The 136,368-nt window shown below is 41.7% G+C and overlaps 9 protein-coding genes across 10 annotated transcripts in view; 1 reads left to right on the forward strand and 8 right to left on the reverse strand.

The window, feature by feature from the left end:
• Nucleotides 1–48,711: 48,711 nt before the first annotated feature.
• fam181b (family with sequence similarity 181 member B) lies at nt 48,712–51,192 on the reverse strand. Its single transcript, XM_076281531.1, has one exon. It carries the CDS (start codon nt 50,997–50,999, stop codon nt 49,902–49,904), a length of 1,098 nt encoding a protein of 365 aa, XP_076137646.1. The 5' UTR covers nt 51,000–51,192; the 3' UTR covers nt 48,712–49,901.
• Nucleotides 51,193–57,546: 6,354 nt separating this feature from the next.
• prcp (prolylcarboxypeptidase (angiotensinase C)) lies at nt 57,547–69,377 on the reverse strand. 2 transcript variants are annotated; one of them, XM_076282273.1, is made up of 9 exons: nt 68,776–69,377; nt 65,112–65,252; nt 64,860–64,961; nt 64,237–64,418; nt 63,621–63,778; nt 63,140–63,303; nt 59,956–60,123; nt 59,149–59,336; nt 57,547–58,769 (listed from the first exon to the last, which is right to left on the reverse strand). In XM_076282273.1, exons 1-9 carry the CDS (start codon nt 68,938–68,940, stop codon nt 58,553–58,555), a joined length of 1,485 nt encoding a protein of 494 aa, XP_076138388.1. In that variant the 5' UTR covers nt 68,941–69,377; the 3' UTR covers nt 57,547–58,552. The 2 variants fall into 2 exon arrangements, with proteins under 2 accessions (XP_076138388.1, XP_076138389.1); XM_076282274.1 differs by lacking the exon at nt 68,776–69,377 and adding an exon at nt 68,591–68,734.
• Nucleotides 69,378–69,747: 370 nt separating this feature from the next.
• rab30 (RAB30, member RAS oncogene family) lies at nt 69,748–79,519 on the reverse strand. Its single transcript, XM_076282275.1, has 5 exons — nt 79,398–79,519; nt 77,953–78,048; nt 76,610–76,693; nt 74,573–74,756; nt 69,748–72,542 (listed from the first exon to the last, which is right to left on the reverse strand). Exons 1-5 carry the CDS (start codon nt 79,398–79,400, stop codon nt 72,292–72,294), a joined length of 618 nt encoding a protein of 205 aa, XP_076138390.1. The 5' UTR covers nt 79,401–79,519; the 3' UTR covers nt 69,748–72,291.
• A 219-nt stretch (nt 79,520–79,738) lies between these two features.
• On the reverse strand, nt 79,739–85,707 carry LOC143121142 (lipopolysaccharide-induced tumor necrosis factor-alpha factor homolog). The gene is made up of 5 exons (XM_076281532.1): nt 85,627–85,707; nt 81,794–81,959; nt 81,467–81,559; nt 81,189–81,369; nt 79,739–81,009 (listed from the first exon to the last, which is right to left on the reverse strand). Exons 2-5 carry the CDS (start codon nt 81,951–81,953, stop codon nt 80,901–80,903), a joined length of 543 nt encoding a protein of 180 aa, XP_076137647.1. The 5' UTR covers nt 81,954–81,959; nt 85,627–85,707; the 3' UTR covers nt 79,739–80,900.
• A 1,196-nt stretch (nt 85,708–86,903) lies between these two features.
• Nucleotides 86,904–88,894, forward strand: ndufc2 (NADH:ubiquinone oxidoreductase subunit C2). Its single transcript, XM_076281533.1, has 3 exons — nt 86,904–87,155; nt 88,456–88,599; nt 88,721–88,894. The coding sequence occupies exons 1-3, from the start codon at nt 87,017–87,019 to the stop codon at nt 88,768–88,770; spliced, it is 333 nt and encodes a 110-aa protein (XP_076137648.1). The 5' UTR covers nt 86,904–87,016; the 3' UTR covers nt 88,771–88,894.
• A 1,630-nt stretch (nt 88,895–90,524) lies between these two features.
• thrsp (thyroid hormone responsive) lies at nt 90,525–91,280 on the reverse strand. Its single transcript, XM_076281534.1, has one exon. It carries the CDS (start codon nt 91,263–91,265, stop codon nt 90,729–90,731), a length of 537 nt encoding a protein of 178 aa, XP_076137649.1. The 5' UTR covers nt 91,266–91,280; the 3' UTR covers nt 90,525–90,728.
• A 5,333-nt stretch (nt 91,281–96,613) lies between these two features.
• guca1c (guanylate cyclase activator 1C) lies at nt 96,614–98,644 on the reverse strand. Its single transcript, XM_076281535.1, has 4 exons — nt 98,450–98,644; nt 97,831–97,980; nt 96,918–97,005; nt 96,614–96,741 (listed from the first exon to the last, which is right to left on the reverse strand). Exons 1-4 carry the CDS (start codon nt 98,642–98,644, stop codon nt 96,614–96,616), a joined length of 561 nt encoding a protein of 186 aa, XP_076137650.1.
• Nucleotides 98,645–110,879: 12,235 nt separating this feature from the next.
• Nucleotides 110,880–121,536, reverse strand: c15h3orf52 (chromosome 15 C3orf52 homolog). Its single transcript, XM_076282276.1, has 8 exons — nt 120,958–121,536; nt 120,316–120,393; nt 118,408–118,488; nt 116,100–116,232; nt 115,380–115,522; nt 114,677–114,747; nt 113,741–113,925; nt 110,880–113,398 (listed from the first exon to the last, which is right to left on the reverse strand). Exons 1-8 carry the CDS (start codon nt 121,048–121,050, stop codon nt 113,373–113,375), a joined length of 810 nt encoding a protein of 269 aa, XP_076138391.1. The 5' UTR covers nt 121,051–121,536; the 3' UTR covers nt 110,880–113,372.
• A 5,333-nt stretch (nt 121,537–126,869) lies between these two features.
• Nucleotides 126,870–136,368, reverse strand: part of LOC143121720 (capZ-interacting protein) — a 19,882-nt gene continuing 10,383 nt past the window's right edge. Inside the window, exons 2-7 of the mRNA XM_076282277.1 lie at nt 135,340–135,426; nt 134,628–134,699; nt 134,309–134,377; nt 131,369–131,584; nt 128,775–129,191; nt 126,870–128,156 (exon numbers count right to left, since the gene is read on the reverse strand). Of these exons, the coding sequence (XP_076138392.1) occupies nt 128,151–128,156; nt 128,775–129,191; nt 131,369–131,584; nt 134,309–134,377; nt 134,628–134,699; nt 135,340–135,426 (867 nt within the window). The 3' untranslated portion in view covers nt 126,870–128,150. The remainder of the gene's footprint in view (nt 128,157–128,774; nt 129,192–131,368; nt 131,585–134,308; nt 134,378–134,627; nt 134,700–135,339; nt 135,427–136,368) is intronic.

A 136,368-nucleotide genomic window follows, 5' to 3' on the forward strand; every position in this document is an offset into this window, starting at 1 on the left:
CATGCTGTTATTCGATGCAGTAATTGCAGTTACTAGGCTACCGTTTGCGTCGGCACCGGTGCCATATTAGAACCCTGTTTCGGTGCCCAACCCTAATTGGAACACAGCCTATGTCTGCTTACAACCCAAATACGTTGTGCATTGTGGCCATCACCTCTGAGACTGTTTCAGTCAAAAGATTTACCCTAACAACAACAAAAAAACACCACCACCTTTACCACCTAGGGATGTGGTACGGAAAAGCTTAAAGACAGAGTCGGCATCATGGGCAGGCCTTAGAGGGGCCCATCTAAACACGGCCAATGTTAGCCTGGTTCCGCTCATCTATGTACTTCCACTCGATAGACCTCTGAAGTTTGCCTACAAAAAACACCCAAAGCTGCCATCTTTGCCCATATAAGGAGATCTAGGTGTTAATTGAAGCCGTACATTATCTCCGTACATGTAGTTGCTTGGTCTGACGCACCCACCGCTAGCCTAGCTTAGCACAGGTGAATGAAGTGGCCGGCTCCAATAGCCTACACATCCCAATAGGAACAAAACAAAACAGAACAAAAACTCCAACATTTTCCTATTTACATGCTGTGATTTGTATTGTTACAATGTGTACAAATAACAATGTCAAATGAGACACAGCCATTTTGTAAGCTTAAACATACTTGGTACTATGTTCACATTCAGGTGAAGCACTGCTTCTTGGGCTGAGTGATTTGCAGGCAGCACCTGAAAAGCTCCGGTGTTATTTGTTCAAACCCCAAGAAACAGTGCTTTGCCGTTGTAACTATACAAAATCCCCCGTCAGTGCTCATGCCCCCTCACCCTTTGCTTTCTGGCGCCGAGCCTAATTAAAGAGACTTCATTTTTTAAACAGAGAGAAAAACAACTGTTAAAACAATGCTGATTGCGTGTGCAGTCAGTACACCACTTTACATCTGACATTATGCACACCTTAGGTCTTTATCTATATACACCTATTTTTACAGTTTTTACCTTGAAGTTTGTGTAAGATATTCTCACATAGTAAAGAATGATAGCAACTCAAACTCAACAGTAACCGACAGTTGTTGTTGGGGGGGGGGGGGTGTTATGTCATGCAACTGATTTTGGTCTGACTGACTGAATGTGGTCTCAATCACACTAACACATTACCTCCTGGCTGTACACTTGGTATTTCAAGTTATACAGTGTCTGACCATGATTCCATCACCAAGTGTTAACGTGATATCTGATGCGACTGGAAGGTCATCAAATTTCTCTCATCATTATTTATGAGATAGGACTTCATAATTAATGGGTAGCAAACTTTGCATATCTTAATAAGACAATGTTCATTTAGCGAGGCTAACAGCATGGTGTCTGATGATACTGAGGCTTCCTGAAATCCTAACTGATGCGAGCACTTGAGGAAGTTTCAAAAAGATGTGTAAAGAAATGTTCTTGGTCTTGCTCTATTAGGAAATAATTAAATTTTTCTTTGTTTAAATTAACCTGGCATAGCCAGACTTGAAGTCTATTCAGAATTTAAGTCTGGTATCAATCCATTTGGATTTGATTATGGGGTGTGTTTTAACCGATACATGCAATTGAATAGACCTAACTAGTGCTGGGCGGTATACCGGTTCACACCGTAAACCGGTGTATATTTTCGTTATGATATGAATTTTTAATATACCGCCATACCGGTGTATTTGATTAGGCTACACAACGTTTGGAACAATGCGCCGCGCAACTGTTTCAGACGGGACTTTTTTCACACGCACACATGGTGCGACTGCAAGGCATAGTGAGGGTAAACACAAAACACCTTAAGTTTTTCCCCTGAAGTATGACCCTTAAGGCTTAATTTATCCTTAGGTAAGGGGTTTATTTAAGGGTGTTGCACAGAATACCTTAAATTGTTTCTTTAGTTAAGGAAAAAACGTTAAATGATACTGCGTTGAAAGGGATTTACCGTCACAAAAATTCTATTGAGATTGTTCAACAGCTGTAACTAGCTGGCTAGTAGGTGATGTCGTTCGTTAGCAACCCACCGAACACAGTGAAGTTTAATGATCTTATCATTCATCTCACCTTAAGAATATTCGCTGAAATTATCCAGGTAGCAAGTGAAGCATGTTATACACATGAACTGAGCAATTCTAGCTGGCTAGTTAGAAATGATCCTGACTGTCATCAGTGCACCAAAACAAACTTTTTTGTTAATGTTTTGCCTAGCGAACCGAACTGAAGCTCATGGCAGGCTAACAAGACATCTACATACACATGAAGTTAACGTTAGCCTACCACTAACGTCATGCAAACCACACAATAACAATAAGGCATGTTTCTGATAGACCTATTTGACAGAGTAAGCATATTAGCAGAGAGGTTTTATTTTAAATTGTATAATTTTCAAAAAAGTATAATTATTGCAAGTTGCACTACTTTTTGTATTGGTTTTATACGTTTTATTGGTTATATAAGATGTTTGTGAAATTTGCACAGTAAAAGTTCTGTATTTTGACTGCAATTGTCTTTGCATTCTGATTAGATTCTTCATTAGAATCATGAGTGGCTCTTTGTAAACAGCATCATTTTCTGGGGCCATGCAAAACATCATTAGCCTACCACTAGTGTGGAGTTATTCTACATCATGACAGTAAAATAGACCATCCTTAGTCAATGTACTGCAGCAATTCCTCTCTCAACCTGTAGAAAATGCTGTGAACATCTGATTATGCATGAAAAAAAAAATACCGTCATATACCGTGAAACTGTAAGAATTTTGAAAAATACCGTGATATACATTTTTGGTCATACCGCCCAGCACTAGACCTAACCAATCAGAACAAAATATGTGGATCATGTAGGGAGAACAGCCAAAAACATAATCGCTGTTTGTTTGTTTTTTTATATAGTGGTTGCACTGTCAATATCTTGTACAACAGGCGCGATAGCGAAATCTAAACATCTAGCGTCTCTAGCAATAGTCTTTTCGTTGTAAACAAAGTCAACTCAAGTACGTTCAGGTGAAGTGAATGACTGAGCACTGTTGCTCTGTGCATCCTCATATAAAGCCCTCCCAATCGATTTGATTATCCCGAACACCTCTGGTCTGGGCATAGAGACTTCTCAAATGGGTTAAATTCGGGCTAGTTTCCAGGTTATGTTTAAGTTTGATTTTTTTTTGTTAAATTTCGTATTTTGGCCAAGCAAAGAATGAATGAATATTTGAATGAATAAAGAATAAGGAATCGTTATTGCCAAAAAGTCCATTATTCAACTGTTTATAAAATGTTAATTTTCAAATGATTTATCACCCCCATACACAGACATGGACATTGTGAACAAGGTTCACATGGTTCTCAATGTGCCGTGTGGGAGTTAACAGACTCTCTCCTCTTGAGAAAAGCCCAGTAGGTGGGCAGTTTAGTCACAGTGTAATTGAATAGTGGGAAGGTTTTGTTTTGGCCTGTGATGAAAGGTATCATTAAAGACAGTGTGTGTCATCACAGGCCCACAGACCACTCACATAACGAGTCCCTCATTAATGCTTAAGCAAGAGATGCGCCAGAAGAGGAAAGTTTTGACAGCAGTCAGAGATTATTATGACCGCCGCTAGCGAAGCGGTCATATAGGGATTGTCAAAGTTTTTTTTTTTTTTTTTTCCTGTCATCTACTTCCTGAAATTTTGGTCAACGATACCCGGGGCACCGAAACACCGGGGCACATGAAATTTGGTGGGTATGTAGCCCCACTAGACTTTTACGGAAAAATGTTGTTTGGTCCCCGGGGGCCACTCCCCCTCCGCGCTGGGCCCCCCGAAACCCAAAAAATGCAGTTTTTCCTAAATAACTACCTGAACCGTGGCACCGAGGATGAAGACATTTTTATGGTATGTTGGTCTCAAGGGCCCACATCAACCTAGCCCATAATCACTCATTTGTGATTTGCACCCCCCCGGTAAAAAATGAAAATGCAATATCATTCTAGCTACCTGAAATGTATTACTACTGATATGCAAAACTATTAACTTTTCGCCAAGAGGTGGCAGCTTGATACTGTAAGGTGTAAGCCATTGGTTCCAAAGGAGATTTTATTTGGGTCGCCAGCATAGCCTAGTGACAATTTGTGTTGTGTAATAGGCCTAGCATAGGGCCTACCTTATATAGCTTATAGTTTGTTAACAGTCACGGTTTTGTCATAACTCCCTCTATGCATTTTTGCATTTAGAATAGCTCTAAAACCGGGGGGCGAACACGTCGCAGGGGGGGGGGGGGCGCCAGTGCGTGGATATCTCAATCGCAAAATTAAACAATATTTCTATCGGGCGCCTACCATGGACTAGGCTGGGTGAAAATCAAAAGATTGCGTCAAAAGATTGAGCTTAACCATGGACCTCATAGTTGCAAAATGCAAGGGAACATGAATCAGCATATTATTTGCACAAACAATAACGGACAGTAGCTATTCAACTTTGCCCGTTAAAATGTGTATGAGCAGTCTCGCAACGCATTTCATGAAGGCCCTTTTGGACATGTCAGTTATTTGCACCACTGGGTAAAACGGCATTTTGTTTTAGACTACTGGTATTTAATTTTGTGCATTGACAATAAAGCTGAATATCATTTGAACTAGATGACTAAACTTATGCATGTAGAAGAAGAAACATTCACAAAAATCCATGACATGACCTCTCTTCTTGATAGCTGTTGAAAACTGCATGGAACTGACAGGGATTGTTTTGTTTAATAATAAATAAATAAATACATTATGCTGCTACCTTCTGCTTTTCCCAAATACAATGTGGCCTACAGGTGTACCTTTCATCAGTCCAGTTGCAATGGATGGACTGTGATGAACTGCCCTACTACTGATTGTTTAGAGATTTTAAAGGTTTTATAACAATGCAACAGATTTTTTGGCCCAGAAACAAATCTATTCACCTTTGCAGCGCCAGTAGGCTACTTTGTGTGCGGAATGTGTGCAAACACACATTCCAAACAAGCATACACAAAAGTTTCAAGAGTGGGGGATGGAGTAGAAGATGGAGACAAATTCATTAATATGATTTATTTTCGCGGAATGGATGTGCAGGACTGAGCGGCAGTCATATTTTGTACCGCTATGCGGTACATCTAGTTTTAATTGTTACAGGGACATTTGGGAAATGTCATATCAAGATGAGTGGCAGACAGGCAGATTGTTATGCTCAGCAAGGGGAGAGGACGGAAACACACAACACAATAGATGTAGCTGTCAAGAAACAGTTTATTAACAGAAACAACCAAGAGTCAAACACAGGTACCATTCATGACAAAGGAAATACAATCCAAAAAAAAAACTACTGGCAGTTCAAAAAGAGTGGGCAAATAACAGTACCGGTAAGACCTAAAACAGGTGTAAGTAACCTCAGGTAGGCAAAAAGACAGTCCAATGTTCGTTAAGAAAATTTAAATCAGGAAACAATATACATTATTCAAAAACTTTTCACAAAGAACAGACACGACAAGATATGAAGGTGTGACAAATCAAGAAGAAATAAAGGAACACTCAAATGTCTTGGTATTGACCTTGAACACCTCAGAGACGTCTGTTTGCCTTTGATTATTATTCCACTCTAACGGCTAACGGCAAAATAAGTATTCATGTGTAAATACACTGTGTGTTTGAGCATGTGTGTGTGTGTGTCTGTTGTGCTTAATCATCTCTCTGAATAAACCACCATTTCTATTCTCAGAGTTTGGGATGGATGGTGTGGCTCAGCACCTGATGAGACAGCTAAATGTTACGAATGGGAGTAATGGACCCATTGCTCATTTGAAAACTGGGATCAATCAATGATAATTACTTGTGTGATACACACATCAATTATACAAAGGGATTACGTCCCAAGCCACCTCAGTATGCAGTAACCGTCAAAGAAATTAAGAATCCCATTGCCGTCCTAGTTCTCAAGGAGTACACAATAACTTTCCTAATTACAATGAGTGACAATCTCTGCTCTCTCTGTGTTCAAATTAAATGTATTCCTGTGGTCTGATAAATGAATCATTCATTACACATGTATTTCATTTAACACAAATAAACAAATAAACAAACAAATAACAAACCAACTTCTTGACCTTGTATGACATCTCAGCCATACTGATTTGCCACGCTAGAAGAATATGATCTTTCACACAAGAAAAATAAAAAAGTTTTTACTTTATGCTTGGTAAAATAACTGGTTTGGCACTAAAGATACATAACTAATACATCATTCAAAACACATCACTGTAAGTTAACCTTGAATTGATAAACATCATAATGGTTTAAAGTACAGTAACATATTGATTTACTAAAACAAGAGAAATCCCTTTCTAGAGACACCAAATCCATGAACTACGGTTCTAACTGATAAAGATTGCAATGGAGATTAACCAACGACCCTTTCTAAAAAAACGGCCAGGCCGTTTGGCGTGTGCTCTTTCTGTTGATGCCACTGCAGGTCAATTAGTGGCATGGACGTGGCCAACACCCCTGTTTGTTTTAACTGGCAGGTGGAGAAAGGGCACTCGTGTTACCCTGGAAGGGGTGGTGAGCTGCTGTTTTCTGCTTTGTTTGGGTTTTCAGAGCTGTGTATTTTCTTTGCGTTTTTGTTTTTGTACCCACACATTCAGATCAGAGTCCATATTACTCCCACACACTTTTCCTAACATATTGACATTACTTACATGGATATTTGCTTGTTTGTGTATTTTGTAAAATAAACGTTTAAAAATTACACTTCTATTTCTACACTATTTCTCCTCCTTAGTTGTGGTTTTGGTCTCTAAGCCATGCCATAACACTGATAACAAATCAGATTCAACAAGGTGAAGTAGGGGAGAGAGAGATGGAGAGGGAGAGAGAGAGAGAAGAAGAAGAAAAGGATTGAAAGGAAAATAAAATAAAATTCTGAGAGGGCCCACGAAAGAAAGAGCGAGCAAGCAGTCTCATGAGAAAAAAAATCCTCCAAACTTCTGCTAATGTTGTAACTACAGTATAATGTGTCTCTGTGTGTGTTTGTGTGTGTCTATGCGTGTGTGTACCCTGCCTTGTCCAGACAGCCTAAGAGTCCCTCAGCAGCATCACAAAGAAAGAGACAGAAAGAGAGAGTTGAGGAGTGAGAGAGAAAGAGAAGGGAGAGTGCTTTTGTCACAGGGATCAAGCTTGGGCTCCTCCAGCCTCGGCAGGAGTTTGGGAGCCTAATGAGGCCAGCTTGGCATTCTCCGAGTGCAGCTTAGAAGTAACAGAGGCCTCCCATTGATCTGCCAGCAAACTCCTTCTGCCTCTCATGGCCAACCAACCCACCATCACAGCACATCAACAACACCCCATCCAGAGATGAGCAAAACAGACAAGGATATATGTATTGTATGTAAAAGACATGCATCATTATACACATTACAACAGTGTTGTTAAAATCAAACTGTCACCACGCCGTCAATTTCAATTACAGCATAACCATCCACCTCTGGAGCCCTCTGACACCAGTGGCTTCCTCTAATTGCTTTTGCAGAAACATTGGGATCTTTAATAATAATCTTAACTAAGGTACCATATATCATGTAACACTGCAGTGCCCTCTATTTCGAACTTCACGGATACATTATTATGATGGACAAATGATGTAACTGCAAATGGTCATTCTTTTAATCCCCAAGACCCCAATTTAACTGCTATAAAACTATACTATATTAAAAAAACTATATTTAAAAAAAAACATTTTCCACACATCCATCCCTGCATGGTTCATCTCCAGGTCCTGTTATGGAAATACCTCTATACCACTCTGAGGGTATGCATGAAGTGCACACACACTGATGTATTCCTACAAACATATCACTGCATGCTAGTATGACAAGTATTTGATAGTTAGCATTGAAGTGCTGAGTGTGAATGTTGTATGTGGATAGTTGTGTTGATTGGTCTAATGGCGCCACTCATCTAAATGGGATTAAGGTCTGTGGGGCATTAAAGAGAGGCAACTGTGCCAACACAGCTGCAAGCTGCAGGGACAGTGAATTTGTAGCTGCGCTGCATCTTTTTTTAAAATATAAAAATATATTTAACCCAAACATCAATAACTATTACCTCATATTTCAACTGAAACACATTACTCTGTAATTCAGTAGCCACCTGCAATATTGCTTTCTCTATCTATCTCTCTCTCTTTCTCTCTATCTATCTATCTATCTATCCCTTCTCCCTCTTCCCCACTCTCTTTTCTGATGTGTTTCAGAGATGAATAGGTCATGCTACAGCAATTACTGGCCAGGGCTCGACCACCGCTGTGGGATTATTTTAGTCTATTTTCCAAAGGCCTTCCACCAGTGGCCTGGCCATATTCCCATTAGTCGGCTGTCTCTGGCCTCGGCTGGACTGGAGGTCTGTCCAGTTCAGTGGATGCAAGTGATGTGAACCCGCCTGGGCTGGGTCACTGTGGCTAAATGCAGAGCGGGTCATGATGCCAATCAAAGTGTCAGGGGAGCAGAGGGGCAAAAGTGAGAACAATTAGACTGCAAGAATTTGGTATACCTGTGATTCTGATTCCAGACCTGTCAATCATGCTGACTGCTAGCATAGGCAGGATGTTGAACAAAGCTTGAAGAAAATTAAAAATGCAAAAAAACCTTATGGTACTAATATATGAGCTTCTTTATAAGGTAGTACCTGTAAATACTGTGCATTGTTGATTACATATGAATGTGCACAATCATTGAATAAGAATGTTTCATGTTTATATTCACTTGTATTTGAGTTCATGTACATCTGTGAGGGTGTTTGTATGTGAATTGGTTTGTGGGTGTGGTATATATGTGTATTTATGTGGGTGCAGTCATGTATTCATGCTTTGCATTTCTACTGTATATTCAATAGTTGCTCGTGTGCATGTGCATGAAGGTGTGCATGTGTGTTTGATTGCACGTGTGTACATTTTGTACATGATTGGTTTTGTTTGAGTATGTGTACATGTACCAGTGTACGTGCGGTGAGTGTGAGAGAGATGTGCATATTTCTGTGTTCAAGTGTGTGTGTGTGTGTGTCTCTCTCTCTCTCTCTGTGTGTGTGTGTGTGTGTGTCCGTGTGTTTGCCCTTCATTCGCAGCTCTACTTCTCGCCTGGTGTGTCCTGCATCCATCTCCCCTCTGACAGGACTCATGACTGGAACATTATGGAGGTCACAGTTTTTACACAGCGTAGATAAGCACTATCAAAGCCATTCACAAGATCAGGCCTCATTTCTACACTGCCCAATTACAGGTGCTTCCTGCTCTCTTTTTTTCTCCACACCCTTTCTTTATCTGTCCATACAGTAGCACAGTGCTAAAGATTTCTGCACACATGGCCTGAAAGAAGGAAGATAATGTCCCAAGTGACACAAAGCTCGGGAGCTCGTCATTGCTGGTCACCGAACAGTAGGTATAAATGCTCTTATCCTTCTTCATAGAGGGAGACGCTCTGGCGAATGCAGGCCTCCAGATAACAGGCAGTGTAAACAATATAGCAGAGGACAATCTTCTGTTTGTTTCAGTAGAGTTGAAAATAAAACAACAGCTTCTGAAGAAAAGATAGGAATAGAACCTGCAGATTCCTATTAGTTTTGAATTGTGGATGAATTTGGAGTTCAACTATCTAAACCAGGGCACAGTGCACTACCTGAAAACAGATCGCATTCATAGGTTACAGTAATAAACAGTGATGTACCATCTGGACAGCCTTGATTTAAGTTTACTAGGTTTAAAGTATACACAGTACAGGCACTATGGAGATGGATGATTATTTTATTCATGCAATGCAATCAAGCTTTATTCCATATTCAGTAAAAATAAATGGTCACCACTAAATGTCAGCGAAAGCCGTGAGATTTTGTATAGCCCAACAGAAATCATTTATCACCTTTCACCTAGCTGTCAGCCACTCACAAACTATTGAGAAAGTCAAACGGTAATATTACAGTTTTTCTTGATTGCTTTGACCTGCTTAAAGAAACTGGGGTCCACTTGATCTTCATTAACACCTTCTTTGCACAGCAGAGCTCATCTCTTGCAAATGTGCTCACACATTTTCATTGGGTTCACACATTTCTTACACCCTTTTGCAAAACAGTTAACACAGATGTCATTCAAGGACCTCAAACTATATTGGTTTCCCTGTCCTAAACTAAAGGAAAACATCTATTCACAGGTGATTGAGATTCCTTGCCTAAGTGTGAATCTCTGATACACCTGTGTGAATCTCTTTGGCACAATTCTTCAATCAGCAATCATTCATTATCCATTAGAGATATGTCTGTTCTGTGTTATGTCTGTTCTGTGTTGTAGATATATGTCTGTTCTGTCTTGATATGTCTGTTCTGTGTTGTTATTTGCATGTATGTAAGGCACATTTAGAGAAAGTACTGTATTGCCTATTTGGTGAAGAAAACAGTACAAAAGACAAGTCCAGGTGTTTACTGTACTGTCTATTTCAATGAAAAATTGAATGAAAAAAGTTAGTTCAATGAAATTTGTCTGGTCTAGGTGCTTCCTGTAGGCCCTGCATATCAATGACAGTTACATCTTGGGAGGAATGAATACAATTAATTTTATTCAATACCTTTTGTCTTTTCACAGTTTTTCTGATATCAGAAAAATGAGAAAGAAATGACACAGACATAGCAAAAATGATAGCTGAAACTCCTAATTTTGAGAACTATGTTTTGCATTTTGTTGTCCAGCATGTAATGACTGTTTGAAATCACACAATGATTTGACTACAAATTGTGTTGTTTGAAGGCAAAATTTGCTTTTGCTGAATGTTTTAAATGTTTTGAGAGAGTAAGAGCAAAATGTGTCAAATTATCTTGTTTTCTGCACTTATTCTTGAATTTACAGTAATATATGACAAACAGAAAAACTGCAGCCTTGTGCAATGTCATAAGCATGTTATATTGATAACATGGGTAAGCATTTTGACTACCTTGCTCATAGTAATGACACAGGAACTTTTCATTTTGATGGCACTGACATGTTATTTTGTATACATGTTTGCTTCTGAGACCTAAACTAAGCATTTTGAGCAAGTTGCGTGCTTTTACAGGCAATCCACTGTGTGATGCAATTTGCACTAACTGTTTCGAGAAAGGCACTTACTGCTCTGCAAATGACAATGATGATTCGAGAAATGTACCAAAGTGACTGAGGAAATACCTGTAATACATCATCTTGGTCCATATAGCTCATCAGATTCAGACTACTACAGTCCTCTTTACGTAATCTCATCATAACACAGGCCAAACAATTCATGGGCTTTGAAAGCAGTAAGTAATCATCTGAACGAATAGACAAGATTGGAAATCCTTTTATGGGGATGGAAAGTATACACACCCTATTTTAGTCTGAATATGTGGGATATGGGCAACTCGTGCATACCCTGTGGTTTAGCTTTGGTTGTCAGAAGGATACTTTAGTCATATTTGTGGTATAGAGGATTATGTTTTTTTTCTGGATATCTGTTGGCCTGCTTCCCTGCATCCCAAGACACTTTTGTGAGTGAAAATGATTTGTGAGGTGTTCAGCAGCACAGTACTGTTTTAGTGGATGTCGGCCGGCAGGCCATAAACCCAGCTACAAACCACCGGGCAGCCAGCAGGGACCAGATCTCATGGGGATATTAAAAGCACACGGGTACTTTGCATTTTCAGTCAGGTCCACCTAGTGGAGTAGAGGTTAATGATCATGCTTTATTTCTTTTCAACACGATAAATAACATGCCAACACACGACCTAAAAAAATCTAACATTGCCCCTATTCTCTATTTAACAGTGGAGATTGGGTTCTTAGTGACGGCAGGCAGAGGCTGGCTGATGTTGCATAATGGGGATGTTGATGTAACTGTGTGTTTAACTTGCCAGTTGAAAATGACAAGGCAGAAAATGGGCTTGTCAGAGTGAGTGACGTGTCCCATTTCTGTGTATAATTTACCACAAACGACCAACCTGGAAGAGCCCAGTCCACAGCACTCTTCTGGAAATGGAGATAGATGGCACCCATAGTCTGTCCCTATCCACATCAACACCTTTATGCACTTCTCACCTCATAATCACAATCCAGTTTTCTTGACCAAGCATGTTGACACACAGAAGCAGTACAGAAATATAGAGACAGTACACACATCAACACATTTTGTTCTACCTATGTGGTAAGTATAGCTATCAGTTCTGATTTGTAGCAAATTGTAGCTTAGCATTACACTAAACCATGAGGAAAGAAAATCACTTCGATCTAGAGTCCCTTTGTAGACAGAAATTGTCACTAATGAATCCCCCCTTTGTGTGGCACAAAGAGTTTCTTGGACAAAATGAGTCAGCGAACCATTTTGTTTTCCTGCGCCTGTCCAATAGGGTTTAATAATGACATTTTGTCTTTCTCGCAAGCACACCGTTGAGAATTTCAGTCTCCAAAATCAGTGTGTCTAACTAGGAGCCTCTGTCGTGATTGGCATCTAGGAGACTGCCTCCGTATCCAGATTTATGAAGTCCAACAGCGCCCCCTTTGGTCTCTAATGGAATCACGCCCAAAAGTCTCCCCCATCAGACACCAATGACTTTATTTTACGCCTCATTTTCGACGTCCCTATCCCCTCAAAACAATCACAGTCATGGTGTTGAAATATGCAGTATTAGGAGAGGACACTGTAAACCTCACCATGCTTGGAAAACATTAACGACACAGGGAGGGGTGTCAAGTAATGTCCCGGAACACTCTCAGGATCCCGATGATTGTCCCCCTAATGATTTCTGAACAGTCTCTCGTCATGCAAAAAGGACGTTTACCTTCAGCAGCCTCCGCAAATGAATGTGGCGATTAACCTGGAAATTAAGATGGAGGACCTTTATTACCTGCCACTTCCGGTTTCCCCTTTCCGTGCCGAAACAAGGCGGGAGAGAGTAAGTGCGTGTCATGAGTCAAGCAATGATTTGGAAAACATGCTATTTTAGCACCATTAATCTACCAGGCACCAGCCTCAGAAAGGCAACCGCAAACAAAAGGAATGTTTTTTTACTGTCAGGTAAATCAACAAACCTACTGCTACTGTGGCCAACTGCAGCAGGATTAACTTCCTATTAGCGCCCGGGCAAGGTCATTAAAAGTCAGCCCTGCTGTAATTGATTTTAAAGCACCATCATGGGAAAAAAATATCATCATCCATCATGTTTACAGCATGCATCTCGGCATAGCCAGTCCTTGCGAACAATGATAAAAGGTGGCAAGTAGAGAGAGAGAGGTCATGAAATTCGCTCCGGTTTTGCATAGCAAGCACTGAGCTTGCGCTACTGTTTTACAGCTGAGGGTGTTCAAACTGGAAAATGGCCCAGTTACTGTAAATCTGTTTGTTTCTAGCTTCACTATTGTACAGATAGGACACTGAAGATTATCCCAGGTAGCAAGAGATCAAAGGACCACTGCTGTGGTGGCCAATGGGAGCGTTGCTCATTAGTTTACGTATGGTCTATGCACTGGCACATTAGAGATAAATGGTGTCAAAACACTTGCAGTCAAAACATCCTTTTATTTATTCATTTATTCATTGTGATTGAGCTATCTGGGATTTGGTGTGTGTATATATGTGTGTGTGTGTGTGTGTGTGTGTGTGTATGTGTGTGTGTGTGTGTGTGTGTGTGTGTGTGTGTGTGTGTGTGCATGATATGAGTGCCTGTGAGCATGTGCATACATGTACCAATGATGTACCAAGACATGAAGATGGAATGAAATAGAGAGAAAGAGGATAAAAGAAATTACTTCAACTACTTGGATCATAAAACCATTTATGATATGAATACAACACTATAATATCTCAGAACAGCAGCATAGCCATAAACATGCATGGATTATAACAATTACTAATTCTATGCTGAATCAGTAACAATTACTTGTCTCTATGGATATGTGTGTTTCTGCAGAACATTTTGCACAACTGTGACGCTCTCATGTAGAGTTAAATGACAGGGTCACCTTTGAGCAACATGCGGTGATCAGTGATGAATGCCATTCTCATCCATCAGGATAAATCATTTAGTCAGAGCAAATTAAGTGAAATGGTGGTGTGTGGTAGAAATAAGTAATGTTCACGTGCATAAAATTATAATCAAAATCTCTGCCATCCAGGGACATGGGTTTGCATGGGTTCAAATTCTACACCATGAAAAACTATACTGCAAAACATTAGCATTTTAAATAATTTTTATCTTTCAAAATCCAATTTGGGCTTTTAATCAGGTATTGTCATGTCTGCAGCCACAGACCCATTGGTGAGACAGAGAAAAAAAGCTCTTCTCATTGATTAAAGCAAACTGTCTTAGATTAATGATTTTACACTGTGTACACAAGCAAAATTGGAAATTCTCTTGTTCAACACCTTCCCTACCAAAACACCAGGCAAATGGAATTTTACATAATGGAAGATTGCAAGGCACATACTGGCCAACTACTTTTGTGTGCTAAAAGAAGTTTTCAGTCCAGGCTATCTGTGATATGTCGTGTTTGAGAACATTGCCGATGAACCGATAGCCCATGGTTTAGAGAACAGAGAGCTATGACTTCAGAGAGTAATCACTTGAAAGACTGTAAGATCCTCTGACTTGGCCCCTTACAACAAATCAAACCACAATAGTTGTCAAATGTGATACCAACAGCAGGGTACATCCCATGTAACCTAATCCTGGTGAGAAATCAATATATACACTGAGAACTACCAAATAATAATAAAAAAAAATTTGAAGGACGCACCAGTTTGCACTAGCCAAATGGCTGATTCAGTTTTCTACAGCATGTAAATCTGTAATGCTGAATGAATTATGAGTTATTAAACACTTCCACCAGTCCCTTGAGGTGCCACAGCCACTGAAATGATATGAAAGCAGCAGACTTGAACCAGCTGTTTAGGGGGTGTCACGTCTTCTGTAGCCCAAGCTCTCCTCACTGCACACCGCTGTAATAAGTCACACTAAAGCTCCACTGGGCATGTGAAACCACTGAATAGCTGGGCCATAGTAATCACATCCATAAGCCTCTGTTTATGGCATTCACAAGGACATCCGGCAGTGGGAGCATGACATGTTTGTGTGGCAGGCATAAAGAATATGATGCGCTATAAAATCTGTCCTTTTAATGAAGAGGTAGATGTAAGAAGGCTGTGTGGAGGGATGGGGGGAGAAGTGTGTGTGTGGGGGGGGGTGACACTCGACTCAGAGCACATAAACTTTGAGTAATGTCAAGTCTCGCATTAATGACCCCCTATTAGGTAGAGCCATCCTACCAACCATCAGCCTATTCTAACCTAAGGGAGCTGCTCCCCATTGGAAATGTTACCAATGTCCAGTGTCATACCATTTCCATAAAGAAGGAGTAAAGGGCAAAAGGGCCTGAATGTAATGACTTGAATATCCAACAACTCATGATGCAGAATGCCCAAAAACGACCAGTCGGACTTATTTAAGGAGTGGGGATATTACCAGAGTGGAGAGAGATAATGGCACTATAGATGAACTAATGGTGCAGTTAGCCTCGGCACACAGGTGCCACTAACTGACCATTTTGGGGTAGACACAATAAAGGGAATGCCATACTGCGCTTTTGGAGGGTAATTTTCTCAAAGGGCCTTTGGTAAGAAACAGAAGAGTCAGAAACCCACTCGCAATGGCAGTTGTGTAGAAAAAGGCTTTCATTCCATCATACCATGCTCTGCTCCAGTGGTCTTCTGTGAGAGGGCAGAGTAAACACCCAGAACAATATGAATGTGAGCAGAGCAGAGATATACAGTCAGAGGAACAGTGACTACTATAGCCATCAACAGTTACAGTGCAGCAGATTGCAGAGGATGGTGGAAAAGTGAAAATATTTTTCGCACCACTTGGAGCAAAGATAAGTTAGTATAGCTCATCAGCTCTGTTTAAATCACTCCTTCAGTTAGCTTTCTTACATACAGTACATAAACGTACAGTATATGGCTGGCATCAAGGGCGTAGGTTTGGTCTCAGCTCCTGCTGATACCAACATTATTGTTTCAATACCAATACCAAGTGAAGAATCTCGATTTCGATACCTTTGTGATTTTTTATAATTTGATTTGACGGCATCAGTAATATTGAATATTGTGTGATCATTTACATCAGTTGCAATCATAGAATTTGATTGACCCTCCACACACACACACACACACACACACCCAAACCACACACACACACACACAGAAAGTGATGGTTGTCATAGGTTTCTATTTCATATTGGTATTCATATAAACTTTATATACTGTATATTGTTAATTATTTATAGCATTTTATGATCTGCATAATTACTAATAGCTAAACATATTTGGTCATTTGAATACATCATAATGATATTTAAATTATTAGTCTACACTTGTCTTCAATATCATCACATTTGTGGCGTGCAAGTTTAATTGTGTGCCTGTCCCTTTAAGGAGAATGTGAACGCAATTATCTTTCAAACTCACGTTTTAGGCTAGTGGAAAATAGTTTCGCATAGTGCAAGGATATGTGGATTCAATTCATCATGTTCGCTATGTCATTAGATAAAATAAATGTTCAAAAAAAAAAGTCAAAGAAAATCTTTCTTGAATGAGATCATAAAAGGAGATACGTAAGTGTCTCGCAATGTTCATTTCTATAAGTATGGAAATGCACCATAGTTTGTCTTTTATTTCTTTGCATTGTGCAGGCTACATTCACAAATACATTAGCCTACATGAACAGAATATAGGAACAGGAAAATGTCTCGGATCCATTGTTTATTGTGACTGCAAGATTGGTAGCCCAATTAACAGTCAGTGATGGTGACTTCTATTCTGTGCTATGCGACTGTGTGCGGCACACCCCTATTCAACATGACTCTTAACCTTGGTTGAAAGATTACAGAAGCTAGGTTAACTGTAACAATATCCTGGGTAATATCTTAACAGTTAATGCTATTTTCCTTAGTAAAATCCGCATTTGAAAACCTTGTCACAAGTTGCCACTAGTTACTTTGCCTACTCTGCATAATGAAATTGCTTCGAATGTTCCTTTTCTTCTTTGGCGGCATAGCTGATCTACAAAGCGCAAAAAGAGGCAAAATGTGCATGCTGAAGGGCAAAGGGAATATTAGACTACAATGTTTTACACTGGCCTCTTTTGGGTTATGTATTGGTAGACACCCTCTCCCTGATAATTTAGCATAGGCACTCACTCGCTCGATAACTTAGCATGCACACTCGCTCGCTTTTCTGACAGTGTCATACAAAGTAGGCCTAGGCAATGCTTTGACTCTGTTGTGTGTGTCTATGGAAAGCCGATTGAGCATTTATTCTGATATCTTGATATCAGGCATAATTGTCATGTACATGTAAGCCATTTTTGTCAACTAGTTAACTAGTGAGCCATGTTTGTGTGAACTAGTTAACTAGTGAGGGCCAAAATATGCACACTAGTTAACTAGTGGGAGCCAAAAGGCTCACTAGTTAACTAGTGAACACATTTTAGCTTCACTAGTTAACTAGTGAGAGCCAGAAATGTCTACTAGTTAACTAGTAAAGGCCAAAATGCATACCAGTCAGCTAGTTGAAGGCTTTTGGGTCTCACTAGTTAACTAGTGACAGCCAAAAAATTGCACATGTTTACTAGTGAAGGCAAAACACCTCACTAGTTAACTAGTTGCAGTAGGTCAATGTCACTAGTTAACTAGTGAACCATAAATGGCTTACTATGATGGCAGCAGGCTCACTAGTTAACTAGTAGATGCATCATTTGTCCAAACTAGTTAACTAGTGAGGTCATAAATGTATACTAGTAAACTAGTTCAAGACAAAATTCACACTAGTCAACTAGTGGCGCAGAATTCAAATTAGGAGGCGGAGAATTCTGGAAATTGAGGCTTTCTATTGGCTCCCTATGTCCAAATAGAACATGACAACCAATCACAGTGCTGAATTTCACGAAATCCCACCCACAACATTTGCATGTGGCACACAAGTTAACATGCTGGCCTAAGGAACTTTAACTAGTAAACTAGTGGCTTCAGTGTGACACTTACATGTAAACTAGTGAAGGCAGAACTGCTCACTAGTTAACTAGTGAAGACACAAATGCCCACTAGTTAACTAGTGAGGTCTAAAAAGTGTCACTAGTTTACTAGTGTGCACCAAAACACCCACTAGTGAACTAGTCATGGCAATTTCCATTCGACTAGTTAACTAGTGAGGTGCAAAAAGTGTCACTAGTTTACTAGTGTGCCCCAAAATGCCCACTAGTTAACTAGTGAAGGCCATTTCAGCCCCACTAGTTAACTAGTGAGATGCCAAAATGGTCACTTGTTAACATGTAAAGGCCAAAATACCAACTAGTTTACTAGTGAGGGTGTTGTGGGCCTTACTAGTTAACTAGTGGCATGTATATTTTGTTCACTAGTGGAACAATTTAAGTCTCACTAGTTTGCATGTGTGGCAGTAAAGCAGCTCACTAGTTAACTAGTGCGCACAAGACACACACTAGTGGCTGTTTTTGGAGTTATCTAGTTTACTAGTAATGCAAAAGGTACTCTTACTAGTTAACTAGTGACACATTGGCCTTCATAGTTAACTAGTTGACATGTTTGGCCTTACTAGTTTACTAGTAATGGAACAGGACATGCTTACTAGTTAACTAGTGAGCATATCTGCATTATTAATGCCTTTCACTAGCTTATAGAGGGCATTTTGAGCCTTACATGTTAACTAGTGAGGACAAAACACTGTCCATAATGAACTAGCAGGAGAAAAATGCCCCTCACACTAGTAAACTAGTGGAATTTGAATAAATACACAAACGGCTGGCATTTTGTGCAACTAGTTAACTAGTGGGATGTAACATTGGCCACTAGTTTACTAGTGCGCAATGTCGCAGTTGCATGCAAATGAAGAAGGCGGAACAAGGATTTTGATTGGTCCATTAAACTCCATTTAGGGCTCAGAAACCTAGAAAAACATGGCTGACTTCGTCCAGGCTGTTCTAAGAGCAAACTTTTATAAACTAAGATCGTTTGAGCATAAACATATGTTTTGATAACACGTCTAGTGACAAAGTTGTGGTGTATTGCTGTAATCTTTGTTCAGTTAATGTCTACAATCTTTAGTTTTTCAGTTATTAGTCTGAAAATCGCGATAAAACTGGAGACATTTGTATATGGTTTCCTAGCAACAAAACGTTTCAGTAACATGAACATTGATGATAGCATTGCTGATGTGGCAAGACTAGCTCAAGTGGTTAAGCAGCAGGAGATCATGTGGGAGACCAGGGTTTAATTCCTTAGATGTGCATGAAGTTTTTTTCTTGATCTTTGAGCTTTTAATTACTTTTGAAACTATGTGCAGTTAATGTGTACAATCTTTTGTTTTTCAATTATTAATCAGAAAAGCGTGCCTGAATGGATACATTTATGTCTGTGGTTGCCTAGCAACAATAAACAAAGAATAGGCCTAATATTAAAATCGATCCCTTGAATCTTTGGTGTGGATCACTAAGAGCTCACTTGTTAAAGCATGGGGTTTCCCTGTTATTATTAAAAAACCATTTTGACAGAATACGAGATACTGCATACTGCAGTGTGTCACTTTAGCCACTAGGGGCACCCATCAGGACCTGATCGCGAGGCTATGAACAGTAAATTTACATTTAGACTGGGTGGGATTCTTACATAATATCCAATAGGAGTCTTCTACCCACCCTCTCATTAGAATTTGCATAATAGCCGTTTCAGGCACTAGTTAACTAGTGAGCTGCTTCACTGCCACACATGCAAACTAGTGAGACTTCAATTGTTCCACTAGTTAACTAGTGGACAAAAACAGTCAGCTTGTTTCTCTTTTTAGGTGTAACTAGTTAACTAGTGAACAAAATATACATGCCACTAGTTAACTAGTAAGGCCCACAACACCCTCACTAGTAAACTAGTGGGTATTTTGGCCTTTACATGTTAACAAGTGACCATTTTGGCATCTCACTAGTTAACTAGTGGGGCTGAAATGGCCTCACTAGTTAACTAGTCGAATGGAAATTGCCATGACTAGTTCACTAGTGGGTGTTTTGGTGCACACTAGTAAACTAGTGACACTTTTTAGACCTCACTAGTTAACTAGTGGGCATTTGTGTCTTCACTAGTTAACTAGTGAGCAGTTCTGCCTTCACTAGTTTACATGTAAGTGTCACACTGAAGCCACTAGTTTACTAGTTAAAGTTCCTTTGGCCAGCATGTTAACTTGTGTGCCACATGCAAATGTTGTGGGTGGGATTTTGTGAAATTCTGCGCTGTGATTGGTTGTCATCTTCGATTTGGACATAGGGAGCCAATAGAAAGCCTCAATTTCCAGAGTTCTCCGCCTCCTAATTTGAATTCTGCGCCACTAGCTGACTAGTGTGAATTTAGGCTTCAACTAGTTTACTAGTATACATTTATGACGTCACTAGTTAACTAACCGGGTCGCCGACGCACGGTGCAGGTGCCCCAGCCAGCCGCACCACAGCTGGGGCCTGAACTCCTTATTTTTAATGGGTTAATGAGTTAATAGGTTTTTTTGACAGCTAATGTAGACATAGCTTCATATTTATAATAAATAACATGAACAATCTGATGATTTGATTGACAATACAATAAAACAATAACACAGGTATGTTGATGCAAATAAATCTCAACATAACATGAAATCACTGAGCTATCGGCCCAATAAACCTCTCAATCCACTGCCAGTCATGGACTTGACAACATTCCCTGAAGCACACTATAGTCAATATTTATTGAGTGCTCAAATCCACATTTAATTACTTGCTACACATTCTGTGCCTTAACTAATCTAAAGTTTTCTACTGGAGAGCATTCCGGAACAAAACAGAGGAAGAGGATGGTGATGAGGAAGATGAGGATGAAGATGAGGATGAAGAAGTCCCCAGTCTGGCGAGCTGTGATGGACGATGGTGGTGAGAAGACCACGGGGTCTGTCGAATGGGGCAGACCCTTTGGACCTCGACAGCCGGGAAGAGGGCGACCACATGCTGCCCGGATCATTACCACCACCTGAGCCGCGTGCACCTCTGCTGCCGCCTTGATTGATGGGCTCCTCTGGCTGCAAACTGCCCGGTGGAGGCGTCCCATCTCGGCCCGAAGCTGCGCCCATCCATCTTGAAGTTCGGACTCTGGCGCGGCTCTACTGTATGCGATGTGGGTCCCGGCGCCCCTTCAGTCTTAATCCACTACTTGTGATTTAATGGGAGCATTAGGGGCAGGACTCAATATGACGCCGTAAATTACCCACTCCTCTGCCAGACACCGGGAATTAATACAACTACAAAACTTCTAAAGTCGGTCCGTATTTCTACACGTTCAGCGGAGGGCTAATTCATTAGCTCATGTGGAGTGGTGCAATACTTTTTCGCTGAACGTTTTTGTGGAACATGTAAATGATTTAGGAGGTGGAACTCGTGCATCGCTGCTTCACCTTTTGCGGTGTCCGGTGTTAGGCATAGCTTATAGTCATTTTTGAAGGGATTTATGATGTATTTTTAACTGGAACAGCGAGAGGCATGTTCGCTTTTGCTAATGGTTGGGAGAGAAGTGTGGTCATGTTGATGTCAGTTTGCTGGCTTGGCGATGTGTCCCCAAACAACAACATAAACTGATGGAAGTTGCAGGTTGGCTGAGTGGAAAATCACATTTGTAACCAACATCAGTATATCACAACTGACTCTCTGGTCTGAGCGTACATTTTCATAATATATGACTGGCACCAGATGCTATTCTTGATTCATTTTATAGGTTATGCTTCATGAGAGCTGGTAATCAATAATGTGGTTATACTTACATGGAGTACAAAGAAAGGGCTTGGTAAGAAATGAGGACATAGCTGGTTGCATACAATTAAATCAATGCAGGGCTGTAACAGGTCCTTCATTTTTTTCATGATGCATAAGTGGTGTTCCTACAAGGCCTTCATCTGTTTTCGCAACCTAAAAGAAGTAGCATTTTTTTTTAATGAAAAAAATCCTGCTGAAAGAAATGAACTGCTTAGGTCTGTGACTTTATGTGAATGTGTCTGTCTGTTGATGCTTTTGAGGACATGGTGCTGAAATTGAAATGCAAGTCTGCAAGTCTGTCAGATTCTACAAAGTGAATATTGACTCAAATTGCCAGCCATTAGATAACATGATTGAAATCAACATTGGCAACCAACCATACACATGATTCCAAACCTGTTGATTTCACTGATATTATAAGCTGAGCCAGTCTGTTTCTAATGAGACCCCATTCTCTAGTGAACATGAGCATGAAGTTGTTTGGCACAACACCTGTGTTTCCAAAAAATGGACATGTGGAATGTCAACACATTGGGCAGGGGTAGTGTTGGGGAATGCTAATGTCATCAGCCGTCATCACCAAACCTTCTCATGTAATCATAAGTTGAGGCAATGAGCACAAGCTGTGTGCAGTCAACTTTGTTACGTGTCGGGAGCCTAATGAAATCTGACATAATTGCTTCGAAGCAGCAGATGTTATGGTTCACAAATACCATTTCAGCTTACAGATGAAATGAAACACACATGCACATACACACACACACACAGAGAGAGAGAGAGAGAGAGAGAGAGAACTGTTTCAGTGTTTGGATCATTGGAACATGCAGAGCAGCAGTCGCCAGTCACCGCACTGCTACTGCAACTGCTGCCACCAGTCCAGTCCCTTTGTGAAAGGAACGCAATCAACAAAACAAATGGCATCCAATCCCGTACAGCGATCCAAAGCAGCACAATGCACCCTCCCTCCTTGTTTCCGACTCAATTAGAGATGAAAAGAGAATGTGTGTTACAGTCATCCTGGGTGGTATCATACTTACCCGTTCTCGTTATCCATCTCCGGATGCATGCCAACGGAGCAGGCGCACAGCATTCTGACCTCCGGCCGCGCCACCAATTCATCAGTTTATGAGATCATTCCCAGTGCGTGCCCACTGCCAGGACGCCATTTTGCCATCCGCCGTGGAAGCCAGCGCTTGGCAGAGGTAAATTAAAAAACTGCGTCGCCCCAGCCTCCTGGTCATGCCCCGCTTCACAAGCCAGCTGCAGAAGCCAGATGTACCCTGCGTGTCTGCCGCCATACCGCTTCAATAATTCTCATTACATTAATTTCTGCTTAATGTTTTCATAATCCACTGCTTAGAGGGAACCGTTTACCTTTCTGTAACACCACAATCAGCTCCCTGTGGTCCCGTCTTCTGTGCTATGTGTTTTGTTCATACATTATATATTCAGAGCCATAACAAACTTTTTTTTAAAAACTGAGGGGTCGACAGAATCCAGAACGTTTCCAAATATCCATGATGTGATGGAATAAACATTAACCATTAGCAATCAAAAGCTGTTCAATGGAGCAGAAATATGCGAAATTTATATATATGTCACATATTTCCGCTATATATATATATATATAAAATGTCACTATCTGCTCTGACAAAGGCCCCTCTCCCTGTGGACGCACTACTGTCTTGACTGGATATCAGGCCTGTTGCAGAGACCGAACTGGACAGAGGGAAAGAGCCAGTGAAAGAGAGAGGGAGAGAGAGAGAGAGACAGAAGCTGGAGGGAGCAGAGAGGGCGGCCAATGGAGTCTGCATTCCACAGTTAATGAGTCCGTCACATGCCCGTTTGTTGGCAACCATCGTGGGCATCTGGTGCCCAGGCAACCATGCACGCTCCCAGAGTTTACTTACATTTTACCTGAGCAATTACTCAAGATGAGTGATTGCCCACTTACAGCCACTCCTGGGGGTGCTTTTCCATCTAAACAGCCACACACATTGGCGCGTGGGATTGCAAAACTAATTACCCCTTAAAAACAATGAGCAGGGAAACTGACTTGAATTCAGACAGCGGCAACATCCCAGTCAGTGTGTGAGGGAAAACGTCAAAGTTAGACATGGCGGCTTAGATTAGAGACTTGTTATGGGGGATGGTCGGACTCATGCAAAATGCCGATGTAAACACCAGTTGGCAGATAAACGGAGACATGTTTTACGTGTATTAGCTAAGCAAATGATATGACAATGATTCAAATGCAATAGACCCCTACAAAAAAGCTGCCATCTTTGACATCGGGTATCTGGCGATTTTTCCTATGGGAAAATAACATGGGGATTTTGAATTATCGCACCTGTTAAACTCTCGCGGGGATGAAAAAGTCTGAAATGCAGACGTTTTCCTGAACACACTTTTGTCCTCTGCCTTCGAGTGGATACTGTGATCTCCGGTAAGTGAAGGTGGCACACTTCGATTTTTGCTACCCCAGAGCTAACTTGCAATGCAACTTGCCATATGTTAGCTTCAATTAACAACCGGATCTCCTTATAGGGGCAAAGATGGCCGCTTTGGTTCTTTTTTCTAGGCGAACTTCAGAGGTCTGTGTATATACAAGATTCACCTGATGACTGACACATGCTTTATTATGTTCCATGAATCAGCCTATCAATTGATATGGAAGAAGAATAGACACAACAATTGTCACATGTTCCATTGTACTCTTTACTTCAGCACTCCTCTGAAGAACTTTAATCTATCTGCCTGTTCAGTTTCTGTCACTTGGGTACTCTTTTGACACTCTCCCCATTTAAGTTTGACTCGCTCCCCTCTGCCCTGAACCATGTGTCATTTGTTTTATGGTTTTAATCGAGTGCACAACAGACCCGATTCCTGATAGAGTCTCCCCAGCGCTGTTTTTTTACCCCCTTTGAGTTTTATAATGCCATTGATTCAACAGACGCCCGAGTTTACAGCCGCCAGCCACTGCAGGCACGGATGGCACGCAGCCTGGTGATGGGCACCCCGCAGGGCTGTGCAGATTGCTTCTTCTTGTCATTTTTCCAACTGGTGCTACATGTTTTTGCAAACTGTACACACACACACACACACACACACACACACACACACACACGCACACACACATGCATGCATGCACACACACACACACACACACAGACACACACACACACAAACACACACACACACACACACACACACACGCACACACACATGCATGCATGCACACACACACACACAGACACATGACTCTATTTTTTGATATGTACAAGTAACAACACACGCATAGACATGGACACAGAGAAACACATGCAGACCTCCCCCCATGGCTCCCTCTATCTCCCTCTCTCTCTCTATCACGCACACACACACACAAACACACACACACGTGTACACACACACACACACACACACACACACACACACCCATCCCTTCGTAGCTCCAAGACTCATTCAGACAAGCAGAATCACAAACACTTTTGCTGAGACTGTGACAAACAAAAACGATGCAGTCCTGCAGACAGATAACTCCTCTCTCTCTCTTCAAATCACTTACTATCTGTCTATCTTTATGATTATTCCCTGGAATCAATGCAATCTTTCACTGCAACTGTGACATGTTGTAAAGCCATGATGGACCGCATTACTTTGGAGCACATACAGCAATATGCTGATGTTCACTTGTGAAGCAATATAAAAGGATGTGAAAGCAATAGACTTTCCTTCCTACCTTTTTCTTTTCACATTGAAACTTTTCACGTGGACACACTATGTCACTAAGGGTTCATTCACATTAGACCGTTTGGTCTGGACCCGAGTTCGTTTGGACCGATGGTTCGGTGATTTTTGATAGAGATAGATAGATAGATAAATACTTTATTGATCCCCAAGGGGAAATTCAAGAAATGTTGAAAGTGTGAACTCAGTTTTTTCGACGTTGCCAAGCGATATTGGTAAATAGATTTATATTGGTAAAGTGTTTATGACATAAACGGACCCCAGTCCACAAACAAAAATGTAACGTGAACAGAGACCAGCTGCGTCAGGGCTAGGGGGGAGTAATCGCACTCGGGTACGGTCCAGTTAAATGGACCCAGTGGGAAGGCACAACCATGTCTGAAGGACTCTTACTGTTTCCAAACAGTCAAACCCAAAACAACATCAAGCTTTATGATTTATTGACACTATCTATTCAAATAACAACTCTTCTCCCAAGACGTAACTGTTGGAAAGGACGGATACAAAGGGCCTTTTGAAAGCACAAATAATATACGACTCTTTTAATGACAATCTCATTTGATAGGCTATTGTGAGAGGTCCCATGGCGCTCGGTGTAATAAAGAGTGGCTATCGACCTCACCATCTGTGAATCAGAATACATTTTTCCCCTTTCTTTTCTTCTCTCTCTCACCCCCTGCTCTCATTATCTTACACATGCATTCTTGCAGCCTTTGACTGCTGGCACACCCTGGCAAGGGCCAAGATGCCACAAGGTGATAAGAATAATTATGGCCACCACTAGCGCAGAACTGTCTGGATATAGGTTTTGTTTAGTTCACGGTCATATAGGTTAAGTTCATTTCCATTTATTTTCCTCACTGATTTTCTGAGTTTTGGTTAATGACCTCCCAAAGCCTGGTAGACTGAAAGCAGTTTTCCCTGAATAAGTCAGAAACTGTTGAGCCCAAGATTGGAAAAGGTTGTTTTGGTATGTTGGTCTCAATGAGGCACATCAACACAGTCCATTATTGCTCATTTGTGGTGTATAGGGCTACCTGATTGCCAGTATTTTGTGTGAAGAAGGTGCAAACCATACAAAACCTAACTTAGCATTTGTGCATTAAAACGGTTTGGGAGCAGCATTTACTATGCAGAGGTTTTTTATTTACATGCACACTGCGCACACACACACACACACAAACACACACACAAACAACCTTAACCTTAAGGCCTGAACAAAAAAACACCTCAATCCCCTGATTACCATCAGTTCCCCATATCTGAAAGCAGAAATGTAACTCAGAGGCCGCTGAAGGGGAGGCTTTAAGGACGACGGCGCTTGCGGTTAGGTCTTCAAAAGTCCCCCACTTCATTCGGCCGGCTCTCTGATGATCTATCTCTTTCTCCACCCTACTGTGGTTTAATATAGCCGAGAACAAGAGGGAAAGCGGCCGCTTTAACATTGATATGTTAATTCAGGTGTCATGGTGGACTCGGGGTAATTAGCTGTGATGGTAATGACACGTCCTTCATACTTTTGGCTTATATCTGAATTAATGTAGTTGTCAGAGATTATGGGGTGATACATGGAGGTGTTAGAAGTGAAATGTGATCAAGAGAGCGGGAACCATTTGGAGGGTCAGTTGAAATAATCCCATCACCGTACGGACATGACGTTAATGGGACAGAAAACCAAAGTAATATGAAAAGCTCCAACCGAGCCTGTGACCTTTACGCTTAAGTCAATTGACATACAAGCATTGTATTGAAAAATACAATAGTAGCTTTGTTAGCGGTGATAGAGTTAAAAGTCACAGTCATTCACACTTTTACAAGAATGATTAACGTGAACCACCTTCTTAGATTAATCGTCAACTTGAGAGAAAGTGTGCATAAATGACAGACACTGCTCTTGTACCGCAAGAAGAGGATTTTCAAAGATGATCAGGGCTTTTCTGGGCACTCACCGTCTCTCACTTACTCCCACTGTTTGAAAATCCCACCCACTACATTTTAATTCTTATGATACCCTTAACCTTACAACGTTAAGCAATGTCAGAAGAATATGCTTCTAGAACAGTCACTTGAGAAAAGAACTAAAAGAGTTCAGCGGCTTCAGAACACTTTTGCAATTCATCACATTGTCCATCATCAGCAACTCTGAGTACAACTGCATGCATGTCCTTTCTTTACCCTTGCATGTTTATTGTTACATATCATCAGCATTGCATCAAGTCACAGCACATTAACTGCTGTAGCCAAAACATCTGATGGTCAGTCACTCAGAGGTCAACATGCCTCATCTGACATGATGGGTGTGACTGATACCATGTCAGACTTATATTAGCCCCATATTGACTTTATGACAAAGAGCGACGAGCACGGTTGCCTGATATTTCAACCCCCGCCATTAAGAATGACTCTAATGCATTACAAAAAAAGGGTTATGGATAATTTATTACATGTGTCCGCGTTTGTTGGCTGTCAATTAGCGTCAGTCTAGAATCAGGACAGAGGACACTGGCAATGCCAAGCGTTAAGACATTCCAGTGGCAAAGTGGGCTGGCGGAGAATCCACCAAGGACTGATTAAGGCTATTATCACAGAGAGAAGACACTGTCACAGCACACACAGGCCCAGGGGTGTTTTACAGCATTTAAAGACATCTAAAGGTACCGACATCTGGCCCGTTAAACTATAAGATGGAAAACCTCTAGAGAGAGAGAGAGAGAGAGAGAAAGAGAGAGAGGGAGAAAGAGTGTGAAAGAATAGATGAGGGGAAGTGAGATGAGATGCCCTGTAGACAAGCTGTAAACAAACGACTCACCTTCACATTTGCTCATGAAAGTAAAACTGGAAGATGGTGTGACTTTAAAACAGTACTCCGGCTTAGGCTTTCTAATAAGGAAATAAATGCCACACAAGGTAACAAGGTTAGGGACAGACTACACTGTTAGTCTTCACTGTGAAATTGTTATGAGGTACTGTTTAAATTATACTAGTCCAGAGACACTCTGGCAGCAAATAAAGCTAAAAGGACATAAGTATGCAATGTTGTTAAAAGGTGAAAATCTATGTAAATAATAACAGAAGTGTAACAGTGAAAATATGACCTGAGGCATCCATACTCATGTTACTTTAATGCACAGTTTATGAATGCATGTTATTAAAAAAATGTGTTTTCATTTGAAGAAAATCATAATACGTGAACTGATAATTGTCATCATTCCTCATTCAGAATGAATGAATTACACGGCATAAACAATCCCTTTGCTCTTCTTTCACAGTCATTTGGAACAGTAATGAAGGAAACCAGCTACCAGCCTCCACTCTGATACACGTAATACATAACATGACTTTCCTTTTGTGAAATCTCCATTGTTGTACCAGCTGACATTACGGCAGGGCAACTGTAGTGATGCTATCTAATAATGAAGCTTATTATGTAAAAGAGATTTTTATCTCCAAAGGATAGTCTTGGATGTAATGGTGAGGACATCTAATTAGCTGGGTTGCTTGTCTTTGATTTATATAGCCTATCCCATCATTCCTTAATCAGTTGAAGCCAATGATCCATACAGGGACACTACCCATTTAATTAGCCAGGCTGGGAGCAAGGCAGAAGTGGCAGCATTGGAGAGGGGATATTTAAACATCAAATGAAGTTGCCACGTTTCCGACGCTGATAATTCAAATAATTAAGTTGTAATTATCTACTGAGCATTGTTTAGGGAGTCGTAGGACAACACAGGGCTGCAGTATTGTTGCATTATTGCTTCCGGGGACGAGAACAAAACACTAAATGAATCCCTGTTTCCTGCTCTCTGTCTGTTTCTATATCTCTCTCACTTTGCACCTCTCTCTCTCTCTCTCTCTCTCTCTCTCTCTCTCTCTCTCTCCCTTACACACTATTAGCATAACACGTCACACACACTCGATACCTTAAACTGCATGCTGACACATACTACTATGCAGGAGTGGACTGAGACCACTGACAGACTCGCCATGTTTCAAAGTGTATGTAAATAATGTCACAAAGCAACATACTAATGGCACAGTATGTGAGCCTTTCACAAAGGAAATTTCCCACATACTTGAAAGTGGCTACTTGAGATTTGACATCACACTTTGGTGGCCTGATCAACACCAAACCAGACAGCAATACACAGCCACGTTAGCTGTCAGACCATTGGAATCATTGGAAATGTGACTTGCTGTGCTGGACCTGTATTACTGCAATGGAACCAAATCATTATTGCGTTCAATGGGAGCGGAACCAAGCGTGTGTTGTTTCATTTTATTTCAGGAACAGAGCCAGGTGGCGATGGCTAGGTGCCTACATGGTATTCAGCCATCAGACGTGCCCATCCGGCATGTTTTGTAGGAGGGGGTGGGGGGGGGGGGTAGTGAGATGTCTAAGGAGCCATCAAGAGGCAGTGAAAATGTATTACCAATTTCCAAATGATGGCGGAGGGTAAGTGTCTCTCTGTCCAACCAACTCCTGTTTGTCTGGTGCACTTTGATGAGGGGTGGATGCTTTCTGTAAACAGACAATCCATCAGTGACTGTGTTTTGTCTAGAAGCATTGCAGGTCTACATCCAACAATACTATGGGGAGACCTGCAAACCAGCTGCAAAGTGCCTGGGTGTCACTGCGACAGTTATCCGACTTCTATTTTAATATTCAAGGCCATTAGCATTTGTAGACGTGCCATTGCACTTAACTGCAACTGTCAACAAGTGTGTGTGTGTGTGTGTGTGAGAGAGAGAGAGAGAGAGAGAGAGAAGGCAGGAGGGAGAGAGAAAGATGCCCTTATCAAAATTCTGGAATGCCAGTTCACAATTTCCCCCTGAGATTGCCTCTCTCTGCAAGATAATTTTGTGTATAGCTCTTATGTATTCTGTGCATTCACACACTGAAACTCGTTTGCTACTGCTTTGCTGCACAAAAAGGTCCACACACAAAGAGGGGAAAATGGAGGTGAAATCCATTCATACAATCCACTTGCCAGCCTAGTGTGTGTGTTCCAGGATAGATTGCACAACTTTGAGGAGTAAGGGTCATTAAATTCCAATGTACCATTGAGGGGCAACATATACATCTGAAATCTCTGCAAAATGCAGGCGAAGCAACCAGTCATTTGCTGGCCTTTTGCGTGTGCGTGGAAAGAGATTTGTGGAGGGGCTCTAATGTTCCATTACGCCGGGTGTGAGGCAATCAGTATGAAAGGAAAGCTTCTCCCACCATTACCCCTCCACAACATACACACACACACACACATATACATGCACACACAATCACATCCAACCAACCAACTCACCCACACACGCACACACAGAAACACATATACACACACAAACATAACTGCCACTAGGGACATTGTATTTCATGTTGGCTGTTGTAACGACATTGTTATAGACAAAAAGGCTCCTTGCCAAGCTGGGGAAGGGTGTGAGTGCTGTGTGTATGTGTGTGTTTGTGTGTGTGTGTGTGTGTGTGTGTGTGTTTGTTGTATTGGAGTAGAAGTCATGTCAACTACATGTTATGTTTCCATGATGCACATCACATTCCCACAGAGCCAGCTATTCCTCTGAGTTGCTGTACCTGAGCTAATGTGATTATTACATCATATCAAATCCGAATTAGGAGACAGTCCCAAATGAAATACCTGTGTCTCAACAGAGGATGCTGTAGAGCTGCAATAATACTACGATTTAATACTACAATTTCCCTTATGAATCTCTTCGATCAGCCTCTTAAGTAAAGTAACATAGATCATATAGGTGAGATGAATGTGGCTGAATCAAAAACAGATAAATAAATCATCAATACTTTAACAAAACCTGGATTTCAAGCATGTGAAATTTTAGCTCTGACACTGACTGCTGACCTCATGGAATGTGTTATCTTTTTTCTAACAGTGCCTGTGAAGATGTATATTACATCAAGAGTGACAATAGTTACATCAAGTGATACATGCATTAATTGGTTGCTAATCTGGTGCATATCATATGTTAATGTGTTAATAGCAGCATCATACTTTATATCTATTTGCTATTACTTTAATATAATTTACAGTCATTTTCTAATTAACACATGCTTAGTAGATGTGAATGAATCATTAGTTAATGTGCTAAACTGAATCATTATTAGTAGACAAATTTGCAGCAGATAATGAGATAAACACAAAGCCTAAACAATAAGAAATATGGTTCAGTTCCCTTCCATATATCTAGTCATTAGTTACTTACCTGGCCATGGTATCAAATTATTTAACCAACTGTGGGGAATCAATTACACGTGTGAGCAATTACGTTTCCAACTCCAAAGAGCCAATGTATCACTTTCTTATAGGAAACATTTAATCATCATTAGTGGTGAGTCTGGGCCAGCAAAGTAAGCAGCACTGATGTTGGTCTGTTCTCACCCACTAAGCTCTTAAATATGTGAAAACCTGACATTAAATTTAACATTAAACACAGAATTATAAGCAATCTGTTGGCAGATGTCTCTTCCTAATAGTGAGATCCAGAACAAGTGCTATCATTTGACACATTGACATGCTTGTTTTCAAAATTTTGCTCAAACTTACCTTCTGACCATGGCACTGTTGAAGCCTTTCTCTCAGCCAAGAGATATAAAACTCCTCTGTGATGTACTTCACAGTTTAGCCTATCCATATTCAAAGCCACAAAAGCTGCCATGCTGTCTTACTCATGCTAATGTAACAACATACCAAACTTTTACTTCACATTTTCAGGTTTCTCTATACTCAACTGCTCTAGCTATTTTCCATAGAGGCCAAGGAGTCAGATTTATCATCATAATCCACAGAGCCACCCAGCGTGTCCTATTAAGGGAATGGAAGCGTGTCTCTTAATTAGATCAACACAATTAATTAAAAGGAGATTAAGAACTACTTTAATCACAGAGTTAAATAGAAGGTAAAGATTATCTTTCCATTGCACCCTTCAGCCATATTATAATATCATTGTTTATCCCTTAGATATGGCTAATGTAATTATATGTCACAACAGAGCACAAAAATACTTCATTGTGTCATTAGTGGTGAGGTGATGTCACATGTCATTCAGTATCAAGGATATGCTTTGTTGCACAAGGCAAAGTTTTAGGGTTTTATTACAGGAAGACATTATCCATTATCCAACTCTCACACATGCTATTGAAACATACTGCACAAGTTTCCAATATGAAGACATACTACTTTACTTAAATATGACCAGTGAAGTTCCTTATGGATGTGCAATTCCTTAATTTAAGAAATCTATTCCAGAGGTAGGAGAGTAGCAATTGGCCTGAGGCCTTGTTTGCTTGAGTTAAAAAATGACTTCAGCACCACGGACAGTTCCAGGCCCACGCAAGTTACAAATTGACAAACTCAGCTGGAAAGTCAGCCTAGTAAAACGCTGTGCATGTGCATCACCCTTTAATGAAGACCTTTCGACCAGATGCTTGGGCCTCCATCAAGTAAGCAGTCGTCTAATATAGGGACCTTGAGGAGACTGAGCTAAACAATTTCACCGTATCTCTCAGCACCACATCACACGCAAACGAAATTAAGACAGATGTCTGTGTTTATTGCTTAGTGGGGGGATGCAGATACAGATCTTTTTAATTTGGCTGCAATCTGAACTCGGCCAGCATAAAACATGTGAGTGACACTTTGGACAAATAAACATTACTTATCATATGTCTAGCACATGGAGGACGTCAGCCACAGTGCAACGTTTCCCACTCCGCATTTGCATCCAGCCGTGTAAACACACGGGTGGAGATAAACACTCATTGCGTCAGCCATAAATGGCTTAATCAAACGCCGCTTTTAAATTACAGCAGTGCAGGTAATTGAAGTCTGAGCCACCAGAGAAGATAAGCCTCAGGTCCATGTTGCGGCTAAACAATGGGCCATCACGGCAGCGCCGCGGCACAGAACCGATATTTGGCCAGCGCTGGCAGTGGGCCAGCATCGCGCCAGTGCTTATTCCAGCTCCTCACTGGGCAGCGGGCAAACGCCGCAGTGCGAGAGCCAACGTCCCGCAACCTGCCTTGTTCTCTGTAACCTTCATGTGCACATTAACTCTCTGAAGAGTTCGGACATATTAAAATACTTCATATCTTCATATCAGACATAGCCAAGAGCAAAATGCATTTACAATGTAATTTGTAAAGAGACAATGGTTCATGATCAACATTCAGAGCAGTCCCCTCACTAGTTAAATTAATAGCTACAAAAGTTAATTAATGGAGAGGTTCTAAAACACAGTCTCAAATGTAATGTATTTTTATGATATACAGAAAAATGGAAATTAGTCCGCTTCTCAAGAGCAAAATCAAACCGAAGCAAGAGCACAGCATTATATGAGCTCTTTTAAGTTGTTCATTGGTGCAATTACAAGCATCTTAAGTGCTTATCGGGGGCCTGGGGTGAAACGGAGTTCCTGTCAGTTTCCATTTTTTAATTACAGCTGCCTTTGAAAGGCTTTTACATCGCCACAAACGTAATCAGATTTATTCGCACGTCCAGCTTGTACCGTATGACATCAGTCTTTTTCTGCCTTTACAAACTTCCTGACCATTGGTGGGGAACTACTATTTACAAACATTTCGTGGAATCAATCTAATACCTGTCAGAATCTGTAAAAATCTTAATTAGTGCCTTGCCGAGTGGTTTGCTCGAGGTCTGTTGTGGTTCACATCGCTTCTTGTCACGTTTGATTTGGATTTGCCTCTAATGCATCTGATGGCATGGATAAATATGGGATATCTGATCGTACCTGATTGCCTGAGATCTCTGTCATATTCCCAGAATATCATAATTAGATTAACTGTCAGTCATTCCTTTCGTAGATGCATTCAATTATAGGCCAGCAATGCATATGTGTCTTTGTAGTGATAAAATTGTCACAGGTAGCCTATATTTCCCTCATAATTTACAGTATGCATTACATGTGATGATATATAGTACCCAGTTAATCATGCCATGTTCTACAGTAAGTGAGTAGTTCTCATGTTTTCTGTTCTGCAAAGATGAATGACTATAAATTCCTGACCATACTAGAATTGCATATATCAGAGGGCCTAGTAATACCAGTAACCAAGGTAACCGTGCAAAGGCTCATGTTACCAGGGCAGAAAGTTCTGGACTGGCCGAAAAGGAAGTGATAATGATGTCAGCTTCACAAGGGGGAGCAGTGCATTTGGCAGGGGGGAAAAACGTAACAACTCATTCTGCATGCTTTTAACGACCACCTGCTTCCCCTCAAAAGATCACATTAGGATTCATGGCCTCGTCGGGCCGAGGCTGCGGCCGTGCAGTAAGACTGTATTAATCGGATCTGATACCTCCTCCTCCGGGTAATCACACAAATTCCATGCATGCTAAAACATTAATACTGATTGACAGCTCACAGCATAAGGCATCCCTTACAATTTAATGAACAGACGGAGTATGGCCAAAAATGTCTGCTCTGGTCCTGTATGTTTTTGATTTAGTGAGCTGTATCTTTACAAAGAGGCAATGAAAGGCAAAATGCTTTCTGTGGCAAAAAAATGAAAGGTTCTGCAAAGTGCCCCATTTTTAAGAGCCTGCAGGGCGAAAGCGTCTCTCTTATCAGAACAGCTTCATAGCAACAAGTTATCTCTTTGCATAATATCTATATTTGTGATATAAAATGCTGTCATATCATGCTGATGTAAGGCACTTATTAAATCCAACTTGGCTATTAGGGTGTGAGAATCACATTAACACAAAGAGAAAAAAAAGCTTCACAAAATGCAACTGCTGTATCACAACAGTAGATAGGCTATGTTACTGTGCACCCTTGGCTAAAACTATTGATTAACAAGAGCAGGCAAGGTCGAGCGTGGAAAAGGTAACATTAACCTGAGGGAGAATTTCATATCACAAAGCAGGATGATGATAGTATTTAGAAAATAGACAGTGTAACTGGTGGTAGAGCTTTTTTTTTCCAAAAGGATGAAAGAAGCACATGAAAAGTCACTCAGCAGGTGAAGGGGCGTTGAAGATTCTACTGTAAAGCCTGCAATACAAATTAGCAAAGATGAGCAGCAGAAGCAAAACAGCAGCAATGACATGGCAGAAGCACTCTTGTTGAATGTGTCATCAGTTGCCTGCGTCTGATTGAAATTCTTCTTGCCGGGCCAAGAGGGATCCATGCTACCTTAGCTGTTTTATGTTTTGCAGTCCACACCAAACCCAGCAGCTTTCCAATGTTCTGGGAGGCTATGTAGTAGCCAGCAGAGCTCCCAGTGAAATCAATTAATGAGGTCAAATACGGTTTCTTTTGGAGTTGAGCACCACCTGAACGGAATATATAGTTGTGGAAAGGTAGTGGCAGAGTGGAGTATTCACCGTTTGACGGAAGGAACTGCTGGCATAAATGAATTCATTTTAAGGGTGGCTTGACATTCCTCTAGTCTTGGTGTAAGGGTTGTCCTTGACACCGGCTAATCGGAATGCAGACAGAGTTTTGGAGCTGCAGCGATGACTCGGCTGTTATGACACTCTCTCTATCCCTCCATCTTTCTCTCTCTCTCTCTCTGACCCACGGTGAACCTGGGCTCTTGTTCGGGAGAGTGCGGGTAAACAAGCACCGGTACAAAAATGTAAAACAGGAAGAGCCTAGTCCTAATGCTGGACAGAAGGGCTTGGAGCCACAAGGCCTTACAACAACAATGCTGATTCAGCAGAGTCCAACGCAGGCCAAACTGTGTCATGGGCAGAACCTCTAAAACAAGGAATCTTTTCTGAAGACTCATTAAGTCATGGCCAAGCTGCGGGACCCATTCTGTAAACCAATGTGGAAACCAAAGTCAGTCAGTGCTGATCTCCATTCATCAGTATGCACCCTGCCTCGTCGCCATTGTGACTGTGAACTGTGAAGTACAGCAAAGCACAGAAGCAGTATCAAAACATCAGTAAAACATCAAATGTGGAGGGGTTAACCTTTTCAAAGTTCATGGTGACTTTGGAGCCACCACCGCAAAAACCCTCACACCCAATGAGAAGCTTGACACTGTGGCCTGGCACTCATCGATATGCACAATGTGAACCCAGTGTGAGGCCAGGCCGCTATCTCGTTGTTGACACTACAGCATGTTCAACAAAAAGTTATTGTGTGCACATCCCTTCTGGCAGATGCAGGACAAAAAAAACCTACTCAAGTGAAAAAATATATAATGTCCGCAACACTGCTTTAGACTCCCATATATTTAATGTACAAAAGGCAACGCTCAGGCAAAACTACAGCATGCACACGACAACCAAAGAGGCTACCTCTTTAAAGCTACAGTGTCAGTCCTGGAAAAAAAAGACATTGACAGAAGGCATAATGCATGAAACATCAAACCAGGCTGTCATGCAGAACTTTCAAACAAATGACAACCAATGGGTCATTTTTTGAAAAAGCTACAGACTTCTTCACTTGATGCCATAAGGGATTGTAACCAACTCGTATCTGTCCAACATCTTGCAATAAAGGCCCCCTGTGCCAAACCACACAATACAGAGAGGGTTTCAGTTCTCTCGAGAAGCCTCTCAAGTTAACCGACTGCATTTAATATGATGAATATTTCTCTGAGAATGAGATATTTCAGGGCCTGTGGTTTGTAATGCTCTCCCTGGGAAAAAAAAAACATTGAAAATGCAATCCCTACAGGCCTGGCTTGGCGTAGAGCTCATTGTTTTATATGTGCAGAGTCTGTTCTCCACTAAATGTCAATAAAGCACATTAATGCGCCTTCACAGCCTAAGTATCAAAGTCGAGGAAATGGAGTATTTATTTGTTTTGGCTATTGGCAGATTTAGCAGCTTGTGATAAAAGTTTATCGATTAGTCCATAATTGCCCCATTATCTATGTAAATGTATGGGCATACTAATCAGAAGGCACAGTCTCTTTCTCTCCCCCACTATCACTTTCTTTCTACCTTTCTCTCTTCTCCCTCCATCTCTCCTCCCTCCATCTCTCCTCCCTCCATCTCTTTTCTTGAGCTGCCTCTGTGTAGAGGAGCTTGTGAGAGCTCACCACTCTACTAATCTAATCTATTATTAATTGTTTACAGGATGTCTTCGCCCCTACTCCATCGTTTGGCCCTGCCTGTACCAAACGTTTGGTCTGTACAGACACACACACACACACACACACAGAAGGGGCAAAAGGCCAGTGTTAGGAGCAGGAGGTCCTCTGTACAGGTTCTCTGTATCTATATGAGAGCCAATGAGACACAGGGAGAGAGGTGGAGAGGAGCCCACATTTAAATTTGCTCCAGACCCATGCAGCCTGTGAGATCCTCATTAGACTCAGGTATTATATTATGCTACTTTCTAGATTTATAGTTTCTTTCCATTATCCTTTCACTTTCGGTTAACTCTGTACGGAGTTGATGACATGATTTTTTATATATGACTGAATTGCAAGTGCCTCAAAATTCAGGGCAATAAATCCACTTACGACATGAGTTCATGTCTAGCTTGCCAAGTAAATCTCTTCATTTTACTTTGGGTACCTCCTACTGTTTGTCCTTCAACATATTTCTTGTTAATACTTGAGTTGGTTTATTGGGGCTTCAAGTTTTAATTGGAGTTATGGGAAAGTTACACGACCGGTACCTGGGAAATGGCAATAAAAGTCATTCATTTTCTCAGTGATTGGTTAATGCAGAATGATTACCTCATCAATTAAAAAATTAATTTCCACATTAAAAGCCATCAGTTCTACCAGCTCAGGCGATAAAAAATAGATGAAGACACCCAAATTAGTTTCCCTCTTCCAGCAGCCATTAATGAACAGCACTCCAAGAAAAACAGAAAACAGCCTCCATCACCTTGACATGGGACACGAGGATTGATGAAAATACAAAACTATTCTGTTATATTTTAATTCCATCCTCGAGATGTGACTGTGGTGGCAAAAACAGCTGTTAGTCATTTGTCTTTGTATGGTCAATGAAGCAGTATTCAACATACAGCTGCTCCTGAAGATGATCCTTATTAGGCACATCTGTTACTGCAACTACACTGGCACTCGCAACTTACAAAACTTTCTGGCAAAAAGTAGAGAAAAGCAGGCGAAAAAAAAAACTTTTTGTCTAGTTTAATGTGTTTTTTTTTTTAATGGTGTTATTTGTGTTGTGTTTGCAGTGAATAATATCATCATCAGCCTGGTTAATTTTTGCCTGTAGCTTATATTTGTCATGTCATTAATGAATAAAGAAAATTAGATTGTATCTTCCACTATGTTAGCCAAAGCTCTACAAAAAAAAAAAAAAACATCTTTTCAAAGAGCATTTCTCATCTCTGATTTAGAGACACACGATGGCACCAAAAAACAGGGCCAAGCAGTCAAAAATCGGCCATAGTTTTCTCCCAGATCCCGGAATAAATCACGTCGACTGCATAATAAATAGTGTGTGGTCTCACCTTCTCTTTGTCCTTGCACCAAGCCCAGGTTGGCTGTCCTGGCGAGGCAATGGAGTCCTCGCTTTCTCCTTGGTATCCGTACCCCATTGCGCCTCCTCTGGATGGATGGACTTATCTCTGTTTGATTAATGCCCGTCCCTCTGCATTGTCAATATTGTGCCTCTCTCTGTGCGTTATCTGCCACCTCGTATGCATATTGCCAAGGGTGAAATACATTCATTGGATTGTTGCAGCTTCATGCACTGAACACAGACTGATAATTTCTCTGTGTGGTTTAGTGCTTCAGCTAAGAAAACAAATCCTGAATCCATTTTTTTCTCTCTTTTTTGATATTTGGTTAGTTTTGATACAAGCTGCGTTTTGCTCTATCTGCCACTTTGTTTGAAGAGGAAAGAACATTGTTGTGCTAGTCTAATGAAGGGAAGAATCCAGAGAAAAGAACATGACTCTACAGAAAGTATAGGTTTTATGGTGGCAGAAATATATCATTAATATGGTTTAACATAATGTATGAGGACAGAACCACTGGGACAACGGATGCAAATGCTGACCACATTTCCATAAATTTGCATTTTAGAAAATCCAGCAAGGACATCATAAGGCATTGTGTTTCATTGCCACTGTAGCCTTGCTAAAGCACAATTCACACAACACCTCTGTGTAGATTCTAGTTCAGAGAAAGATATTTTGGGAGAGGGCCAGCAAAGATACAGGTGAAGCGAAAGTCTACCTTTAAGGTCAGCCAAAAGGCTCAACAACACCCTTTCAACTCTATGAAGTTGGAGTATCCTTGAGAAGGTATTTTTGTGGCAGACTTCTAACTCGATGAAACAGTCCAGTAGCTGCAACCAAGTCATTTCAAATGTCCTTGTTTAAATTATCCTTGTTTCAAACCTGTTGGGAGAGAGGGAAAAAAAGAGGGGGGGAAAAAACGATGATGTAGAGTACTTTTGCCACTCTTTGCTGCTCTCCTTATTTTATACCCCAGTAACTTCGTTTCATGAAGCTTCATGGTGTCTGACCTAATTAAAATAAAGCCGTAGACATCTGAATGCCAATCTGCGTATAATTTTCCACTTCGGCATAGCCCATCCCTCGAGATCTAATCTTTAATGGCTCTACTTTAAAGACATACAGTGAAAACACTACACATTTACATATTCAACGAGGCCATGACTCTGCCTATCAAAAGCGTCAATGGGACTGTTGAGAAAACAGCTATGACAGATACAGAGTCAGAAGCCAGGCCACCTCCATGTCTTTGGTCTGTCACTCACTCTCTGAGAAAAAAAAAAACAGAGTTGGCAGCAGTCACTGACCATGATTTAAACTTGACCGAGACAATCTTCCTCTCAGATTCCTCTGTGATGTGTATTTACATAATGTCTGATATGCTTGCGCACGCAGGATTTAAGAGTAATCAGCCATACATTCCTGGCCATGGCTGACCTGTGTGTACTCGTCTGGATGTATCCACACTTCCCAATCTCTACTAAGCGATAGCTATTCTGCGAGAACTCATCCAGGACTCTGATTCTTCGCTGAATTTCTCCGACGCGAGCCTCATCTTCTCCGAGCTCCGAGGGGAGAACTCAGCCATGCCACCCAAGCAATGCAAAGTTGGGTCTATTTTTCCATAAAGCTCCATGCACTGTGCCTCTCTATTTCTCCATAAAGCTGCAGTACTGTGCCTCATATGGTTTGGTATGCCACTCAGCATATGGTTTGCTTCATTTGAGCTCCATTTCAGCTACATCTGTGTTGTTTACTAACTGTAAATGTCATGGTGCTGGAAAGCAAACACCGCCTTTGGTAAACACTGCAGATGAGCATTTTCCTCAGAAACCTAAAACTCGACCAAATTGGAATAACATATTTTTGTAATCACATAAATGGCTCAATACAGATTTGCATTTATGCAATAATATCCAGCTTTTATTCACAACTTCATTTCCACAATAACCCAAACAAGATTTTCACTAATACCCTCTGCCCCCAGAAAGGCTAAACAATGCCCCACAATTCCATTGGGACCAAGTCAGTGCTTTAAAACAATAGTTTTAAAGTGTGCAAATTAGCCAAAAGCTGGTCAGAGGCCAATGTGCATCTTATCAACAAGGCAATTGCATCCCCTCAATCGCTAAAACCCTGAGCAGTCACTGCAAGCAGAGCTAATCTTTTATATTACCAAATCTGTTTTTTTTCCCTATGACATTTTATTTCCGTCTCTTCTTGCCTCCACCTAAGGTGACTAATCATTTGCAATGTCATGGTTAAAACCCTGGGCAACGACTCCATATTCATGTGCATCACTGTTATTTCAAACACACTGCAGTGAATAAGCTAATGAGAGGGGATTACACAATTCACTATCCGTGTCTTAGAAGGATTACCTAGAGCAAGCAGACTGGCAGCCAGAGGTTAGAGCCAGGGAAATTAATCTATTTCAGAGAGAATGCCTAGTGTTAGGGTTCAGTGTTAGAGAAAGATACACAGGGAGAAAGAGAGAGAGGAAGAGAGAAAGCATGACGGGAGCAATTTTTTTTGAAGTCATGCTCATGAAAGGAGAGGCAAACAATCAAGCTGACAATCATGGTTGTGGTGGTGTATGTGTCTGTGTGTAATTTAACTCGGTTAAATATATGACTATGGTATGGTGTGTCAGATGTGTGGTGTCGGGCTCGACTGTGTAAAGTCACGCGCTACAGCGGTCACACCGGTTTTGCATGCACGGCCTGTTTAAAGAGGCATCCGTCCGGACTTCATTTCACGCTGGAGGGTAAAGAATAAATCAACCTGTCTGGCTTCAGGCTTCTGTCTCACTGACGTGTTACCAGTGTGTTCGTGCCCCCCCCCACACACACACACACACACTTCTTACACCGGTAATGTGCGAGAACATATTTTCCACCCACATCCTATGCCGAAATGCTATTTTCAGCCGCTGTAAAAAGCACTGAAATCCATACCAGGTTTCTACATTAAAGACTACTCTCCTTTTCCAGGGAAAAAAGGAAAAACTCCTGAAGCACCTTTACCACTGAGGTTCAGAAAGGCTTAAAAACTGGCATTGCTGAAGGCCCAGATGCCATCATCCGACACCTGATCCAAACACTCAGCCAGGGATTCGGTTGACAATCTCCTCCATGACATAAAATATTTAGTGGGACGCCATCAGCGGAGGGGGGGGGGGGGGGGGTGTTTCTCTCGCTCCTTTTTATCTCTCGAACATTTCAAAGACCCCCCCAATCTCACCTTCTTGCATCTCCCGCTCTTGTGCTAAAGGGAATATCAGATGCTCCCCCAATCAGGCAGAGCAAGATGACTGATCTGACTGGTTTTGTCAACCCTGCTGTGGAGAGCATCAAACGCGACAGGCGGCAGCGACAAAGAGGAGGAGGAGGAGGAGGAAGAGGCCCGACCGGTAAACAATTCATTAAAAAAAGAAGCTGAGCAGAGCCACTCATCCACCACCGCAGTGATCTCTCCGCACTCCAACGCTCAGAGATGCTGGAATAATGGAGACGAGAAAACAAACAAACAGTGGATTTCCACGCTAATGGTCTTTAGAGTAATTTCTTGGACATCAGTCAAAACAAGCCCTAAACAATCGCGGGAAAAACGCGATGACAAAATGCCATCAAAGCAAATAAACAACAGTGCCAGCAGCAGTGAGAAACAAACACAAACACACACACAGAGATACAGATTGAGTCACTAAGTAGCAAGCCATGGCATTATCATGAGTCATAACAATGTAGTCATACCATGGTGGCCCAGAAGAGTCACAGAGGTCTTTTTCCAAACCTCTGACACCACTGAATTCCCTCAACACTGAGCTATGTGTTTTCCAGATGGGCATCTGTGCAGTGTGCAGCCTCAAACCCAACTTGGATGTATGAGTTGGTGTTGAGTGTAACGGTAGCTAGCTGGTACATAGCTGTGCAGTATATGTGTTAGGTAAACCACCCTCCTGATGCTTTAAAGGAAAACTCCAGCCATTTGTCACATAGATCTCTGTTTGTCAAGTCACCGAGTACTGTCTACGGAAAAAACCCGAAAAACAATCTGCTTACTCGAGTTACTACAGCCAACAGCTAAAGCAGCAAGGAAGCTACGGTGCTACACTTTGGGAGCATGGTTTTAAAGATGTCCTCAGAATGTAGCACTGTAGCTGCCTGGATGCTCTAGCTCAGGGGTGTCAAACTCATACAGGCAGTGGGCCGGATTTGTTGGAATGAGACCTCACGGGGGCCGTCATTGTCGTGGTCATTTTCATTTCTCTGCATTGGTATCAGAGTGTTGTTTGATGATATACTCCTTTACTACACCCACTCATGAGCAAACAAGTACAAATCATTTCCTCGTCATATCCTGCTCTTTCTCTCTTGAAACACCCAATTTCCATGTCAGTTTTTTGGCCTCTTCCTTTCTAAGGATGATTTGTAGTGCTAGGTTTAATCAATTTATCATAGAAATTGCTTATTACACATTGTGGATGTGAATATATTTTGTTTCTAATTTTCCTTTCCCACCCAAAACTTCTTGGGGGCTGTATAAAACCTGCTGGCGGGCCTGATCTGGCGGGCCTGATCTGGTTTTTTGTTTGTCAATTTTAATCCAATTTGACCGCTTTGCTATGTTGCCCACCGAAAACTTCTACCAGCCCATCCAAATGTAGTAGGCTAGAACCGGCCCTGCTCTAAGGACGTGTAAAGAGTCCATCTAGTAGTCCATCTAGTACAAGGCCGTAACCATGGAGGGTGATATGTTTATTTATGTTTTCTTTAATCAATTTCAATAATGTGTATTCTCTTTCCCATTTCCGTGTGTCATTCTGTCATTACATTACATTACATTACATTACATTACATTTGGCTGACGCATTTTTAGCCAAAGCGACTAACAACATGGTAAACAGTTTAAGTTTAGAGCAATTCTCAACAATATTAGGACAATTTAAAAAACATTAGAGTACAGTAAGAATAAGTGCATCAGTGAGTGCTGTTTTTAACAGTTACGTGTCAGTTTAAGACGGCTGGTGAGTGCTAGGATCAGCAAGACTTGTTGTAAGTGTTGCTATGAGAGGAGATGTTCTCTAAAGAGCTGGGTCTTCAGGAGTTTTTTGAAAATGGAGAGGGATGTCCCTGCCCTAGTAGGAGCTGGCAGTGTGTTCCACCAGCGAGGAACAACAGATGAGAAAAGTTTGGATTGGCCTGAGCGTACCGGAGGTAGAGCTAGACGTCGTTCGTCTGAGGAGCGCAGCGGTCTGGAGGTAGCGTATGTCTGTATGAAGGCATTCAAGTAGGTGGGAGCAGAACCGGAGACTACTTTGTAGGCAAGCGTTAGAGCCTCATCATGCATGCAAGGCTAACCAGTGTTTTCCACTTAAAACTGAGATCATCTTACTTCTGCACTCTGTCAGTTATATAATATTGTAGCATAACATTTTATGTCTTGGTGTTGGTACATTGTAAAAGTTTCCCCTTTCAACCTGAAAATAACCAAAAAATAACTAAAAACATTATATTGTTATACCTATTATTAGTATGATCATCAAACCTTCTAACATATCTAAACTATTCACAATCTAAATTGTTTGCATCATTATGGACAGCAAAGGACTGTGACTCGTCACTCATGCATCAAGATTGAGGCTCGGGCCACTTACCTCGTTTACACTCAGACGATGAGGAGACCGGAGATGCAGACCTCTGTATGTGTGCGCTGACCTCGCTCACAGCAGGTAGCCCGCATGTGCCACGTGTCATATGTGCCCATGGCAAAACAGATAAGACACGTTTGCGCGCGTGACAGCGCCGTGATTCACGGGGACACAAAGGGACAGTGTGATCAAATACGCAACACACCAACTCCCGCCCGTCCACAGCAGGCGGCCCTCTTGCCTGAGAGATCGCGGACTACTTTTAAAAAGGACAAGAAACAAGGTCTCAGGCAATGAGATAGATCGGGCTTGTTTTCCACTGCGACTCGGAGCAGGGAGAGCTAAATGGTCTCACACGGCGGAGCGCCTCCGTAAAAGAGTGTCCTTCACCTTTTTCAGAGAGGTGGTTCGAGTAATTATGAGGGGAGAAGTGTATGACAGGTAATGGGATTTTCTCCGCTCTTATAGGTTATTATGCCTCTCGACGGACCCTTGGGTTTTTCCTCCTCCTTTTTAAAAGCATTCTTCTACCCAGAGGGTATGAGGACATAATTTGTAATTTTTTTCCTTTAATCTTATCCTGGTTTTTAAGAGGTGCTTCATACCCACTGAGAAACAGTTTGCAAGAAGTAATTCCATGAACCAAAATGGCACACACCCGAGCACACACATACACACACACAAATCTGAAATAATGCTTTCCTTATAACCAATTTGTTGTAGGCTGTCTAGCCGATTTGTTGTTGCTACATATGCTATGAGTGCAGTCATATTTGCGCTCACTCCCCTGAGAGACATATGCTGTGAACTAATATAAAGACTAGAAGGTCATCAAAAGACTACAAATATTCGATTTCTCAATGTTGTAAATACCAGGCAGGCTTTAAAGATATCATATTATTGTTCCTAGAGCTTAATGATGCCCTTGACATTTACTTTACACATCCTCTTGCCAAACAGCATGTGTGTGTGTGTGTGTGTGAGAGAGAGAGAGAGAGAGCGAGAGACAGACAGAGAGAGAGTGCTGAAGCACATAAAATTTGCATGGTGATCAGGACATGAGCAGAAGTTATGGAAATATCTGCATAAATCAGATTGCTGCATAAAACAAGACATTATTTATTTGGATGTTCAGTATTTGCCTCTTTTGTAGTAAGCCTATAGCTAGATGCATTTCAGACAGACCTGGAGAGGGGAAAGAAAAGACTTTTTGTGCGTTGAAATATCATGTATATTTAAATCCATCGGAGTGAATTGCTGGTGGTTGAGCAGAGTGTTCTCTAGATTCAGTTTGCAGTATTTCAGCAGACTGATGCAAAATTCAGTGGTCCTGTCTGTGAGTGTGAGTGTCTGATTATGTGCAAAAGTGTAGGAGAGAATGCACTCTGTATGCGTCTTTTGGTATGCTATTTGTGTGTAAAAGTATGCGTACATGTACTCTATGTGAATCTCTCTCTCCGTCTCTCACTATCTGTGTGTGTGTGTGTCTACTACGTGAATCTGTGTGTGTGTGTGTGTGTCTACTACGTGAATCTGTGTGTGTGTGTGTGTGTGTGTTTATCAACTATGTGAATCTGTGTGTGTGTGTGTGTGAGGTGAAGCAGAGTTGGCAGGTTGTGGGCGTTTGGGATTTGTAGCGTTTGTCAGGGAGCACTTCTCAGCATGGGGAAAGCCTTCCTTCGTCTGGGCTTTCTGGAACTCTCTCTTCCTCTCTCTCTCATTAATGTGATCTGCATGGGAGATTTGTGTCAGTCAATTTTTACAGGCCTGTGCTGCACTTTATACAAAAATCTCCACCAACATCTTTTTTTGATCTGCAAGTCTCATGGCAGGCAGACACGTATTCGGGGGATTGACGCAATATCCACATCAAAAATGCAAACACACACACACACACAGAAATGCACCAATCCACTCAACCCACATCAGAATTGTTGCCCACTCTCAGTAGGGGAACGGAACAAAAGGGGAACTAGGTAAAGTGCAAGTGAATATACTTTTCATCCTACCTGAATAATTTACACAAACATTAAGCAGGCAGAATAGAAGGTTCCTGCTGCAGCAGACCTCTTGCCTCAGCATCATCACGGCTATATCTTGCCGATCTTCCCATCTCTCTCAAACACCTGAACGTACTGTGCGCCTGAAGCACCACGCTCATCATTTGCTCCCCCAATTTATTTGTTTTTAATAAGCCCGCTCATTTTTAGGAGAGCAAATACTGAGAGGCGTTTTTGATTTAATGTGAGTAGGAGGGCTTTGACTCATCAATGGGTTCTGATGGGTAGAGTTTGGAGAAGAGGGTGGGGGGGGGGGTGCTAGTGAGATGGAGAGAGAGAGAGGGTGGGTGAGGGGGGTGGTAGGGTGTGCAAGGAAGGAGGGAGCGGGGTGTTTAAGAGAAGGACTTGTGAATGTCATGTTGCAGGCTCACACGCAGCGCAAGCTCCAGCCACCCAGGCTGCCTACGCTTGGGGCCACAGAGGAGCAGCTTAGCGGGGTCAGGCAGGAGTCAAGTGCAGGCCGACAAGCTGTAATCATCGCATGAAGCCATGTGTGATGAACAGAAAGATTGTACAAAATGGACTGCCCACTCCGTATTCCGAATGCACAAATGTTTGTGGTTTATCACAGAGGAGTATTTTCCTCATGGGGCCTCTGTTCCGGTGAAGGGTGACTGTCATTCATCACACTCTGGATGAGGGGGAAAAATCTGCAGGTTGGGAATGTGTTGAAGTTGTGAATGGCCTTGGCTGGAGAGCAGGCTTCAGACGTTTGTATGACAGCTTCTGGGGATAAATCACTGTGCACCTGCATTGCACAGTTGACAAAGCTCAGTTGATGACACCAACATTACCAACCTTATGGATTTACTCTGCAGGATGTTCATGTGCACAGGGTAATGTTTCACTTACTCTCTTGTAGGCTACATTGGTACACCACACATGTATACAATCACACATTAAAACATATTGTGTTGCACATCAAGGAACTAGCTATCAACATTCCAAAAACCAGAATCACATGTAGTCTATACACACAACAGCATTTTGTGTAAATGAGAAGAGGACATGTAGTAGCGGCTGTAACTATATCAAAGGTACTATTTATATCAGCATCCAGAGTCAATTTACAGTACTTATTCTCTGAAAAATAGGAGTAGTGGTACGGAATGGTCTCAGATCTCCGGAGATATCCGGTATCTCCTCTGAGCTCACGGCGGCGAGCACGTTCAATATGCGCACAGCAGGAATCTATACCAATCTGATTACAATTACAAATCCATCGCGTAGCTCGGATCACATACATCCCCTGGTGAAGCGACCCCCTCGGAAGTTTGTTTACATGGATTAACGCTCTTTGAATTACAATCGCACGTAATGACTGCACATTCATGCATTGCATTTCTTATTAAATTCTTATTCAATTAGAGACAATCAAATTGTATTTTCAGGTCTCTGTCGCTTAGCCCATACCGTTGTTCCAGTGAGAAAGCAAACCAAAGCATCAACACTGCCATCATGTGGAGGGACGCACTAACAAGTTACTCTAAAGTCATTTATCTAATGCTGCACCCTCATCGTGTCGATGGACATTGACTGGATCCAGGGCAAAGGGAAATAAGTGGCAATTGTTTTCATGATATATTTACTTTACTCAGTGGTGAATTTCGGCGAAGGAAATAGTTTTTGTCCAGGTAGACAATGGATTTGCGCAAGAATATTCAACATTTTGCTTTGTCATAGCCTATATGAACCTGTAGCCGTAGCCTACATTAGGTCCAGCATTGACGTCACCAACAGAGGGCGACCCTGCTCCAGTTTGTAAGTTTTCTAACTTCACAAATTTAGGTTGCATTTTCTTGTCATTGCGCGAGTTTTAAATTAGTTAACATATTAATAAATACTTGCAACATATTAAATAAATATCAACGCAATATAACCCTCACCCTACTAGCCAACATAGGTTTTGGAGAAATAAAGTCCAGCTTTATTTTTGTAGCATACTTATACATCTGTTTGTACACATTAAACTTTCTGTACAATGTGTTCTGATTCTACACCATGACTCCCTACCTACCCAACCTTTTCTGTACAAAATCTGAAAATTCAACAAACATCAGATAACAAAGCTGTTGGTGCCTGTGTCTATTGCATACAAATGTTTAAAAATGTCCACAGTAACTTTGAAGAGTCCAGCTTCATATACTTGCAAAAAAAAAAAATAGGAAAGAAGGAGATTCAGTTATACTAACAACAAGCATATAAATGACATTAGGAAAATTATTATTTAATTTGAATGAAAATGGATATGATATCTAATGATGGAATGTTAGTTTGCAATAGAGTATCTTGCCCTTCAATCCTATCTTGTGTGTTAGCATTTTGTCTATTATATTTTGGGATTTCTGAAACAGGTCTAGTGTAAAGTGAGCACACATTCTCATCTGTACAGTCATTTCAACCTAATGCCCTGGAAATAAAAGATTAATTAAAACTTTGATGTATTTTGAGAGTACATTCTTGCTTTCATTGCACAGTCGGAGTGGTACTGAGAGGCCATGGAAAGCTAGGATTAAAGATTCACAGAGATGATTGTTGTGAGCCTAAACAACTGTCAGAACACCATTAATTAAAAACGTCATCATGGAGATGTGGCTCCAGCTTTAAGGGGGAGCTATTAAAACATTAACTACAGGACTGTAAACTTGGCTTCTTCTAGTACATAGAAATGACACAACGAACTGAAGCATGAGAGGACTCGGACACAACATGAACAGATGTTCAGAAATTTAAATTTAACCGCTTTATATCACTCTTACTGAAAACTTAAACTGAACTGACACTTACACTCACTGAAAAATCTGCTGGTAAACAAGAAAATCGATTGGCCGCAGCAAATGACCCCCTGAGATGTGCTTTAAGATCTTAACAAGCAAAAACTTCAGTTTACTTGTGAAATACATTTAACTCTGTTTTAAGTGGGAACATGCTCAAAATGTAATGATTTACCTTCTTTTTGGCTGCATGAATCAGTGGATGTGTTGGGGGGAAAAGGAATTTGAACGTGAGATGAAATTCTATAAACAAGAACACTCTACTGCATAATGGTGTTCAGAAGCTGACGCATCTACCTCCATCTCTTCTAAGTAGAGATGCAGAGGCACTGCATTCCATGGCTTGTGTTATAAAGAGAAGCTCCCACGTGTGTACCCAGCGGTCAGACTCCCATCGTATGGGCCCGGAGAGCCGGAGCAGTCTGTGAAGAAGGCAGGGAAGGCCAGACCACACGAGGAGCCATCCTCCAGGACCGCAGGGGCCGCCGAATCCGAGGGGCTGTAGACGGCAGCCTGGCCACCGGGGCCAGTCCTCATGCCCTCGGCAGACTTCTTCGTCGGCGCCACGCAGGTAGTCCACGGCTCGGCGTACACGAATCCGCCCGTGACGTAGTGCGGAGAGTCGTACGGCACCGGCTCCAGGCCCGGCGTCGTCGGAACGTCCTGCGGAGGGAGTCGGGCCAGGGAGCCGGGCCCGGCGCTCTGGAAGAAGTCCTGCTCCAGGAGCATGTTGCTGTAGTCCGGCCCCAGGAGCTCAAAGAACTCGGACGCCTCCGGGTTCCCCCGCTCCAGGTCCTTGAGACTCATCCCGGAGGTGGACGTGACCCTGGGGCAGTTGGCCGGCTCGGTGAAGAAGGAGGGGGGCAGGTTGCGGTGGCGGAGGGGGGGCTTCTTGGCCCGCTCCCCGCGGCTGTCCTTGGCCGCGGAGTTGAACAGGGCAGCCAGGCTTTTGCTCTGGAGGTTGGCCTGCACCCCGTCCCTCTTAGGTGGCACTTTGCCCTGGAAAGTTCCCGGCTGTTGCTGCTGTTGTTGTTGCTGTTGCTGCGGCTGCTGATATGGTTGTTGCTGCAGAGACGATGGCGGAGAGCACTGCCTCTTGGCCAGGTCCGGGGCCAGGGGGCTGGTCTGAGTCGGGCTCTGCTGAGGGGGGCTCCCGGGAGCGATGATCCCCGTGCAGCGCTTGATCTGCTTCTGCAGGTACTTGCGGTGGTTCACCTTCCTCTTGGACTTCACTGGCTTGTCCAGGGCCAGCTTGATGTTGCTGGAGGCTGAGTCGATGAAGCTAAGCAGGTCCCGTGTGGCTTCACGGTAGTCACCCTCGTCCCGGTCGGACTCGCAGAGCCCTAGGCCTCCGTCCAGACCCTTGTCCACGTTAAACTCCATCCCTGAGCCCGGGAAGCAGAAATTCAGGAACTGCGAGTTCATGATAGCAGCCTGAACAGCCATTGCCTCTCTCTCCGCTTGAGCTGTTCACAAGCAAACACCTGCTCCTGCGCACTCCATATCCACTCCACAACAGTCCCAAGATGAAGGCCTTCGAGCTTCACTTGAGCATTTTTGTCTGTCTTTTTTCCAGATGCTGTTTAATTCTCACTGTTGCCTGTACCAGCACAAGGACTCTCTGCTCCGAACTCTTGGTCCTGAAGTTGGACTGTGTCGAAACACTCCTCTCTCACTAACGCTCCAGGACTACACTGAAGGAAGAAAAGTGTTTTTTTGGTGGGGGGGAAGGGAGAGAGTTCTTTAGGGAGGCAGGGCCGATGATGTCAGGACATCAAAGAGGAGGGGCAGAGGGCCCCCTGGACTTAACTCTTTGCTCACGCCTGACCACCTGCAACTAAGAGCGGATTTGTCTGAGGTGCCCTGCTGGGGCTCAGGACAATGTCCACTGGCAACTGTGCAAAAAGGCTCCCCATCTCTACCTTGTGTGAGTGTGCGAGTGAGTGTGTGTGTGTGTGTGTGTGTGTGTGTGTGTGTGTGTGCATGTGTGTGTGTGCATGTGTGCGTGCGTATGTGTGTGTGTGTGTGTGTGTGTGTGCAATCAGCCTTTATTCTGAAACTTTTGCCTCTCCTAAAACAGCAGTTTTTGAAGGGATTTGGAACTTGTAATGCGTTTGCTATAGGCAAAATAAAAATAGAATGTAAATTTAACAGAATTGTAATTGTATTTGTGAAAAACAGTTTGGCCTGAAGGAGAGTTAATGTTTTTAACACAGATACGCCTAATCATATTACAAACTACTTAAGTATCCTTTTTGCTCTAGTATTTAATTGCAGTATTTGTCATCCTCACAATCACTTAGCTCATTTGCAAATATCAAAATAAATTATTTTAATACATAATGCATAACATTTTGTTACTCATTCCAGTATAGGCCTATATAACTATTGTTATAGGCTATTTAGACTGCATATATTCTCTCAAAAATGCAAAACTGAACAACTGGAATTGGGGTTTAAATAGTTAGGTTTGTTTTTCGTCACTAACTTGGCCATTATATTAACCATATGCTCTTGAAGTGTTGTAGTTTCTCATCCATCACAGTCTGCTCATTTGTAAAGTATAATCTAATTGTCAGTCGTGACTAACCAATGTCTGAACTGCTATTTCTGCCTATCACGTCTAGACATATTGTGTGATGGCATGTCACAAACTACTCCACAAGGACAAGCTGAACTGAACCGGCTCCTCTGGTCTGCCAAGTGGGCATCCTCTTCTGCTTGTGTCTTAATCTGCTCATGGTACAAGTTGATTTTTTCTTTCTCTGTCTTTCTGTCTTCTGCTTTTTTTTTCTTCTTTCTTTCTGTCTTTCTTCCTTTCTTTCTTTTTTTTGAGCATTCCCGCACCAGTGGGAATTTCTACCCAGTCCTGACAACTATTATGGGATGTCTTTGACATACAGCCCTACAGGGTCTAAATAGCTTCTATTCTTTCCCCAGGCCATGAAAGGGAGCTTTGTGCCAGAGATTCATTAAACTGCACCTCACAGCCCCTTCGTAAAATGGGTCTCAATAATGAACAGTCGATTTAACTAGAAAAGCTGCCGGAGCTGTTAAATTAAAGGGGGATAAAGTGCAGTTCAAGCACAGTGTGCCAAAAGGAATGTTGACCTTAAGAAATCTCCGGCGATGACTGAAAAGTGCCGCAGTAAACAATCACGCATTTACAGGAAGTTTGTTGGCCGGCGGTGAATGCTGTAACGCAGGGGAGGGGTCCAAGTCCAGGGGAGTTGGGGCGTGGGGTTCATGGGGGTCCGGTCTGATCCCAGTTTAAGTGTTCTGCAGAATACTGTGGAATACTGAGGAAAACTGTCGAACACTGGAAGGCGGCGCTGGCTAAAGACTCAAAATGAGAAAGGGATACTGGAACACAGACAGAAGAGGCTTTATGTAAATGAAAGAGTTCTTGAGCATCAGCCCTCATTTTTTCCTCAATTTTTTCCTCAAGTTAAAGTGCTTTTTGTGCACAGCACTGCCAGACTTGCAAACCCTCTGCCTGACTTCTGTTTGTTGTATGTGTATGTTCTAAGTTCTAATAGCAAATGAGTACAGTTCTTCTTGCCTTTAGGGTAAGTTGAGCACAGTTAACATAAATCCACACTCAATTTTATGTGCCACTTTTGTTTTGTATGTTGTCATTTGGGCTGAGCTGGCTGTCCAATCACGTGCCTATGTTGATAAGCTTACGGTCTGGACAAGCTGGGCAGTGCTTCACGTTTTTGTCTCCCAGTCCCTCTCACCCCTGGGTAAGTGTTTTCCCAGGCCCCCCCCCCCTCTTGCTTTCCTAAAAGTGCATTTTAAGGTGAAGCAGTGAATCACTGCATGGTGGAAAGGGTGGGGGATTTTACCGCTTCAGAGGGTCAGAGGGAGGGAGAACGAGTGAGAGAGAGAGGAGAGAGAGAGGTACCCTTCGAGAAACTGTTATTATCATGTAAATTCCAGTGGAGAAAGGGGGACAGTGAAAGTGATAGCACTGATCTAATTATCTGTAGCCCAGCACAGGCCCGGGTCCTGAATGGAAGGGCCCACTGAAGCTGACATGGCCACACAATAAACAGTTGGGGCAACAATGGGAGACGTAGCAACAGTGCACAAAAACAACCTTTTCCCAGCTAGTTATGGGCCTTTCATCGATATGCTTCTGGACGAATGCCACACATTCACTGCGCCTCTGTTGCAGCACTGTTTAAGCCAGCTAAAGTGTGTGTGCGATTGTTTTTTTAAAGAAAAAGTAGGGTAGTAAAGGAGTAGAAATAAATTAATTAAAATTAATTAAAAAACAATAATGTTTTTGGTTATGTGTGGTTGGTTTTGGTGGTCTTTCAAGTAGAAATACAGGACATTGTTGAAAGATCCCCTTAAGAATGTTTGAGAGAGACCGTTTGGCTTGAATAAAAGTGTGTGTGTCTTATAGTCAGAGCCATTGAAACGTCATGTGCTCTCATCAAGCCCTTTCTTCCCCTGAACTTCCACCACCAGCCCTATGTTGGCCCGCTGACACCAAAGAAAATATTTAGCCGCCTTCTTCTGTCAGAGCTTTTTGTGTTTGCGGGTCATTCACGTCGGAGAGTGAGTTTGACGCGCTGATTCCGGAAACGAGGGCTACATGGCCACATAAAGACCTCGGGAGGAAAAGAAGAGGGGGAGGGAGGGAAGGGTGGAGACGGGCTGGTGTGCAGGGCAGAACAGACACAGCATCGCATTGAATATGCCACAGAGGGGGGATTCCAACACACTTGAACTTGTGGAAATAGTCTACAAGTGACAGCTGGGGGAAAAAAGACTGCCAACCAAAGGATAAAAAATAAATAAATAAACAGAAAGATAAATAATAAATATGAGTCATACCTTCAAATTCCAAATCAAAGACAGGACACTTTCTGTTACAACCCCAAATCAGAAAGAGTTGAGATTTTGTGTAAAATGCAAATCAAAACAGAATGTAAATCTCGTAAACTCAATTAGCTGCCGAAAGGACACAGACAACATATCAAATGTTGAAAATGACCAATTTGACTATTTCATGGAAAATATATGTTAATTTTGAATTTGACACCAGGAACACATTTCAAACTAATTAGGGTAACTGTCTACATAATTGGGTATGAAAAAGACCATCCCAGAGAGGCAGGGTCTCTTAGAAGTAAAGATGTAGGGGTATTCATCACTGTGTAAACCTGTGTGGACAAATGATGAAACAATGTAATTTTAATTCTTCTTAACATGAAATTGTGAAGTATTTGGGGAGTTCACCATCTGTATAATATCATTAAAATATTTAGAGAATCCAGAGAAATCATTGCAAACTATAGAGCTGAAAAACAATATGGGACCTCAGATGGCACTGCATTAAAACCAAAGCTGTTTCTGTAAAGAAAATCATTGGGGCTCAGGAAAACCTCTGATAATCAAAATTTGCAATTCTATTTGGAAATTATGGCGTCATCTGGGCTAAAGAGAAGAGGGCCTTTCCAAGTATCCAACCTATCCAACTTGTTTTAGTGCTCAGTTTGAAACAAGGCACAATCAATTCTGAATGATGTATACTGGTTTTGAGCAACATATACTGCCATCCAGGCAATGTTTTTGAATATTTCAGGAAAGCAATGCCAAAATTAATTCTGCACATATTTAGAATTTTGTGAAATTAAGAGGTTAAGCAGCACAGTGGTAAACATTCCCTGTTTCAACTTTTTTAAAAACGTGTTGCTGGAAGGAAATTCAAAATGATCAAATATTTTTCATGCAATAGTCAAAATGTTCATTTTCAACATGTTATATGTTGTCTGTCATTTTTGCTGCTAAATTTGGGTTTACAAGACTTGTATAGTATCACATTCTGTTTTTATTTGCATTTTACATCCCTGATTTGGGGACTGGTTGTATATTCAGACAGTGACAGTACAGGATTCACAAGGCCAAATATAGATAAAGGAAGGAAGAACTGGAGTTCTTACTTACGGTCTACAAAAGCCCATCATGAAATGGTCAACTTTGAAAAATGTGTGAGTGTTGTGGTCAAAGCCTTCATAAAAGCTTCAAAAAGGATCTCTTTTTCTTGGACTATTTCCACTATATCTATTTCAGTTGTGTGTAAGCAGCTTAGACAAACTGGCTGTCAAGAAGGGGCCATTGTGTGGTTATCATTACACACTGGTCAACCCACCCTCTTTCTTTGGGGTGGTGGTGGTGTGTGTGTGTGTGTGTGGGGGGGGGATTTACCAACTCAGCAACCCTCTCACTCGCATCCCCTACCCTCCCAACCCTCCACCCTGAGCCCAAGCCTTCAACCAGGACCCCCATGGGTGCCCCCCTCCCCGGCCCTCTCGGCCCCCTCCAGCACCCAGTGGCTGCATCAGGGGGCTGGGAGGAGGATGGTGGGTGAGACTGGGGCTCAGCCTAATCTCTTCCCACTGCTGTGTGGTCTCTGTGTGAGGGGGTGACACGGCCACCGCCGACAGTGCCCAGGGGTTCCCTGGGTCAACCGAATCCTAATAACACATTTGATTGATGGGGAGTGTCAGGCAGGAGAGGGAGAAAGGGCCGGAGAAATTAATGACAAGAGCGGGGACGAGAGGAACAAGGAATGGGATCAGGGAGGGAGGCGTGGGGGTTTCCTCCATCTTCTTACTCCGTAAGTGTGAACGCTTCAGAGTTTTCAAAAGTGCTTGACTGCACTGTAGGTTAAAAACAGACGCCTGCAATGGAATCTAGTTCTCTGAAAGGTAGAATGTGTTGTTTTGTAAAATAACTTTAAACTATAGTTAAAAAACAGTGGTCACTTTTTCTTTTTTCAATGTAGTCAGTATATCTATATGGATTCACTTTTTCTCTTCTTTATAACGTATCAGTAGGGATCTATGGGATCATATCAGAGGGATCTCCTGGAATGCGTCTCTCTCTCTTTGGTCAGGGGCTTTGCCTTGGGTCTGCTGAGTCTCCTCACCGCTGCATTAAGCAACTCAGGCTCAGGGCATGCAGAGACAATCCCTGACAATAAACCAACACTGTTTACAAATGAACACAAAGCCTTCCCAAAACTCTGCTTAACGGGGGCTTTTTTTGGGGGGTGTGTGATGGTGGTGGGGGCACAATAGAGCCTGGACGTCGTCCATCACCGGTTGCTCTCTGCTTTATTCTTTGCACAGTCACCCCTGCTCAACCTCATCTCACACACACACACACAACTCGTCCGCCTTTCTCTAGTAAACCTCCCCTGAACTCATCGGGCAGCATTAATAATATTACTAGCGGGGGGTGCTCACAACCCCCCCCCACAAAAAAAATTATAGACCATGGCTCGTCGAGGTACACCAATTTTAAAGACTTTAGTCTGCTGCCAGCCCTGTTGAATGAGAAGCGAGGGGTTGTGCACTTGCAGTGGGTTCATGATGGGGGGACTCTACATGGGGGTACATCTCCCACCAGCATCTTTATTGAAGCCCCCCACCCCAGCCAGCACTTTCATTAAACTCACTGCGGCTCAGCTAACCAGCATGTGATGCTGCAAGCCTGGGGTGGGGGTGGGGGGTGGAGGAAGAGGGGCTGAATAAAAATGCAGCCCCCCCCCCTTTTTCTCAGTTCATGAGGTCGTTGGAACGACAGAGATAGGTTCTTGGAGATGCCGGCATGCAGCAGTAAAATTGAATGTTTATCACAGTTATAGTCCTACACACACACACACACACACACACACACACACACACACACACACACACACACACACACACACACACACACACACACACACACACACACACACACACACACACACACACACACACACACACACACACACACACACACACACACACACACACACACACACACACACACACACACACACACACACACACACACACACACACACACACACACACACTAGATAGAACGATATAAAAGAACATCAAATATCAATGTGCTTCCACAGCTTCCCGACAGTCAGAGCAATATGCTCTTTCCAGAACATTGAAGAAAGAACAGCAAATAGTCATAGGGGTAAAAATAGGCAGCTTTTTATCCAGCAACAATGACACAAAGTTAGTCACTCCTTGACATTTTGCGATGTTACGTCACTAAGAGATGGCCCCAAATGACAGTCATTAACTAACTCAATGAAAAGGTGTAAAGCACTGGTTTAAAATAGCCTGTGTGTACCACATAACCTGGCTATGTGGCATTTGGGTCCAGCCCTTAAAACACTTTAAAATCCTCTGGCCAGAGTGCAGTGTGTACAGAGGGAAGCACAAAAGTAGCTGTTACTGTTAGTTACAATTCAACAAAGATTGTTTCAAACATTTTATATATTAATTGGATGCAGCCCTTTCGTACTGAAGATGTTTTACATTTGGTTTGACGACAAAGTTCTTCCTGAAATTCCCTTCAGTACTTACATCACATCTTAGCCTAATGTAGGCACTGATTATTACACAGTATGGATGGAAATAGCCTTTCAATTGACAGAAACAGCTGGCTATGTGAATGGCATTATGTTCAGAAATGTATCTAGAAAAGGGCTTTATAATACCTGATAATTATAACATTGGGTAAAAAGAAACCGATTCAGACCTTTGCCCTCAATAAGGATGCAAATGGGTCATTTTCATCATTTTCTATTTTCAGTTAAGCCATCTGGATACATGTGATCATTATTATAATCTACTTAAGGCACAGGCAAACAACATGCCAATAATACTGTTCATCATAGCAAATAATCCAAATGTCCACTTAAAGCATTAGTTTCATTATTTAATTTACCCTCCTGTCCAAGCAAGCTATAGAATTACATCATTGTTTTGCAATTCTGAAAACAACTTCAAACCGGATCCCTTTTTTTTTGGTTCAGTTCCTGATTGTATCGCATAGATTTAAAAAAAAAAAAAAAGGTTTTAAGCTGCATTAGTGAAGAGGTTTTAAGCTGCCTCAGTGTCAAGTAAACATATGACCATTGGTCAGAACCACGGAAGGCTGGGTCTGGACTCCAACACCAGAACATCTGGTCATACTTGGCCGTGGGTGTGTACAGCCCACTGCTTGACCCACTGCTTGATGAGGGCCACCTCCTGCCGCCGGGCGGCCAGCACGGAGCTCGGGTCGTACTCGTTGTTGTTGCGCAGGTCCAGGTGGTGCGCTCCATCCGGGATCCACACGGCCACCAGCGAGTCCGAGAGGTTCTGCGTCACGCCGCCTCCGGACCAGGGGTCCAAACCCCCGTTACTACGCACAACCAGAACATCATTGAGTCGGGTCAGTAGAGATTACTATGCTCTGAGTGAGTGCACCCCAAGACTCGACCAGCAGATTTAGATTGGGTTGTTCACAAAGTGATCATTGTTTTGAAACCAAAGCTATAGCCATGATCGAATTCTCAGGGGCACAATGAAAAATCTTTCTATTTCATCCTTATTGTAAATCTCTTTTTTATAAACATTTTTATAAACATTTTATAAACATAAATCTTATTTCTTTACATGTTTTCTGTGTTCATTTTTTATCATAGGGATGCATATTTCAGGTCGACCCATAGGAATTCCATTGCAAAAACTACATTTTCCATTTGTATACCACCCAAGGACAAGAGGAACAGATAGCTGACCTGAAGATGATGTTGCTGTGGGAGGTGATGTCTTTCCCTCCGTAGACGACCTCTGCCCAATCGGGTCGCGGCCTCACTCCAAACATGGCATAGCATTCATCCGAGAAGGCCTGGAAGTCCCACTTTTGTGGCTCAAACATGTCCTGTACACCATCTGAGCACATAGGCATCACCATCTCTGTACAGGCCTGCCAGACACACACACACACACACAGTGGAAGATATAGTGAGCCCTAACCTGACTTTACATTATGAGCAGATTATAGCAGCTGGACTTGAATTTGTTCATAGTAAAACACATCATTTGTGGGAACATAAGTTTTATTATTTCCACCAAGGAGGTTGTTTTCAGTGTGGTTTGTCAATCTGCCTGTCTGTAGCCCGGACTACACAAAAAACAATGAAAGTTTTGTCGTCATGAAACTTGGTGGTAAGGTAAAACAACACACCCTACGATCAGAGCCGAATTACAGGGTGAATCCACACATTTAGTTTCACTTTAGCTAATATTACCAGATAGGGCATTTAGCCTTAGTAGTGGTGTGTGCCCTTCTAATTATGAAATGTAGAACAAACAATAGCTGCTGGAGTGTAACATAGCAAGTGAGAAAAGGGGTGGTTTCGTTTCTATGGTTTCATTCTATTGGCGACCTGATGCTCCATTTAATGAACAAATTCACACTTGTGCCAGAGATACTTCACCTTTAATATATTTTTAAAAAACTGCAGAAAAATAACACTGTAGAGAGCAGGCACAGGTGTGACTTTGACAGCAGCTAATGGGGCTAATCTGGAGGCTACTCTGACCTGGTAGAACCAGCCCATCATGCCCAGATTGCCGGTGGCGGACTGGGAGATGTTGAGGCAGGTGGCGTCGCCGGTGTAGTTGTAGTAGACCTTAGCTGCCTGGGCGATGCCTTGGAGAAGCTCCTGCTCAGGCACCTCAGGGCTGAATCGGAGATGCTCGCAAACCACCTGGTGATGTAATCATGCAAAAATATATTCATTTCCACAGAAGACGGAGCAGACTGGTAGACATGCTGAGAGTTCATTAAATATATATTAAGTATACATGGGTAGGCTAACAAATACATACAAACTGTATTGAGGTATTGTACGCTGAGGCCTCCACTGCATGTGACCTGACATAAGGAATGGACACATACTCTTGACATGCACTGCACATTCTCATGTGTATGTCTACTGAGACCTAGTCAGTTTGCTTACAAAAGCTTTGCCAATGTTCACTTTTCCTTCAAAACAGTCTGTCAAACCTGAAGAGTTGTGTGTTCAGTCTGCACAATTTATCTGAATGTCCCTTTAGAGGTAGAGTGAAGTAGGAGGGGAAAAAAGAATTTCTTAAAGCTCTCAATGTACCGCCACCTGATTTGCATGTGAAATTGAGTGGAATGGAATCCAAGCTTGAGTAGAATTTACAGCCCCTTTGCTGGCAGAGCTGAATTTGGGGTGTGTGTGTGTGTGTGTGGGGGGGGGGGGGGGGGGGGGTATGGAATGGGCAGAAGGGAGCCATTTTGGGGCCTTTCAACTACACAACATCTCTCTCTCTCTCTTTAACTGGCTATGGATGATAAAGTGGACTGTTTTGCGGACAGGACCGTAGTGTTTGTTTGGGTCTCTGGCGTCGGGGTGCAGGGGGACAGACGGCACCGGTGCCTCCTCTGCCTGTTCATTGTGAGCCAAGAGGCTGGCGATGAGTTGTTGTTGTTGGGGGGGGGGGGTGCGTAGAGGCCAGCAATGTAGTGGGATTGTGTGTGTGTGTGTGTGTGTGGGAGGGGGGGGGGGGCTTTTCCTGATGTCCTTTTTGGGGACACACATGGGGGGTGGGGGTGCCTGAGGCGGGGGAGCTGTGGACATGTCCGAGTGTAGATTTCAGACCATGACAAAAGTGAAAGAGAGTGAGAGAAGATGGGAGAAAAGAAAGAAAAAAAACTAAAGCATCTTCTCTTACTTTTCAGATAGGATTAGGCTTATACATTCATCTCTGCCAACAGATTTCCCCCCTCTAAGCCCTCAATACCCCCTTCTCACAGTCACTCCCATAATCACATTAGCTTTGTCAGGGGAGAAAAAGCCCCTCTTTGCACCCACTGCCTAAACCGCTTACACCACCTATAGGGGTCGCATACATTACAGGATTGCAGCCTAACAGCCCAAAATGACTCTTTAGCATTTTGTCTTAACCAAAATCTCACAGAAAACATAAAGACACCAGGATACAAGCCCACAATGGAAGCAGTGGTGAGTGGTGGTCTCAAAAATGAGAAGTCTGATTTGTTTGGAATAATTTGAGAATAACTGAAAACCTGACTGACCCTGACTGAATCTGACTGAATTATGAGTAGCATGTGAGAGTTATAAACAGCTGAATCATAAAAAAGTGCTCAATGAACTATAGATAACAACAGGCCTGATTGCAATGAGTCATAACAAAAGTGTTGCAGACTCAAACAAAAACAGAATAAGTCCCTCTTAAGTCCGTGGATTAAACTACACTTGTAAGCAGCCCTCATTAGTCTGACAGTGGACACGAGTTTGACTGTCCAAGGTGAACACAGAGCATTTCCTGTGACAAATGCATATTCATGCTGGGTTTGATGGTGAAATAACTGCAGTTGTCTTGATGTTGCAAATGTGTTGTCCTATTAGCATGCTGTTCTCAAGTCGCACATGGAGAAGATGATCACCTGACTAATGCATTCTCACCTCATGATCATTAAACATGGCACACAGTCAGTGAGATTTATAGCACTTTGAGGTGGTGAAAAAGCACACTCTGTGTCACACCTGCTGCCAAGCTGCACAGGTGCTACAAGTGATTGGAATGACACCACTGTTCATGATGGATTATATTCCGAGGAAACACGCATAGATCGACAGCCAGATCAGGGGCAGAGTTGTGCACTATGCCATGTTCGGTTGCCATGCACTGACTCGCTGAATCTACAGTTCAGAACGTAAACAACATAGTTCTGTTAAAACACTCCATTTCTGCTTCAGCAGCTCATCGTGTAGACTGCACTGCACGTGCCTATCTGTGCTCTGGAGACTTCCTGCTTTTAAAGACGTATGTCTATACTGTGGCACAAATGGACTCGGTGGAGCAAAAGGAGCACACAAAGAGGAACACGAAGCTCTGCATAGTTACAGAGATCACACTATGCCTTGGAAATTGTGATCTGGGATCAGCTTCCACCGTTGTGATCATAATAGTTTCAATGAAGAAACGAGCCACTCAAACTGCTCTGAGTGCGTTGCTTAAATCGAACCCCCTGAAGCAGTTGATGTGCTCTTTCTCTCTCTTTCTCTCTCTCTTTCTCTCCCTCTTTCTTTCTCTCTCTCTTTCTCTCTCTCTCCACAGCCTCACGTGACACAAGTGCTCAGAAGCACCTCTGAGATCTGAGGGTTCAGTCCCACAAAAGGGGCCCTCTGGAGAAGACTGGAGAGTGGAGAGAGAAAGACCACCATCGGCATCTGTCTTATCAAGAAAGAGAGAGAGAGAGAGGAAAGGATAGAGAGAGAGAGGAAAGGAAGGAGAGAGAGGAGGGAGGAATGGAGGGTGGGGAGTTCCTCGATCCAACCTGCCACCGAGTCCCCTCATGCATATGAATGAGGCTAATTGAAGATTGTTGTAAACAGCCACGATGAAAGCCAGGGGAGCTTGGAGATTTACAATGCTATCATGGGCAACCTGAAGCAAAAGGTTGAAACTACTCCAAAAGGTTTGGGTTTTTCAATGCATAAATAAAACCAACTAAGCTGTTATAATAGGAAGCTCAGCACAAAAGCATGCTTTTGTACATTGACATAGTGAATGCGTGTATCCCCCCACCCCATTCCTCGGACGTTGTGGGATGTGTGCATTCTACTATTTACCATTTGGGATTTGAACGGGTGCAGTGAGCACAAATGCTGGAAATGAGGAAAGAGAAAAGGAATGGAAAGATCCCGGCAAGGCGAGGTGATGTGGTACCTTTATAGGCCAGGCTGGTAGGGGCTGCAGGAAGTTGGCTTCGTACGGGTAGTCCACCATTGCCAAGTTCACCCACGTCTCCTGTAGCCAGCTCTTCAGGCCATCACCCTTCTTAAGCGGAGCACAGAGACTGAACTCTCTGGAGAGCCACAGGAGCCCCTCATCTGTGTTCAGGTCACACAGAGATAGAAATTAAATACTGAACACACTAAACATTCAACTAAATATTCAACTAAACTAAATACTGAGCACTTAACATTAAAGACCTTGAACTGTCACTACAGACACAAGGAAACTAAGCAGGTATTTTAAACTACTGGTATTTTAAACTACCCTACCACTTAAACTACTACACAGAAACATAAATGCATTTCGATGCACCTTTGTTCATAGAGACTGATCATTTTCACAATTGTAAATATTGTACCATGAAGCCAAGCACAAAGCTGGTGCCAGTCTAATAAAAATCACATTTGCACACCTGTGGAGGACGCTTTGTCGATAGCCTTCCACGACCTCCTGATGTTGGCATGGCAGTTTACTCCACTCTTAGCAAAATCATCAGAGACTATTTTGTAGAAGACGCCACAGGGCACCATGTCCGGGAACTGCCAGATGGGAGCTGAGGCAGCCAGAGCACTGGGAGGAGAAAGACAAAGCAGCCCATTAAAATGCCCCACAGGCCTCAGGCTGAAGGCTGTGCAGTGTGGCAACAGTACACTCTGACAAGCCAAAGTTCTTCATGTGGACTTCAAAGAGGCAAAGTTTCCAGAGAAAAGCTTTTACTATTAAAGGTATTGATTGTTGGTAGTTGTTAGTAAAAAAACATTCTTTATGCCATGAAAGGGTTCTTTTCAGATAAGCTGCCAAACAGACATCAGAGCATTTATGTGAAGAAAACCACATCAAACTAAGCCATTTTCTATGTAAAAATGATTTTACAAACTTAGATGTAGTGTGGCCACACAAATGGTTTCCCTATATGAGTGAGGTTCAGGTTTTTAAAAAGAACATTACTTAAATCATAACATAAATTCTAAATGAAAAAAAAAATGTATATCAAGATGTTTTTATGAAAAACAACATAAAACCCTTACCCAGCCACAACATGTGGATACTTCATCCTGAACCAGGCAGCTAGCATGCCCCCATACGAGCCTCCGACAGCAACCACCGCGCTGCTCTGACAACCTGTCCAGCTGGCCTTCAGATACTTTATGAGCACAGCAAAGTCTGCCAGTGCCTGTTCTGAGCTCAGGTAGTTCAGATGCTTTGCATCCTAGGAGACGGAGACACAACACAGGGGAAAAGATTATTATAGATGTACTGATGTTGGAAACCTCTAGTGTACATAACAACCCACATGCAACAATTGCTGTATAAATGTTATACTATGGAACATTACACATGGTAACTTAATGTGATCATTCCCCTGGCTTTATTACTAGCAGGTATACACATTGCCTTAACTCGACCTGGTTTGTTTTGATCCTGCAACAAAAGTTCTTTCTCATTATAGAAACATCTAGCCATAACACATTTTTCAAAGTCATTACAAATGGAAACAAAATAAAAACATTCTCAGGGAGGACTAAAAGTCAGACAGGGACACATGAGGTAAGATATGGTTTGCAGTGATGCATTGTGAAGTGATGTAGTGTGCTGTGGGGATGAAGTAACATCCTTGTGCTTGTGAGTCAGAGTCACATTTCTTACTCACACTGTAAGACTCAGCCCCAAATGGCATAGATTCTCCATAGTACCGGTGCTCAGCGAAAACCAACATGGCACCCAGCTCTTCAGCCACATCCCACATAAATCCCTGGGTCAAACAGCACACGACTTAGGCCAAGATACATGTAATCAGGCAATGCCAAAATGAGAAACGTTTGTGAGAGTTTATATAAAAAAAGAAATATGTTTGGTAGTAAAAGGATGTTAATCTGGTGAGAAAGGGAAGTGGCATTCTTACAGTGTTGTTACAGAACCAGGTGATGTCTCCTTCATTGCCTGTATAGAAGAGGATGGGACCGTCATCTGTCTGCCAATGCAGGTCTGCAACCAAATACCTCTGCTTGAAAGTGCCATTCTCCAGGAATCCAAAATGGTCGATCTGTAAACACCACAATAAGAACATATTTAAACTCCAAAATAACAATTTCCATGTTATTCAAATCGGATTCCTCACATTTGACCTGCTTTGCCTGTTCATCCCTTCCCTGTCCTCTTCTCTATTTCAGGGCCATACCTCCAACAGACCAGGTCAATTAGCATGTTCAAATGAAAACAGAGTTCCTCATTTGGCTTCTCTCACTAGTACCTAGCGTGTGTGTGCTGCCGGTGCACGTCCGATCCAGGGCTCGGTGCAGTACAGTAACTGCTGGGGCGTGCTCTCTGGGCCTCTGGCCCGCTGCCACCTCATCATGGAGAGGCGGGCGACCTCGGGGCCGAGCGGAAGGATAATTAGCCTCAATTTGTATTAAAATATCCAGCACTCGGGGTCTCAGGGATGCCACATTAGTTACGGTTTGCCGAGCCCTCCGCCTGTGACATCCTTTCACAGCGAAAAACCTCTGTGTCCCGGTCCAGCGTCATTCCTATTTAACCCTCCTCCTCCTCCTCCTCTCTTTCTCTCTCCTGCCATCTACAGTTTGGAGAGGACTTTATACATCTAAAGCACAAAGCTAAAGAAGCACATAGATACTCCACAGCTGCAGCTGTTGTTGTCCCAATAGGGCTACTTAAGGGGTTATCCCCATCCTTGAAACCGACCCAAAACTCTAATAAAGAATGTTCGCCTTTGTTTTGCTCTCCCCCTCCCTGCACTCCTTCTCCCTATCTCTCTCTCTCCCTCTCTCCCCCCTCTCTCTCTCCCTCTCCCTCTCTCTCTCTCCCTGCACCCCCTCCTTCCTTTTAGTGACAAAAGAGGCAGAAATTTTATGAGGCAATGACAAGGAGCAGATTCTCAGGCTTGAATGATTCATTTATTCGACTGCCTCCAACAGAGTCTGGCATCTGGACAAGGCCGGCCTGAGAGCCAGCACACACACGCACACACAGACTGGAGAGAGAGAGGAGGGGAGTTAGCCACCACACAGGGCACTTTCATTAACGCCACTGTTATGCAGAAGGCTGTGTTGCCATGATAGGGAAATGATTGCGTTGGAAATTGTTTGCCCAATTACTTCATATTTGCTCATCAAATCAGCATCAAATGAACCAAATAACTCATCAACTTCCAACAGCTCATGAACCACGTGGCCAATGTAAAAGTACTGTGACAACCAGACACCTTCTTTAGTGATCTATGACATTTGCACTACACTTGAATGTTATCATGATTAAATGATTATATCTTATAAATATGATTGTGAAAACTTGACTACTGTCTTTTTTAATGTAATTAAGTAGTTCCAAGTTTGTTTCCATTTGCCAATGACATGATAAGAAGCATTCCTTAACCATGATACAACTCCCTATGAAAAATGTCTGTGTGCAGGTCATGTCCAGACAGCCATATTGCTTACAGTTCAGAGCCCAGTATCGCCATCTAGTGGTAGATTGCCTAATGTTCACAGACTATGTAAAATGCCTCCACACAAGGTCATTGTTGTCCCATAGTCAAAAAAGAACAGGAAAATGGCACCAAAAGTTGCACCGCAACAAACACCTCAGGACAAAAAGTAAGATGAAATCATCACCTGGAAAGTACCTCCGAACTAGAACTAAGTCATGTGTTTTAACTTCCTTAATTTACACAGCAATGCCAGAGCACGCAACCCAATGCAGAAATGCAGAACCTGCAACAGCGTATGGTTCTGTAGAAGTCTCCAATAAAGCAAAAGTCACAGCTAATCTCTCATTTGTTATTAGATATTAATTTTGCCATTTTGTCTGGAGCGTTATTTTGTCTTTGTCATGTTTGTTGCAACAAGATAGAAAAAATGGTCAGGTTCAAATCTTCAATGCAAATCCCTGCACACAATCTCTAAACTCCTACAGTATCTATTTTCATTCATTAGGCCTATATCTCTGGGAAGATCTAGCGTGATAAAGTGAGGACGCCCTCTGACCTTAAACTCCCATTTGAAGTCCCTCTTATAAGGTGGACATCCTGTCCTCTATTCTCTCTTTTTCGATGGGAACGGCCAAGAGGATTTCCTCCAGGCAACTGTTCGATCGCTTGCTGATCCCAACAGAGCATCCCCCCCATCTACAGCCACCAGTAGGGCAGGAAGGATGATATGAACGCCCCGCAACAGGATGTAGCCTGGTTTACATCAGTTACTTTCCTCTGAAAACCTGCTATATCCATGTGCTATATAGACTACCTTTAAATACAAAAACTCCACCAGTGAATCTCATTACTCTCTCTTTCTTAAATGGATGACCTAATCACACCTTTAACAAATTGTATTTAGATGGTTCTGAGACAATATAAGAACAAAAGGCTGCAGTGGACTAGGTCCTTACTCCTGGTATACTGACAAACACGACCGTGTACTTGGAATGCCAGAGGAGAACGGGTGATAAAATAAACAAAGCCTTGTGACTGGAGTCAAGGTTCACTGAATTCACTGACCTGGAAAACCAAGTAATGTCCTGGCCAGCCTATGTGGGTCTTTTCCATGTGTCAGTAAGAAAATTGCATTCATAAAATCAAGTATGTAATCCTCAGTCAAACCATGCGCAAAGGGCACAAATAGAGAAGCATCTTTCCCAACCTATTACTTTTTCACACACCACAGATAATATCATACCACGTTCCTTGGTGGCAATCTTAATGCCCAGGCGAACACAGAATGTGAAAATGCAATTAGCAGCATACCCAAGACTAAAAGCTTACACACGGGGGTCGTTTGTATGACAACGACATAGTAGTAGTGAGGAAAATAGCAACAGGGCCTTTTCAATTCACTTTCAGAAATCCCTTCTCAGGCGCTGAGCCAAGAGGGGATATGGTGCCTCGGGCAGGAACAGGGCCAAACCTCTGATGAGCTTGCCTATTCTTCTGAGGAGGCAAAACGGAAAAGCTGATTGTCTGCAGACACAATACACAACGAGCACTGCCGAGATTATGTACACAGAAAATTAAGGAAATCCCCAGAGGAAGACTGGTACTACGCTAATGACTACACCAGAAACTGTTGGCAATTGTGGGCTGCTAAATACCCATTGGATTGTATAAATTACAACAAAGTGTAACCCTGGGTACAGTATAATACCAAGATTACATAAATAAAGGTTTCCATTTAGAGGGTAGGCCACTAATTTAAGGCTTCAAGTCTAAAACAAGCAATATAGGATGGGATGTACAGTATGCAATTAATGTGACTGTCTCATGTCAGTTAGACTAGCCTACTGACAGCTGGATGCAGAAAAGACATTATGGCATGATACTGCATTGCATTGCAATTAGCCAATTTGTAATAGCCCATCATTCACACCTACTTCATAAACAGCTTGAGTGGACTGGTAGACCTGTAGTAAAAAGAAGTTTGCTGAACAATGCATAGCCTACAATTATAAATAAATACCACAGGCATTATTTCAATAGGTTAGATTGATTGCAATACTGTATTGTAGGTCAGTCTACTGAATAGCAAACACAACAATAACACATAGGAATATCTTACCTTTTGGTCAATGTAGTAGGTTTTATAATTGATCATAACGCCTGAGGGAGCAGGCACTCTACGCCTGAAAAGGTGTGATTTCAAGGCGAAACCATGAGAACTCAAAACCAATAAGAGGGCGACGCCGACTAATGCAGGCATGATAGCTTTGAATTCCGCTTTCATAGCAAACCTGTTCCCTTGTTGTCTGGTCCGTGGTCAAGCCAGACTGAGGGCGAGAGACTACTCCACTGGATTTATTTGTTTGGCTCGCTCGCTGTCGCATGTGCGGAAGAAGGAAGGAAACTGTCAACAAGGCAAATCTTCGGGTTGTCTGTGCTATGCAACTCAGCATATCACATGCACCGCACAAGATCAACACCACCCAGTTGCTCAAGGTGTGGTAGTAGTAGTGGTGGTGGTGTCATACATACACTTTCAGAAACAAGAAGGGGTGGTGCAGTTGAAGTAACTTGAAGTAGCCTACCTTTACACTTTCAATTTTTAAAAGCTAAAGATAATAGCCTGCAACGGCGATGGGGACTTAAATAGGCTATTTGCGTTTTTTCCCCTAACGCTTCGGTCCAAAATTATTTTCGTCTACACTAAAATTGAAGATGCTCTCTGGATAGAGCACTAAAACTGTTCATAAGAACAAATTACTTTACGTGTGTCGTGAATGCATCAACTGTGCCGCAATGGTTCATGGTACTTGAAGTTCTGTCGTAGGAAATATTATATGATGCTGACTTGGTGTTGAGTGTTCAGAAATCTGTGAAATTAGACGGAATAATCTCTGATAGAATCTGTAACAAGCATTGCAGATATCCGGCACTAAATTATTAGCATACCATTAATAGGCTATCTAGAGAGCCTCCTACTGTGCAAGCAGACATTGGTTGTTAAAAAAATCTATTGTAGGCCTATGCATTTTGCTGGCATTGTCAACACACCATACAACACTTTGGTGAAAATAAGATTAAAACAGGCCACTAGTAGTGCCATTATTTTATTGTGGCAGCTTAGAGATTTACTTACATACAATAAGCAGTGACTCAAAAAGAAGTAGCCTACATGATTAACAGCTTGTACAATAAACAAAAAAATGAAATTTTAGCATCTTGAATGTATCCCTTCCATCTACACACTTAGCAGTGTATAGGCCTACTACAACCCCATAGTGTACAGTTTTAACCATAAAAGGTAGGAAATATCAAACAAAATTAACTTTATCCATAACATGTATTGTGTATACAAGCAACATTTTGGGAGTTGTGTCCTTACAGCACAAAGGACATCTAAACTTCAAAATATTAGGTTTCACTAAATAATAATTTTCTGAAATAATGGTCCATAAAAAGTCTACAGTCATTTATAGACAAAATTATAAAAGGTTATTGTATGTTAAAAATAGGAACTTTTCACATGTAAAAGCAACCTTACAATTGAACCACATTGGTATACTAATTTTTGTTATACACCTGACTGTATGGCAATGACAATTAACTGTACTACAAAATAAAGCTAAATTCTATATCTGGCTCTGAGCATATTGGAGGCTCCTGTCATGCCACTGCGAATAGTACACAACAAAAAAAATATATATACAAAACTATAAAAGGTTGTTTACCTTCAAATAAAACTTAATAGATTAATAGAAAATATATGGCAATTTCAGATTGTGGTCAGGCAACTACAAAGGCATAAATATCATCCTTCTCACTAACAATGTCACATAAAAGAAACTGCGAAGAGGAGAAATAATGTTAATGACAGGGAACATCTCTTGGCAAATCCCTGAAAACTGTCACACACACACACACCCTGGTTTTAAAAGGAGCCTAATTGCGTTTATGGAGTGACAAAAATGTTTATAAAAAACACAGCAGCTGTTCCTTTCGCACAGGTTGGTGGCGTGTGGAAACAAGTCAACTGCACTATCACTCTATCAATGTGTGTCAGAAACGGCCTCCATGCTAGCTAGACATGTTAGCAGCGGGTGGTCTCATGAATGAAAACAAATGGGGCGATTAAAGGACTTCAAAAATCATTTAAAAATACACTGGTGCAATAAAAGAGACAGGAAAATACATTATACTCAATGTAATATGAGTAACCTAGAGGTACACAGAATTTCACCTATTGAAAATCCCAGGACTGGAGACAGAACGTCTCACCAATTTTTTCACAAAAGCACCATGCAAAAATACATAATGCTAAAACAAACAAGTAGCCTACATGGTCTGTTTGTAAAAACGGCAGTTAAAATGGCATAATGATTGTGCTGTAGATTATCAATACACTACGGTATATCACAGTACAGTAACCTCAAAATGGCTGGAAAAAACACGTTCCACCACGTGCACATCTCAAGCACTCTCAACAATGACAGAAGAACAATAACATAATACAGCGCCAACATAACTAGACATAATGCTTTTAAAATAATACTGTCAAAAGAAGGGGAAATACAGGGCTGGTACTGATGCTATTGTAGTTGGGCAGCTATTAGTGTTCTTGTGTATGTGCCATCAAAGAACGGACTCCCGTGTGTCTTGAGACCATTCCTTTTTTTCTTTTTCTGTTCAGTTTTGAGAATGAGAGCTTCCACACAAAAACATCTGGATACATCACGTTTGTGTGACAGTCCTTCGGCTGTTGTAAGTGCCTACAAAATATATGTTGTTGCTGATTGATATTCCTGTTAACTAACAAAAGAATGAAAACAAAATGTAGCGTGCATTGACTTTAAATGCCTCACCAACAGTCACATTGTCTGTGTTTTGTGGGAAGTGCATTTGTGGGAACATGTGACTCATGTAGGTGGGTTACATGATGGCACACGAGAGCAAAGACCTCGTCATCGTGGCCCATTTGGGCATGTGAGATCCATGTAACCTATGAAGACACTCTGACTCATCCTAAACATCATTGCAGTCATCATCATGGGAGTGATACTGCTGGTGAAGACCTGTGTTTTTTCTGAGATCTTTTGCTCACACGCACACAGACACACACGAATAATGAGTGTGGGCCATCCACTTCGCTAACCAGAGGTGCATACAACTCATTCCTGCAACAGCTCTAGCAATTTTACTCTAGAATCTCCAAAAATTACTAAATTACTAAACTTGCATTATCTGGCGAAAAAGGCATGGAGTTCTTCCCTTTGCGTTCAGTTCAGGGGAGACACAGCGCCCCCTAAGAGTCAGCAGCATGAACTGTATCTTCTCAACATTCTTTAGTTGTTTACTTTAGGGGTGAATCTAAGAGACGCCTCTTTCTTTTCCTCAACAGAAACACACCCTAACAGTTCACAGGAGGGTCGTCACAAATACATACTGTAAGCATACAAACAGCAGCACAATGTAACTTGTCCTGCTTGACGGATGTCGTGAGAGACCACCAACTCTATCAACCCCCCTCCCTCCCTTCCCCATCCAAGGTCACAGCCAAAAGAGCGGTGCATCGTTGATTTTCCTGAGCACCCCCCCCCCCCCACACACACACACACACACACAAACACACACACACCCTTCAGTTGAGGCTGCAGCAGCTTAGATAGCTGATGCTTTTCCCTTCGCCAGGCATGGGCGAGTTCTCACTGTTGTCCAGTGTGTTCTGCTTGGCCTCGCGAATGAGCTCGCAAGCCAAGTCCAGGAAGAGCTTCTCCACGTTGTCCGACTCCTTTGCGGACGTCTCCAAGTACAGCATGCTCTGGGCCTCGGCGAACTCCTCCGCTCTCTGTCTTCCGACCTCCCGCTTCTCAGCCAGGTCGATCTTGTTCCCTGCCGCGAGGAGATTTAGTGTCAGTATACGAGGAGGGGATTAGACTCCCCTCAGATAGCGAACAGGCAGTGTTTAAACATGCTGATACATAAATACATTTAAGTGAGGACAGCAAGCTGAACAGCCTGTCATTCAAAGTCAGCAGGATTATACTGCAATGCAGTCCTGACTCTCTCTTAGAACTAACTTCAGCTAGTATATCTAGATGTTACAATACACTGTTAGGGTCTAACATGGATCACAAAAACACATTTGACTCAGAGTCTATTAAATATAAATACAGAACATTTGATGTGAGATACAACAGTTAGTAATATGTGGTGCAGTAGATGAGACGTGAACCAGGGAGACATATCTAATGTTTCCTACAGCATTAAACAAATGATTAAGCACTGGAATACACTGCATTTCACTAAACTGAAGTTGAAGTGTAACTCTGGAGTAAAAACAACCTAGGGTCTATTTACGGTAGTTAACGACTACAAACTTTTGATTGAGAGCAAAATTACCTTAATTGGTGGTGTTTTGAGCAAGACTGTTTATTTGCATTATCACTGAATGAGCTAACAGTGATGCTAACTGGGCAAGATGCCACGTCGCATGGTTTTATACCACTAACAATGCTCAAAATACACTGTGGAAAAAAAAAAGGTCACACACACTAATATTTCGTTGGACCGCCTTTAGTTTTGATTATGGCACGCATTTGCTGTGGCATCGTTTCCACAAGCTTCTGCAACATTTATTTCCGTCCAGCGTTGCATTAATTTTTCGGCAAGATCTTGTATTGATTCAGACCACTGTGCATAGTCTTCTCCAGCACATGCCAAAGATTCTCAATGGGGTTAAGGTCTGGTGATGATGTCTCATGCTCCCTGAACCACTCTTTCATAATTTGAGCCCGATAAATCCTGGCATTGTCATCTTGGAATATGCCGTGCCATGAGGGAAGAAAAAATCCATTGATGGAATAACCTGGTTATTCAGTATATTCAGGTAGTCAGCTGGTCTTGGGCACATAACGTTGCTGAACCTAGACCTGACCAACTGCACCAACCCTAGATCATAGCTGCCCCCACAGGGAGGTTCTTATTTGTCTAGTTAAATTCAGGCGGTGGCCTTTTTTTTGGCCAGGCAGTGTATAATTACACTTCTGTGGTAGTGTGGTGAGGGTTTCTAACCGAAGTATTGTACATTTTGAAAGTGTACAGAGAGGTTATAACAAGACCTGTATCTGTAAGAAAGAAAATTCCATGGCTTTCTGGTCCGGTATCAGCGGGCGTGTTCGACCTTGCAGCGCTGGGTAGATCTGGCTGAATCTTTAAATACAAACATACCTTCTGCCAGATATGCGCAGCACTGATTTGATCAAACACGCCTGCTGATCTGACGATACCAGACCAGGAAGCCATGGAATTTTTTTCCTACAGATACAGGTCTTGTTATAACCTCTTTGTACATTTTTTTTGTACAAGTTTACAATATTTCGGGTTGTAATTATATTTTGAGCAATGCTAGTGGTATAAAATAGCGACGTAGCATCTTGCCCTGTTAGCATCAGTGCTTAAACGCTATTAAGGTAATTTTGCTCAATCAAAAGTTTGAAGTTGTTAACTACAACCGTATACCGTAAATAGACCCTAGGTTGTTTTTACTCTGGAATTATACTTGAAAGGTACATTTCACAAGTCTAATCCAAGAAACCTTTCCTGCAAATTGCTCTTTACATTCATTTAGCTGTTTGTGTGCACTAAAAAAAAACTCAGGTGTTCATGCACAGTCCTGGTGGTTTAAATGGAACACGAACATAGCCGCTCAGACTGTGTCACGGAAAGGGCGGGTTTAATTTGATTGCCTTTTGGGCTCAAATGTCAACAATCTCTAGTTGGAATAACTACTAATTCATAATTATTGATGTCTGACACAAAACTTGGAAATTCTGGACCTTCAAGTTTCACGTTCTACCTTGATGAGACTTGCTGGGTCGGATCTACCAATGGAACACAGGCACATACACATGGAGACTTACCGACTAGGATGGTGACAACATGGCTGTTCGCATATTGTTCGATCTCCCTCAACCATTCCGGAAGGCAGCGGAAGGAATCCTCACAGGTGATGTCGTAAGTGAGAATGAGAGCGTTGGCACTGCGGTAGTAGCTTTGCGTAATGGACCGGAACCTCTCCTGCCCCGCTGTGTCCCAGATCTGAAGCTGCCAGAACCCATAAAGTAATAAACCATATGTTGCTGTTAGCATACAGTAATTGATATGTTACAATATATGTTATGTTATGCAGTTTGCAGTTCCTGTGTTCCAATGTATCTGGCCATCTTTGATTCTGGTTTTCTAGGGGGGAAATGTACTACTACTACTTGCAAAGGAAATTAAAACAAATATAGTATGTGTCTGAAATAAAGAAAAAATATGAATGAAATGCACAGGAAGATTATTAGGCTATTTGAGCCTTAACTCTAAATAATAGAAAACTGCATTCTTAATGTAGTGTGATACACCAGTCGTACATTAACAATATCATCTCTTACAGTTCAACAGAAAATATGACAGACCCAAGACATCAATAAATACAATGAACTATCATATTATTTCATCATTATATAAATATGAGAATTGACTAGAAACATTATCAATCATTCTGCCCTCAGGAAGGAATAGCTTATGCCAGGCTTGGAATTTCATAACTTTAGGGGCAAGGCCTTGGCCTTCAGTTGGGCATATTTGGCGGGGGGCACAAAGGCCACACGTCAGGACACCAAGGCCAGAGTTAACTATACAGTAGGCTACATAAAAATTAGCAAAGTTGTATTTAGCCTATTCACAGCAATAGACCTGCATCACTGTATGAAACATTACAGAAACATGATTATGACATATTACACAGACATCTAGACTATATATTTAACATTTATTTTCTATTTGGCCTGTTATTAAATCATGTATTGAACAATTTAAGCACAGCTCAATGCATGCTTAGCATTTTGTGATCATTAAGGCTACTTTGACAAACACTTAGTCAGCTGTATCCTCTGATTTTAATATTTGCAGATATCTCGGCGATATTTGTAACAATTATTTTGAGATGAATGGGTAGGGAGATTGGCGCAGAACTGTATGTAGAATAAGATGATTAAATTAAAGTTACTTTTCTTGCGAACAGTTTACCACAGCAACTAGCGGCTAACATTGTTTAAAAGCTAAGTAAAAGCTCTTTCATGTGAGGTGATACATGTGATGTCTGTGTGATGAGTAGGCTACTTCGTGAGTAGTTCAACAGAGAAGAACGGATGAATTTGGACGCAATCAATTTCTTCCTGTGCGCTGTCACTTTCTCCACTGTGTAAAAGACTAAATTAATTTGCGCTGTAAATGCTAAGATTATTTTGACGGGCCATAGGCCAAATAAAAATGCTATTAGTCGGACGCAAAGCAGAATATTGAAAGAAAGGGGCACCAAGTGGCCTGTGAATCTCTTATTTTCAAAGGGGCAACGACGGCCAACGCAAGGGGCAACGACGGCCATTAAATTTCCAACCCTGGCTTATGCAATAGTGTTTATCTATGATCTATGAGTACAACAGGACCTCTTCAGTTAGAGGTTTCAAGGAATCAGGCAGAGACATTAGTCTCCACAGCTGCATTTTCTCTCTTCAAACAGACTAGACATTTGAAAACGCACCAGAGAGACATTAATTAATATTCATAACACCCATCATCTCAGTGCAATTCTGTCTGAGGGGGATTTATCATGTGTACGTAGATGACAAGGCATCAAAGGCAGAACTGGAGCAGCTTTCTACTGAGAATGCTGATGATTTGGGCAGTCACAGGGCAAATCTTAGTCAAGAGCCTAGCATTTTATTTCCCTTGTGTTCAACGTGTTCAATTAACCAACAAGACAAGATAATATATTCTACAGGTAGGGTAATAGAATAACTGTTTTTAATGCCATCTGTTGTAGTAACAGCATTACATTATGATATTACATTGCTATTCACATCGTAGTGATACGTATCAGTAACATGAAAAGAAGAAACCCAAGCCATTACCTTGACCTTTTCCCCTTTTATTTCCACAGTTTTGATCATGAAGTCCACCCCGATGGTGGCCCCTTGCCCAGGAGGGAAAAGGCCCTGGAGTGCGGAGCAGAGAGAGACAGCATGAACCCCAGACATCTCACTTCATGAATGTCCTCTTTGTCATTAACAGTAACTGTTCATAACATCCTAATGGCTGCACAGGGGGGAAAAACCGCACTCCATATTAAGGTTCCCATAGTGTTGCCATTTGCAAAGTTATTAAACTAACAACACACTAACTACAGCTAACAATATTATTGGCTAGTGTTTTGTATTGGTATTACTGGTTGTCATGCTTACATTCATGAATTGTTTATGATAACCAACATAATACATATTACTGAAAGGGTCTAGGTTCTAATGAGCAAATTGTTTGTTAGCATAAACAATCCTTGAATGTCAGTGTGATAGCAATAATTTTACGGTTAAAATTATTAATAATTTAATTTATAGACTAGTTTCAGTTGGCCATGTGGCCCTTCTTGGTTTAAAACAAAGACACCCTCCCCTCCCCCAATGAAATGCTAATGTACTGGTTCATGTTTGATATCATTGTAATAGTCTCAGTACAAGGATTGTAATGATTTGATTGTGAGAATGTTTGGAACATTCTATAAGTGATATTTCTGATATATATGATATCTCTCCTCATGCTATTCTGATAAGAATGGATAGGTGTGAAATAGGTGTGCGAGTAGGTGTGTCTGATGCCAACTGGAGAACCAATCATGTGGGCTTGTTTTGGCGCCATTTTCTTCTTTGTTTAACCCATACAAAAGTGATTAACTTGCATTGTAAGACTAAGACTAAGATTAGAACATGGAGAACTGAAGAGAGAGAGAGGTTGATCCAACACGAGGCCATGGCCTTTGTGCCATGGCCTCCAGACCATAGACCATTTTTTTACCCTCTCTGCTTGTAACAGAATAAACCTGATTCCTGAGTGTTCCTGAAGTTTGCCAGTCTAAGTTAATATTAAGTAATTATTCACCACAATTACTTTCAAGTGGCATTAGTTACAATTTACTGAAGTCCATGCTTTGTGAATGTTAAGTATTGATTTACCTAATGCTATCTAGAGGAACCTTCATGTAACATCTCTGTAGGAACATATAGTGCAGCCTTTCTATTTTCTCACTCTCTTCTTATAACCTTTTACCTGCTGAGCATCTCTTGTCACAACACTGGCAGCAGCAACAAGACCAAAGGGCACCAAACACTTCAAACAACATTCTATGAGGTCCTTATATTATTCAATCGGCTAATTTACCTACAAGGAAAACAGAAAATTGAAACCAATAAGCATTACCAACCTGTGTGAACCGCCGGACAAGGCAAGTCTTCCCAACTCCTGCATTTCCAATCAGCACAATTTTGAACAAGTAGTCATAATCTTCTGTACTCATACTCTATTTTAGAAAAACAGAAAGATTTAGATTAGACCTTAGTTAGGGCACCGCATGTAGGCTACTCTGTGAATTCAAATGTGTCAATAGGTCTATTTCACTGAATTTTATATTTTTGTCCTATATGTTTAGACTTTTGACATTGTTATGTAAAAACTATGTGTAATCTTTCACCTCTATCAACTCAGTATCTGTATCATGTAAAGGAGTTTTCATATGCCCTATCAAAAGACCTATTGTCTAAGTAAAACACATTCAGTGTTTCTCTCCTCTCTCCCTCTCTCTCTGGAGGGTCCAAGACGTTGCTATGGTAGAGCCTTCTGTGCATGTGTTTTAATGTGCTGGTTGCCAAGGCCTATGGCAAGATACTGAAAGGATTGCAATAAAACCAAAACACACACAAGGGCTTTAGGGAAAGAACGCACAGACAGGAGCCCTGCAACCCAGAACACATGCATCACATGTCTGAAAAAGAGCACACACACACACACAGAGAGAGAGAGAGAGAGAGAGAGAGAGAGAGAGAGAGAGAGAGAGCAGTGACAACATCATCATTCATACAGTGTTGAAGGCGTTAACTACTGTAACTTCACCAACATATGAAATCCAAAATGTAATGTCAGAAAGCTAGAGGCTGCAGTTTAGGCCTTTATAATGCGTAAGGCAGCGCCCGAGTTCGAATGAGTCATAAAAAAAGCATAATTAAAGCTCTTTGAAGGTAAATAACAATTTCCTCATAAGCAAATCAATAAACACAACGTGTAGAATTCACATGCAAAATCATTACACAAAAAAAAAAAAATCACTTGACATGTCTAAAGGTAACAACACTCTATTTTCAGTGATTAACGTTGTCTCAACCAGCTGCAAGACCCATTTAATAAAACCACACAGGCTTTATAATAGAGTTTCTTAAATAGTTAAGTTAATCATTTTGGCAACAAATAATATTGTGTGCGGTGGCAACACTGATATTACTCAGCAACATGAAATTGACACAGTTCTAATTTATATTCTGAGAAAAAACAGATAAGCTTGCTAACAAAACAGCCATCCAAACAGCCGAACCTTACTGATGCTTGGGCGCTAGCTAACGTAAAAGGCTAGCTCATATGTAAAGCTAATTTTGAACTAATGCCGGGTATTCACGTTGTACGTTATAGATACGCCTAAATTGTGAAAGACTACAGATACTCTGCATCCTCTGAAATTACCATTCGAGCATCCATAAACCATGAAGAAGAGAACTCGGGAAGCTGTGGCTAACCGCTAGTTTGCTAGCCACCAAGATGCTTGCACTTTGGACAGCATTAACTTGAATAACGGACATATTTTATGATATTTGCACTTACCATAAATTGGGGGATGGACCCCGATAACAATACTATTTCGTGTGCATTCGGTACTGCCTGCAGCAATCAACGCAATGGGGTTGTATTGACAGCCCAGTTTGTAATATTGGTAAGCTGCTCCGTGTTGCACAATGATTGCAGAGGAGTTTCCTCCGTTTTTACAATGACATCATTCCAGTCAGCCCACCATGACTAGGACCACTGAGAACATCGGGACATGTAGGCTGTGGCCTATGAATATATGAAATCATATTATAATATTGTGCTGTAATGGATTTTAAAGTAATTGATTTCAATTTCAATTCATGTTAACACTTTATTGTCCAAAAAAGCAATCAGTGTCAAATGTCATTAAAACATGATGTGCAAAAGAGCTTGAACCGATACCAAAGTGCACATTTAATTGATTCAATTAAAAAAGTCACACAAATTGGTACAGTTATAACTGTGGTTGTCACTATGCATTTCTTTCAGTTAAGCCATCTCAGAGGTAAACTTCAAAAACACCCCTTTGCCACACCCTTTCATCTTCACTGGCAAAGGCGTGAAAGTCAGTTCTTTATTGTAGCCTATAAAGCAGAGCTTCAAATTTCACCATTCTTCACGCTGAGGCAACAGGGCCATCATGATTCAACCCACAGTTCCCATTATCTGTGCCGCCTCCATTCATCGATTAATTAATTGATTAATCCACGCACTTAAAGGGAGCAATCTCCACCAGCCATCTCAAAAGACTGATGGTCTAGATCAGGGGTGTCAAACATAAGGCCCGGGGGCCAGATCAGGCCCGCCAGCAGGTTTCATACGGCCCCCCAGATGTTTTAGGTAGGAAGGGAAAATTAGAAAAAAAGATCACATCCAGTTGTCTTCAACAATATGTAGGCTAATAAGCAATATCTCTATGATATAATAAATTGATAACCTACAAGCACTACAAACCATTCTCAGAAAGGAAGAAGCGGAGAAACTAATATGGAAGTAGAGCATTTCAAGAGAGAAAGAGCAGTATATGACAGCAGTACATTATTTGTACCTGTTTGCTCATAAGTGATATCATGAAATAACACTCTGATACCCATGCAGAAAATTATAATGACCATGACAATGACGGCCCACCACGAGGTCTCATTCCAACAAATCCGGCCCACTACCTAATATGAGTTTGACACCCCTGGTCTAGATGTCTGCCATAGACTCTTACTTCTCCAGAGTTGAGCTGATAGAGTTCAGTTTCAAAGTTGCAAGTCTCTTCCCAACTGACGTCCCTCCTGGAAACAAACTCACACTCCATATACATGGCTTATGGGAGTCAACGAGGCAGATAACAGATGATGGTGATTATGTTGGCAGTGATGACGACGACGATGATGATGATGATGATGATGTGATTTCCTGTTTGTGTATGTAAAAGTTATGTATGTTTATGTGGTCCTTCTGTGTGTCTTTGTGAGACACTGTTCCTTGTAATCCACATGTGTGTGTGTCTGTGTGTGTGTGTGTGTGCTATTTGCGTATGAAGATGCCGATGTGACGATTGCAATGGGGGCAGGAGTGGTGGACATCTTTGCATCCATCTATCAGGAACGGGATTAAGCAAAACCCACAGAACAACCTGAGTGTGTGAGAGACAGCAAGGAGATACATGGAAGGGAGAGGGAAACGGAAGGTATAAATGTTATTTTTAAGGTCATTGATGATCCTTTTGGAACACTTTTCCAATCAGAAGATGGTCTGTGTTTGTGTGTGTGTGTGTGTATGTGTGATCTGTGTGTAAGAACATCTGAACCTTACCCCAGCAGTGCGAATAGCAAACAGTTGGACCATGTGGTCATGCCGGATTTGTGGGTGGTGTTGGTGGTGACCTGGTGATGGCAGTGTGGACACACAGTCACTGTGGGACTGTCGGCCAGTGCTACAGGCTGAACCTGAATTACCGCTACTGGCTGGCTCATGGTTTGGGTGGCAATCATCACTGGAGAAAAGAGAATTGGGAGATTTTATCTGTGAGATTTGATGTGTGTGTGTGTATTTGTGTATTTGTGTGTGCACGTGCATGTGTGCATGCAGACCTTCTTGATGAATCACCACATTTCCTGGAATGGATAGGACTGGGTATGGGTTTGCAGGGTTACCATGGTGATGGGCTTGGCTTTGAGCAGTATCTAGAAATCAGGAGGTAGCTCAAATTGACAAAATCCCAAAACAAAGCAACATTTCCTTAGAACATAGCATGGAGATAAATGCCATATTCTTTAAAAAGACAAATCACTGAAATTGTGAATAATTTGTGCTTGATATTCATCTTGGTCATTACTTACATATCACAACCCACAACCTGTCATGGCATGGCTTTTAATGGTGCGCATGTGAATACGTGATATGATATGTTCCATTACCTATTTCATTATAGCTTGGTGGATAGGATCCAGGAGTGTAGGCAGGTGGAGGTGTGCTTGGAAACTGTGCTGAGTAGGGAGGATATGCAGTAGCCTCCCGGTATGAAGGGGGTGGGGAGGCGGGGGACACAGCAGTGTCTGTGTATGCTGGATTATCCATCAGCACCTGTGAGAAGGTAGCGATTAACGGAGTGTGTCAAAGAGGAATCTGCCTCAGTGTGTGAACATGTGTCTATATCTCCACACACACACAGACACACACATGTACATACGTGTCCATGCACACACAGACACACACATGTACATACGTGTCCATGCCCAGTAAGAAAGATGGATCATTTGATGATCCCCCCTTAACATCACATTGAGACCAACATTGTCATTCTGTAAATCAGATTTCTGCTCATATCAGTTTATGCATTAAAATAAGCCTCGGAATCAGGGGATCATGAGCTGTGAGTCTCTCTTTGTGAGTCCCTTGCTCAAATATAGTCAATAAACGATTTTACGGATTTCAGATTGACCAATGTTATGCCAATATAATTAGATCACCATTAATAATTAGCCTACTAGGTGTGTATAGAGTAATCTGCTTCAGTGTGTGTATGTGTCTACAGTGCTGCTTGAAAGTATGTGAACCTTGTGAACCTTCACCAGTGAATCATCTTGTGAACCTTCACCAGTGAATCACCTTGTGAACCTTCCTTGTGAATCATCACCAGTTTTCAAATATGAACTGCAGGTGTGTATATTTATCAAATGCATGGACTTGTTTAGAGGGAATTGCGTGAGAAGCCAAACAAATAATCAAACATGGAATTAATGTATGTACAAAAGTAAGTGAACCCCCAGCTGCATTGGTAAAGTCAAGTAGGTAATTGATTAATGTAAAACATATGTGGGTGCTGAAATAATCAATTAAGCATACTGATCAAACAGACTTCCTTTGGAAAGGGTTTAGCAGCCATGATTAAAAAAGAGAGGAAATCCACCAAACCATTGTAGTGCCAAGGCAAACCCACAGGGATCAACAATGCCAAGAGATATCCAAGGGCATAGAAGAGAGTAGTGACAGACCATCAGTCTGGGGAAAGCTACAAGACCTTCTTTCAAAGATTCTAGCTCCATTTATCCACTCTAACACCAATTATTTGCAAATGGAGGGCATTCAACATCACAGCAACATTTCTTAGAAGTGGATGCACATTAAAAGTATGACCAAGATGATGTACCAGAAAGATAATAAATTGGGTAAAAGCCAACCCACGCACCTCTGGAGAGTTACAGACCTCGATGGCAGCATCTGGAATAAATCTACACTACAAGTCAAAAGTTTTAGAACACCAATTTAGAATAGCTTGTGCTGAAAAAGTGCTGAACTGTCAGAGGTTTAAAAAAAGGTAAGGTTACCCAAAACTGAAAAATAATGTATATTTCAGAAGTATGGGTATAGTTCCCTTCACCATCAAAAGGCACTCAGAAACCGGGGGAAACTCTGACAGGAAGAGGTCAGGCAGACCCAAAGCCACAACAAAATCAGAAGACAGAGAGTCAACAGCTTATGTGATAGGCGGCTCACAGGACAACAGCTTCAAGCACAGCCTAATAGTGGTCGTAGCTCAGTTTCAACTGTGAAGAGAAGACTTTGACAGGTCGAGTTGCAGCAAGAAAGCCATTGCTAAGACATCAGAATAAGAAAAAGAGGCTTGCCTGGGCCATGAAATACCACCAATTGACTACTGAAGACTGGAAGGTGATATGGACTGATGAATCAAAATTTAGGTTCAATACGCAGGATTTTTGTACGCCGTAGAGTAGGCGAAAGGATGGTTCCTCAGTGTGTGACATCAACTGTCAAACATGGAGGAGGAAGCGTGATGGTCTGGGGCTGTTTTGCTGGGTCCGGTCGGTGACTTGCACAGAATGGTATAGGCACCCCAAACCAAAACGGCTACCACAGCATTCTGCAGCACCATGCAGTACCCTAGTATGTGCCAGATGGTCAGGGATTCATCCTACAGCAAGATAATGACCCAAAACATAAGTCCAAGCTATGCCAGAACTATAGGAAAAAGAACAAGATTGTAAGCTTAAAAGCATGGAGTGGCCAGCACAGTCTCCAGACTCCATCAAAAAAATGGCACAACGTTCATGGGAGGGTTGCTAGAAGGAAGCCTCTGCTCACAAGAAAGAACAAAACTGCCCAATTCCACTTTCAGAGACCTTCTGGAAGTCCATTCTCTGGCCAGTTGAGTCCAAAATAGAATTATCTCACAATCCAAATTGTCATGTTTGGAGGAAAGCCAAGCCAGAAAAGACTCCCTCTCAACAGTGAAGCATTGTGGAGGTGTGGGACTGTTTTCTGCCTCTGGACCTGGACAACTCGGAGATGAAGCTACGGAGGAAATAGTTTTTACAACAGGACAATGCCCCTATAAATATTCAAGCAAAATGACCAAGGAATAGCTTAAAATAAAGAGAACTCTGGATTGGCCTAGTTAAAATCCAGACCTCAATTCAATAGAAATGTTTCAGATCTGAAGTGGGCAGTACATGCCAGTTGACCTTCCTCTCAACTGGCTGAGTTCTGCAAGGAGGAGTAGGCAAAAATCCGCAGAAAGATGTGAGACACTGTTAATGGTTACAAGTAGTAGATAGAGTAGAAAAGGAGGTGCTATACAAGAAATTAATTACATGGGTTCACACACACTGTTGCACTGTTGCATATTTTGAGTTTTTGTGAACTAAACCACTTTTGTTGAATATATAATGAAACTATATAACGTTATTTTGTGTCTGTCTATTATTTGGGAGGTCAACTTTACAAATTGGGGTTTGGATGTGCATTAAATAAGGTTATTTAGATTTCATGTGTGAGGGTTCACAAACTTTCAAGCAGCACTGCATACACACACACACACACACACAGAGATAGTCAGAAGACACTTACACATAAACACACACGTACACATGTGTTCATTCCCAATAAGAAAAATGTATCCTTTTGATGAATCATTATTAAATGGTTATAACAATTGATGAATGAAAAAGAGCACTTACATCAGCTGTTCAATATTGTGATGCTCAGTATCATCAAGAAAACACAATAAAGGCAAACAAAGTGGAGAGGTGTTGACATAGAACAACTATCCTGCAGGACAACCAATTATGAATTTGCTGATGTGACACTGACACAGTCAATGTTTGTTTGTTTTTCTTTTGAAATTTCCATCATCTTTCGGTATTTTAGTCAATCCTCATCTTTCAATTACCTAATGCTTTTCAGGGTAAACATGAAATCGGCTGTTTCCCTGTGTGTCAAGAGAACCAGCAGAAAACTTAAACATGAGTTTTGAACTACAAACAAGCACAAACACAACAAAGGTGGACAGTCGACTGCTCATGGTAGGAAATAGTTGAGAAATGCTATCATTTAGCCAATAAGACACAGAAATCTAACAATACATGATCAATTCCACCATTATTTCCACACTTTCATCCTCTTATCGCTTTAATTTCACACTAACTCTACTTATTGCCTCCGGTGAGTTAAAGGGAAACTTGGCAGGATTTCCCCCTCTGCTGGAGAAATTGTGCATTATGCTATTTCAAACTGTGGGAAAAGGTAATGATAAAGCACATGGATTTGTTTACAAGCTAGCGAACGGTTAGCATAAGTTTGGCAGAACTATGTGGATGTTACAAGGTAAGAAACACGATTTAAAACTAGTTTCTTGTTTCTCACTTCTCTTTCCGGGTTTATTACGTTGAAATAGTTGCCAAGTTCCCCTTTAATTGACAATAACTTGTGACAAATGCATGACTTACCTCACCTGTGTGTATTCACCTGTTAGACACAGAGCACTGGCACTTCATTCAAGCACTGGCACTTCAATCAACTGATTCCTCCAACCAGTTCACCTCGTATATGTGACAGAGAGAGAATGATCGGGGGGCGGGATGAATGAATGTGTGTGTGTGTGTGTGTGTGTGTGTGTGTGTGTGTGTCTGGTTTCCATGTTTCCCTGAATGGCTATTGTGTGTAACAAGTTCTGATTCTGATCTGTCATGATCATGTGAACTGAGATGAAATGTGGACTATTTGGATTTATGGGCATCTAAAGCTAATCATTTTCATGAAATAGGAAAACAAATGGAGTCTGTGCCTGGAATTCTGTTCCAAGACAACTCTTGGACACTGGTTGTTTATTTGGAGAAAGGGAGGGAGCGGCCTAAGCAATGAATGGTAGCCTATCTGTATTTGTGCAGGCATGACACATGGATGAAAAGCTACATCATAATTGTGATCATTAATGTTATATGTAACATTACTGCTAATAAGTGTAATGTTTTGCTCTACCTGCTATGTAACAGCCTATAATTGTTAGAATAGGCCAAATAGTTTGGCTGCGTTTGTTTATAGGCTGTAGTCAGACGATACTCTGGTGTGGTTCTCAAACTTTTCATAATGAGTACCACCTCAGAAAACAATTAGCTCTCCAAGTACCACCATTATTACTGGCATTAAAATGCAGTAGCGTAGGCCAGTTTAACATAATTGTAGCCTAGACGTTTTGTGTCGTTTGCTGCTGGTGAAAGCTTAGTCACTTCTGCTGGGCTTTGTCACCTACTTCAGTTTCGGTTCGACATATTCACCACACTTCTCTTTCTAAGACATCCCATTTGGAGCCATGATTGCATGAATGTTTTTGATCCATCCCTTTCTTTGCTGCCATCACAGCTTGTCAACCATTTGCTAATGTTCCATACAGTTAAACTAGCCTAGTAGGCTCCTATTTTTTTTCATGAAAGACAAAAAATAGTTTAAATTTAACTTCAGTGATCGCGTGGTTAAGGATTATGAATTTGATATATTTTGATATAATTTTAAGTGTCATCTTTATTTATTTTTTAAAAAAATTGGAGACTCTTGGAGTACCACTAGTAGTCCGCGTACCACCCGTACCACAGTTTCAGAACCACTGTCTAGTGTAATTATGAAGGCTATAAAATAAACACACCAACTCTAACCGCATACATGAAGCTGAGTTTCACATGCAGAACCCATGTTTCATTAGTGTAAGTTCCTACCCGGGACGTTGTGTCTGGCGTACATTTCCCTCCAAACACTGCCCTTGGTTTCCTCTGCGAGGTGAAATACTCTCCAGTTGAGTTGGTGTCGGTTGTGTTTGAAGCAAGGCACTTTAACTCCTGTCTTTAAAGATGGGGCTTCTCCCCGAAGAAGCAAAGGTGCTCCCTCCACCTGGGATTGCGAACAGAAATTCAGTTTGGCTCGGCATGACTGGTTTGTTGACATCAATGCTGCACAACACTCTGAACCGAAGGCCTGCCCTGGTGTCCGGTGAGTGATCTATATAGTGATAGCTAACGTTAGCCGCAATTGCTAGCTGCGGATTTTATTTTTTTTTATAAGTAAAGCGTACAGTCAATTTAGATTGATTCGAAAATTAATTGTTGAGTTGTTGAAATAACAGCTGGTTGACAGTTTAACAAACATGGTTGAATTTACGGTTGTTAACGTTAGCTTATCGTTATTGTATGTAAGGTACAGGTAGACAGAAACGTTATATTGCCTAACGCTAAGTTAATGTCATTCAAGTTAACGTTATAATAACGTCTTATAAACAAAATAAACACATGCCTCTTTCAAACCAAAGACCAGAGTTGGACGAGAGTGACCTGTGTTCAGCCCGTTGGGCAATTCAAACCAAGACAGTGAACGTGGGTTCTTGTCTTCATTTTCTCCTCAGAAGTAGGCTAACGTTACTCCAGAAGTCACATAATGTCACAATTACAAAATAAATGCGCCAGGGTGGGTTGGAGTTTGGAGTACAAACATGCCACCTCTTCAGCCTACTCTGAGTTAGCAGGCCTGAAAGCCATTCACACCTACATTGAACCTGGTTGTACATTGGTTTTAACCCAGGTAGAGAGATGGCCAAACAACACTGGTCAAAGTGTGAAAGAAGTGTATTAGCCCTGTAGGGAGTCAATAAACGTTTTATTTGTAAAAGTGTCAGTGTTCACAATCAGCTAGTTTTGATAGCAAACTACCTAATGGTAAGGTAATGTGATGAGTGTGGCTTTAAAACAGACAATACAGTGTACCTGGTATTGTCATAAATCCTGACATAATTTGTTGTATTCCAGTAGGCTTAAAGGAACCGTATGTAGGATTTTGGCCAAAACTGGTACTACAATCACTTTCAAAATACTGTAGAGCGGTGTACACCGCAGATGTGGTAACTAGAGCAGAACTGGCAACCCAGATGCCGAAACACTACTGACTTTGTGATTACTAGATAGGTGGAGGGTGGCGGATCAGGCTAAAACACAAATATGTAAACATCAACATCAGTTGAGGGCTGCAACTTCACTTTTTTAAATGACGATATCCTGGCCGGACTACTGTTGTCAGTGATATAAGTATTTGGAATTATCATGATTTCCTAATGTCTAGTGACAAATCAGGGCCATTTTATGATTAATTGAATTACATTTCTTACATACGGTTCCTTTAAATAATGTGATTAGTTAGTAGTATTGGCTGAATCGAATTGCTGCTTCCAATTGGCATGTGTAGTTCAGATGTATAGTCTACTCGGACTGGATTGCAAGTAAACATGTTTTCTCCTCTGAAGGTCTCCATCGGCACACCCTGCTTGCAACGGTGGGGTGGTTTGTTGGCTATCACGTCACCAAAATTGTGAATTACAAGCAAGCCAAACTGGACCGGGACATGATGTCATATATCCGATCCCACCCTGAAGAATTTCCTGAAAAAGGTAACCTCAAGTCTATGATTATCTCCCACATTGTTTTGTATTTTGATGCATCTGAAGAGGCCATACTAAATATATGTTAAGTTTCTGACATTATGTAATTTCTGTCATTTTGTTTCTGCAGAGAGGAGGACATATGCTGAGATTGTGGAGCCTTTTCATGCAATCCGTTGATGCATCCAAGAATGCAAGTGTAGACGTTCCATGGATGGGTGTAGTCTACTGTTGTGTGATACACTGCTTCTAATACAATGTATTATATTATACGTCATATAACGAATAAATATTGTTGTCCATATTTGGTCATTATTGTTTTGTACTATATGAGAGATATATGATATGTCAGATGTTGATTCATTTTGAATAATACTGTGCAAAAGTCTTAGGCCCCTTACATGTTTTGCTTTACCAATGCTTCAAGGACCATATATTTACAGTACATACCACTGTCTTTATCAGAATAAGGAAATACGGTGTATGTACACAATGTTTAAGAAACACAAAACATTCAGTTTTTTTCTGGTTCCATTCTTATTTCAGTATCAGGCCTCCATTGGATTTGTTTGGGGCATCCGTAGCCCACTGGATAGGGAATTCAAAAGGTGGCCGGTTTGATCCCTGACTGGTAGGGAAAATGTGGGTGGGGGGAGTGATTGAACAGCTCTCTCCCACATCCACGGATGAGGTGCCTTTGAGCAAGGCACCTAACCCCCAAACTGCTCCCCGGGTGCCAGGATTTAGGCTGCCCACTGTTCTGGGTGTGTGTGTGCTCCTAGTGTGCTCACTGCACTGAGGGTGTGTGTGCGTGTTTGAATGGGTGTACACTTTGTATGTGAGTGTTGTATTCTACCCCCAGATGGGTGAAATGCAGAGAACAAATTCCTTGTGTATGCAAGTATACTTGGCCCATAAACCTCATTTACATTAACACTGTTATAATGACGAATCTTGCAAAGGGGAAGCTGTTTAATGGGCGGCCATTCCCCACCCAGGCCAATGATCCTGGGCATGTCTAGCCTGCTAGAAGCTGCTGGCAAGTCCAGCTGTGATGGTACCTCAAGATCAGTTGTTGACTTCACCGTGGCTCACCCAAAAGCTGCCCCTGCGGTGTTATTAAGAGCATATTGGCAAGGCACAATGAGGAGGGTCCACCCAAAACGTACTGTATGTCTCTGGTGACCCTCTTCCTTGTAAACCCACGTGGGAATATAGTCTTAGTTCACCTCATAAATATTTGTCCATGCCTTTCCCACTTTAGCTGAGGAATGAACTCTTGCAGCTGTAGGTCACTGATAAGATCTTCAATCTGTCAAATGTGTACTCTGCTTCTTCCCACCTCTAATACCAATGTGTCAGAACCAGCAACTTCAACAGCTTGTGAGATTTGTTATAGCATTGCTTAAACAACAAATATAATGCTGACCTAAAGGCAACTGCAGACTGGGCAGACTTCAAAGCACTAGCAATGCCACTGACTGGCCACTTACAGTAGTTGCTTTGTATAACCTTTGCATGGATTTTTTCACTTGATATAAGAAGAGTAGTTTTTCCCTGCAGTTTGTGATCTCTTGAGAACATTTAATTAGATAAATCATTGTTGTTTGTTGGCTAAAAATACATGCAGGAATTTAGACCCAGTTTGTTTTGAAAACATTTTGGCTACCAGTCTATTTAATGTATGCCCACCAGGTGGCAGTAGCTGACTTGAATAACTTAGGGAGGTTAAAACTAGTGGTTTGTGTGAGTTTATCTGATACTGGTGTTGATACATATCAATAGCAGCTCATTGCCATTCAGAGGAGAATTGTGATGAGCTTCATTCCTTCAAAACAGTTTGGCAATAGAAATGGATTGCTGTTGTTACTACTGTAGAGATAAGAATGGCTTTGTGGAAGGTATATGATAAAACAAATACAGAGACTCAGAGCTGAAACAACCATTACTTTACTTCACTTTCTCAAACTCTGCTACTTTCCATAAAGCTTATGTAAACACATTGACTGGTATGGTTGGCTCTCAAGGTTGTTTTCTGAAAGATGTATTGTTCAAGAAACACATTGTTACATAAGTCATTAAGAAGAGAGATGTAGCTTATTGGCTGCATGTTACAATCGGTCTTCAGCATTACTTTTTCAGTTGCTAATGCCAATGATGTCCATGTATTTGGCTGTGAGGTTCTTGGAGCTCTTGGTGAGGTGGCCCATGACGGTGAACAGCCCCTTGAGGTGGAACCGAAAGAGCGCATCGGGGTCAGCGTCCAGTAGGGGCTCCAGGCTCTTGTGCAGGCCGGCCTGACCTCTGACCTTGGTGTCGTCGTGGGGACTGACGAGGCCGCTGTCCACCGTGTTGCGTATGGACTTGAGCATCAGGTAGCACTCGTACAGGTCCTTGGCGTCCTCGAAGGCGGTGTCCTGCTCCAACACATCGTCGGACGGCACCTCACGCAGCAGGCTGGGGATGAGCACCGTCTGCTCCATGTTATGCACGGCCATACTGTAGCGCTTCAGCAACAGCAGCAGGGAGTTGCGACTCAGCTTGGCTTCGGCAGACTGCATGGTTCCTGGGTGTTTTGAGGGGCGCTTGTCCTGTCGGTGTCCAAATGTGTTGTTGGTGGTGGTGGTGACAAGACAGGCAGCCAGCAGTGCCTTGAGCTTCTCAGGGCTCTGCATTTATAGGTGCACAATGGTAGGGGTGGAAGGGGTGGGTTGCTCCCACCAGTTGGGCAATGCAATAGCCTGATTTTGGAGAGAACACTGGCTGCCAGAGTGATGCAAGCTCTCCCACGGGTGTTTGACTTTCACGAGGTTTCACTTCGGCTCAGGGTTTCTGCCAAGGTCACCAGACAGATGGCACAGTGGAGGGCACTGAACTGTCACGCAAGTTTAGCTTGGCCCATCTCAACCATGCAATGTGTCAATGTACTCGATGGAGTAAGAGACTTCTGTTTGCTTTCATTTGACTATGCATGTAAGGATACCTATGTTTTTTCATGTGATTTGTTTGATAGAAGCTAAGTAGTTTGGTAGAAGCTAGATACTATTAATATAAAAAGAAAGTGAATGAAACTAATCTCAAATATTTTTTTATAGAATAAGGTTACAGGTTTATTATAAGATGATACATGCATTATCTGTGGATAAGATTGTCTAATGATGGACCAAGAAAAAAGTATAGGTAATCTCTTAAGAAAACTTTTAAATACAATAGCGTTTACTCTTTAATGGCTTCAGTATATGATCCCTATTGTAAAACTATAAAATGTTGAAATGCTTATTATAGCGCTGAAGGCCAGTACTGTTTGTTTTGGCAGGCTTACTGCCGTACAGTTTGAGTCGTGCATCTCTTATCTGTCCAGGACCTTTTTGCTCTGGAATCATTTGAAAAAAAGCAAACAAAGACAGTTGGCTAGCACACTTTTTTATTTGCTCACAAGCTATGTCCAAATGTACGTTATTAGACTATTGTATGTGTTTAGTTTGACTTCTTTGTGGTTAAATAAGTTCATGTTAAAAGTACCTAAAGGGATATTATAAAAGTATAATAATTTGAATTCATGCCAATAATGTGTTGAATATGTGTTCTTTATCTGGATTTAAAAATATCAACAGTGCCTGCTTCCCTGCTTTCATGCACAGTGCACAGAAGGCAAATGCTCTTTGAACAACTGATTCTCTCTTAACAGATGGAATGACCAAGAGACCAAAATATATACAATTTGTGTTGCAGGTGATTTCATTATGGAGAAAAGAATGGGTGACAATACAGGGGCAGCCGTGTAACCGAAGGGTTGCCGGTTCGATCCCCGACCCAGTAGGAAAAATGTGGGCGGGGGAAGTGGTTGAGCACTGCTCTCCCATGCCCACATCCACGGCTGAAGTGCCCTTGGACAAGGGTTGAGCCCCTAACCCATCACTGCTCCCTGAGCGCCGCTGTAGCAGGCAGCTCACTGCTCCGGGTTAGTGTGTGCTTCACCTCACTGTCACTGTGTGTGGAGTGTGTTTCACTAATTCACAGATTGGGATAAATGCATAGACCAAATTTCCCTCACGGGATCAAAAGAGTATACTTATACTAGACACAGCCCTGTGGGACCACAGTATTTAAAACACTGCTGCTGATTTAAGACTGTTCACTCTAACGTGTTTGGTGTTGAAAGTGTTCTTAATCCATTACAGCAGGGTTGTGTTATACAGTATGTTGTGTATGTGCTTGGGTAAGAGTGGTTCAGGCTACTAGGTTCTGTAAATGCCTTGAAACAGTAATAATAGTTGATGTGCCACAAATAAATATTTTAAAATGTTGTCATTAATTCATATATTCTTTCATAATTCTAAATTTTATTTGTGTTTGGATTCTTGCTAGCCTGGAAACCAGGCACATCTGAGAGTTCATTGTCCAGGCTAGAATATTGGAGGATGTTTGACAATAAGACTTCTTTCAACAAAAAAGTTATGAAACTGAGACATTATGACATTTCACCATTCCTAGTTGTGAAAGTTAATCCCCAGATTCTAAACCAGCAAGGCCTGCCAAGTAATCAGGAAAGAATACAGAATACCCCTGATAATATGATGAGACTAAGGCCTCTGTATTAAATGTACAACAGAGGGCCTCAGCCAAGGTATACACTTCTCATCAGTATGAAGATTACTAGTGTCCATAGCCTGTTTCTGGTATCTGTACATTACAAATGTTTCTTTCATATGATACAACCGTGGCTCTGTAGCCAAAACAATGGCTAATGACTGAAATGCTGTTAAGAAGAGGTATTACAAATCTGTAACTACATGCAGCTATTACAATTAAATGCACTTTACCTTCACTGCAGTGCTCCTTAAGACATAACATGATGTTTGTATCATTTTGTAAGGCAAAATCCACTCTGAGAATGATTACATCTAGATGAATGGACAATGGCATTATTTGCCCGAGTGGCCAAAAAGTCACACCACTGCTTCCCAATTTGAACTGTTTGCATCGTACAGACTGATTATTTCAGGCACCCAAGGTCTGATCACAATGCTGCTAAATGCATCTCCTGTGTCCTTTGATCATTTGACTCAGCCCTTCACCAGGGTCAGAGAGACTCAAGATGAGTGGTATTTTGTACTGTAATGTAAAATATTAATGTTTGGTCTCTAATTGATCCTTGTTATATGGGCAGCAGTCTGATCATGGTTTCATTACAATCTGAAAAATGTGCCATATTTTTATAGCCCAGCTAGTCCAATGTGATCTCTGCTGGGCCTTGATTAATGGGGTTATAGTGTTATTTTAGGGCCTCACAGGGATTGGTCACTGGCAAATGCATATGAGTTTTGGTGTATAAAACCAAACACCCGAGAGTGTTCGGGAAATTGGCTTCTCTTCTCCGTCCTGCTCATCTACTCTTTCACACTCTTTGTCACACCCCTTTTCTCTCACTCATTCATCCCAGGTTTGGTTTTGTGTTTACTTGACATCTGTAACATTTAAGCTAATGTGTATTGCAGTATTAAACTGCTGATCTACCATACCCTTGCCCTTGCTCTGTTCCTTGATCTACCATACCATGCCCTTGTGTTTAACATTTGGTTTATAACCTGTTTAGTGATATTGTAGGTTATTTACATGTGTTTTCTACAATATTCACAAGTCTAATGCATCTTACTGTCCCATAAAGTTATGACACACCTGAACCTTCCCGTCAGCTGTTTTCCAGCCGTCACCGTCAAAGGGGCTGTTCCAACATTTTGACGGTCCTTACAATTTCACAGTCAAATATTCATTTTATTTTGCTTTTTGTCATGGCTAAAATTGTTGGTATTTTCTTCCATGGAAATGTTTTTGACTCAAACAAATTACCCATTACCCAATAGTGTGTTGTACAACCAGAGGCAATCACTGTCAACAAGTGTTTTGTGTAGCTTTTAATGACACTTTGCAACTATCAACAGGTATTGTGGCCCACATTTCCTGTCCTCTTAGTATTTTGGCCAAGGTATTATGTTTCTTTTTCGTAAGGGCGAGCAAACTGCTCCAGCTGTCAAAGGATTGAAGGGTGCCCTCCATAAACTGCATGTTTCAGCTCTTTCCAGAGATTCAATGGGATTCAGATCATCATGAAATCATTGAGGGCCACTTTATGATAGTCCACTGTTTATTTCATGGCCGTTCTTGAGTACTTTTAGCCGTGAGTTTTGTTTCATTATCCAGTTTGAGGACCCATGACTTGTGACTGAGACTGAGCTTTCTGACACTGAGCTGTATGTTTCACTCACAGATGCCTTCCAGTCTTGAGATTTCATTGTGCCCATCACAGACTCAAGGCACCCTGGACCAGACAGGGCAAAGCAGCAACAACACATAACCAAGCCTCCTTTTTTTCAAAATTCTTTTCTTGGACACCTTAATTTTTTCGTCTGTGAACATAGATATGATTTGCTTAAAAAAAAAAAAACTACGGTCTCAGTCCAAAAGACATTTCTCTTATAAGGATTGTGAGTTCACGATGTGCACAATATGTGAAATGCTCAAATTTGCACTATCCTTCTATCCAGTCTGAGGTCCGTTTTCCTCTTGCAGCTACACCCAGTGAGTCTGTCTATGGTCCCATGCACCTGAAAAAGCTCTAGTCAGTAAAACATCACGCTGTTTGGCTTGAAGATGTTTAACATACGAATGATTGAATAAAGGATCAAATATGTTTGCAATAATTAAGGTGAAACAGTTAGTTCTAATCACTTCTAATCCAATAATCACATCACTAGACATCATCACCATAATGTTCATCATATTTTTATAGTGACAAATCTGTCAAATAAACAACAAATTACTTATTTCTTAACTTGCTTTGAATTTCATCGCTTTTAAGGAAGAAATGAAGCATTCTTTCAATAATCTCTAAAGGTTCCAACAAATTCTGCCACAATTGTAAATATACATAGGCATATAGCATTTTAGTTTGAACACATAAAGTTAGAGTATTTATCATTGTGGTTGTTTTGAAAATATTAAATTTCAAATGTAAAATATTTTGTGACAATGAAGAGTTAAGACTCAAACTTTAAAGGCAAAGGTTGTTTTTATTGGTACCACAAGTGTACATAGCAATTGCTTATATAAGCACATCTGACCACACACACCTATTGACACTAAGGAATGCAATTACAGATATTTACACGTGTTTGTCTTACAATTCTTTGTGAAAGCAATCTGGAGAAAAAAAAAGAACCAAGGTCTTTTCCAACGATGGCTTTTTCAGTCGAACTATCCATGACTTTCTCAGTAGAACCAGAAGATTGTTCCATAGCACTCAACATTTTAATACATTTGACATGCTTTCAACTTCTGTTCCACCAATGTCATATGACACATTGGCATTTAACATTGAACATCACCAAAAAAATACACTTTGAGATGCATATGTTACTCCTTAGCTTTACCTTGCCTGTGCTTTTCTTCCGCAGTCAACATAGGCAGCTTTGAGATCCTTATGGCATTAAAGGATAAAGGATTAAGCCTATAGCACTCTCTCCCACCTCAGCTCTTGATCTGGAACCAAGCGATTATATAGCGTGTCCATGGCTGCCAACCTTCTCTAGCACTGGGACCATGAACTCCCAACTGGAAGGAGACCCAAACCAGACCCACGACTGGATGCTGGACCAAAAGACCCAGTGTAATAAATCTCAATGAGATGACTTCTCATAGAGAGCCGATTGGCCCAAAGAGATGTCTGATCTTCTCTGAGAGAGATTGTAATGGCGTCGCAGGCACCACAGAGCAGAAGTTGATGTAGGCAGAAGTGATCGGGGCGTGCTATCACAGTCCACCATTAGAGGATTTAGCCATTTCCTTCCCAAACTCGCCAAGCCTCCAAGTCAGTCCCATTCCCTCATACATTGTCTTTTTGTCGGTTTTACCACAATACCTTCTTCCTTTTAAAAAAAACAATAGGGTTGCATTCCTTGGGGCCAACCCTCTCAAACAAAATGTATTTTAAAAATATGTTTTTCCTTCTTGTGAAAGTCACTGTTTAGGCTTCTGGCCCATGACTATGATTTCCAGGACGTGAGTGAGATCGATCCATCATCTTGCTGAGCATCTCCATGATGTCTGGATGCTCCCGCGCCCCACTGATAAACTCTTCCAGGGTAAGTTCTCCTGGGGAAACAGGAATGAAGGGAAGTGTTGGTGAGCACAACCATTTTCAAAGAAGCATAGTGTAACACCATGAGCAGCACAGTTATAGAACCCAATTCTAAAACGTGCAGATGTCTATGAGCTCAGGTTTTCAACAGACTTAAAAGAGCTAGAAAACATCTGGATGCTTGTCATACCCTCGCCTTTGACATCAACCTTTGTGTAGATGAGTTCCACTATTTCTTCAGGAGGGACATCATATTTCCGAGTGATATCTTGAATGGCCTGGAAAGACAGTGGAGAATACAATATTTAAATCCACTGGCATTCTCCAGGTTTTGTGAAATACAAAGAAACACTGAGAAATACCACATACCTATTGCTAATGAAATGGCCTACTTCAATATCACAAAATGCAAACGATGTACTCTTGATTGGAAAATGCAAGACCTTTGATGAACTTTCTTCATGACTAACATTATCACATCTTTTCAATCTGTCAACAAGGCTCGAGTCAAGTACTGTAGAGACATCTAATCTGAGAGCTACCAACCCTCACGCATTTGATTGGTGTAAGAGCGCGTGGAGCCAATCAAATTAAAGAATCTCACTCTCAATGTGTGAGAGTTGGCAGCTCAATGGAGGAAAGGAAAGCTGCTTTAGTTGACCATTCAGTGGCAGGAGTGTCTGTGTCATTTACTCATTTGGTCATATTAACCATCTATTAAAGATAAATAGCTGAATGGGACGATTAACCGTGCTATTCTGGTTTAGCACACAGAAAATCCAAATGACACTCAGCTTGCATATTTTGGACTCTGAAGAAAACATATTCTTAAAGGACTACAACATACATAACCAGCACATATGAAAGATTATCTGTTAAAGGTTACCAAAGGGCCATCAAGGATTTAGGTCAGACTTAGGGGCAACGGACTGTCAGATTAGAAGTAATTGCGGGTCTATCAGAAGCCTTTAGAGGGGGTAATCTCTGCGACTGAACACTATTTTTAGAGAACTTTTCTCAGAAGTCCACTGCTGAGAGGGACCACTTTGCATCATAAGCCCCATGCCTTGCCAGTGACATACTTCAGTACAGTGAAGACGTACCTTGAATATTGTCTCCATTTCATCTCTGTCTATTTTTCCATTTCCGTCTTGATCAAAGAGCTTGAAATACCATTTCAGCTTCTGATTGACTTCTCCTTTCAGTAATAAACTTACTGCTGCTATATATTCCACAAAGTCTATATATCCGTCCTGAAAAAGAGAGAGATACACGTGTAAGGCATATATTTTGCACATGGAATTAGGAAATTAGGAAAAGATGTGGGAATGCAGTAGGTTTTAATACTGTATATGCTGTACATAACTGACAAAAACTGAAAAAGACTTTAATGTATTGTACAATTACTAATATGACTATCTATCATTTGTCATAGTACAGAATCGTTCATGAAATATTACCAAAAGTTCTACTCCTGAGATCCTTGTGCAGCACACGAATGACCATATGTGCAAGATGGTCCGTGTAAGCCACAAAAGGATGTGCGTTAAACTAAACCAAGAGCAACAGCCAGCATCTACAACTACTCTCTGGAAACACAATTCTCCTAAATGTTGTGGTCTTCATAGGCATTGCTGTTCCTGCTAGTTACCCTGCAGGTTGACATCTGACTAAATGCCATCAGTAGTGTAGCCATTCTGAGTCTTAGCTGGGATGTCTTACCCCGTCCATGTCAAATGTAAAGAAGACTTGGTCCACGTAACTGCTGGCTTCCTCGGTCATGCCCCGCATCTCCAGCATGGCCTTGAGCTCAAACAGTGTGATGACTCCTGACGGGGATCCCTTCATGAACTTGTTGTACCAATGGTGCATGTCCTCCGCCAGGATATCATCCATGTTGGAGCCATGAGCACCCATGGTATTCTATGAGGATCAGGTAAGCTTGAGATGGAAATTAAATTTGAAAAAAAACAGCCCAAGTTGTTTTTGCTGTCACTGTCGTTGTGAATTGTCTCCCTTTTGCTTGTTGTTGTATCTCAGTGGCCCAGTACTTCCAGTAGTTTCGAGGTGCAGATTCAGCCAGCAGAGGAGTTCGGATGCAATGTGCAGGAGCACTACCGAGATACCTCCACTGACAACGCAACTTCAAGACAGACTAAGAGGCACTGAGAACACTGACCAAATGTAAGCCTTTCAGCCCCTTCACATCTAAAAGGGGCACTCACTTCTTAATTGGATAATTAACAAACTCTTCTGAGAAGCTGGGACCTTCTACAGCAACAGGAGCGGCTGGCAAACTCCACCCCTTGTCGTGACACACACTAAGTCCCTCTATGGTCCTAGCCCAGGTCTAATACGAGATGGATTAGGACCATTCTAAAGCACGACTTAAGCCCTTTAAGAAGTCCGGGTGTCACATTGGTATCACCATCTCAGTGGTGGTGTAACCTTCTGAGTGGAGGCTGGTGGATACTGGTAAAGTTTGTTGGGATTCCCTGAGAGGGAAGCCCTTTCTGGGGAACTGTGCGGGAGTCCTGTGCTATTTGTGGGTACATTGAGAATGCTATTTCTGTTACACAGAAGTTATTATAAATGCAGAATAACTTACTGTGTGACACATATATATAGGTCAAAGCAGAGATTTTAAATGTTTTTGCTTTAAGATTTCTTCAGCTCTACATTTACTAAGAAGCAGGGCAGCTCCATGTCATAACTATGTAGCAAATCTAAATAGAATAGACGGAAAAATAACAGATCTACAAAAATAAATAAAATAAGATATTAAGAAGAAGTAAATTAAATGAATATGTTCAAGGTATCTAATCATTTAAGTAGATTTTGATGATAAATGTTGTAGTTCCCTTTATTAGCTTGTAACAGGTGCACTTTAGAAGTTGACTGAAACTGAAATGGCACTGAAATGGTGAAGGAGAGAATGGTATATTGGTATATAGGTATATTGGACTGCAGGAAATAAAAGAAATCCACATGCAAATGCATTAACCCTTCCATTCTTGTATTGTTTTGCTTTGACTCTATAAAGGGACCTTGAGTTTGAGAAAGGCGCTATATAAATAAAACATATAATAATAATAATAATAATAATATTAATAATAATAATACGGTAATAATAATAATAATACAGTAATAATAATAATAATACCAGTTAACAGCTTTTGGAGTTCCACGACTCTTAAAAGTCATCACAATGCATGACACAATGTAAAGTAATGAACTGTATCACATCAGTAAAGTGATTAAACTCCATGAACAATGCCACTAAAAAAGTGAAATGTTACTAAATGTCCTACTACTGTCTAAATGTTTTTTTAGGCTTGAACTGTCTTGTTTCTCCCAAAATATATTTCAACTGTTAAAATACCAGTACTGATCAAATATATGTCAACTCGTAAAATATGAAATGCGTATTAACCGCTTCATAAGAATGTGCTGTTAGATGTCTTGTCAGAGGTCAGGGACAGGGCACATGGAACTCATAAGAATCGGTACATAAGCCTTTGGTGTTAGAGCTTAGGCTTGACCAAGTCCAGACTGCCTGCAGAGAGCCTTGCATAAAGGAACTGTATACATTATCCACAAGTAGGAAGGAACTGCCCTGTTGTTTGAGGAAATTTGTAGGCCTAATAGGCCTACTCATTTTGTAAATCATATTTTTTGTAGCCTGGCCCCACCCGACTCATTCATGACGTGAATAGAGTCTGGGAACTCTCGACAGGGAAATGTTTGCAATACTTGCACCACGACGGGCACTAACTTTGAAATCACTGGTCCAGCCTTACCAGTCAGAGATTCCTAACGTTAATTCCTCCTAAACTTTACAAACTCACAATAAACAGCACCAACAGTCAGGAAACAATGTATGTGGGTCTACCTTTGCTGTAAATACATTTCTGCATTTTTCCAACTGCATTTTTTGACGTTTGAGGGTGTTGCTGCTTCTGTTTATCAAAATAAGTTTCGGATTCGTCATCCCCTCTCATCGCTGATTGGCCTGACATTTTTCTTGTCTGAGGGAAACGGTTATGAACTGTGGTATGCCAGACTAGATCTCCCTGAAAGAAGATCTAGGTGGGCGAGGCCAGGCTATATTTTTGGCTATTTTAAAACCACATAACTTTCAGTGTCCCGCCGGCGGGACGGTTACCCCCCTCCCCCACCTCCCCCCAACATTCTAAATCAATTGTATGCACCATATTGCTATGTAGCATAGTAATGTTATACACCATTTCAAAGGTTTGACTCTTGGGAATCCAAAAATGACAACTTTTTTCATGTACAATCTGTATAGTGCTTTATATTCTCAGATTAATCTTATTATGTCTCAATTAAATTTGATCCAAAATGCCCCCCTCCCCCCTTCCGCTTTTGGTGCTACCCTGACTTCTGGCTGCAGTGTAGCTGCAGCACAATAAGTAGATGCAACATATTGGGTACTGAAATATTCACAAGAATCCATACAAATTGAATCTTCATGTTGTGTTATCCAATATTAGTTGTACAGATGTATAGTCTATCTTATACACACTCATTGAACCAACAAAGTAAATGCAAAAATAGAGACATTTTTGTAATCATTAAATATTTAGTGTAGTCATTCCATATCAGAACCCCTGAAGTATAATCCAAATACAAGCATGAAACCTCAAAGTGTTACCTTTCATTTGAGACCAGGATTATGCTTCTACACAAAGGGGTTCATGTGCAGTAAGCATTTGATTGTCAGTATGCATTTTGGATAACAAAAAATCCTATGGGGAGTATCCATAGGCATTTTACAAAACGCATGGGCATACCTTGGCAAATAATAGTCTAAAGCACTCATATTTTCATTCTATATTGATCTACTTTTGCACACAACTTCACAAGACCTGGTGCTAGGGCTCAGTTGTGTTTCTAAGGGATATCAAGAGACCTAGAGGGCTGAAATGTGGTCAGTTCAGAGATGCTTGTAATCCGGCAGAAAGAAAAAACTATATTCTAGCCTCTGTAACTCTTAGTGAGTACATCACACATTTATTTTGACTGTTTCCTACGAAAACTAGAGGTTCTCAGCTTTCTATAGAGGTCCAACATTTGATGGTAGGCCCCAGAAGAGGTGGGAACAATGCCCTTGTAAATAGGCACAGTGCAATTTCAGGCAAAAACTTGAAATTCTTTTTGAGAGTTATGCTGTTAAATAAACTAGCAAAAATATTGATTTTAATGATATCAGGGTATAAACAGGGTACACATTTACTAACTGAATAAAAATGAATGTCCATAATAGTTCTTGAGCCAGACCCCCTATTTTGGTCCGTCAGTACCATTCAAGGGGAATTATGTGGCTATCCATTTGTATCGTACCTCCCGAGTTGTACGCGCAAACGTGATGTAATTGCCTGGCTTGAAGCACTTATAGCGTTCCAGTTTGTCTTTGTGGGAAAGAACATGGACGCCACCATGCAGGGCAGCTGTCTCAGTAGTGCTGGGCGCTTGCCTAGAACACGAGAGCCAGCAGTAAAGGTGATGCTGGATCGCAGCGTTACTCTAGTCATTTTTGGCAAACTAGCCTACCAGCCTAGAAATAGGAAATTTGTGATAGCATTGCATTGGTGGTATAGCTTTTTGCATTTGTGTGTAGGTGTATATTATGGGTGAATATATCCCCACAAAACTTCCCTGATGGGTGTAATGTTTATGATTTATAACATGTGATGTTATGATGTTATAGTATTTCCACATGTGATGTTATTTAGGTTGTAAGCAGACATTGTTTCATTCAGTCCAAAAGGGGGCGCTTTTAGTTTCATTGTTAGGTTGAGACTCCAGCGAGGTATTCAGAAATAAAGATAGCGATGCTAGCAGAGATAAAAACGATTGTACTGGAGAAAAGTTCACTGAAGAATCTAAAAGCTACTTTGCTGTGTCAGAGTTTTACTCCAGAACTTTACAACGGGTTATTTACATTAAGTCAATATTTTTTGTATGCAAATTTTCTGACATCTTATGTGTAAATGAGCAATTACACTGTACTCTAACCTCCACTTCAATTGGACTTGTTGTATTCCTACATGGAGGTTTTTATAGATAGATAGATAGATAGATAGATAGATACTTTATTGATCCTCAAGGGGAAATTCAAGATTTTATGATGTTATACTTCTTCATAGATTTGTTATAGATTGGTTGTTTATGATTTATGACCTATAGTATAGAAAATAAATAAAAGTTCTGGAATACATTGCTGGAATACATTTCAACAAATCTATGAAGAAGTACAGTAGGCCTACAGGATTTCAGGAATTCCAAGAACATTCCACTCTAATTTGTCATCAAAATATGTATCTGAAATACAAACTATTGCATATTTCAGTGGATAATGGCTCATTTATACATTATCACATACAATTTAATAAATAGGCTACTAAAAATATATACAGTAAATAACCAGTTGGGGAAGTTATGTAGGGATATCTATAGTTAAGATTTTTACCTTGTTCACCTAAACATATCCCTATAGGCATACCAGAGACCAAAACAGGGATGCAATGCTATCATTTATTTTCAAACTCTACGTATTTCTTTCACATGGTACTGACCAACCTCTCTGGCTCAAGGACTATAGTAAGACAACTTTATAAGTTATTTTTTTTCACTTGTTTCTTGAGATCATGAGTACTGTTGCCACTAAAAAAAAAAAAAATTGGTTTTACCTAGCTCGAGTTGACTAGCTCAAACAGGTAGAGCTTACAGGCAGCTACAGTGTTACACTCTGGGGGCATGTTAATGAACCCCCATGTTATGCCCCCAGAGCGCTGTAGCTACCTGTCTGCTTTACCAATTTTTTTTTTTTTTCAGACAGTACTCGGTGACCTCAAGAAACGGAGATCTATATGAAAAATTGGCAGATTTCTCATTTAAAAGTAACTTATAGAGTAGCTTGTAGCTTCGCTCATTACATTTTACCCATCACTGCTTTTGCCTAACATAAGAATTGCCAAAGACAGAAATAGCAGTGAGATTGCCTCCTACATGATTACTACCATACTATATTTCTACAACTCCTACCACTACAAACTATATATTTGCAGGCGTGCACAGTTTGATTCTGCCAAAATTTGCTACTGTCAAGGCAAATGTAAGTAACTGATAATAAAACAAAACTTGACATGAATCATTATGTGAGCCTATAAAAAGATTAGAAAACATCTAGTAGATCAGTTAGTTGATCAGTAGATAGTAGATCTGTTGCCCAAACTGTTGTATGTCATTCAGTGAGGTGACTTTAATAAGGACGTGAAAAGCCCTTAATCAACATTAAACAAGCTGTAATCCTGATGGTGGTTTTACCTGATGGTGTAACTTTACCATGTCATGTCACTTGATGGTGTAACTTTACCATGTCAGTAAAGTTGCTGTTCCCCCCATGTCGTGACACACACAAAGTCCCTCTGTGGGCTAGGTCTCCTACATCTCCTGGAGATGGATTAGGACCATTCAGAAGCACAACTTAAGCTCTTCTCAGAGGTCAAGGCGTCACATAACCGACTTCTCCATGGTTGGAGGCTGGTGGATACTGGTTAAGTGTGTCGGGATTTCCTGAGAGGGAAGCCTTTCTGGGGAACTGTGTGGGAGTCATGTGTTATTTGAGGGTACATTACCCAAGAAGAAGGCTATATCTGTTTCACAGAAGTTATTATACAGTAGATTCAGAACAACTTGCTGTAACAAAAAAATATAGGTCAAAGCAGAGATTATAGATATTTTTGTTTTCAGATTTCCACAGAAAAAGTATATTTAATCAAGAAGCCGTGCAGGGCAGCTCCTTGTCATAACTGTATTGCATTTCCAACTTCTAATATAATAGACTGAATTATTAAGACCCCTTCATTTTGGTCTGTCGGTACCATTCAAGGAGAATTAGTGTCATAGTAATTTTTGGCAAGTTATACCACTCTAGAATTATGTGATGTTATTGCATTGGTGGTAGCTTTTTGTGTTTTAGCACCTTGTTTATGTCTATTATGCATGTGCTGTGCAGGTGTATTACTGGTGAATAGGGATCCGATCCCCACAAAACCTCCCTGACTGTTTCCGGCTTTTAAGAACATAAGAATTGCCAAAGGAAGAAATAGCAGAAATCCACCAAGTTAAGTAATTGATAAGAAAACAAAATTTGATATGAATCATTAATGGCATACAAGGTTATAAAAATATTATAAAATACCTGGTCCCTAAAATGATTTGTGATTTAAAAAAAAGGTTGAAGACATATAAGAAAGTTGCTTCACTTGAAATCTCCACAGATTATGTGGCACATAATGAGGTCAACAACGATACACTCTCAGAATATGGTTTTGAGTGTAGGGCTTAACATTTAGACGCAAAAGATTGAAAACAATTGAGAACAAATTCCTTTGAAATTCTAAAGGCATTTTGATGCATATACTGCAATACTTCCTTTGCTCTCTTATACTTTAACTTAGTAAAAAGTTGGGATTGTTCCATTTTGTTTTTAAATTGATTGCTCGGCATATTTCTCTAAATTAATGTTTCGCTATTTTATACTGTATGTATGTATGAATCTAATTATTATCCAATAAGTGTGACTTTTCTTCTTTTTCAGAGTAAAGCATTCCTGTCCTTTCATTTGAATTTTGAAATGTTTCCAGCACCCGGTCACAGGTTTGACAATGAGAGATAGTAAATCAAACAGCTGTAGTTGTTCGACATCTACTTAATCATAAGAAGCAGAGGTGGAGGTAGGCCTATAACATGCAGAAATCAGAAAACAGCTGAAAAAAGGAGCAAAATATGACCATGAGAAATTTACAATTGCCAGGGCCAGTTTGCATTGAAGACATGCTTAGGTAAGGTGTCTGTGATTCTTCTAACCCTGATATTGTAAAACCTTAGAGTGAAATGTCATGTTTCTGCACTGTTTCTCATGAAGCATTCTATAAAATGGACCAAAGACTGTAAAACAAGCTGTATGTGAACAATCTTCTATACATCTAGCATGAGATATGCATGGGCATGGGGCAGTCATGGCCTATGGTTAGGGCTTTGGGCTTGTAACCAGAGGGTTTCCAGTTCGATCCCCGACCGAACGACTGAAGTGCCCCTGGGCAAGGCACCTAACCCCTCACTGCTCCCCGAGCGCAGCTGTAGCAGGCAGCTCACTGCTCCGGGTTAGTGTGTGCTTCACCTCACTGTGTGTTCACTGTGTGCTTTGTGTTTTCACTAATTCACGGATGGGATAAATGCAGAGACCAAATTCCTTGTATACGCAAGTATATTTGGTCAAGAAACCTGATTTACATTTACATATTGGTTTGGATTTCCCTCACTTTCGTCGCCACTCACAACGAAAGATCTAAAAAGGAATAGTCAATATTATAGCTTGTACACCAGAAATAATATTCTCTGAATAGCTAGTAGTGGGCTGTTAGATCTAGTAAAAGGTTTGACATGGGGGAGGAAACTACTCTTTTTTGCCTCCGCCTCGTCCATTAGTTTTGTATATTGGACACCTCAGTGGCCGTTATCCCTTACATGGTGGAGTATACCTGCATTTACTGTACTTAAGAAGGAGGTAGAGCCATTTAAAGAGCAGTTAAGATAGACTGGTAGACCAGTTGTTTGGGAATAAGTCTGCTAGTTTCCAGGTGTATTGCATGTCATTCATGAGTTGACTGTTAAGGACGTGAAAAGCCCTTAATCAACGTTAAACAGACTGTGATTCTGATAGTGCTTTTACCACGTCAGTGCACTTTTCTTTAAAGGAGCACATAGACTACACATTACAATGGAGTTTGCAGAGTTGCAGAAAACTTCATAAACAACTCTGGCATGTTGGCCTAGAGAATCCTCTGAGCTTCTTTAAGGTTAATGGTATGATTCTTCACACGTCTTTATCCTGACAACCCCAGAGGAATCAACAGATGGCATGTTTAACCCCACTTTGGGTGATAGTAGGGGAACTCTTCTGCGTGATCCAGCACTGGCAAAGCCAACCTCTAGAAGTCTGCCCTTACAGGATTAACAGCAGGGATTGATCCTACCCATGAACCCAAAAATACATGTGGTGCCATGTCCAAGTTGGCATGGCAAGGCACGTTTATTTATAAATAGCATGCTTATACACAATGGTAATTCAAAGTGCTTTACGAATGAACAAAGAAAAGAACACAGATTTAAAAGTAAAGTGTTTTCAATCAGTTAACAAATAATGGTGTCTTACAGTTGAGTCTAGACAGTTGGAACGCCTTCAATGTCACAAGAGCTGAGCACTCATTGCATCAACAGATTTCTTGCAGTACTCTGAGAGGTAGATCTGGGGCCTCATTTATAAAGCGTTCTTACGCACAGATTTGATCTTAGACTGTGCGTACGCTCAAATCCATGCCAACGCTCAGATTTATAAAAACCGTCTTTGAAGTGGAAAAGTGCTTATCTCCACGTCAGGTTCAAACTTGACGTACGACCATTTCCTTGTGGTAATGCCGGGGTACTGCAAGTAATCTGAGGTCTAAGTGTTTTTCAAAATTCCAAGACCAACGATCTCATGTCTTTCTTTGCCATATGCATGATCAATATCAGAAGATTTTTAAAGACGTTTTTGGACGCAGCTTATTGTTTCATGGTTTGGCATAAAACTGCTAATGAGAACTATAGCCCACTTAAGAAAGTGAAAAGACGTATAGCTTACTTATTTCACAATGTCTAAAAAAAAAACACCAAGACCTACGATAGAATAATTGAAACATTCTTACAGGTGATCTAGTATATTTAGTGTTTTCACCAATCTAATATTGACCATTAAATGTCCAATTGCAATCGTTTAGGAGAGGAAGGCATTCAAAAAGGCATTCGAACAGTTTGATAATGTTGGAGGTTATTGTGCAGTATTGGGAATATAGGATAGTATTTGATCATACAGTTTTGAATGTTAAAAGTGAATAAACTTTTTTGAGAGGTGGATAAACTCTAATAAGAGGTGGGTAGGCCTAAACTCTATTTATGAAATTTCAGAGGTGGATAAACTGCGTTTACTCGCGTTTAGCCTCCACTACATCCTAATTTGCGCTTCGTAACAAAAAGGTAATATTTGACTGTAAGCTATACAATGTAGGCTATAGATATTTTATATCATATATAGCCTACACAACCAAGGGACGGAAGTTATCCTCTGAAAGCAGGGCATCTTCATATTTAGTGTTGCGTCGGAGTTGCGTAAAGAGGTGCAGAGCGCGCACCTGTTTGCTTTTTTTGACTGGCAGTGCCCAAGATCAGATGACAATACGTGAGTTGAATAATGTAGGATAAAATATAAAGGTAAGCCTAAAGCAAACAATAAAGGACAATGTTTAAGCCATTGGACATTATTGAAAGAAAATGATAGCAAAGATATGCAGAATGAATGAAAAATGACCGGCGAACTAGCCTACTTTTTCAGCAAAAACATAGCCTACCCTAAAAGAAACGTTAAGCCTGCATGACATATCACGCTTATAATTTAGTCCTCTGTTTTGTAGGCTAAATCAGCATATTACCCTGGGTCATATTGGATACGTAGCCTACTGTACCATAACGTACAGGATTATATAGGCCTAGAGGTCTTTCCTTCATAGGCCTACCCTTTTTTTTCTACAAAGTAGGCCTAAACATACGAAATGTTGATTATTCACATTACTGCAAGCAAAAGGAATGAAAGCGAGCAGAGGACAATAGACATGGATGCATACGATCTCTTTCCAGAAAGCTTTGCTGGAAAAAACATAATTAGGTAAGCTATTCGAACTGACGCATATAGGCTAGTTAACATCAGATGGCAAAGGCTAGGCCTATACAATGTTTTCAATATATAATTTTACATAAGCTACAGCTTTTAGGCCATTGATTTCATTAACACATATGCTAATGATATTGATGAGGGGGTGTTTACAAGGCGGAGACCTAAAACCATCCGGCTGCGCACAAATTGACGTTCATTTGTGATTTATAATGGGCACATCTGGAAGGGTGGCGTACGCACGTTTTTTTGTGCGTACGTTCGTTTTCTCTGAATCACACGTACGATCATTTCAGAAATGATCTAAGATCAAATGAAGGATGGTTTCTACGCAACCCTTTTATAAATGAGGCCCCTTGCCCATTTAGGGATTTATCAACAGTTCACAAACATTTAGGGTGCCAAAGTAAAGCTTTACAAACGAACATGATAACAAATTCCGGACCATTTAAAGGCCATAGTCAGTGAGTTTGCATAGGTATGGCGCAATACATTGAATAACTTCCTGGTATTGTTACTCTTTAAAAGTTGAGATCATTCCATTTTGCCATGGTTATTGTTATATTACAAGAGTATGGACAGACGAATGCTACTTACACTGTACCTGTTTGTTGTTTAAATTGAGTTACCTGTTGTTACTCTAACCATGCACTTGAGTTGACTACAGTGGGCATGGGCAGAATGTGATGTAGACAAGGTCAATGTCAACTGAAAAGACGTTACATGTCGTGGTCTGCTTGTAAAGCACGTTAAGGAATTATTGGTGTCTCACGTCAGAGGATGCCCTGCTCTCGGACACTGCGGTTTTATCGACTGCCCCTCCAGACATCCCCCTGATGCTGACACCCCACATCACTTCAAGTCCAGCTATTCATCAGAGCTTAAGAGACCCAACTGATCATGATCCCAATCAAAGGTTCAGTTCCTAGAAGACTTAAGACCCCTTCAGCCAATGGGTGGCTGGCAGAGGAAGTCACTGATTAACCCTCTTGAGGAAGTGACATCAATCAGCCACTAGTCTGTAGACACGGAGGAAGACTTTTGAACCCAGAGTGGGAGAGAGCATGTTCAGACTGAAGGGTCTCGAAAAAAATGGACTTTATTGAGTTTCCTTGCAGCACTGCAGTAAACATTGAAAGGAATAACTGATACAGTCAAAATATTTACTTTTTTCTTTCGTTTACTCATATTAGTGTACATCCCCAAAACAGAAAAAGTTGGGACATTGTGTAAAATGATAATAAAAACAGAATATAATAATCTGCAAATCTCTTAAACTCATATTCAGTTGTAAAAATGGACACAGACAACATACTGTATCAAATGTTGAAAATGACAAATTTGAATATTTCATGGAACATATAGTTAATTTTGAATTTGATACGAGCAACATGTTTCAAAAAAAGTTGGGACGGGGATAACAAAATGCTGGAAAAGTTGTGTAATGATAAAGAAACCTGTAACCGGAGGGTTGCCAGTTCGAACCCCGAACAGTAGGCACGGCTGAAGTGCCCTTGAGCAAGGCACTTAACCCCTCACTGCTCCCCGAGTGCCGCTGTTGATGCAGGCTCACTGCGCCGGGATTAGTGTGTGCTTCACCTCACTGTGTGTACACTGTGTGTAGTGTGTGTTTCACTAATTCACGGATTGGGATAAATGCAGAGGCCAAATTTCCCTCACAGGATCAAAAAAGTATATATACTTACTTATACTATACTTAGAAAAAGGTCCTATGGTTAAACCAATCAACATTTGCCATTCTTTTTGGAAATCATGGACTCATCTGGGCTAAAGAGGAGCGGGCCTATCCAAGTATCCAACCTTTCCATCTTGTTTTAGCGCTCAGTTCCAAACCTAACATCTATGATGGTGTGGAGGTGCATTAGTGCCTACAGCATGGGTATGTTGCACATTTAGCCAAGCACAATCAATTCTGAATGATGCATACAGGTTTTGAGCAACATATACTGCCATCCAGGCAATGTCTATTCCAGAGAAGACCATGAATGAAAACAATGCCAAAATGAATTCTGCATACTGTATTTAAAAACATGACAAGGAATACCCCATACTGTTGAGCAACTGAAATTCTGTATCATGTAGTAATGGTACAACATTTCATTCTCAAAACTCTAGCAAATGTTCTCCTCAGTTCCTAACATTTACAGAATTTTGTTAAATGTGAAGCAGCACAGTGGTAAACATGCTCCCGTCCCAACCTTTTTTGAAACATGTTGCTGGCATCAAATTCAAAATGAACATACTGTATATTTCCGATAAAATAGTCCAAATTTTTCATTTTCAACATTTGATAAGTTGTCTATGTCCTTTTTGCTACTAAATATGGGTTTACGAGACTTGTATATTATCACATTCTGTTTTTATTTGCATTTTACACAATGTCCCAACTTTTTCTGTTTTGGGGTTGTATATTTACAAAATGATTTCAATAAAAAAAACAAGATTTACAGGATTATGGTTTTGTACATTCTCAAGATACATTCTCATTACAAGAAATCTAACCATTACAACCACTGCAACCATACAACCACAACCATAACATACACAGCCTTCCTCTTTCAAACAAAACACACTCAACTAGCCAGCCCTTTCTCAGAACCCTAATTAAAGAACTGTTGCAGTCCACCTGATATTTATGTCTCACTGGCATCGCTGCAAACCAGACAAAGCTGTTTAGTCCAGTCCGGGCATCACCGGAATCTCATTAGTCCATCCATGTAGACACTTGTTTACATGGCACAGGCCAAGCAGAGTACTACTAATGCTTGGGCTGGCAGTGGCAGTGGGCTGGCCAGTGAGTGGCACCTGGTCTAAAAAGTGGGCAGAGTGAATCCTGCCACTCCATGCTGAGGAAGTGGCAGGATTAAATGGCAGGACAAACAAGCGGCTTACCGAGAGCAATCACATTAATGAGCGCAGCCACTAAGCAGCCTTAGCTCACTAGAGTAGCACTGAAGCAGCGCCGTCAAGCAGCAAAAATTCAAAAAGGCACAGCGCATAAGAGCCCCCTGATGTAGGTCAGCAGCACAGGACAAGGGACAAGACGCTCTGATCACAACATGATAGGGCAGAGGATGGAATGCAGAGATAAGTTCAAGGCCTTATAAAAAATATTCAGCATAAAACATTGTACCACATATCAAAACAGGCAAGGAAAACAATAACTGGCAGGAAACAGGCAGAATAACAATGACTGCAATAAGGACTGTATCTTGGAGAAATTAGTGACACAGCAATCATTCATACTTTTCTATTTGAATACAAAATAGTTGCAGGGCAGGGGTTTTTTTTGCTGAAAATACTACACAGTGACATATAATGCACACACCACACAGGGAGTCATCAAGACTGACACATAAACAATGATGTAGAATTCATATCTACTAAATACAGTTCATAATAAAAGAGGGGTCTACTCTAAAGGCATATCTGTTCAGCATGTACTTAGTTAATTAAGCATTTTTTTATGACTTATGGTTTGTATATTATATTAGCTTATTTTCATTGTTTATTTTCATTAGTCTATTTCTTCCCAATGGAAGAAACTAGACTGAATTCCGGTCAAATCAGGTTTCGAAGCGCCTGGTCTGTTTACGCAACTATCTGAGCAACATTCTCACAGAGAATCTGCGGTCATAATTTTCAGTACTGGACCTTGTTGCCAATAAATAATATAATGCCGCAAATGAGACTGAGTCTATATTTCAATATGCACAGTTATAGACTTCAATTTTAAAGGCCAAAAGGTAATATCAGTTTAAGGAGAATTTAGGACATTATTTGGTACAGTGCAATTGATACAAGGATAAAGTAAAAAAAAAAAAAAATTAGACAAACACTCTTGCACAAGGCCTTAATCGCAAGGGATCAATATCAAGGGACCAAATATGTTTATGTGAGATGAATCGGATATGCCGCTGCATAGTCAGAAAGACCATCTGCAGCTGCCCCTGTACTTGGATAACAAGACAGACACTCTTTGGCCTTTGGGTGGAACCTTTGTACCACCTAGTGGACACTTTTATAGTTACAACACTTGACTGAAGAAGATCAATAAAAACAAAAAAAGAAACAATGCAAATAAAATGCATTAAAATATGATCACATATCAAAAACTATAATAAAATTAATTGAATATCCCAGGGATATTCAACCCAGGAATATTCAGCCCAGACATCCCTTCTGAAAACAAACATGTCCACACCCTTATTGATCTTGGGGTGTATCATATTGACATTAACTGCCCTGGGAGTCTGCGTTCTCCTCTCCAACTGGGTTTCCATGGCTGCAGGGATATCCAGCCCCTTTGTGTTAAGTCCAGCTATGCCAGAGCATAGCAATGCACTGAGGAGAATTTCAACCTTTCAAATATACATCCAGTGTCCATGTGGATAAAATGCTATCAGCATATTCCCACAGTGGCCTGGTGGGAGCTGATAGTCGGGAAGCAGAGAGCAGGGCAGACCGAGAAAGTGTAGAGTGTGTGTGTGTGTGTTTGTGTTTGTGTGTTTGTGTGTGTGTGTGAGAGAGAGAAAGAGAGAGAGGGAGAGAGAGAGAGAGAGAGAGAGAGAGAGAGAGAGAGAGAAGGCTCAGATGGATGGTAAACTTGGGAATGCTCTGGAGTGGATAGGTTTGCTTTGTGTATTGGTGCTTGCAGATCCTTATGTGTTCTTATACAGGCCACACATAATCCATGTGGTGATAGTGCTTATTATCGGGGTGTGCTGACACACACACACACACATATATATATAGTCCATGGCACCAATGAGGAATGAGGAAGTGCTCCAGCATTCAAAGGTAGTGGTCCTAAAACGCTCTTCAGTTACATCAGCTGTTACAACTAGACCCACCATCTGAAACAAACAAACAAAACAATCTTGTTAAATGCAGCTTCCGGACATGCACTGTCAAAGTGTAAAGTGTCAAAGTGCAAGACAAAGATGTACAAAGAAATACTGCATTAGTTTGCAAGCATGGGAACACTGATAGCTACGATAGTGTTTAAACTGAAAGTGACTAAGTGGTATCAAAAAAGGAACTGTACACTACATTATACACAAATGGAAACCAATTTCTACAATCTGCAGTTGTGGACACTATCCAAATGCCTGGCTAGATAATGATTAGTTACGTTACACACAATAGATAGTTGGTCGGCTAAATACAACAACCATAACCATAACCCCTCAGCTCACCCTGTATCCTGACTGAGGTGGGGAGTATGTACAGGGGATCCCCACCACCCCTGGTGTCCTGATCATAGAGGTGTTGGCGCAGCACACTGGAGACCATCTCCTGGCTCAGGGTGTAGCGCTGCAGCTGGTCAGAGTCCAGAGGCATGTGGAAGGCCAAGCAGAAGTCAACGATCACGCTGCCATTCCTGTAGGGAGGACGGGCCGAGTGAGTCAGCAACAGAACATGGCCTTGGGAGATGTGGAAGGGGCACAGAAAGGGAACTGTTCCGCAAGATTTAAAGTTTGTCATGTTTGAGTATGTGTGTGTGTGTGTTTGTGTGTGTGTGTGTGTGTGTGAGAGAGAGAGAGAGAGTGTGAGAGAATACAGTGTGTGTGAGAGAGTGGATGAGTATGTGTGTGTGAGAGAGAGAGAGTAGTGTGTGTGAGAGAGTGTGTGTGAGGGAGTTTGTGTGTGTGTGTGTGTGTGTGTGTAAAAAATTGTGTTTGTGTGTGGTGAGTGTATGGTGAGTGTACAGAGATGTAGAAATAAGTATGTCTGTGTCTGTGTGTGTCTGTAGCTGCTTTCAGACATGTCCTCCGCAGTATATGCAGAGCTTTGTCAAACGGAGGTGAGACCCTTCGGGTGATTCGGATATGATGCTAGCATGCTGACATTATGCTGTCATGTGTGAACGACACCATACGCACATTAACAGAATCTCCGTGTGGTTGAACAGGTTGAACGTGGTTGAACATGCACATGACACAAGCTCATTTACACACTGTCCATCGGAAATACTAGGAGGGGAATAGTGTAACAGCCAGCTAAGTTCGCAATTCCAAATGGCCGGTTATGTTGGCCCAACCGCTTGACATCCGCAGAACATGCGGACTTACACGTAGGTCTGAAAGCAGCTTGTGTGTCTGTGTGTCTGTGTGAATGTATAAGTCATTCACCTTAATGTTTTGATCCTTGCGTGTCTGAAGTATCGTGCAAGGGCATCGGAGGAGTGGTAAAAAGCATTTATCTAAAAAAAAGACACAATGAAAAAACAAAGTGACAGAGAGCTGATAAGTAGTTTCAAAAGGAAGACCATTTACAATAGAAGCCTTGTCTCTGGCGTGTCTTATGGGCTACTAATGGAATTCCCCAGAACAGATCCACATGTGAGAACAAATACACACAGAGACGTGTAACACTCACACACTGAGGTTAAGTGTCAGACTCTTTACTGGAAACTCTTGACTTTGCACAGGCTCATGTGAAAACTGTCCACATCTCAGTCTGACACTTACTTCTCCTTCCCTGTTATTTTAGCTTCTGCCAAGCTTCTGTATGCAATTCATTTTAAGAACTCTTCAGCGATCTTAATTTAGATTAGACAGACATCTGGAGATTTCCATAAATCAGACCTACTGTATATAGCTTATTCATTTCTATCTGTAGTCTTCACTCTGTCTACTGATGGACTAAAAACAGCTAACAGCTTTAGGTTGAACTTTAAACAGCTCACTGCAAGTCATAGTATACAAACAATGAACCTGCCTGGCTGACCAACATATAAAGGAGTGCAGGGACCACATTTATTGGACATGGTGTTAGCACTAATTGGCTTCCTTCTGAAACTCCTGGCAGAAAATGTGACCAGACAGCTGATACCTTGTCTTGCAATTGTGTGGCAAGGTCATGCAGGGCAGTGGTGTTCCTGGAGAAGCTCTGGTTGACACTCAAATTTCCGTTGAAGATTCGCGGCACCACAAAAGAGCTGACATCATACTTCTCATCTAGATCCTTGTAAAGCGCTGATGAGACACACAGACGACAAAAAAAACCTTACACACGATAAAAGCCAATCACAGTCTCAAGACGCATTCTTCAACAACTATGCATTACACTTTCCCTTTCACAATCAGTTCCATATCAAGTCATGAAAGTCTGAAGCCATTTGGCCTATGATGCTAACCATTTTACCATTACATTTTTTTACCATTTCGTATAGAACGAAATGTGGTCAATCTGAAGGGTTGTGTTGGGTTTTACAATGGCACTGAATGCAATTCATCCAATCATAATGAAGGACCGGAACTATCTGTTTTAGAAATTTCATTATAACCCTGAAGCCTGCAAAATAACACAATGCCCATGTATGGCAGTAGCTTCCATCTGATGCCTACACTCAGATTATAATTTATCTAGTCATAATGATTCACTCCCTGACATGCTAAAATGCTGATTATTTTTAATGGATCATTATGAATTTAAAAATCTTATTTCATATACAGATCAAAGAAGTCCTCCTGTTACATGCTGTATATTATATTACAGCCACACAAAACCAGTGAATTGCCATTTTTTAAATCAATTTTAAGAACCCGGTACCTATGTTGAGCCCGATGGAGAGGATTATCACAAGGACAATGACAAGCAGGAGTATGATGAGGACTATCCACAATTTGAGCCCGCACACCGGATTATTCAGCTCCTTCTTTACTCGCTTCACAGCAGACTCAGCCTGGAGAACACAAACAATCACCATGAATGAATCAACCGGTCCTCACAGCCCCTGCAGAGAGCAGTGGAGAAGGAGACCAGGCCCAGGCGCAAATGCACCACATACAGTCATGGCTGAATTTGTTGGTACCTTACAGACCATTGAAAAAATGCTTAATTTTTTCCTTGAAAGTAATTCAAAGTAATATTCTCATGTACTGTATAGCTGCATGCCTTTGGTTTTTAACAGAGTAAAGCAAATAATGTTTTGTTCATTTTACATGGATGTTCCAAAATGGCCCAGACAGATGTGTTGGTATCCCTAAAAAAGCTCATAATGACTATTGCCAATCTATCGGTATCTGCGTTTGTAACGGCCGATAAATATTTTAAAATTAAGTAAAGGACAACCAACTAGTGATCCTTAGCATCCTAGTGATCCGAGCATTGGTTGAATGGGGCAAGCGAATTTGATAGTTGGTGTATTTGTGAAATATAAACGCAGTTATTCACAACTGCATTACAATTTTCTTTTTGACGGTCATTCCATACATGTTCTGACATGTAGCTAAGGTAGTTCTCTGTGGTCGCACATAAGGGGCTTACAGATAGCAGGTGGTGGCATGCACTGCACTCGCTGCTAGGTTGCACTGGGTTGAGTGAATGGGTCAAAGATTTGTGTTGTGCTTGCTGCTGGGCTCATTTCAAAATAGCAACACAATTTTTTTAGCTACACAAAACATGGTTGTAGCTAAAAAATGTGGAATGTGCAAGAGTGGCAGAGCAGCAAAATGAAAAGATGAGTAATAGGAGTAATGGGAGCATATAACCCCCCACCCCTACTCGGGGGTGTCCTAATTTTGGTCAGTGTTGCCTCATTTCAGAATCTGGTTGGTAGTTACCCTTATTCAATGTATTTTTGCACAGAACCACTTGACAAGCGGAAAAAACTGGCATCCCTTATATCCTCTAGCTGGGTCCCTTATATCCTCTAGCTGGGTTGCAGTTGCAGTGTAGTTTGAGCAACATCTGAGGCACGGATATGATGGAGGCAGTGTGGCTGCTTTAACCTGCTGGTTACATGGGCTGAATGAAGATGACCCCCCCCCCCCCCCCGATTAGGAATAGGCTTATGACCAAAAATTGGGTTCTTTCTTTCATTTCAGCTATAACGGTACAGTAGCTCAACCAGATGCATGACTGAGTCTGTAGCCATGCAGATACTTTAACAAAGGCATGAAGAAGAACTATGAAGTCAAACATGCATGCTTCACATGCAGGTAAATCAGAGCTGAGAACTACTACCACAGCACTCCAATAATTACTTGTTGGCAGGCCAGTTGGTTAGTGTGATTGCAAAACATAAAGCATGACCTAACCCTGACCCTGCGTGGTGGGTCATAGGGGGTCATTTACAAGAACAGCCATGAGGCAACACTGTCTGGATGATCGAATGATACAGTTGTGAAACTGCATATGAATTCACTCACCTGACACCCATGAAGAGAATAAATACCACACCCGGTACCACAACAGCATGCAGAGGCCACATGGAAACATTCGACAGGTGAGGTGACACATCCAAGAATTTACGACGTAGCCTGTAAGTGCCCATATACTGTATACTCCTTTGTAGTTATGATGGGAGTTTCAGAGTACAGGCATGATTGGATCATCGCAATAAATGCTTAATAATAAATAAACTAGTTAATAATTTGCCAATGTTTAAACACAGGGGACCTTCTGTGTATACTACACAGAGGATTGTTTTAATTACACGCTCACTTGAGTTTGAGCTTTGTCTGAATGCTGCGCTTGAGCAGCAGTTATTTGCATGCAAAGTCAGATCTCTGCTAGTGGGCTCTCGTGCAACCACAGGACCACACAGCTCCATGCCTCTTTACTTATTCTATAACACTTTAAATATTCTCTTTCTCTCTCCCTCTCTCTGTCTGTCTGTCTATCTCTCTCTGTCTGTCTCTGTCTCTCTCTCTCTCTCTCTCTCTCTCTCCGTCTCTCTCTCTCTCCGTCTCTCTCTCCAAAGCAATCCTCGGCCTGATATGAGTGATCATATACTGTGTAGATCAACCCTTTATGAGCACTTAAAGCGCTATGCTGTTTAGATGGCTGATGCAGATAGCATATAATGACTGGGTGGCCATGGTGATACTCCTAGGTGAGGCATGGCTGTATTTACCTTTGTAACCTCCGGAACTGCAACACGGACAGAGTTGTCCTCCACTGGACTAGCTCCATCCACATTGTTGCCCTCGTCCTCCTACAGAGAGAGAGAGAGAGAAAAAAAAGAGAGGGGGGGTGGTCACTACAGATGTGTTCATAGATCTACAGTTTCAGGCTGAGAGCACCAGCTTCAGTTTCAGGAGGGAGGGACAAGTTAGGAGGGACAATGAGGTGTCTAAGCTGCTCCTAATAGAGTGTCCTATTATGTACAAAACACAAAGCTGTTTTCCAGCACCACGCCGTGGTGGCAACCCCAAAGGGCACTAGCATTCTTCCTAAACCAGACTGAGCCTTCAAGCAGACCGTTTTCATACATTTATCAACATCTGGACACGGAATGGGGACAAAATAGTTCAGAGGATTAAACTCGGCTTTCAGTGCAACAGCAACAAAAACAAAACAAAATCGCAAAACAGAAACTGGTCATGTAAATACCCGGCTGTAGACTGTACAGCATTTTGCATTTCAGTCTTGCCGTTTCTTTTCAGATAGTAAAATCTCTCGAACCAGGGTGGCATAACCTGTTTGGAACAGGATCGAGCAAGATGTTGCACTCCTTTTGATTTCTCAGAACATACACATTAAAGCCACTGGCCTGCATCTACATTCCAGGCTTACTGCTCCAAGAGAAAATATGCTGTTTACTGAGCCATTTGGTTTCAGCATTCTCTAAGACAGTCTCTGCTAACCGAAGATTATAATGCATCTGTCAAATGTTTCATTTTTTAACTCTGTCTGTAAGGGACTCACTAATATGACAACAGATCCAGCACCATTTGAATGTAGACGTTTGTTACAACCTCCGTGGCAAACACCACTGATAAGGAAACTCTGCTGGGTTTGTAAGTTACAGCCTTAAAACAAGTCCAAGAGTTGACCATTAACCACATTTTAAGAAACATGTGACTGCACAAAGGTTTTCCTGTCTGGCAGCAACAAGAAGCGGTTACATACAGTATTGAGTGCAGCTAGAAAGTACTTCTTTCTGTTTCTGCAGAGAGAAATACACACGAAAGGCAAAAGCTTGCGACATTGGGGGGGGGGGGGGGGGGGTCCTGACTGCTTACCCTCCTTCATCCAAAGAAAGTCATAGACAGGTTTGACACGCCAATCCAGAAAAACGCAGCCACTATGAAAGGCTGGAGTTTGTTGGTGCTTGTTGGAGTTTGCTGGGACAGTGTCAACTGACAGATGACTAAGTTGAGTAATTGAATAGAAATGAAAGAGTCAAGCTGGAAGGCTGTTCCTTGTTGTGTTTATGTCTCTGAGGAAAAGTGGACATCTGTAATGGTTTCCTGTCACTTGGCCCAGTCTAGTAAAATCCAGTACAAGTGAACCGTGCCCAGTGTGAGTATGCCCTAAGACTCTAAAATAAATGGAGGAAGCTGATGTTCATTCAACTCACATTTTTTCTATACTACAGCAAACATATCCACAAGCCTACTGTTATTAGGCTGTTAGACAAATACTGCAACCTATTCAACTAATTTTGTACCCTTCACATCATTACTCTATTCTTCATTGCCATCAGTTTATATATTTGATTAAGGAAGCATATAATGATCCACTTAGAATGTCCAGTGCTAGCTATTTGTTTGTGATTAGTAATGTTCCCATCTTTCATGCTGTGCTAAGGAATTTTATGTACAGATGTATGCACCAATTAAAGAATACAATTATAATATAACTATAACATAACCTACTCCCTTCATTGGAACACACACAATGAGTTTCAATTACTGTGGAAAGTCATTTGTTTGTCTGTGCATGTCTGTATGTATTCTTTATGCAATATGTTGTATGAGTTTATATCTGGACTTTGAGTCCGTAAATGAAGTATAATCCACTTGTGGTGCAGACTTACCTCTATATCAAGCAGAGAGCTTGTCTCTGATACTGCAGCAGGTGTGTTTGGAAGGAAGCCTCCATTCCCTGATGCTACCTGGAATTTCCAATGATTTCACTTATATCAATTAATAGCGTATAGTACATGGGGAAAGAAATAGATAACACGGTAGAAAAATGGTTTCTAACCAAATGGCTATGCAAAGTCTTGCTCCAGTTTAATTAATGAAAAGCTATTGTAGGCCTACTACACTGTGGTCCAGTATGTAATTGCTCGTAGCCTACAATGGACTGCTAATTATTTCAAGATGTCACTGAGTTTCATGCCATTTACAGAACTCTGTATTACTTTTGTATTAGACTACTTTACCGACCTAGGCTATCTCCATTTCGACATGGACCATTGATAACAAGATACTATGCTATGGAAACAAACGTTTTCAATGACAATGGCTTCACACATTAGATTACAAGGAGCGAATATAACTGTCCTCAAAATTAAGCTATAGGAAATAATAATAGCAAACACCTACGGACGTTGCACGCGCAATAAAATAATCTAACTTAAACCGAACGACCCTGGTTAAGAAACGGGAAAAAAGGACAGGGCTTAATCATTTAGTTGTTTTAAAGAACAAATTGAGACTTGAGGCCTACAAACCTGTATCTTGTCAACTGTTTCAGCGGAGATATTATTGTTTTCCAAGGGTCGTAATTCCATTGAGTCGCCCATATTTCCTAATGTAGCCGACATCCAGCCAGCCAGGGAACACACCTTTCCCCCACACACACCCGGAACTACAAAAGCGTGAATGCCAAAGTTAACACCTGAGATGCAACGAAACTTTATCCATCGTCCAAGTTTCAGTCAGCGCTGTAAAGCGAGTTGCAATTTTTTTTTTGTAGTAGCCTGGTGTGTTTTTATTATGGGCATCATCCCTTGATTTTCGACCATCTAGGTGAGCTTCACTCGAAGAGCTTAGGCCTACAGGTAAAATGACGTGGGAAGTTCTTCTTGGCCGCGTAGAAGACGCCTTCAGGGAAACTGCAATTCCTTCGGACAAGTGCAGTCTATGACGCATCGCGATGTCAGAGGAAGTGGGCCAGCCTGCACGCTTTAACATTTCATACACATTGTAGTCTAGCAGCCTAGACCACACTGAAATTAAGCTACTAATAAACACAACTATATTTAAAGGGATAACAACCTTCCTCTCGAGATCATTGGCGAACTGCCCAGGTGACTGGTATGTTCCCAGTTAGTAGACCTATGCAAAACACACTCCCTTCGATAACATGAAGTCTCTGAGGAACTGTGGTGAAAGCTGAAAAGGTCGTTTACCTCATTTTGTAAACTTCAGTTTCACTCCCAACTCCCACAATTCAAACTTTGAACTTAGACTAGTCTACTCTAGGTTGCGAAATTGATTCGCAAGTGGATTCCTAAATGCCTTGACTTCCTTCTTCTGGTCGAAACTGGTATTGTATGAGCAGTCACGAAGGGAAGATCAGCCTGATATGGACAAACCATTTTGTAGCAGGTCAGCAACAATGTCAAGGTTTCGTGATCTGTCTGTGATCTGATCTGTTACACATTGAGTTTTAACGTTTTATGTCTTTAAATGTGTCATTGATTGGTGTTGAAAAAATCGTGAATTTCACACATCATAAAGAACTAGTGCAGTGCCCGTTCAAACATGCCATTAGAAAACCGTAGGCAATTAACCTACATGCCCGCAGGTATACCTGCTTTAAAAATACAATGATAAGGAAAACATCATTCCAGCTGAGCATTCAATAATAAATACTGCATATTATATATTAGGCCATAATTAATATGAAGTAGGCCTAAGCAGAATTAAGGCATGCATGTGACATGGGGGCAGCCGTGGCCTACCGGTTAGCACTCTGGACTTGCCGCACTTAACCACTGCTCCCCGAGCGCCGCTGTTGTAGCAGGCAGCTCACTGTGTGTTCACTGTGTGTGTTTCACTAGTTCACGGATTGGGTTAAATGCAGAGACCAACTTCCCTCAAGGGATCAAAAGAGTATGTTTCTGGGTAATTTAGACCGTCCAACATTGTCAAAACTATCTAATTAATGTCATTTATTATAATTTATACATAATCTATTGGCAAAAATATGCATGGGGTGATGACATTTGTTGCGGTGATGACAAATCACTGATCGTAATCTATTGCAATTAAATGTTTATAATTTAGAAACCCAAGTTGAACTGACTTTGTGCAAAAAAATAAATACAAATAAAATAAAAAGAGTACTTTAAATGTATCTGCAAAAATGTCATCACCAACACAGTCGTCATTATCACTACATTTCAAGCTATAATGTGCTGGTAATGACTGTGTTGGTGATGACATTTATACCGAAAAACTACCCTGCAGCAAAAATGATCACCATGCAAGTGTAGCTAGCTTTCTACATGTAATGTACACCATTTAAAACTATTAAAGTAATTTTAAAATTTCAGGAATATTCAAAAATACAGAAATACAATGCGAATGGTAATGACACATAATAAGTGTACATGCCTAAAATGAGGGATAAAGAGTAGATTTTCTTATGTTTCTGGACATCAAGGCATCAATCTTTCTGCTTGACCCCCATGTATTCCACTGTGATATTAGGTGACCATGGTTACCAAATATTTTTTTGATGAAAAAACAGTAGCAAAGTGCCTCTATGTAGAGTGTGCTGGTAATGACGGCTAAACCATGGGACAGGTAAACATTAAGCAAAATAAAGCAGGAAATGCATATGCATAATGTGTGCATGCAGTTCATTAGTTCAGATAACATTTAATTCATATGCATGATTTTTGTAATTCATTTTTGATAAATAATGTTTGAGATATGGCACAATATGTGAAAACTCTGGTTGTGGACGACACTAAAACACTGATATTGTACCATAAAACAGCAATAAAATGTGTCTAAATCAAGAGTAGGAGCAACCATTAAAAAAGTCTCGGCTTGTTTTTCTTTATACTAATTAGTGATGCTAAACATTATAGTTAATGTGTTTTTCATAGAATTACACCCTGTGGACAGAAATAGGCCCAAATTCTGGGAAATACCCTTCTACAGATCAGAATGACTTACAGGTGTTGCACCGAATTCTGTGACCTGTCGAAGATGCTCTTAAGGGGAGCTGTCCACTTTAATAGTTCTGAAATATTCTCTATTTTGATGGTAATGTCAGGTGACTGCAGGGCTACTGTTTTAACTTGCGATCTAGGCCTAGCCTACACATTAATTCACATCAATACGAACATAGAAAAACGTTGACATCTGCATGTAAGTATTGGCAGTATAGGCTATATACCACACAGCGACATAAATAATAGTTATTATATAAGATTAGATTGTTGCACCGTTTTTATGTTCGTTGGAAGATATATGAACATATTAAGCTTAGGCTATGCCTACTCAATACATCAGTCATGCCTGTTCTTTGCTTGTGAGAGTCCTACTGCGAGTGCTGCCTGTGCAAGTGTTTCGGGGTGTCACTGAAGAAGACGTTTGAAGAGGAGGAAGAGGTCGAGTAAGAAAGTGAGGAAATCGCTTATTACATAGGCATAGGAAATTGCAAATATTTATATTTTTGTGTAATTTTTCAATATTTAGTGTAGTCATTCCAAATCAGAACCCCTGAAGTACAAAGCCTATACGATGCTTTCGGGGAACCGGGCCCAGGAATGCAGACTGAGTACAGACAGATAAATTATTATCCCTTTGTTTGGCCTATATAATTATTCCACAAATTTGAAATATATTTCATTATCAATTATCAACCTACAATAGGTTACCAATTGATTAAGTGTACCTCTCCTATAGGCTACTAATAATATTAACTAATAGATAAAGACTCACAAAAAGTAGCCTACTATTTCTGTTATCTATTTATCCATTGATTACTGTTAAGTCATAGCCTGGCGAGCCAGACCCACATTATAATGTAGGGTCTGGGCACTCACCGTTCGCAGTGCTCAGTCCGAGGGTCGGAATAATCAGTTGTCTTTCAAATTACCTCTGCACGCAATAGGACGCAATAGGATATTTGTTTTCAAGTAGCAGGGAATTCAAGCCAAACCTTGCAACTCTGCCATCAATCATTATGTTAAGCCCAACAAACGACTCTATACACGATTTCAATGCCAGATTTAGTTTCGATTTCTAGAGCTCACAAGTCGGAGAGTTGCTAGACTAGCCCTAGACTAGATTTCTAGGCTAGTTAAGTCAATTATTAACTCTATAATTCATGTTTTGCTTTCTTTTGTAGGCTAATTATTTATTTTTAAGGTCTAGATCTATCTACAGTAGCCTATGTTATATGTCAATGAAGTAATTCAGACCATTTTAAAAAGAGAGGACTATTTATTTTTTTCTGAAAAGTCGTCTCAGCAGAAGCCTGAAGGGGAAGCATCCGGAGCCAGAGGACTCCTCCCGAGAAGCTGGTTGCTCCAGCACCGCCTTTCGAGCGGTCCGATTCGCGCTGGCGAGCCTTCTCCAGTAGTTTCTCCTCTGTGTGGTTTTGGGGCTGTTCTGGGCGATGTTGGTGATGAGCGCCTGGTCGCCGCTGTTCAGGACCAAAGGCAGAGTCTGGGTCCTGCAGGCAGCGTTCTGAACACCGGGTGCCGGGATCAGTAATCCCTGGGTGCGCTCGGCAAGGGCAGTAGCGGTCTCAACGAGCACGTTCTCAATGGGCTCCAGGTGGGCCTCACTGGAGGTCAGGTCCTGTCCTACTGATTTTTCTTTAACTGGAATCTGAAGGTTTGGGTCAAAGTCATCCAGCACCTCCCTCTCCACATCCACCAGGACAATGTCATCCTGGACGACTGCCTGAGATGGGGTAGGAAGTTCAGCAACAAGGGGGAGTCTGACCTGCTCAGCCTCCTCTGGAGTGACATCCTCAACCATAAGGCTATCGTCCAGAATAACGTTGCCCAGGGGAAAGATGGGGGTCACCTTACCAGGGTTGGGTTTAGAGAGGGGACTGGATGGATAAGACTCCTGGACCTCCACCCAACAAAGTCGTGGGCTGGGTGACTTACACTCAGGAAGTGGCGATGTATCACATCTGCTGCAATCCATGGTTTGTGAAGTGTCTCCTGCAAATAGTAGGCTAATAAAAGTGACAAAATGACACCTTGCAGCTCTATTTATAGCCAATCTCCACATGACGTAATTGACCAAACCCGACGTCACAATTGAACTTTGTTGAACGTTCTATTTGGGCCCCAATCTACTTCCTCTGCATTAAGATAACATATGGAATGTTAAAAAGGAAGTCTTGTGGGGCCAACTATGATGCTGATAATGGAACTCTCTTGAAAGTTACTTCTATACTCTTTGGCGGAGCGCTCTAGAATCTTTGGTAAAAACTAATATGAAAATATGAAAAATTTTATATTTAAACATAAAAATGGTAATATAACTCATAATATAATAAAACAATTGTAACAGAGAAATATGAACGTCTGTTGAATATTATGGCAGAATTAGTTGGCGAATTAACCCATGCTGTTGAATAATATGGAGGAATTATTTGGCAATTTCACCCATATTTAAGGCTATGTAAAGAGAAATACCATCAAAGGTGCAAACATACAGTATAACCTAAACTTTTGCTTCTGGTTACGTATGAGACTAAGCACACAGCCCAAGTATGATTAACAGGGTAACATATTAATTGACAAAAGGCCTATCTATCCAATGCAACAGCTCATCTAGTCACAATGAGTCACAAAATTCGACAGGTCACAGAATTCAGTGCAACACCTGTTAGCCTAACAGCTGTTTTGGGTTAAAGCTATATGTTTATTGTTAAGCTTGTTGAATAACTTCCTGATACTAAAGACAAACCATTTTGTAGAATGATGCATCATCGTTTAAAAAGCTGCATGGTAGCCTCTGGTAGCCTAGGATATAGCCAAGGCCTATAAGTGACATCACGCTCTGTCTGCCACTCGTTGTCTGTAGGGGAGCGTACCTATGTTCCCCGGGTCCTATGTTCCCAGGGATGGATAACTGCATGGGCCTACCGGGCCCAGGCCCAGGGGCCCAAGGGGTCAGGGGGCCCTGAAGCCAGGTCAGACATGATAATCATCCAAATATCTTGCATCTTGACCTGTGCTGTGCCTTGATTCAGTGCTACCAAAAGTCCGCTTATCCTCTCTGCCTCTGTGCTGCTGTGTGATAGGGGGAGTGGCTACGGCAGAGCAGAGTACCGCTACTTCTTGTACCGATATATTTAATGATATCTTTTGCATTACCTCTCCAAACAACGTCAAACTTGGCACTGCACTTACTCATGCCAGTAGCAAGACACCTGCCAAGTTGTGAAAAAAGTGAAATCGAACAGACGAACGGTTCGACAGATATGTGACTAACAGACACACAGGCCTACATAGACAGACAGACGTTCCTGCAATTTATAGATTGACAGATGTGAGATTTTTCATCCATCCAGATAGAACACTATTTCAGGCTTGCGCCAGTGTTTCGTTCTTCCTCCAGTTTGATGCCTGTTGCTATTCCAAAGTCTTTCATTCCAAAAGTATCATTGAGTTATGTAAAATATAAATCAAGCTCTTTATTTGATTAGATATTTACAATACAAGGTCATAGAGTAATCTACAGTAGCAGTTGAAAATGCTTTGATGTCCTTAAATCACAGGGAAAGCCCCTTTCCCCCGAAAGTAGCTGCAAACAGTGTAAAGAAAACATCGTCCACAGTGGACAATACTTTAAGGAATCCTGCCGAGGGACATAGGGATAGGGAGAAATAGGGATTTGTGTGCATGATTTCTTTCATTTGTGTGCACAATTTGTTTTCCACCCTTCATTTTCAACAATCAGATCCTCGTAGGCATCCAGTAAAAAAAAAAGCAGCCTAATCATAATGATGCAATCCATGTCCAGTGGCCAGTGGTCTGCCATCCTGTACTGGGCTGGGAAGAAATAACAAATTGTAAAAGAAACATTGTATGAATCCTAATTTGGTGGGCATAGATTAAAGAAACCATGTGCACAAAGTCCTATTTCATGGGCACAGATACTGGGACATGGAGACATGGGTCCTATGATAAGGTCCTATTTCATTCACACAGTATAATGCGTACAATTTTTTGCCCAAGTCCCCTACACGGTTCCATAGTACTTTCTTGTAACATTATATTTTCCGTTCAAGTCACAGACAACCAGAAGCCCATATACACTTTCTGTCAATGATATATTAAGTTTCCATACAAACCCTCTTTGTAACAGGTAGAGACCAAATACCCCCTCATCTTACACCTTACCCCCCCCCCCCCCTTTCAAAAAAGGCATTTAAAAATGTAAATTAAGCCATTTTGCAAAAACAAGACTGGTGGTCCTTATTATTATCAAACAATTTCACTGATAAAGAGATACACGTAGAATGGTTTTGCTCAGAATATTAATTTTGACTGAGTTGCCCAGATTTTCTCTTTCAGGCGCCAGACCTGCATGAAGGGAACAACGCTCCCAGTGGCCACAGGTGTGTACACCAGAGGCATCCGCTCACCTCCCTAGCAATATCTAAAGGGCAGTACAAGAACACAAGGTGGCAGTCCAACACAAAGGGGTAAACAGAACAAGAACAAAGAAAACAACCATCAGTCTTTACGGTCTGACCGAGACCAACTCATGTCTTCTTCCATTTGTGTTTGTGGTGACGCATCCCCCCTCAGTTATTGACACAAGATTGTCATGGCATTTTTTTCCCTTCGTTTTTCTTTTGCTTCATACTTGATGCATGGCGAGTTTTTTGGCTTGCATGTGTCTGCCTCAGTCTCCAGTGTTTTTGGTTCTAGTTCTGCAGGGGAAACAAATAACACATAAATCATCCGATCATATACCATAACCTAATAGACCTCGCCTACAAAAAGTACCCAAAGCTGCCATCTTTGCCCATATAAAGAGATCTGGGTGTTAATCGAAGCTTACTACCTATGGCATGTTGCGCTACAAGTTAGCTCTGGGGTAGCAAAAATCAAAGTTCGCCATCTTAACGTACCAAAGAAGAGTGTAGAGCAAAACTTCTGCATTGCAGACTTCATCCCCACGAGAGTTTAACAGGTGTGGTCATTCAAAACCCCCATGTTATTTTCCCATAGGAAAAATCGGAAGATACCGGATGGATATCCTTATATGGGCAAAGCAAAAAAGTTTTTTTGTGGGACAACTTCAGAGGTCTATTGTGCCTTACGTGACCTGAAATAAACTCAGAGGCTTGAGGACTATAATCTAGTCTGGGATGTTTGGGGTGGTTGTGTTTTGACCACGAGACATTTCCACTTACTGTAGTCAACAGCTCTCACTTAGAAAGTAACTACAAAAACAGTTACTGTTTTACTAGGGGGAAATATTCTTTAAAAATAGAATTTAAGAAACAGACTTTCCCCCTCCCTCTCCTAGCAGTGCTGCCCAGTACCTTTCCACTGCCGTCCCCTCCCTCGGGAGACGAGCCCTCCTCTATCGTCCGTGCTGCTCCCTCCTCCACCTGGGGGCTCTCCTCCATCACCACCTCCTCAGGGTCCAGCTCCTGCTGCTGCTGCTGCTCCTCAGCCTGCTCCTCAGCACCTGTCTCCACAGGGGCCTTCTTGTCAGTGTCCTGCCCACCAGACGCGGCCTTCTCCTGGACCTCGGCAGAATCCTTTCCTCCTTCGCCATCTTCCTCCGAGGTTTCCTTCACGACGGAGGGTTGTGGGGAGGAGCGGCCCTCGGTGGGCGCGTCAAACACGTCAGCGTCGTCTCCATTGGGCTCGCCGGTGGGGGAGAAGTCCTCGCTGGCCGACTTGCGGTGCTGGCGGGTGGGTGGCCGTCGCTTGAAGGAGAGACGGGCCCGACACTGTAGAGTGGGAAGGAATGGGACAGTTTAACTGTGTGTGTGTGTGTGTGTATAAAGGGTGTGCGGCGTAATCCACTATCCACTTTCAATGTTCGATACTTAGATTCATTTTTTCAATACAACCCTGCACACCACACAGACTACCATTCCATTCTATTTTTGTCAGCGCCACTCAATAATCCACTGTTTATGGAAAGATTGTCAAATTTTGGCTTTGTGTGTGTGGGCAAGTGACAGACACTCTATGCACTCTATGCACGCAAGTCAGAGCCAATATATATGGTGAGCTTAAGTCTGTGTGTTAAAGTGTATTTGTGTCAGAGTGTCTTTGAAGCATGTGCAATGCTGTAACAAATAAGGAAAAACACATTGTGTTTGTGTGTGTGGGTGTATATGTGGTAGGAGTTGAGTGTGAGAGACAAGGGATGTGTAGGCCTTCAGGTGTTCATCTCAGGGATAATGTCTGAATAGTGCTAGAAGTGTAGGCCTTCAGGTGTTCATTTCAGGGATAATGTCTGAATAGTGCTCTATCCTCCAAATTTGTAAAGTAGGTGATGGTACAATCAAGACAATACCTTGCTGTGGTCTTCATTTTTTACTGACAACCACTTTCCCTGTACGTTGTTAATACCACTTTAATGCCTCTTCTGCAGAACTGAACAGAATACTTTAAACAATGCTCAGCGTAACAAATTGGTTACTTACAAAACTGCGCTCGGCTGACCATCCTAAATAGCTTACAGTGATCAGAGCTTGGGTAAATTGAGGTGACAGTGAAGCAAGCTTTTCCACGCTAAAGTGGCTTCAAAACGGATGAGAGTGCTTGCAAACACCAAACACAAGTTGCCTGCGAGCCTCCGTTTCACATAATCAGATCGGCAAGATTTAACCCGCCACCTCCCTGATTCTGCTCAAGGCGTTAGTTCCTGAGTACGATATGTGGACACAGTGCAACATGCTGTCATCTCTAAAGCATGATGTTGGGGGCAATCTATGGCAACTCCGCCAGCGGCAGCTTCGCTGTTTATTGGGGGGCCGTGGCGCAGGGAGAGCAAACAGATGGAAGTGGACTGTGGGCCGCATCGGAGCCAGATGGGGGCCAGATCCGTAACGGGAGTCAGTTAGTCTCTCTGGGCCTTTGGAGCAGCAGCAGGGTATGAGGTGGAAACAGGTTAAGTGGATTACAGCTCCAATCCCCTGGTTGCTACTGTGCTCAGGCGCACTGCAGGGGGCAGGGGGGGCAGGGGGGTCAGCTTAATGAGGACCCTGTTTAAGTCACCGGACACAGGACACCCACTGCACAGCACGTGTCTCAGGGTGTGGTAACGTGGAACGGGCCAATGGGGTTGGGAATGTGGTGGTGGAGGGGGGAAGGAAATCCATGTTGTCTTGACGTCAGTACTCACTTCAGGAAAGGTAATATATACGGATACTATTCGCCTTTCACCCCCCCCCCCCCCCCCTGCATGACGGCACTAAAGCCCCCTGACTCTAAGCATTTAAGCTGTAAACTGTTATGGTCTATGCACGGATAATTACATAATGGCTAATACCAAACCTGAATGAATAGAATAAATTGAAATTGAGACAAATGCTGGAATAAGTGTATTCTTAGTCATTGTCATCTAATGAGCTATGCATCTCCAGGGATGATCATGGATTGTGAAGATGCAGGAGTAGATCCCCTGTGTGGATACACCTGGCACAATATATCTAAACATTTTCACATTGAGATCAATACTAATTAGAACTGCAAATAAAACTCTATCAGTATCAGTATCTGTCCTCCGAATGCAGCATGGATCCCAATTCTGGAGGCCTATGCAAAGATTGGTTATACAAGAAACATCTAACTAAATAACTGTAATAAACACTTATAGAACTTATAGCACTTATATATACAGTAATATCTTTGGTTATATATATTGAACCTAAGGTAAGTGCTACCTGCAACAATCTCCAAAAATGTTTTGCCCTTTTCAATTCTTTTTTTTTTATATAAGCCTTCTTCATTAAATTGGCAGTATTTGGTGTGCAAGTTCATCCTGGTCTGGCCGTAGAACTTCAAGTTGGAACTACCGCATCCGCCCAGCCTTGATTTCGTGACACCCAATTGACACTGTCATTGTGTGCACATTTGTGTTTCTGTGTGTGTGTGTGTATCTGCGGGCATTAACCTTGTTGATGCTGGGCAGGGGCGTGCCCTCGGCTGGCTGCTCGAAGCTGACGGGCACCTCCTCCTCGCTGGCGTGCCGCTGCGGCGGCGGCGGCTGCCGCAGCGTGGGGCTAAGGGGCAGGGGGCCGCATGGGGACGTGGGACCGGCGGGGGCGAACGGTGTGGCCTGGAGCTTCACATCTGGACTCAAGGCAGTGGGGGACAGGGCCAGGTTCGCCTGCACAGGAAGAGGGGAGGGGAGAAAGGACAGAGAAGGTCAGGAGAGAGGCCATCTTGGTTTTCATGGACAACAGGTTATACAGTAGGAGCGTACAATCTGGACCCAGAGCTACGGGAAACAGAGAAAGAGATGGAGTCTGGACATTTACATCTACTCATTTAGCAGACACTTCTATCTGAAGACACTTACACTACATGCTAGCCCAGCGCCTTAACCGCTACGCTAACACTGCCCGTGGCACCAGATAGGCTACTGGACACCAGATACTGCTCCCGAAAACATTGAATGCTTTACTACCGAGCATGTGCTACAGTATATCTGGTGTGCGGACTCCATCCTTTTTTATTGACGTTCTGCTGTGTCCAGCACCTAGAGTGTACCCGTATTGGATGTGCCTGCTCTTTTTTAACTTTTTCACTTTTGCCTCCGGAGGGCAACAAAAGAGGAGAGAGGTATGAGGCAGGTGCTGGTAGGGGTCAAGGACAGTTCAAGGCAGCAAGAAGGCACGTATTGTTTTAGCACACGTAGGCTAGTAGAGATGTGCAGAGGTCAGGGCCGTGGAGGAGAGCCAGCTTTGCGCATGAGAGAGGGAGTGACTGAGAGGAGAATAGGAGGAAAAGGGAGTAAGACAATAGGCAGTAAAAGTCTTCTGACATCTGGATGGGTGAGTATTAGCGCGGTTGGGGAGCGACGTGGGAACGAGTCTTATGTGTTTAGCTTGTTTATATTACAACAATCCATCCGTGGGATGGGATGCAACATATGCTGGAATTTTCACGGCTTATCACAAGTTGTTCAGCCTCCTTTATAGGCAGCATTTCTTAGCAATAACACAGTGCAAATACTGTATATGGCAATGAATACACACACATTTCACATTTTACAAAAAGGCAAAAGCAAAACTGAAGATTAAGATAAATAGGCAATGCAATAGTCAACAACATGTTTTCTGTTGGATTTTTCACTGGAGTGAACACAGAATACCAATGATGTGTTGGTATTCATGGACAAGTAGGGAAAAGGCACTCTCATTTGGTCACGCTAGCAAAAGAAGCGAAACATTGCTCCAAATCAAGAGACGTGAAGAACAATAATAACAGATGTGAAGAACAATAGTGAGTCATCACCCTGATCTCTCGCGCTATTTAATCCTAATTGACATTGAGCTCACATAGGTATGGCATCTCTCTCCTTTCCCTGCGCCCATGCAAAGGCTGCATGCAGGTCGTTGTGTACAAGCTGTGTCCGATCAGATTACGTAGTGGCCTGCTTTCCTTTCCTTAATATCAGCTGCGCCACCAGCACTGACCCAGGCTCTCTTACGCTCTCACCTGCAGCAGTCACCAGCAGGGCACGAGGACACACAAACAATAACAAAGCACAGGACGTGTCTGGCGAGTGGCACACAAATGCATACATTTGGAGTTATTAGGTTCTTCAGCGCTTCAATCTTAAGTAGTAGAGAAGGCTTGTGCCTTTGTTGAACAATAACACGCAAATGTCTTTTCTGCTTGAAACAGTATTATGTTTTGGCTCTATTCTGCACAAATACACATTGAACTCCACCACCCAATCATTAAAATCCCAGATCACACAGAATCTATCTACCCAAGCTAGCAGGCCTATTAGCATGAGGCTCACACCCCAGTGGCTAACATCCAGATCCAAATCCAGTCCTACATGTCAGGGTGTGACAGCCCTGCTCAGGCCTGGAGCGAGACGCTGAGGGTGTGGAGGAGAGGAAAGGAGAGGAGAGGTGAGGCCCCTACCTGTACAGGCGAGAAGAAGAAGACGGAGAAGCGGCAGCCCTTCTGTCCCATAGCTGAGTAGTGTGTGCCCTGCACTACTGCACTGCCCAGAGAGACTCCGAGCTGTTTCCTCACAGCTCGCACTCGCACTCTCACTCAGGGCTTTGTCCGTTATCCCATTAGCTTGTGAATCTGAGCCCCAGCTTAAGGATATTCAGGGATGGGAAGGGGGAGCAACCCCACCCTTCTCTTTTCCTCTTCCTCTTTCTCTCTCTCTCTCTCTCTCTCTCTTTCTCTCTCTCCCTCTCTCAGTATCTGTCACACATACCTGTATGACACATATCATTGTAGTACAAGCAGAAGTCCACTAGATGGCAGCATATCATCTGAAGGGGAAAAAAACTAACACCCTACATAAATTCAGCCGCACAGCCCTGGGAGTTGTGGTCAGGGTGTGTTTTTACAGAAGTGAAACATTATGTGCGCCTAGGAAGACTAGAACAAACCATGTTTTGTTGTAGAGTGTGTGACAACCATATAAAAATGTTCCACTCAAACAAATGATATATGTGCCAGTGGTCACACACAGTCCCACACATAACAAACCAGACACAGATACTGAGTATACTGTAATAGCACTGACAGTGCCCCTAACCCCTCCACTCCAGTCCTTTCAGTTGGTCTATCTGTGCAATGGGTGGAGGACACCACCAGACTTCCTGTTTCCACAGCACCACAAGAGACATCTGTCAGTCACAGTTACATTTGCTCCATTATCTGTTTGTGGTCTGAGGTGATCCACCCAAGCATTGCTTGAATGTGATTCAACTCGCATCATACACTGGGTCTTTTTTGATCTCTCCTTGAGTATGACTAGTGTGTGATGGGGTATGTTCAAGGTGGCACTGAAGAGGTCAATACAAAAGGCTTGTAAGATAATGTGCATTTAGCTAGCAGGATGGAAAGTTGTTACCTGGATTTTCTCAAACAGGGGGGAGATCTTCAACTTTCCCTTTGGGGTGGGTGAGAGAATCGCAGGTCTCTAGGGAGCAATAAAACAGAAGCAGTAATATTGTGTTGTGCTTATATTTCATAATAATGATTTCATTTGCATAATAAGAAGTTGCACAGGGGCAGTATGTGAATGACCGACTCTGTCCTAATCATCTCTTGGGCAAAACGTCCATTGTGGCTGTCTTAAATGCTGCAGGTTTCACATTCAGCTCAAATCAGGCTGACCACAGAGCATCTATGCATGACAGTAATGAGTTGTTGTGAGAAACATGCCTCACCTCTGGTTCGCTGTCACCATCTTTCTTATGGAAGTTCAAGGAGCACGGGGGCATTTTCCTGATAGGCCGTTTCTGAAACACATCAGAGACAGATGGACATGTCTGAGGACGCGTCCTCAAAGCCTCACACCCGAAATGACCACAATCTGACCACCACAATTATTTTTCTTCCTCCGTATACACGTACTTTCCAGCATCCCATCTGGTCATGAATAAGGCCACTGGTAGCCTTTTTGTTTTGTTTTATTAGGTATAATATTGTAAATGAAGAGTTCAGATGCAAAACCTTCTAAATCCATCTGACCACTTTTCTTTTAAATGAGCATTTTTTATCAGGCATTTTAGAATATCAGCATTTTGATTAACGTATATACTATGTGTGGAGAGCATTCACTCACCATCATTACCTCATTTTTGATGGAGGTGGCGTTTAGATGCTTTTGCATCTAAACTCTTCAAATACGGCACCATACATAAAGCATAAAGCTGATGTGAGCGTTCTGCAGTGACATGTGACACTTCTACAGTGCCAGCACAGATGCTCACCATGTCTGCTGCATATGCTATTCCAAATATGGGCATTTTCTAATCTACAGATCAGCACAGGCCTAAAGAACTCGACTGAGTATGAAGAAAAACTGAAAGAGGAGGGGAGGAGGGAGAGGGCCAGGCATCTGTCCATTGCCATGTCATCTCTCCATGCATCTTATACCTCGTCATTCGCTGTGGGCATTGGCAGAGGGTGACCCTTGAACCGCCCAGCCAGCTCTGCCACCGATGGCTTGACTGTGCATTCCTCCTGCAAATAAAAAAAAAAAAAGGAATTAAGTATGGCAGATAGAAATAGAGAAAAAAGAAAGCATTACAGTTCTCAGACAATGACACAAATGACATGAGCACAGACAATGAGCCTGCAAGCTGCCAACTGGTGATAGCACATCTGAGATGATTGACAGCAAAACAGCACTCTGGCGTAGTGTTTTCAGAATCCTCATCTCAACGTCTGTGCAATCCCATTACACACACTGTAAAGACTTGGGCACACAGCCAAGCTCTGAGCATCTTTGCCCCTGTTTGAATGGGCTTCACAGTTCATGAATAATGAACTATCTCCTTTTAGCCTCTTTTGTTTCAGAGAGAGCTTAACTCCTCGGGCTGTGTGTGTTTCTCTTGGATGAAGCTGGTGCTGAGTCCAACATTACTGTGGCTACTCTAGCGTTGGTCCACAATAGTTGGACTATGCCTGGGGAGTGGCATGCGATCCCTCACAAATCCTGAAATAACCCTGGACCACCCTGGACCACCGACCGTGCGAAAGTATATAAACAGGACTAGGAGTAAGAGAACATAGATTTATACAGAGAAACCTGCCCAATACACACACACACACACACACACACCTACAATCCCTTCCCTCCCACACAAATGCACTTCTAAATATACACTCTGAGCTATGGCTGCATCATATTTTACCACCATGTTGCATTGAAAGCTGTTATGCAATGAAGCACTTCCTCATATGGCCAGCATTCGTTTTTAACAGTGTTTCCTAACTTTTCACAACAACAGGAAACAGAGGAGGCTTACGAAACGTGTGCTTGCGATACCAGGGCCGAGCGATACCAATGGCAATGCGCGACCAGATAACTGGAGAACAGCAAGAGACAAGGGCCACACAACCGGATGTGTATGTCTGATGGTGTCTCAGTCAAGAGGGGTGGGGGGGAGATGGGGGTAGCCA

This window comes from Alosa pseudoharengus, unplaced genomic scaffold, assembly GCF_046254945.1.
Source record: "Alosa pseudoharengus isolate Yale_2024_CS ecotype anadromous, Long Island Sound unplaced genomic scaffold, YU_APseudo_1.1 YU_APseudo_1.1_scf_13, whole genome shotgun sequence".
Lineage (NCBI taxonomy): Eukaryota > Metazoa > Chordata > Actinopteri > Clupeiformes > Clupeidae > Alosa > Alosa pseudoharengus.

Excerpts from the sequence above, each read along its gene's own strand:
- thrsp (XM_076281534.1), bottom strand. The coding sequence starts at position 91,265 with ATGCAGAGCCCTGAGAAGCTCAAGGCACTGCTGGCTGCCTGTCTTGTC.
- prcp (XM_076282273.1), bottom strand. The coding sequence starts at position 68,940 with ATGAAAGCGGAATTCAAAGCTATCATGCCTGCATTAGTCGGCGTCGCC. Across the intron at positions 63,779-64,236 it reads TATCCACATGTTGTGGCTGG|TGCTCTGGCTGCCTCAGCTC; the intron begins GTAAGGGTTTTA and ends TTCTCCTCCCAG. Across the intron at positions 58,770-59,148 it reads CACAGCAACATCATCTTCAG|TAACGGGGGTTTGGACCCCT; the intron begins GTCAGCTATCTG and ends GGTTGTGCGTAG.
- fam181b (XM_076281531.1), bottom strand. The coding sequence starts at position 50,999 with ATGGCTGTTCAGGCTGCTATCATGAACTCGCAGTTCCTGAATTTCTGC.
- LOC143121142 (XM_076281532.1), bottom strand. The coding sequence starts at position 81,953 with ATGGATAATCCAGCATACACAGACACTGCTGTGTCCCCCGCCTCCCCA. Across the intron at positions 81,560-81,793 it reads ACCAAGCTATAATGAAATAG|ATACTGCTCAAAGCCAAGCC; the intron begins GTAATGGAACAT and ends CCTGATTTCTAG. Across the intron at positions 81,370-81,466 it reads TGTGGTGATTCATCAAGAAG|TGATGATTGCCACCCAAACC; the intron begins GTCTGCATGCAC and ends TCTTTTCTCCAG.
- ndufc2 (XM_076281533.1), top strand. The coding sequence starts at position 87,017 with ATGGGGCTTCTCCCCGAAGAAGCAAAGGTGCTCCCTCCACCTGGGATT. Across the intron at positions 87,156-88,455 it reads AAGGCCTGCCCTGGTGTCCG|GTCTCCATCGGCACACCCTG; the intron begins GTGAGTGATCTA and ends TCTCCTCTGAAG. Across the intron at positions 88,600-88,720 it reads TGAAGAATTTCCTGAAAAAG|AGAGGAGGACATATGCTGAG; the intron begins GTAACCTCAAGT and ends TTGTTTCTGCAG.
- guca1c (XM_076281535.1), bottom strand. The coding sequence starts at position 98,644 with ATGGGTGCTCATGGCTCCAACATGGATGATATCCTGGCGGAGGACATG. Across the intron at positions 97,006-97,830 it reads AAATGGAGACAATATTCAAG|GCCATTCAAGATATCACTCG; the intron begins GTACGTCTTCAC and ends CTGTCTTTCCAG. Across the intron at positions 96,742-96,917 it reads GGTTGATGTCAAAGGCGAGG|GAGAACTTACCCTGGAAGAG; the intron begins GTATGACAAGCA and ends CTGTTTCCCCAG.
- rab30 (XM_076282275.1), bottom strand. Across the intron at positions 76,694-77,952 it reads TTGTCCGGCGGTTCACACAG|GGCCTTTTCCCTCCTGGGCA; the intron begins GTTGGTAATGCT and ends TCCGCACTCCAG. Across the intron at positions 74,757-76,609 it reads TAAAAGGGGAAAAGGTCAAG|CTTCAGATCTGGGACACAGC; the intron begins GTAATGGCTTGG and ends GGGTTCTGGCAG.
- c15h3orf52 (XM_076282276.1), bottom strand. The coding sequence starts at position 121,050 with ATGTCGGCTACATTAGGAAATATGGGCGACTCAATGGAATTACGACCC. Across the intron at positions 118,489-120,315 it reads GCTCTCTGCTTGATATAGAG|GAGGACGAGGGCAACAATGT; the intron begins GTAAGTCTGCAC and ends CTCTCTCTGTAG. Across the intron at positions 113,399-113,740 it reads CACCTCAGTCAGGATACAGG|ATGGTGGGTCTAGTTGTAAC; the intron begins GTGAGCTGAGGG and ends TGTTTGTTTCAG.